At 39.6% G+C, this 120712-nt stretch overlaps 3 protein-coding genes and 1 long non-coding RNA gene across 8 annotated transcripts; 3 read left to right on the top strand and 1 right to left on the bottom strand.

Annotated features, from left to right (window-relative positions):
• Positions 1 to 4730: 4730 nt before the first annotated feature.
• Positions 4731 to 26797, top strand: slc6a3 (solute carrier family 6 member 3). 2 transcript variants are annotated; one of them, XM_047358914.1, is made up of 17 exons: positions 4731 to 4840; positions 4931 to 5063; positions 5783 to 5905; positions 6351 to 6555; positions 8107 to 8238; positions 12266 to 12482; positions 14951 to 15089; positions 15305 to 15439; positions 16852 to 16955; positions 17616 to 17740; positions 18801 to 18913; positions 19956 to 20084; positions 21456 to 21555; positions 23301 to 23401; positions 23617 to 23784; positions 23931 to 24002; positions 24169 to 26797. In XM_047358914.1, exons 3-17 carry the CDS (start codon positions 5849 to 5851, stop codon positions 24190 to 24192), a joined length of 1821 nt encoding a protein of 606 aa, XP_047214870.1. In that variant the 5' UTR covers positions 4731 to 4840; positions 4931 to 5063; positions 5783 to 5848; the 3' UTR covers positions 24193 to 26797. The 2 variants fall into 2 exon arrangements, with proteins under 2 accessions (XP_047214870.1, XP_047214876.1); XM_047358920.1 differs by lacking the exon at positions 6351 to 6555 and having other exon boundaries at positions 4742 to 5063.
• Positions 26798 to 42862: 16065 nt separating this feature from the next.
• LOC124865289 (doublecortin domain-containing protein 2-like) lies at positions 42863 to 93015 on the top strand. Its single transcript, XM_047360270.1, has 9 exons — positions 42863 to 43625; positions 45670 to 45724; positions 48350 to 48426; positions 48568 to 48702; positions 48940 to 49089; positions 49833 to 49887; positions 50099 to 50261; positions 88632 to 88702; positions 88979 to 93015. The coding sequence occupies exons 1-9, from the start codon at positions 43339 to 43341 to the stop codon at positions 89873 to 89875; spliced, it is 1890 nt and encodes a 629-aa protein (XP_047216226.1). The 5' UTR covers positions 42863 to 43338; the 3' UTR covers positions 89876 to 93015.
• A 12908-nt stretch (positions 93016 to 105923) lies between these two features.
• On the bottom strand, positions 105924 to 114438 carry nrsn1 (neurensin 1). 4 transcript variants are annotated; one of them, XM_047362108.1, is made up of 6 exons: positions 114303 to 114438; positions 110841 to 110952; positions 110582 to 110674; positions 110338 to 110456; positions 108125 to 108312; positions 105924 to 108021 (listed from the first exon to the last, which is right to left on the bottom strand). In XM_047362108.1, exons 2-6 carry the CDS (start codon positions 110937 to 110939, stop codon positions 107918 to 107920), a joined length of 603 nt encoding a protein of 200 aa, XP_047218064.1. In that variant the 5' UTR covers positions 110940 to 110952; positions 114303 to 114438; the 3' UTR covers positions 105924 to 107917. The 4 variants fall into 4 exon arrangements, with proteins under 4 accessions (XP_047218064.1, XP_047218065.1, XP_047218067.1 ...); XM_047362109.1 differs by lacking the exon at positions 114303 to 114438 and adding an exon at positions 113751 to 113875; XM_047362111.1 differs by lacking the exon at positions 114303 to 114438 and adding an exon at positions 113852 to 113875.
• Positions 110962 to 112125, top strand: LOC124866362. The gene is made up of 2 exons (XR_007037784.1): positions 110962 to 111974; positions 112051 to 112125. It is a non-coding gene; the product is annotated as an uncharacterized LOC124866362 (long non-coding RNA).
• Positions 114439 to 120712: the final 6274 nt, after the last annotated feature.

Below are 120712 nucleotides of genomic sequence, written 5' to 3'. Positions count from 1 at the left end.
TGTATTTTTCTATTTGTGTGTATCTGTGTCTTCCCAAACCACCCTTCAGCCACAACGGGTTCTGCTGAAGGTTTCCATTTGTTGAAAGGCAGTCATTATTTTCCACTGTCTCCAAAAGCTCACTCAGAGGGAGAGATTGCTGCAACGTCAGTGACTTGATGCAACTGGCTGAATTTCCTTAGATAAATAACTTTTCAATATTAAACTGAATTTGATCTGTACAGATACTTTGATTGAATTGATCATGGGTGTAAATTAGAGCTGTTAGTCTTACAAAGCGCCTTAGTATAACATTAGTTGTGGATTTGTGCTGTTTAAATATACTGAATTGCACTGAATTGTGAAATGAGATTTGCGCTGCATTGTTTAGTAGTTGACATGGTTGTCTGGGTTTGAGGAGCAATGTTCTAATTGTCTCAAATAAGTGCTTCAGCCCATGAAAATAAGTGGAGATATGTCCTCATTGATCTTTTGTTCCATTTCTCTTCTTTACTTGTAACACCAATCACTGGTCAGAAAAAAAGAATGTTCTGAGATGCAGAACCCAAATAAGAATTGAACCAAACCTACGAGGATGTGTTGCCCTAAGACAGAATGCTTTCATCCACATATTTTCTTCTGTTTTCCTTTCATTCCCAGCTATGCCTCCGTACCCATGTCTTTTCCATCTTCCTATTCCACTTCATTCATCTTCACCTCTCCTGCTCCCTCCCCTCCCTTTCTGTCCCCTCTTTCTCTCTGGGTCTCAGCTGTTGCATTTATGAAAACAAAACACTCGATTATGTGCAACTTGTTGTTTGTCGAAGCTCCATTCCAAATCTCATATTTCCAGCACGACTTGCATTGACCCAACAATTTCTGCTATGACGCCTGAGGATTGATTGATGGTTGCACTTTAAAGGTGCGTACATTGTGGAGGCAGCAGATTTATGGATTAGTGGCCAATTGATCACCGTGATAGGTGTGCATACAAGAAACTGTCATTGTGGACATGACAGAGTCATAAATCTGTCTGTGGGGAGATAGCTGATTGTGTTATTTGATGCCCTGATCCTGTTTTGGTTGAGTTGGAAATGGGAGAGGCCTGGGTGTTGGGAATTATTGTGTTTAGGCCGTTGAACATTACACATAATGAGATTTATGGTTCTACAGGGCATGTTGGTTGATCAGTAGGTTGAGAAAGTGGAGACCAAAGGAAAAAGGGGGAATGGTTTAATAGCAGGTGGGATGATGTTGACAGTTACTTTACTACTGTTGTGGTTTACTAAAGGTTTTTAATTGGTCTGAATGTTGAGAGTATGTGCATCTTTTTTGTGGCTCTGGTGGCCTTTATTTTATTTACTTTATTTTATTTTATTTTTTTCGAGAGTAGGCAGACAGGAAGTGGGCTGGAGAGACAGGGAACACAAATGTTATGTTATGGTCATCTTATTGTCTAGGAAATCATGAGAAAAACTGCTGATCTGACAGCTATCCTGCAGACACTCATCTGCAGGACAGCTGATCATTACTAAAGAGTTCAAAAGGCAAAAATATGGTAGAAAAAGGTGCACAAACAACAGGAATAACTACAGCCTTCAGAGAATTGTGAAGCAAAGCTCATTTAAGAGTTTGGGGGAGATTCACAAGTTGTGCTACACACAGATTCATTAAGGATATGATCTACAACTGTCCCATTCCTTGTGTTAAGCCACTTCTGAAATAGAATCCATGTAAGATGCTCATTCGTAAATCAAAGTTCGAGAGGCTGTTGAAAGAGTGGAGAGGTACCAAGGTCCAATATGATGCTTCTACAGTCATTGATGATTTGGGAAGTCAGATCATTTGTTGGTGTTGGTCCATTGTGTTTTATTGGGTCCAAACACAGTGCAGCCGTCTACCAGGAAATGTATATTTCATGTATGTATGTATGTATGTATATATATATATATAGATACATACAGGTCCTTCTCAAAATAGTAGCATATTGTGATAAAGTTCATTATTTTCCATAATGTAATGATGAAAATTTAACATTCATATATTTCAGATTCATTGCACACTAACTGAAATATTTCAGGTCTTTTATTGTCTTAATACGGATGATTTTGGCATACAGCTCATGAAAACCCAAAATTCCTATCTCACAAAATTAGCATATCATTAAAAGGGTCTCTAAACGAGCTATGAACCTAATCATCTGAATCAACGAGTTAACTCTGACACCCTCAAGCAAGACGGTAAGACACAGAAAGAAATTTCTGAACGAATAGGCTGTTCCCAGAGTGCTGTATCAAGGCACTTCAGTGGGAAGTCTGTGGGAAGGAAAAAGTGTGGCAGAAAACGCTGCACAACGAGAAGAGGTGACCGGACCCTGAGGAAGATTGTGGAGAAGGGCCGATTCCAGACCTTGGGGGACCTGCGGAAGCAGTGGACTGAGTCTGGAGTAGAAACATCCAGAGCCACCGTGCACAGGCGTGTGCAGGAAATGGGCTACAGGTGCCGCATTCCCCAGGTCAAGCCACTTTTGAACCAGAAACAGCGGCAGAAGCGCCAGACCTGGGCTACAGAGAAGCAGCACTGGACTGTTGCTCAGTGGTCCAAAGTACTTTTTTTGGATGAAAGCAAATTCTGCATGTCATTCGGAAATCAAGGTGCCAGAGTCTGGAGGAAGACTGGGGAGAAGGAAATGCCAAAATGCCAGAAGTCCAGTGTCAAGTACCCACAGTCAGTGATGGTCTGGGGTGCCGTGTCAGCTGCTGGTGTTGGTCCACTGTGTTTTATCAAGGGCAGGGTCAATGCAGCTAGTGTAATGGAAAATTATTTTAAAGTGCTCTGATATTCCCTTCACCTCTCTCCTCTGACCTCTGTGTTTTATTAGTGTTCTGTTATTTAGAGCAGATGGACTCTAAATTCAAATGCTGGAGAGTTTTAGGGTTAACACTTCCTGAAGTGTACATTTCAAGGGAAGGTAGATGGGTGCCCTCATAAATAACTTTGTTCCACAACACTAGCTATCAGGAGATTTTGGAGCACTTCATGCTTCCATCTGCTGAAAAGCTTTATGGAGATGAAGATTTCATTTTTCAGCACGACCTGGCACCTGTTCACAGTGCCAAAACCACTGGTAAATGGTTTACTGACCATGGTATCACTGTGCTCAATTGGCCTGCCAACTCTCCTGACCTGAACCCCATAGAGAATCTGTGGGATATTGTGAAGAGAACGTTGAGAGACTCAAGACCCAACACTCTGGATGAGCTAAAGGCCGCTATCGAAGCATCCTGGGCCTCCATAAGACCTCAGCAGTGCCACAGGCTGATTGCCTCCATGCCACGCCGCATTGAAGCAGTCATTTCTGCAAAAGGATTCCCGACCAAGTATTGAGTGCATAATTGTACATGATTATTTGAAGATTGACGTTTTTTGTATTAAAAACACTTTTCTTTTATTGGTCGGATGAAATATGCTAATTTTGTGAGATAGGAATTTTGGGTTTTCATGAGCTGTATGCCAAAATCATCCGTATTAAGACAATAAAAGACCTGAAATATTTCAGTTAGTGTGCAATGAATCTAAAATATATGAATGTTAAATTTACATCATTACATTATGGAAAATAATGAACTTTATCACAATATGCTAATATTTTGAGAAGGACCTGCATATCTAGTCAGTCAGTCATTTTCTACCACTTATTCCATAGTGGGTTGTGGGGAAGCTGGTGCCTATCTCCAGCATTCTATGGGCAAGAGGCAGGGTACACCCTGGACAGGTTGCCAGTCCATCACAGGGCAACACACAAACAACCATGCACACACTCATTCATACACCTAAGGGCAATTTAGAGAGACCAATTAACCTAACAGGCATGTCTTTGGACTGTGGGAGGAAGCCAGAGTACCTGGTGAGAACCCATGCATTCACAGGGAGAACATGTAAACTCCATGCAGAAAGACCCAAGGCCAGGAATTGAACCCAGGACCTTCTTGCTGCAAGGCAACAGTGCTACCAACTGCGCCATCCAGCAGCCGCATATATCTATATATATATATATCTATATATCTTATATATATATAGATATATATCTATATATATATAGATATATATCTATATATATATAGATATATATCTATATCTATATATATATATCTATATATATATATATATATATATATATATATATGCGGCTGCACGATGGCACAGTTGGTAGCACTATATATATATATATATATATATATATATATATATATATATATATATATATGTATGTATACAGCTTTTTTTCTGGGGGATGTGGTATTTTATGCATGCATTTCTCCCCTTTTTCACAAGTTACAGTTGCACAGGATTTTCAAAATCGTCAGAATCTATGCATTAAAAACTTTATGGTCTAATATATCACAAATAGATATGAGACTTAATATTTAACTAAAATGGTGAATGACTGACTTGATGAGGTTGCTTTAAGTTTCCACTTGAATCTTGCACCTTCTGTCATTAGGTCAAGAAAGAATAAACCAGGATCCTTACGGATATTAATATTGAAGGCTTGGGTCTATGTCTGCATGTGTTGAAAAATGTACTCTTGTACAGTTTTGCAGGCAGATGTACATAATCCAGATAAGTACGACTCAAGTAAACACTTGCATCAGGTGAGAAAATGCAGTAATGGGTAAGAGAGGAGCAGGAACGTATGAAGCTTATGTGAGGGCACAGGGAGGGAGGAGAGTGACGGTGATCGGGGAGTGTTGTTGATTGTTCCTCATATTTCAGGAGAGGTCCCGCAGACAGATCTCCATATAAGACCACGGGGTGGTCTGATCTCTGTGTGTGCCACCAGAGACCAGGAGGGTGGGAGGTATTTCCACAGCTCATCAGAGCTCTTCTCTTTTCATAGTCTGTTTATTGTTAATTCTTGATTTTTTTGTCTTACATTTTAAAATCATAGTCCTAGTCTAACTCATCAGGGAAGGTCTGCACAAAGATGGTCACCACCAATTGGCAGCACACTGACGAGCATAAGCATTGGAATTAAATCATTCAAACCAGGCAACTGGTGGAGAATTATCATTTTTGAAAAGGTAAGTGTTCTTCTGATGAAAATGTGTTTTGTCTTTTGGTTATAATCTTCAGCGGTAATCAACTTTTGTCTTTGTAATAAAAGCGGCAGAATACTTCACTGTATTTGGCTGTATTTTGACAGACCCTAATTTACAAAACTTCTAACAAAATTACATTAGCCCTTATAGAAGCATAATTAATATTTGAAAACACACTCTAGATACTTGATATAATACTTATTTGAAAGAAAAGAAAACATATGTCGACATAGTTCTGGTAAACAGCATACTGAGACTGTGGTCTAAATCTATGTACAAAATGGCCATCATTAAGTGATAACCTTTTAAAAAAGCTCCTCTATCTCCTCTTGTCACTCTCAGTCCAGACCCCTTCAGTCTTTGTTGTTTTTCTCCTTTCTCTGCTCATTCTGTCTGTATTTTATGTATATTAACTTCAAAGCTAAATAAATGAATCATGCATGAACCCATTTCTATTAATAATAAGATGTATGCTATGTATTAGCCCATTGTTGGACATTTTTCTGGTATTTATATTTAGATATAATGCTATTTCAAACCAATGCAACACTTATTTTTTATTTAACATTCATTGTAATTTGATGGTAGTAGTGTGCAGAATCCCAGGGGAATCTTTTTAAGTTGGTATCATTAACCTAATTTCTTTTAAAGGGAATAATTAACCTCTCCTTTTATGTTTTCTGTGTCATTCTGCATTCAAGACTCACCAACAGCAGCTATACATCCTTTTTCTCTTCCTCTACTACTGGCAACTCTCAGCTGAAGTGATGTCTTCTCTAGCAGCACCAGAAAAATCCCCATCTAACGCTATGGGTCCCAAAGAGGTAAGAAAATGAGTGAGAGACAGCTTTATTGAATATAAATAGGAAGAACAAGAAAAATAATATTTTGTGCAAGTGGCAATACATCTTAAAAGTGTTTTTTCATTCATTACTTGCATTTTTTACTCCTATAAATGCTAGTAAGTTGCAGTTGAAATAAAAAAACCTTTGGCTTGTGTATGCAGTAAAGTTGAGAGACATCATCTGGGAAATCCGGGAAAGACGTTTAAGACTAATTCAGCAAATTCACACACATTTAAAATAATATGTAATATTGTCCACGTAACTGATCTGTGTTCATGTAGATCTACATTTAACATGGATGTTGCATTTGAGAAATACAGCTCAGGAAGAAAAAAATATTTGGGAGTTGTTTCCTTGTACACTGAAAAATCCATCTCATGCTTTCTTGTCAAATACAAACTTATGACAGAGCTTGGTCCCTCAGGTGGAGCTGATCCTTGTCAAGGAGCAGAATGGGGTCCAGTTCACATCCACCACCTTAGTAGCCCCGGCCCAGAGTAACCCCGCTGGGGAGGAGGAGAGGGAGACCTGGGGGAAGAAAATTGACTTCCTCCTGTCTGTGATTGGATTTGCTGTGGATCTTGCAAACGTCTGGAGATTCCCTTATCTTTGCTACAAAAATGGAGGAGGTGAGGCGGAGAAGGCTAAACTGCTTTTGGTGTGCGGGCAGAGGTTAAACAGATGCTAAGTTATATTGTTTATTTTACCATGGACAAGTCCTGTTGGCTTATATCCTCCTTTATGATGGCTGGCGTTTGTATTGTTTTACCCAACTGTTCGCAGAGATCAAACTAGGAAGAAAAACACCACAGCTGCTGTGCATAGATTAGCTCTAACAATCAGTGTCCCTAATTATGGCTGTTTAACAGAGAGCTGTCATTATGTTTAGAGGCTGTAAATGGTGCTGTGGCTAAAAATGAAATGGCATTTTAGCCATGTTAAGGGCTGACATCCAACATGTGCCATATCCAACGTGCACATGGAGAAACATACTGTTAAATTTGATTTAAAGCAAATGTACAAAATTAGAAAAGACGCCCGCCAATTTACACTTTTCTAAATTTTATGTTATATTTCTCAGAATTTATTTCCTGTATTTTGATTGTAGGACACACAGGCATTTTTTATGTATTTACATCTCGAATAATAGTTTCATCAAATTAACATATAGATTGTGTAACATGTAGATTCTTATGTAGAGCTTGGCACCAATCTTATGTTTAAATCTCAATTTATTCATGCGTTGTTATCAGTTAAAAAATATGACCTTTTTGTGGCCTGTGTCATGATGTTGCAAGAAATATTACCCTAATATTTAAAAGATCATCATTTAGAGAATACCGAAGAGCAGCTATATTTGGCATTATCCTATAAACAGATCAGTTGGATTTATTTTGGTGTAATAAAAATAATTTCTGAAGTTGTACGTTTTTGCACAATACCACAAGATTATATTAGTATTTTTTATCATTTAATTTTTCTACTAATATTCTGCTTTCATGTCCACTGAGCACAGAACCTGTCTGCTAAGTAAGATTCTTGTGCTCTCAAAGGTTTGCCAAGACACACATATGAATTTATTATACAGGTGTAAGTTAAAGAATAAGGTTTTTAAACTGAGAATATATAAAGGTTAGGTGTTAAATTCGGATCTTTTGCATTAATTTAAACAATAAATACATTTGTTCCAAAGGATCCGAACTCACTTAACACCTAGTTGAGCATCTTGAGATAATAATAATATATATTTAAAATAATGTAATGAACACGTCATGGACTTTCATTATTTAGCTATTAATTAGATTGACGAATAATGTTACTATAAAATGATCATTTATATATATATATAATATTTACAAACGTTCTTTCTGGATTCAAAAGTCATGTCTCCAGTTATTTCTGGTGCTCTTTAAATGAAGCAAAAATACATTTGAATGACCAAAATTGCAACCCTATTTTAATTTCTTGGCCACCTTGACTTGCACAAAACTATAAAGTCTTCTTGTAAACCAGACTACTTAGGGAAGCCAAATTGCATGTTACCAGAGATATACGTGAAATATGTGTGGTTTGGAGTGCCCATATATGTGAATTTGAAGTTTTTGTCATATGATTTTCAATGCAATTCCATTACAGTGCATAGTTTATATAATACATATATATTTTTGGGTTTTGTGCAGGAGCCTTCCTTGTGCCATACCTGTTCTTCATGGTTATAGCAGGAATGCCTCTTTTCTACATGGAACTGGCTCTGGGGCAGTACAACAGAGAGGGAGCAGCAGGTGTCTGGAAGATTTGTCCAATCTTTAAAGGTAAGATGGAGCCCACCATACTTATTGGTCTCCCAGGTAAAGATGTGTGAAAAGCCTTAACATAAAGATTGCAATAGTACCTCAATGATTTAATAGAAATCACTAGGGATGACAATGTTAAAACTGTTATTTTCTAATGTCCGATTTCTTTTTTTTTGTCTCCACTGAATAAATGTAACCACAATAAAAGTAGGAGTTTTCCCCATTTTTCAATGTGGAAATGTGCTTCTACTATAAAAGATGAATTTATTTTCACGTGTTATACTTGTCTTTATACACATTTGTAAAAACATGTGTGGAAGACATTGTGTTTATTTAACTGCACAAGAACCACCCCTTTTTCAAAAACAAACATTTAAAAAAAAAAGTAGTTAAATTCTATAGAATACAAAAAGGTTTTTTTTCCAACACTATGTGAAAATATCTCCAATGCGGGTTTCTTTACTTAGACATGAGTAGCCTCCCTTTAACAAAGGTCGATGGTGAAGATGATCCAACAACAAAGAAGGACTTCAATTTATGTCAATCTCCTCAGAAATAAATGACCATTACTCTAACATAATTATGATTAAATTACCCAAACAACATAATGTCCTGACCAGCTGTGTCTGGTTCCCTTCAGACTCAATTCTCTCCTCTATAGTTTTTTACCCAACATATTGGTCTTCAAAAAAAAAAAAAAAATCAGAAATTACATTTCAAATACTTTTCTCACACCTGTTGTTACAGGAATGTTTGCACTTGCAAAAATGCTTGTCACGATGAAGTTTTTTTTTTCTGTATGTCCATTTGCCTTCATTTCTGTGTGACACCTCCCCCCCCCCCCCCGCCCGATATCTGCATGATTTTCTTTCTGTGTGTCTGCCCACATGCCTGCCTGTCCACATGCCAGTCTCTTTTGTCTGCTTGTCTCCTCGTTGACAAGCGACAGGCATTATTTATCCCTCCCAGAACATCAAGTTCTTTTGCCACTCAGATGGAAAGCAAATGAAAATTGGGCTTTTAGACTCTTTCCTTGATGGTCCAATCGGGGTGATGCAAGCTGACACTCTGTCCCTGAGTACTTTTCAACACATCGTTTAGCAAAGCACAGTGTTTGGAGAATGCCAATCCAAACATACACTAATGGAGATGAAAATATTAAGACCCATTTTTATTTTTGAGCATAGCCATTGGTGAAAAAAATAATAAGCTTTGTTCAGTTCAGTTATATATGGTTCAATGCACTTTATACACTTTTATCTTTGTTCACCCTGCTCTAAACTTGTGGTCTTAAACATTTTTGGGAAATGACCTTAGAAAATGACCTAAATCTATGTTTTAGTACTCTGGTATTCTAAATGTGCATGAGAAATAAAATACCAGTGGACCATCTATTGCTTCACAGTGAGTCGCCACAGTCCTGTTTTCTGTCTTGTAGGAATGAATTTTTCCCACAGTTTGCACGTTGCTTCATGTCTTTCTATCTACAGTATGTTTGTCTGAAAGTGTGGGCCCCCGTCAGGGACCACACTGTGTACGTTGACGTTCTAATAACACGCTTCTCTTGCTCTCGCTGCAGGGGGATAACAGTAATTATTCAAATACATGTACGCATGCCAGTATTGACAGTAATTATTCTGATCAGCAAGCTGGTTTCCTCTCAGGATCAATGCGTTTGAAGAAAAGGAGCGAAAACTGGTGATTGAGAGATAGCATGGCATCATGTGGTGCTAATAAGAGGGATCGCTCACTGGACAAATATCACATCCACATTACAAAGATATCAATAAAGCCCAGTTGTGGTCAGGCTTCTTTGCAAAGGTCAACAATTAACTGCAGCCTTAGAAGACGGGACACTGCTTCAGATTTAGGGAAAGGCCAGATGTGCTGATAATTAAAGCATAAAGTGTCTAACTTTAAAAGTTCAGCTTTTTGTTTCTTTTAGACTGCAGGCAGATTTGACAGATTTCTGTATGCTCACAATGAGGGAAAAAACTGTTTTTTGCTGTGAAATCTTTTTAAGCATTCATGTAAGATATGGAAAGACAGAAAATCCAAAAATGTCAAGAGTTACTTGGAAAAGGAAATGTAAGGCTTGTTGAATTTGAGCTTGAATGCGGGTGAATGAGCATGAATGAACTTTTCTGTGAATCTCCCTGCTGTTACTGGAGATGCATAAGTTTTGTAATGGAAGTAGTATTTAATTGCACTACCAATACAATAATATAAACAGTGCCTTGCGAAAGTATTTGGCCCCCTTGATCTTTTCAACCTCTCGCCACATTTCAGGCTTCAAACATAAAGATATAAAATTCTAATTTTTTGTGAAGAATCAACAACAAGTGGGACACAATTGTGAAGTGGAATGAAATTTATTGGATGTGTCAAACTTTTTTAACAAATAAAAAACTGAAAAGTGAGTCGTGCAATATTATTCGGCCCCTTTACTTCAGGGGGAGCAGACTCAGTCCAGAAGTTTAGTGAGGATCTCTGAATGATCCAATATTGTCCCAAATGACTGATGATGATAAATAGAATCCACCTGTGTGTAATCAAGTCTCCGTATAAATGCACCTGCTCTGTGATAGTCTCAGGGTTCTGTTCAAAGCGTAGAGAGCATCATGAAGACCAAGGAACACACCAGGCAGGTCCGAGATACTGTTGTGGAGAAGTTTAAAGCTGGATTTGGATACAAAAAGATTTCCCAAGCTTTAAACATCCCAAGGAGCGCTGTGCAAGCAATCATATTGAAATAGAAGGAGTATCAGACCACTGCAAATCTACCAAGACCTGGCCGTCCCTCTAAACTTTCATCTGGAACAAGGAGAAGACTGATCAGAGATGCAGCCAAGAGGCCCATGATCACTCTGGATGAACTGCAGAGATCTACAGCTGAGGTGGCAGAGTCTGTCCATTGGAAAATAATCAGTTGTACACTGCACAAATCTGGTCTTTATGGAAGAGTGGCAAGAAGAAAGCCATTTCTCAAAGATATCCATAAAACGTCTTGTTTAAAGTTTGCCACAAGCCACCTGGGAGACACACCAAACATGTGAAAGAAGGTGCTCTGGTCAGATGAAACCAAAATCTAACTGTTTGGCCACAATGCAAAACGATATGTTTGGTGTAAAAGCAACACAGCTCACCACCCTGAACACACCATCCCCACTGTCAAACATGGTGGTGGCAGCATCATGGTTTGGGCCTGCATTTCGTCAGCAGGTACAGAGAAGATGGTCAAAATTGATGGGAAGATGGATGGGGCCAAATACAGAACCATTCTGGAAGAAAACCTGTTGGAGTCTGCAAGAGACATGAGACTGGGACGGAGATTTATCTTTCAACAAGACAATGATCCAAAACATAAAGCCAAATCTACAATGGAATGGTTCACAAATAAACGTATCCAGGTGTTGGAATGGCCAAGTCAAAGTCCAGACCTGAATCCAATTGCGAATCTGTGGAAAGAGCTGAAGACTGATGTTCATGAACGCTCTCCATCCAACCTCACTGAGCTCGATCTGTTTTGCAAGGAAGAATGGGCAAGAATTTCAGTCTCTCGATGTGCAAAACTGATAGAGACAAACCCCAAGAGACTTGCAGCTGTAATTGCAGCAAAGGGTGGCACTACAAAGTATTAACGCAAGGTGGCCGAATAATATTGCACACCCCACTTTTCAGTTTTTTGTTTGTTAAAAAAGTTTGACACATCCAATAAATTTCATTCCACTTCATGATTGTGTCTCACTTGTTGTTGATTCTTCACAAAAAATTTGAATTTTATATCTTTATGTTTGAAGCCTGAAATGTGGCAAGAGGTTGAAAAGTTCCAGGGGGCCAAATACGTTTTGCAAGGCACTGTATATGCATTTAAATAAAACATATATATTCATATTTTGTTGATGTCCCAGCTACACTTTCTTATATTTATAAGACTGGGCTCTGAGGCTGTATCAGAATGTGATTTCTTGCTGAACCTTATGGTAAGTTTAAAATGTTGTCTCTATATAAATTCTACAATGTTTATTATTTCTGTCCCCTGCAGGTGTTGGCTTTACCGTGATTCTTATTTCCCTTTATGTTGGTTTCTACTATAATGTCATCATCTCCTGGGCACTGTTTTACCTCTTCTCCTCATTCACCAACGAGCTACCATGGGTCCACTGCAACAACACCTGGAACAGTCCAAACTGCTCAGACTGGGCCGACAATAGCTCGATTGGCGACATTTACAAAGCCACACCTGCTCAGGAGTACTTTGAGTAAGTTTGCTTGATTTAATGCTCTAATTCGACATGTATTGGAGTTGTCTGACTTAATCATATGTTCCCTCCCTTATACCTAACCAAAAAACTACAAATATCTTTTCAGTTGAAAGTTCACTGAGAGTCAGTATATTTTTGGGAGAGCATCACATATGATATTGTTCTAATGAACTCCAAGTTTTATTTAGCTGATATAACCTCCCTCTTTATAAAGCTGAGCAGGTGTTCTCTGTTTCAGCAAGTAAGGGGTTGTTCTGTTGTGACAGTCACAGCTCTTCATCCCTGATAGCTGAGGGTGCTATTTTCGCAGAGCCACCCACAAACAATGGGACCACAACAGCTGAAAAGTGTTATCAGTTTCTCTTTTAAGGCTCGCTCTGATAAGAACTGAACCAAAGTCTTAAATATAAATAGAGTTAGCATGCAGGTTTTCAGGTGATGTTAGTAATACAACGTTGTACAATCTAGTATGAAGGTACACCATAAAGTCTTACTTTTACAGGTGATCAGTTTATGGTTCATCATGTCATTATCTATAAAATGCCTGATTTTTAAAAGCTCAGTCTGTGCAATATTTACAGATTTTCTTTGATCTCACATAATTTACTGTTCAGCAATGAACCTCACTTAGTCAGCTATCAATTTCAGACATTGGTTTGATTAGATATTGGTATTCCACATTCTTGCTTTGAATTGCTCTCAGCTGAGTTTGTCAGAAAATAAATAATTTTCTCTGTGGAGTCCTCAACACTTTCAAGAATTTACTGAAAGTCTAAATTTATTTTAGCATGACTCTGTGACCTTGTTTGAAAACAGTTTTATCTTTGCCTATTTAATAAAGAGGGTCTCATCCCAAGCAGCCGTTTGAGTGGTCAAAGAAATCAGTCAAACTCCTTGGCCAGCACCTTCTCTTCTCTGGCCCACATTCAGTTTCCAAAGAAACCAAATGTTGTATTGGTCAATGGATGATGGTAGTCTCCCCTACTTCCATTGCTGCATGACACTTTAATTAAAAAAATGCACCATTGCATCAAGATATAAGTGGTGCAACAGTCCTACCACTTTTGTCATCTTAACTGAAGAAACCTGCTGGATTTAGAGACGTTTCTATGACAATTGTCAAAACACAGGGAGCAGTCTGCTACTTGAAGATGTACATGACTTCTATGTACTTGTAGCTATAAATGATCTAATCTGTTATTCAAGGGACAAGCATTAGCAGGAAGAAGACTGGTACGGTGCAGTTGTTTTCAGCCCTGCCTGGCTTGCTGCTCTGCTACCCAGCCTCTGTCTTGATGCAGTTTGCTTCCTCCAAGCCAATTCACCATTAACTTTCAGATTTCATTGAAGTTTATCCTAATCTCCATTAAAAGCATGCAGCCATTATGTTGTTTGTAGTTTCTTTCAGCAACATTGGTCAAGAATAGCAAGTACGGAGCCCGGCAAGTGTAAAAAAAACAAAAGAAAAACAAAGCCGGTGAAAAGGTCGGTTTTGCAATCTGTGCGCACGCATTACAAGACTGTGCTCCCAGTTTCTGCAATCTGTCTGCGCGGTTTGATAAACTGTGCGCTCCGTTTTGCAATCTGTGCACGCAGATTACTCAGTGACATCTATCGAGAGTTTGGACGCATGGGCCACACCTGCGTGGTGAGTTCAGTGGATCTGTCGTCATATATAAACTTAAAGCACTGCCATGTTTTAATCAGCACACTTCACAGCTTGTAATATGACTTTATTTTTGTAACACTGAGATAAAACATTTAAAATGATGGCAACAGCTAACGTTAACTGAAACAGCATCCTTGTTTGCCAGAAAAGCTCGACAGACGTCACTGAGTAATCTGCACGCACAGATTGCAAAACTGAGCGCACATTGTTTTCAAATTAGATGGTTTGCAGAAACTGAAAGCACAGTCCTGTAACCCGTGCCCACAGATTGCAAAATGGAGCACACAGTTTAGTAAAGCGTAAGCACAGATTTCCACCAGCTTCATTCTTTTTTACCTGATAACATATGCCGGGCTCCATCCATTGTGTTTAAACCAACATTGTTAAAAACTATAAATTGGTAGAATCTGCTGGGACAATTGTCTTTCTTTGTAAGTAATTTCTTGAAAATACTTTTTATGTTTGTTATTAGTCTTTCCTTATAATGAATCATGAATATGTCATGGTTCTAATACAAACACACATATAGAACAAAACCTCTTTCACTGCATCAAATAATCAACCGAATATTAAGCTTTTCATAATACTCTATTGTCCTGGACATCAAAATCATGAAGATATTGGATGCAAGTCTTTCAGGTATTCAAATCAGTATGTTTATCTTTATATTCAGAGATGCAGAAATGGGCTTTAAGTAGTATGCACATATGCATTTTCTCAACAAGTCAAAGACTCTGATTGTAGGATTGTGACTCAGGACTAGTCCTGTTACTAAACTGAATGTTCTGTTTACCAGTCGAGCGGTCCTCCATATTCAGGACAGTAATGGTATTGATGACCTGGGACGTCCACGCTGGCAGTTAACTTCCTGTTTGGCTGTTGTGATTATTCTGCTCTACTTTAGTCTCTGGAAGGGAGTCAAGACCTCAGGCAAGGTAGGACATGCAGCACACATTGTAAAAGTAAAATAAACATAGAAATCTATTGTTATTCTTTCCTACCATCCTAAGTCTATAATCAATTAAAGCACTGCTTCATTACTCTTACCAACATGTGTGTAAATGTTTTTGTGCCAGCGTTTATTTATTCTCCCTGTAAAGGTTTGGGTAAGTGTATGATGATTTGTGCGTATGCCATGTGACTCTTTAAGGTTGTGTGGATCACAGCCACCATGCCCTATGTGGTCCTGACTGTCCTGCTCTTCCGTGGAGTAACTCTGCCTGGAGCCATCGATGGCATTAAAGCGTACCTCTCTGTCGACTTCCTGAAACTCTGTGATGCCAAGGTGAGTTCAGACAGATCAGCGGGCGGATACAAGGGAGATTAGAAGGAGATGCTACATGGGGAAGACAGCGGTGGCTGAAAACTCACTGAAGGAACGCTTTGACATTTTATCTGTTTATTTCTTTATCTAGCACAAGCCTACAGCTTATTAAGAAATCTGAAATCTGACGAAGTATTAAATGTCCTTAAATCACCGGCTTGTATTTTCTAATATACAGTGCTAATTACAATCACTGGCACACTTGGTGCTGATGGGTAAAAAGCCTTAAAGCTAATTAAACTTCTGTTGCAAAAGCATAATATCACTGAAAATAATAGAAGAATTAAACCTTTTATTTGAGTGAATTTATTTGGTAGGGGCAGTGGGAAAAGTTACATGTTAAGCAATAATTAATTTCCATAAAATCACAAAGGAACATGTGTTGCACAATTCCTTATAATATATTTGTTGATCAGAGTATCTAGCAGCTTCTAATTAAGTAGTTTATGACATCTCGTTTGAACTGCAGCAAAGCATGCCATCTTGCAGTCACTAAGTTTCCTTAACAACCATTAGATACTGTGTACATGTGAATTGTCAGTGATGCTAGAAAGTTGGTAGCACTGTTTCCTTGCAGCAAGAAGGTCCTGGTTATGGTAACTGGTTTCTCAAAAAAAAATGCCATGATGGAAAAAACAGGGTGTAACCCACCTCTCACACAATGTTCGCTGGATATAGGCACCAGCCTCCCAGCTACCCTGTAAGGACAAGCAGGTATAGGCAATGGATGGATGGGTTAGAGAAGTGAGATGTGATATACAGTGGTAACAGATGCAAGGTACAGAATATTTTCAGCTAAAATTAGATAATCATCTTAACTCTTGGATTAGTGCTAGTAATTAAATTTTTTGTCTTGAAGTTGTGACTTGAAGTTGACAGTTCACCTTCTATTTTATGTATAATATTTTAATATTTAATGGAAATTCACAAAGCTGGTTTTTAAGATCTGAGACATGTCAGTCCTTGCCTTCTGTGAACTAATTTGAGAATGAAATTAAGCAATATATCGACTTAGACAGGCAACAAATGAAGGCCATAACATGATTACTAAATTTATATTATTTTCATGTCCTGCACCTGCTATACGGGCATTTTACGTGTCATGGAGCTTAAAAAGCAAACATCCAAGACCAAGATTGAGAAATGAAACCTTGATGGAGAGACACTGAGAAATGTATGTGAGCAATTGGCGAATTAGATTAAATAGATGCATGGAGCAGCAATTTACAAAATTACCCCCCGTATTCACATGTGTCTTTCATCTACTGCTGTTGAATGAGTTTCCTGCAATTATCTCTAATAATGGCTTTTTTCCTCTCCTGCACCTTTTGTTTGCCGCTTCACACAAGTGTGCTTGTTCTTTCGCTCCCCAGGTCTGGATTGAGGCTGCAACACAGATCTGTTTCTCGCTGGGTGTGGGGTTTGGTGTGCTAATTGCATTTTCCAGCTACAACAAATTCAGCAACAACTGTTACAGGTACACACACACACATACACATGCAGTGATAGACAGGTGGGGATTCATCAAGGCAGAAAGAGGTGGAGAACTTGCCATGCTGTTCAAGCATGCGCGAGCAGGTGAAATAGAATAACCTTTTGAAGCTTCTAACAATGAATGGGTTTGACAAGAAGCCTTGTGACAGAGAGCTTTAACTATGAGACAAACTGTTAATTTCTTGGAAAATCAACAACAACCCAAATAAATGCTTTTATCTCCCTTTTTGCTTTTTTATTGTTTCTGATAGCTGACATACAACACAGTCCAGCTTTAGAATTCGATTGCCCCAAGGAGCTCAAGACTGTCTACAAGTCAAGCTTTAGATAACTTTTAATTAGAACACTATTAAAAAGGTTCTCTATAATTTTTATTCTTTGCTTACGTATTTTCAGACATTACCAAAACAACAGGCTTACCATGACAGTTTATCACTTACCAACTTGACAAAATGATCAGAAGAACAATCACTTGTTTCTGAACTATAATTCCAGATAAATGTTTGCGCAAAAGAAACTTCATGGAACTGGCCCTCGCATTTTCTTTAATGAATATGATCAATATGGTATGATGTCAAGGTGCACTTGCTTATGAAAATTTTTTATACAGTCATTCTAAGATTTTCTGTTTTGCTTTATCCAGGGATGCCATCATAACCAGTTCCATTAACTCGTTGACAAGTTTCTTCTCTGGATTTGTTGTCTTCTCCTTTCTTGGATACATGTCCCACAAACATAACGTGGCTCTAGATAAAGTCGCCAGAGATGGTATGTTATTATAATGACCTAAACTTGTTAGTTTTATGTGTTAATATGTATCTAACATGCAGTCTTTTTCTTTCCAATTTGTAATTCCAATAATATATTTTTTGTTCATTTAATATGTTTTTACAACTGGTGTATGTAGTGTAATATGATATATTTTTTGACCATTCTGTCTTGGGTGCAACTTTAAATGACAGAAGTGTACACCAATTAGACATAACATTATGCACGATAGTGTGTTGTTCTCTCTTTTACTGGCAAAATAGGCCTGACCCATCAAGGCAAACACACTTGAAGGTGTGCTGTGGTATCAAGCACTAAGATGTTGGCAGAAGATCCTGTAAGTTGTGACTTTAGGCTTCCATGGTTCAGACTTGTTTGTACAACACATCCAAACCATGATCCAATCCATGATCGGATTGAGATCTGGGGAATCTGGATGCTAATTCAACACCTCAAACTTGTTGTGTTTCTCAAATCATTATTGAATCATGTTTGATTTGTGGCAGGGGATGTTATACTGCTGAAAAAGGCCACTGCCATTGGGGAATATCATGTCCACCCTGACCATATAGTGAAATTTCAGAACCATATGCAAAAAACTGTGATGTACTGTTTATTTTTACACCTTTCTCCTAGAACCAAAATTAACCTCTTCAGCTATTTGAGCTACAATAAATTGTCTATTGGACAGGATGAAACCGGTCAGACTTTGTTCCTAATATGAATCTATGATCCTTGGGTGCCCATTAGCCTGTTGCAGATTCACCAAAGCTTCTTCATTGTACTTTTGACAGAAACTAGCCACTGCAAACTGGGAAAACCCCACAAAAGCTGCATCTTTTGTTACTTTGTGACCTAGACATCTAGCCATCAGTATTTGGCCCTTGTCAATCTCATGTTCAAGTAAGAGGACAAAAGGTTCCCTTGTTGCTTATATATCTCACTCACCCACAGGTGAAATAATAACATAATCAGTTATATTAACTTCACCTGTCAGTGGTCATAATGTAATGTTATTCCAGATCATTGCATGTGATGTGCTACTGTTTCTCTTCCATAGGTGCTGGGTTAGTGTTCGTCATTTATCCAGAAGCCATTGCAACGTTACCTGGGTCATCAGTGTGGGCGGTGATATTTTTCATTATGCTGCTGACACTTGGTCTTGACAGTGCAGTGAGTTTGCATCTGCACACACACACATTAACATCTTTTAGTTTAGCTGGTTAACACTTGTTATCTGGGAACGAGCACTTTTTAAGATTCACTGTGATGTCATATTGCCAATGTATGTTGGTAATTTATTTGCATGTTAGTTAACTCAGAATGTTGTCCAATTTCCAATCTATGGTTTTTGTAAAGCTTTGACCTTCATATAATAATTTCTCTTTAACTACCTTTTTTTTTAGAAAGATATAAGAACATTAGAAATATACATTTTTTTATGCCCTCTTGCCTTAAGCAGGCTCTAATTATTGACATTAAGAGTCACAAAGTCACATCATGTGTGAGTTTGGAGTCACTGTAAAACAGGGTTTTAATTTTTTTTTTACAAAACAAAACTAAAATGTTTAGAGTTGCATTTGCTTCTTATGTTAGTGATTAGTGTATTTAGCCTTAGATAAAGAGCAGTCTCCATGTTCTAAAAAATGTAGACGATAACCTTAACTCTGAGATTTGCAAAAGGCTGCCAACATTTCGAAATTCAGCATGTTCCATAAAAGACAGAGGTTGAAAGCTAAAAAAATAAAACCAAGCACCTTTGCTGTACTGCCTACAGCCTTACATTGTGCTCTCCCAAAGATGGAATGAACTGCAGACATGTAACTGCAAAATACGGTTTCCAGTTTAATAAGGTCTTTCACACAGAAAATAGTCTTTTAACTTGAGAAACCACACCGAGTGTTGTTAGTGTGAGCTGGTAACACTTAGTATTTTGGATGAACGGTCAGAAAAAGATCAGATTTCTAAGTTTAAGTGGTGCTGTTCACTGGTCAGGGCCAGTCAAGCTGAATGTTGTCCAGTTCAGGTCACCAGCTGATTTCTCTCTGCATCTCTAATACTAGCACAAACAATTCTGATTGTAGAAAAAAGGCAAGAAGAACCATTTTCATTTTTATTTTTTCTTCTGTTTTGTTTTTTAAAAACATGAAAACATCTGCACTTTGATTCTCTCTGACTATGTGTCTTCTTCTGACTCTCGTGGTTTTCTTCATAGATGGGTGGTATGGAGTCGGTGATCACTGGGCTAATTGATGAATTCAAATTCCTTCACAAACACAGAGAGCTGTTCACCCTCTTCATTGTTGTTTCAACATTTCTAATATCCCTCTTCTGTGTCACAAATGTGAGTTTCTAGACGTACAGGGGTTGGACAAACTGAGACACCTGGTTTTAGACCACAATAATTTATTGGTATGGTGTAGGGCCTCCTTTTGTGGCCAATCCAGCGTCAATATGTCTTGGGAATGACATATACAAGTCCTGCACAGTGGTCAGATGGATTTTAAGCCATTCTTCTTGCAGGATAGTGGCCAGGTCACTACATGATACTGGTGGAGGAAAACGTTTCCTGACTCGCTCCCCCAAAACACCCCAAAGTGGCTCAATAATATTTAGATCTGGTGACTGTGCAGGCCATGGGAGATGTTCAACTTCACTTTCATGTTCATCAAACCAATCTTTCACCAGTCTTGCTGTGTGTATTGGTGCATTGTCATCCTGATACACGGCACCGCCTTCAGGATACAATGTTTGAACCATTGGATGCACATGGTCCTCAAGAATGGTTCGGTAGTCCTTGGCAGTGACGCGCCCATCTAGCATAAGTATTGGGCCAAGGGAATGCCATTATATGGCAGCCCAAACCATCACTGATCCACCCCCATGCTTCACTCTGGGCATGCAACAGTCCGGGTGGTACGCTTCTTTGGGGCTTCTCCACACCGTAACTCTCCCAGATGTGGGGAAAACACTAAAGGTGGACTCATCAGAGAACAATACATGTTTCACATTGTCCACAGCCCAAGATTTGCGCTCCTTGCACCATTGAAACCGACGTTTGGCATTGGCATGAGTGACCAAAGGTTTGGCTATAGCAGCCCTGGCCTGTGTATATTGACCCTGTGGAGCTCCCGACGGACAGTTCTGGTGGAAACAGGAGAGTTGAGGTGCACATTTAATTCTGCCGTGATTTAGGCAGCCGTGGTTTTATGTTTTTTGGATACAATCCGGGTTAGCACCCGAACCTCCCTTTCAGACAGCTTCCTCTTGCGTCCACAGTTAATCCTGTGGTTCGTCCTTCTTGGTGGTATGCTGACATTACCCTGGATACTGTGGCTCTTGATACATCACAAAGACTTGCTGTCTTTGTCACAGATGCGCCAGCAAGACGTGCACCAACAATTTGTCCTCTTTTGAACTCTGGTTTGTCACCCATAATGTTGTGTGCATTTCAATATTTTGAGCAAAACTGTGCTCTTACTCTGCTAATTGAACATTCACACTCTGCTCTTACTGGTGCAATGTGCAATCAATGAAGACTGGCTGGTCCAATTTAGCCATGAAACCTCCCACACTAAAATGGCAGGTGTTTCAGTTTCATTGTCCAACCCCTGTATGCATGACATACTTGTTTGATTGGTGGTAAATATTAATGTCTGCAAAATTGGTAAATGACACTTACATAGCCTGATTGTATTTTTCTTATCTCTTTCAGGGAGGGATGTATGTGTTTACTCTGCTGGATCACTTTGCTGCAGGAACATCGATTCTCTTTGGAGTGCTTATTGAAGCCATCGGCATCGCCTGGTTCTATGGTGAGAAAGATGAGCTAAAGTAACAAGGAGACAAACCACTTAAATCATTTTTTTCATGACCAGCAAGGCTGATGCTTTATTAAGGGTCTGGAGAGAAATTGGTTAGTCTGGGTGTTGTGTGCCCCAATACAACATACCTTTTATTAGATATAAGCTGCCGGAAGAAGGTTTATTTCTACTCATAGTTTTGGACTCTTCAGGTCTGCCCCCGAACTGTGCATGAATTGTTAGGAAACTGTTGGTGTGGTGCTCATGAAATAAACAAGTGGAGAGAGAGTCTGACCTGTCATTGTGTTACCTCAAGACGCTAATTAACCTAGCATGCATATTTTTGGAGTGTAGAGGAATGTGGGGTACCCAGAGAAAACAACCATTAAACTTTTTTTTTCTTTGCTTTGTTGCAACAACTTTTTAAAACCTCAATATATTTTTAGAGGCACAATGGAATATATCCTTTGGTTCAAGAGAATATAAAAAGATAATGACTTATATTTTTTCATAAAGATTCTCGGATTCCTTCATTTCATCCTTCATTTCTTCATTTGCTTATTTATTTTCTGTAAATTGAAAATATGAACAGGCAGACAGTATTTGAAGAAATGTGAAGTAATAAGATAAAGGTCTGGGAGAACAACTGATGTGAACTCCCATACTGAGTTTTCTTCCCCGTGGCTCTAACCTAGAATTTGGAGAGATGACTAAAGGTCTAAATATTACCAAGGCCCCAGGCAAAGGGGTCAGCATATTACCCCACTTTGCTGGGTCTTGACCTTGGCAAGCCCAATAAATCAAGCCTGAGGCCTCAATGGGCTTTTGCTGGTCTTTTTTTATATCCTTATAACTACTGACAGAGACCCTTGACCCTCCGGCTACTGTGGTCTTTCATTCTGCTGTTCACTACTTTATAACTATTTGTTAACTTGAATACCTGGTTGTCAGTCTGGATATATTTTTCTGTGCTGAGGAATGCCTTCCAGGCACTAAGGCACCACAGAGAAAACAAATAAAAAAAAAATACAGGGGAATGAGTGAGGGGAATTTGTCAGCCTCGGCAGAATTACTTCTAGGAAAGCCCAACTTGGACTTTCCCTCATTTAACTTATATGGCAGATATCATACAGGAACTTTACATTCAATTCAATTCAATTCAAATATACTTTATTGATCCCCGAGGGGGAAATTAGAATTCTAGTACAACCCATCCAAACATACATGATAAGATTTTGACTATGCCACTGATACTGGATTTTTCTCAATGTATTTAAATACTAAAGAGAGAAAAAGAGAGGGCCTCCTTATGAAATTAACTTTTTTTTATTTATCATTGAGGCAACTGAGTCAACTCAAAATCTTGAAGTGAGACATAAACGTTTTTCATTTTCCATTTTTGATCTAAAACGAAAATTTCTGTATCAAGCCAAAAGCTTTTAATAAGACATACTCTTCTGATTACACACATTATGCTGTCTAAAAACAACATCTACATGATGATATGTACAACATTGACATGTTGCAGCTTTGCTGCTGATCATCTTCCCAGTCTGTGTATATGTTGATTTTGTGATTATTTGAATGAACTTGAATATCAGAACAACATATTTGGTGTAGTTTGTTATGTTCTGTTTCGTGGGAATTGCACCCCCCCTTTTTTCAATACTTACCCTCCCCACAGCGCCATTTCACTCCAAACTGCACCCAAAAGTTGGTTTCTTTTTGTGGTAGTACCAAGAATCTCTGTGTTTTAGGTGTGGATCGTTTTAGCGATGACATAAAGGAGATGATTGGCCACAGACCAGGGAGGTACTGGAGGCTGTGCTGGAAATTTGTCAGCCCTTGCTTTCTCTTGGTGAGTCCTACCCACCTTGAACTTGTAAAATATGTATAAAAAAAAAAAAAAACATGCATAAATCTTTCATTAAATTCTATCGTTTTGTGTAGAAACATGTATATAAATGTGCTTGTAACTATGTAACTGTGCTTAATTGTTAAATTGTTAAATTTGCTTTGAGATAGATACCCTGACGTTTTGATTTTATGTTAACACGTTTTCTCTGCTCATAGTTTATGGTTGTGGTGAGCTTTGCCACATTCAACCCCCCAAATTATGGCTCCTACATGTTTCCTCAATGGGCTAACCTGCTAGGATGGTGTTTGGCCATGTCATCAATGACCATGGTGCCACTGTACGCCATCTACAAGTTCTGCACACTACCTGGAAGGTTTTGTGATGTAAGTCACAAAATTACATACAATCTATGTGCATGATGTCATCTATGTTCATTTGTTTTATCTTTGGTTTGCTTTGGTACAGTGATGCATTTTTGTAAGCCAGGTTTACTGCTTAAGAACAGGCACTAATCATTCTTGATTAACAGCGGCTAGCTTATGCCATCACCCCTGAGACAGAGCATCATCTGGTAGACAATGGGGAGGTCCGGCAGTTCACTGTGAGTGTAACCTTGATCATACTTTTAAACATAAATACCATCAGATCTTCAAAGTTTGTCTTTTTGACCTCCTTAATCTTAAGACAGTTTGTTGTTAGATTTCTATCATGATTGTACCCTAAAACAGTGTTTAGTTTTAAGGTCCTGCTGCTTTTTCTTCCCACAGCTGCAGCACTGGTTGGCTGTTTGAGAGCTGCAGATAGAGACATGGGAAGAGTGAAAGAGAAAGAATGTCAGAGTGGATGCTCGATGCATGCAAAAACAGAAGTCTAAAGAGCTAAAGCGTGAAGCCATGTAAACCGGTCGCAGGGATTAGGATGCTGAGTTTAAAAGTGCCAAGAAAAAAAAAGCGAAAAAAAATCCACAGAAATTGTAGTGTTGTTACATTTTAATAGTGGATGTGTAAAACTGTGCATTGGCCCCTATTTACAGTCTCTCCATAGGCTCATGAATGAGAGTCAGTGAAACAGTTCATTTGGTGTTCAGCCTGCTATTTCCGTAAATGCAAAAAGTCCATAAATACATACCATGAAAGCCCTCTAGATATTAGTGTGATGAATTGTCCCTGTGTTTTATAACAGTAGTTATTTCTTACTGCTGGTGAATGAACACAGAAAGATATTGTGTACATTGTTGGTGACACAATTGGAGATACAATATTATAAAATTGATGATGTTGTAGAGGTGCTACACAACAAAATTTTTAATGTAATTTTGCTAATGGACTTAAAACAGAAAATGCATTTAATTTGTGATTATATCCATATTTCTGATAAGAAGTTAGCACTAAAATGATTAAACTGTAAAGAACACCGTTCATCTAACTTAATCAGAGTTCCTAACAAGACTATGTAATTAATATTTTTTATTTAAAGACTGTTATGATAGCTAACAACTTGTGGAATTAAACTATCTTTGTTTACATCAAAATTGCTTACAGTGCATTATTGTTTCCAAATACTTGTTTTCCTAACATGTTTCAGTTAATATCCATATAGGTGACAGAATAACCCAAATATGCTATACCAATTGTCCCTTTGTTGCACCATTTTAAAATATAAACATATTAACACATATAAAACATTATTATAACACATATTAAAAACATTAAAAGAGGAAACCCAAGAGCCCCCAAAAGGTCACTTTTTAATTACTTCCAATTACTTTTTTAATAGTCAAATAATGAAGTTTGCATTTTCTTTGACATGTATTGAAAACCGGTGTAGTACAAACGTTTGTGTTGTATTGCAGCCTGCTGCAAGCCATCACTATTGCCAATGTCACTGCACATTTAGTAGTGGCAGCTCAGGTACATGGTAATGTTCATTGAAAGCATCAAGTAAAGTGTCACACTATCAGTCCATTTCATAATATCTTCAGACTGTAAATAAATCTTGACTGCACCAAACCAAGATTAGTGATTATTCTGGCTCGGAATTAAAGGCACATTGTGGGACAATGCAAAAGTATTACAAAGGTAACATAAAATGAAAAACAAAATTTTCCACCATATTAGAAGGGAGCAGGGCTTGTTTTAAGCTACAAAATCAATAGGAAGTATTTTAAAGTTGAGTCTTAGTTTAACTAAAAGCATACGTGGAGATTTAAACCTCTTAAGTCCCAACAACCGGTACTGGGGGAAGAATTATACTTTTTTTCTACTTTCATCACTGTAGGTTCCCTTAGTTGAACAGAGACGTGTGGTATCCACAGAAATATTAGAATCTTGGTTAAAAGCTAATATAAACAGTTTTTACGAACACCAAACACAGTTAAAACTACACGCAGTTGAATAAGAAAGTAAACAAACTCCACAAAATCACCCAAAAACTCTCTCTGTACACACACAACCAGCATGTCTGCTGAAAGCAGAGATCTCACAGATTCCAAAAATATAAGTTCTGTCACAGTCTACTCAGGATTATTTCAACCAACGACAAAGGAAGATCAAGATTTATCACTTGCATTCAAAAAACATAATTATTAACACAATGATTATTTAAATAGAGTTTTTATTTTCTGAGAAACACTCAATTTGATGTGGGCATGTTATTGTGAGCACAAACTTCACAAAAACCTATCAGTATTTAAAAGAGCAATATCTATTTTGTCCTAGTTCAGCTTTAAGAAGTCATTGGACAACCAGCATTTGATATCCTTGTAGTGACCAGAGACTCTATTTACATGGTTAATGTGAGTAGAAACAGATATGTATAACTGTGTACTATCAGTATGGCAATGGTAAAATATTTGGGATGTCTAAGGATAGAGCAAAGTGGGAGCAAATATAAATGAATCAGAAGGGAACTGACCGTTGACCTCTGGGGAACACTAGGAGCAATGTTAACTTTACATCTTAGAATTACCAACATTAACAGAACATTAGTCAAAAATTCAATACATACCAGAGATGTTATTTTGCTCACCAAACTGTTCAAACTCACCTTGACCTTTAGGGGGCTCTCTACCATGATATGGTTAATCATTGACCAACCAAAGAACAGCTATTTCTTCCTTAAATAAGATTATGTTTTGAGACATTTTCCTCAGTCAACTGTTACCAAATCACTGCCACAAAATTTTTGTTTGTTCTCCAAGGATGTTTTGTGAAAGTATTTACTGTCATGTTTCCTTTAAAAGGCATAAAGCTTTAATTTTATGGTTTACACAAACCTATTCTGTATTTTAAGACTGTTTAAAAAGCTATTTTTTATCAAACCACAAATTATCAAAATGTCATGCTCTAAATGAAGTTATATGTAAAATTAAATTGTATTGTAAGAAAGTTACTGAGAAAGTTGTATGTATATATATATATATATATATATATATATATATATACATATATATGTGTATATATATATATATATGTATATATATATATGTATATATATACATATATATATATATATGTATATATATATATATGTATATATATATGTATATATATATATATATATATATATATATATATATATATATATATATATATATATATATATACAATGAATAATGATCATAAAGAGATATATATGAAAATCCATATTAGATTTGCTTTTTTTTTTCTTTTCAAGCTCCTTCAATTTCATTAGGAACCCCTCCCCAATAGGTCAGCAATGACTTCTTTTTCCCCTTTACGGTACATGTAACGCACCTAAGGGTTATTTTTGTCCCAAGTTGTATGCATGTGCTACTGTACTGTGCCTGGTGGTGTTTCTGACTGTATGATTTTGTTTTGTACTGTCAAATGAAGTATAACAATAAAATTGTTACTTTGAAACATTCCTTGGGTGTTTCACTTGAATTGTTATAATAGAATGTATAGTCTTTGTAACTTTGTATCTCACATTCTTGTGGTTTTCTAAAAGATTATACAGATGTTAATGTATATAGTTTAAACTAAATGTTGATTATTGAACTCTAAATACAATGAAAAAATGTTTTAGGATTATTGATTTAAATTATTACTGTTTATAGCTCTCCAAAATGAAACATTGACCATGTAGCCTTCAGACATGTCTGCTTTATTCACAAGTGTTTTCCGATCCAAACATCTTCAGCTGGAAAAAAATGTTAATTATTGAGCGTTTCAGATTTTTCTAAGCATGACCAGGAATCTTCAGTATTCATTACAATGGTATCAAACACACACTCAAAATTCACAGCCAGGAATGGAAGTCTGCAGCAGATAACGTTTAGGATGATTACTGTCTACAATACAAACTGATTGACACATACAGATTCTGCTGACAAGCAAACCTGGTAAAGATGTATAAAAACCTCAAAATAAAATTACAATTAACTATGAATTCTTTTCTATGCCCATGTAATCCTTCTATAACTTCACACCTAAAATGTAGCTGCAGTATTCTAGCAGCGACTTTGGAACATTTTTTAGCCTTTAGTACTTTTCTCCTCACTGTGTGTGGTGACAAGACAAACTCATGCCATCGTCCAGCCTCCTTTGTCATATTTCTAGTTGTTTTAAACTGTTTACTGATTGCCCTGACTGCAGCTATGGACAAGTGTTGAAGTAAAGACATTTTCTTGTAGCTGTTTCCTGGCTTATGAGGATGTACGTTGGCTTTCTTAGATGACACGTCTTTCATGTTTTGAAGAGAGGCTAAGATAAATCAGTCTCTGGAGTACTGGTTATTGATATGGGCAATATGGCCCACCTCCCAGGATGACACAACCTGGGGCTACCAAGAGCAATCTGTCAGCTGTGCCCCAGAAAGTTTTCTATGACCTGTTTCATGTTTTGTTTTTCATTAGGGAATGGGTATGCCCTGTTTTGTGCAAAGAGTGACCACTGCAAGAAGTATTGCTGGACAACAACTGGTGTTTTCAAGCCTTAATTTCTATTAATTGACAAATTAATTAAAGATTAGTTTCCACTTACAGTTAATAAAAACATATTTAAGATTAGAATGTGAGACCTATAAAACATTATTTTAATATAGGAATGTAGGCTTAATAAAAAGTAGGCTTATTACCTGCTTAAAGTTTATTTTTCTGAAAAGTACCTCTAACCTAACAAACAAGCCTCATCGGAACACATATTCTAACTTATTGAATATATAGTATATACACTTGTACTCATTGTCTTCCTCTTTATCCGGGACACGGGGACAGTAGACTTAATAGAGATGCTAAGATTTCCTTCTCCCAGACACCTCTTCCAGGGGGGATCCCAAGGCAGAGGAAGCTCATTTCAGTTGCATGTATCCGGGATCTTGTTCTTTCGATCATTACCCAAAGTTCATGCCCATAGTTGAAGGGCAGTAAAGTAGACTCAAACGGTAAATCAAGAGCTTCCCTTTTCAGCTCAGCTCTCTCTTCACCACAACGAACCGGCACAGCGTCCTCATTACTGTGGCAATGGCCGCACTGATCTGTCTGTCAATCTCCCACTCTATTCTCCCCCCACTCGTGATCAAGACCTCAAGATACTTGAACTCCCCTCCAACCTGAAAGGGGCAAGCCACCCTTTTCTGGTCGAGAACCATGGCCTCGGATCTAGAGGAGCTGAGCCTCATCCCAACTTCTTCACACTCGGATGTGAACCACCTCAGAGCACTCTGTAGATCTTGGCTAGAGAGGGCCAGCAGGACCGCGTCATCTGCAAAAAGAAGAGACGAAATCCACTGGTCCCCATACCAGACCCCCTCCGGCCCTGGGCTGCACATAGAAATCCTGTCCATGAAACTTATGAACACGACCGGTGACAAAGGGCAGCCTTGCCAGAGCCTGACATGCACCAGGAACAGGTCTGACTTGGTGCCAAACTTAGGACCAAACTCCTGCTCCTCTTGTACAGAGACCGGAGGGCCCCTAATAAAGGGCCCCCAACTATATAGCGTTTGCAGAGAGGCTTGCAGTGTTGCCAAATTAGCACTTTTGTCATTAAATGTAGCACTTTTTCAAAGCCCCTAATCGACTTTTATTCAAAAAAAAAAAAAAAAACAGCTAGAGACAAATCCAGTACGTTTTTGGTAAAATAACAGCAACTCTCTGTGGAAGAAAGTTGCCACATGAATGAGCTGAATCTGTTACCACGCACAGCAACCAGCTATAACAGACTGCCAAGTCTGGGTATATCACCCATGGGGGATGTGGGTGTTTTAACACCCTTGCTTTTCCTTGTGAGATGGTTGAACACCCTCACTTTTCCCACAGCGCTTCTAGTCTCTTTACTCCGTATTGAGCTTGCTGTATTTGTGTTTGTTTTACATTTAATTTGTGGAGAGTATACACCGGTATGTAACGACAGAAGTCAGTTATTGCTAACATATTGTTTCTCTGAATGTGCTAGCATATGTTAGCCAGAAAAAGCAGTCTCTTTGTCATGTCCGTTATATTCATGACACTGTCAAGCTTTTATCTGTATTTTTGTCACTTAGCATGATTAAGATGCAGAAAAGAAAAAAGCAAGAGAAGATTAGCAACTTTTTCAAAAGAAATCCTGTAAGTGATATTACTGAAAGCCTATTTAAATGAAAAAATAACAAACATATTTTTCGTTTTCAGCTTTTTGTGAAAACTGAGCCATAAAGTATTAAAATAACTTTAAGCCCAATCTTTACCACTCTACCCTTCTGGTTTAGGATAGGCAGTTGCAGGAGACATCAGTTTCAGAGAGAGTACATAAACGTTCAGAGGGGAGTAATTCAATAAATGTAGGTTTAAACTATACTATGTTTTAGTTACAGTTTGTGAAAGAGGACAATTGAAGCAGACAGTGTCCGTGTGCTGCTTATGTCCATTCCAGGTGCAAGTGCGTAAGTATTTATAAAGTTCCCAGTTTAGTTTTAAATGTTTTCAGGATGTATTTCAAGATGTGGCTAGAGTGCGGATGACAGAGAAGCAGAAGAATCTCATAGCTGATCTGTGGGGGTCCCACAGATAAACAACACCCCCCCCCCACACACACACACACTTTTGTAAAGCTTGCAACAGCACTGCGAGTGGTTCTTAGAGTCACAACTGCCAATGTTTTTGTTCATTCTGATGATGGTATAACTTTTTTGGCATGTTTTTTTGGGAACAAAAACATAATAGAACAAAACATATACAGTAAACAGAAAAAAACACTAGTGCACTAAACAAAAACAACTACTGAGTCAAAATTAAGTTGGTATATATACACTCCTCAAAAAAATAAAGGGAACACTTAAACAACACAATATAACTCCAAGTGAATCAAACTTCTGTGAAATCAAACTGTCCACTTAGGAAGCAACACTGATTGATAATTAATTTCACATCCTGTTGTGCAAAAGGAATAGACAACAGGGGGAAATCTTTGGCAATTAGCAAGACACACTGAATAAAGGAGTGGTTCTGCAGGTGGGGACCACAGACCACTTCTCAGTACCTATACTTTCTGGCTGATGTTTTGGTCACTTTTGAATGTTGGTGGTGGTTTCACACTCGTGGTAGCATGAGACGGACTCTACAACCCACACAAGTGGCTCAGGTAGTGCAGCTCATCCAGGATGGCACATTAATGCAAGCTGTGGCAAGAAGGTTTGCTGTGTCTGTAAACGTAGTGTCCAGAGCCTGGAGGCGCTACCAGGAGACAGGCCAGTACACCAGGAGACGTGGAGGAGGCAATAGGAGGGCAACAACCCAGCACCAGGACCGCTACCTCCGCCTTTGTGCAAGGAGGAACAGGAGGAGCACTGCCAGAGCCCTGCAAAATGACCTCCAGCAGGCCATAAATGTGCATGTGTCTGCACAAACGGTTAGAAACCGACTCCATGAGGATGGTATGAGGGCCCGACGTCCACAAATGGGGGTTGTGCTCACAGCCCAACACCGTGCAGGACGCTTGGCATTTGCCAGAGAACACCAGGATTGGCAATTTCATCACTGGCGCCCTGTGCTCTTCACAGGTGAAAGCAGGTTCACACTGAGCACATGTGACAGATGTGACAGAGTCTGGAGACACCGTGGAGAGCGATCTGCTGCCTGCAACATCCTTCAGCATGTCTGGTTTGGAGGTGGGTCAGTAATGGTGTGGGGTGGTATTTCTTTGGAGGACTGCAGGGCCCTCCATGTGCTCGCCAGAGGTAGTCTGACTGCCATTAGGTACCGAGATGAGATCCTCACACCCCTTGTGAGACCATATGCTGGTGCGGTTGGCCCTGGGTTCCTCCTAACGCAGGACAATGCTAGACCTCAGGTGGCTGGAGTGTGTCAGCAGTTCCTGCAAGATGAAGACATTGAAGCTATGGACTGGCCCGCCCGTTCCCCAGACCTGAATCCGATTGATCACATCTGGGACATCATGTCTCGCTCCATCCACCAACATCACATTGGACCACAGACTGTCCAGGAGTTGGTGGATGCTTTAGTCCAGGTCTGGGAGGAGATCCCTCAGGAGACCATCCGCCGTCTCATCAGGATCTTGCCCAGGCGTTGTAGGGAGGTCATACAGGCACATGGAGGCCACACACAATACTGAGCCTCATTTTGACTTGTTTTAAGGACATTACATCAAAGTTGTATCAGACTGTAGTGTGTTTTTCCACTTTAATTTTGTGTGTGACTCCAAATCCAGGCCTCCATTGGTTAATAAATTTGATTTCCATTGATGATATTTGTGTGATTTTGTTGTCACCACATTCAACTTTGTACAGAACAAAGTATTCAATGAGAATATTTCATTCACTCAGATCTAGGATGTGTTATTTGAGTGTTCCCTTTATTTTTTTGAGCAGTGTATATATATATATGTATATATATATATATATATATATATATATATATACAGGTCATTCTCAAAATATTAGCATATTGTGATAAAGTTCATTATTTTCCATAATGTCATGATGAAAATTTAACATTCATATATTTTAGATTCATTGCACACTAACTGAAATATTTCAGGTCTTTCATTGTCTTAATACGGATGATTTTGGCATACAGCTCATGAAAACCCAAAATTCCTATCTCACAAAATTAGCATATTTCATCCGACCAATAAAATAAAAGTGTTTTTAATACAAAAAACGTCAACCTTCAAATAATCATGTACAGTTATGCACTCAATACTTGGTCGGGAATCCTTTTGCAGAAATGACTACTTCAATGCGGCGTAGCATGGAGGCAATCAGCCTGTGGCACTGCTGAGGTCTTATGGAGGCCCAGGATGCTTCGATAGCGGCCTTTAGCTCATCCAGAGTGTTGGGTCTTGAGTCTCTCAACGTTCTCTTCACAATATCCCACAGATTCTCTATGGGGTTCAGGTCAGGAGAGTTGGCAGGCCAATTGAGCACAGTGATACCATGGTCAGTAAACCATTTACCAGTGGTTTTGGCACTGTGAGCAGGTGCCAGGTCGTGCTGAAAAATGAAATCTTCATCTCCATAAAGCTTTTCAGCAGATGGAAGCATGGAGTGCTCCAAAATCTCCTGATAGCTAGCTGCATTGACCCTGCCCTTGATAAAACACAGTGGACCAACACCAGCAGCTGACACGGCACCCCAGACCATCACTGACTGTGGGTACTTCACACTGGACTTCTGGCATTTTGCATTTCCTTCTCCCCAGTCTTCCCCCAGACTCTGGCACCTTGATTTCCGAATGACATGCAGAATTTGCTTTCATCTGAAAAAAGTACTTTGGACCACTGAGCAACAGTCCAGTGCTGCTTCTCTGTAGCCCAGGTCAGGCGCTTCTGCCGCTGTTTCTGGTTCAAAAGTGGCTTGACCTGGGGAATGCGGCACCTGTAGCCCATTTCCTGCACACGCCTGTGCACGGAGGCTCTGGATGTTTCTACTCCAGACTCAGTCCACTGCTTCCGCAGGTCCCCCAAGGTCTGGAATCGGCCCTTCTCCACAATCTTCCTCAGGGTCCGGTCACCTCTTCTCGTTGTGCAGCGTTTTCTGCCACACTTTTTCCTTCCCACAGACTTCCCACTGAGGTGCCTTGATACAGCACTCTGGGAACAGCCTATTCGTTCAGAAATTTCTTTCTGTGTCTTACCCTCTTGCTTGAGGGTGTCAATAGTGGCCTTCTGGACAGCAGTCAGGTCAGCAGTCTTACCCATGATTGGGGTTTTGAGTGATGAACCAGGCTGGGAGCTTTAAAGGCCTCAGGAATCTTTTGCAGGTGTTTAGAGTTAACTCGTTGATTCAGATGATTAGGTTCATAGCTCGTTTAGAGACCCTTTTAATGATATGCTAATTTTGTGAGATAGGAATTTTGGGTTTTCATGAGCTGTATGCCAAAATCATCCGTATTAAGACAATAAAAGACCTGACATATTTCAGTTAGTATGCAATGAATCTGAAATATATGAATGTTAAATTTTCATCATTATATTATGGAAAATAATGTACTTTATCACAATATGCTAATATTTTGAGAAGGACCTGTATATATATAAATATATATATATATATATATATATATATATTTACAGTACTGTGCAAAGTTTTGGGCAGGTGTGAAAAAAAATGCTGTAAACAAAGAATGCTTCCAATGCAAAAATGGAATAGTTGATCATTTATTTTCATCAATCAACAAAATGCAGTTTAGGAATATTTTTTCTCTATATTAAGGTATGTTAGAAAGTAGGTATAGTTCTAATAAACATGTTCAAATCTTTTATAGTATAAATTCTTAATGATATACGGTAGATTGATGTGCTCATCCGCGATGGATCTGCAACCTGGAGGTGTGGCACACCCCGCCTCCAGATCCGCCCATGGACGGCCGAAGATAGGCACCAGCTTTCCCACGAACCACTATGGAAGAAGCGGTAGAAAATGACTGACTGACTGACTGATGCGCTCATTAAAATATTCGTGACTTGACCTTGGCTCTGTTTGTTGACAATGTTAAGACAAAGTGACAAATGCTTTCTGTGAAAATTTTCAGCTCACAGCAATTGCAAGGCAATTTTTCCCATCCACGGATATGGTTTAAAAGGTGCCATTTTAGCATCCAATAAACAACAGCAATTATGTATAATTTCATGTCTTGCCATTGATGTTGAAACTGAAAATATACACACAAGGAGAGGCAGAAAGAAAATCCAACTTTATTGTTTGTAGGTGCAGTGTGAGTGATTCTGTCTTTGTCTTGAGATTGTGTCAAAGAGACACACTGTTAACAACCGGCCACTGTTTTTTATTGGAACACTTTTGTTTACAATGAAATATTAGCAATAAAATAAAAAAACTATAAAGTGAGCTATGCCTAACAGGTTTATCAGCATAAGACATTGATCTAACCACATATTTACCAGGATTTTGAAACCTTTATAGCTGTTAACTAAGGATTTCTATTGGATTGATCTTTGCACTGGACTGCATAAGTGATAAATGTGGGTCTTGGGTGCACCATGTTTTTAGTTGTTAGGTTGACTTCACTGTTTTAGTTATTTAGTTGCTTTAGCTGTTTCACTGCTTTAAAAACGGCAAGAATGATATAGTGAATACAAACCTAACAAGTTTATTTTTTTTTATCCTGCACAAATGGCTTTCCTAAGCTTATTTTACCTTTTCTGGATGTACACCTCCCTCTACTGGCCAAATAGATAGCCTACATATTACTGTCAGAAATTTGAATACACTAACATTATAAAGGCTTTAAACAATTTGGGAATGCCAAGATTCTTATGCAATGGCTTTATAAGCCTATAACTGATTTATTAATTTATAGCACCTAATTTAGTCTGAGGCTCACCTGTGGATGTAATTTAGAGCAGCCCTCAAACAAACTGCTTGCTTGAGTGGCATTACAGAAAAATCAATAGAAATCCAAAAGAGAAGTGTGGTCCTCCATTAGTCTGGTTTATCTTTGGGTACAATTACCAAATGCATGAAGGTGCCACATTCATCTGTTCAAACAATTTTCCACGAGTATAGTCAAGTATAAATTCCCATTACCATGCTTATTCTCAGTTCCATAGAAAATTTGTGGGCAGAGCTGGACAGATGTTTACGGACAAGGCGGCATACAAACCTAACTTTATTACACCAATTCTGTCATAGCTTGTTTAGAGACCCTTTTTATGATATGCTAATTTTGTGAGATAGGAATTTTGGGTTTTCATGAGCTGTATGCCAAAATCATCCGTATTAAGACAATAAAAGACATGAAATATTTCAGTTAGTGTGCAATGAATCTAAAATATATTAATGTTACATTTTCATCATGACATTATGGAAAATAATGAACTTCATCACAATATGCTAATATTTTGAGAAGGACCTGTATATGTTGAGACAGAGCTTTAGTGGGGCCATCATCATTCCTCAAAGACCACCATTTTAAATCACACAATGACCTGATCACACTTACCGATTTCCACAGGATGAAATAAAAATTGCTAAGGTGATACAATAATGCTGCATAAAAATGTTAATGTCAGTGGGTTGTATTTAAAATTCCTCAAAACCTTGCTTAATTCCTTAAACATGCTTAATTCCTTGACAGGTTGACTCCTTTTGTCACATATAGTTGGGTTGATTTCTGACAATAAGTGATGAAATACAATGACTATTACGTGAACTACAGAGGAGAGATGTACTCTTGGATAATTTTATATGTACCCTCCCCCAGCTTCCAAGTTTTTTTTCATCTAACTGCAGCAAAAGTCATCCACACAGAACCCACTGTAGTTCTGTGGGAACGCTCAATAAAACAACTAGCTTCGAGCTTTACTCCAAACCTTTCCTCACCTGGGACAGAAGTGTTGATCAGTGACTAGAGGAGACTTATGACCCCATCGCTCCACCTTTCACACCACTTTTCTGTGCTTGCTGAATATATGGCACAGCACTCAGCCCATGAGATAAAAACATAAAACAAACATAGGTACTGAAAAAAAAAAACTTTATACCTGTAATTTCACTACATTTGATATGTGTGGCATTCATATGGAACTTAGTGACCTCCGGCTTTTCCAGTCAGAATTCTGACATCGGAGGTAATTTTGTTGTTTTTCTGGCTCAGGAGCGGAGAACATCTGACTTCAGAGTGAAAATAGAATGCACCGTAAACTTGTTTTAACTCAAATATCTCTTGCGTAGTAATCCAGGCTTTTCTTTTTACCATTGTCATTATTGTTTTAAGTGAGTCACTTTGAACAATTTTTGGAGGCTAAAAACCTAACCCATAACCCAACTTTGTTGTGTTAAATTAACCTGGAGGTGGATTTGTCTGTACTTTACCCTCCCCAAACTATTTCAACCCAGAGGTTTTTACAGGGCACAGTTGAAAACCACCATGTATTCACAAATATAAACTTGAGACCAATGAAAAATAACAGCAACCAGGGCATGTAATCCTCACATTTCACTGACTTTTAATGGCCTCTATCTTCCTTTTGATGAGGAAAAGCTAAAGGACACAGTGTTCTCTTAGTTTTTGCATCACACAATTAAAGTTGACAAAACAAACATGTTTTTTGTCCCACTTTCAAATTGTCACCAGGAACCCTCTGGTTTCAGGTCCCTTGGCACCCAATTAACTTCTCATATGGCTGCAAGGGGCATGCTCAAGTCTTGCACATTGGTGTGCATCGTTCTTTGCCCACTAACTGCATCTTTAATTATTTATAGAAGCACAGTATAGGTAATTTTGAATAGTCCAGTCTTTTGCCCATTGGTAAATAATTGGCCACTTGATGTTTAGAGAGTCCCATCTAATCTGTGACAGAACAACTTGTTGCATAGACATGTCCCAACAGATGAGTTCCCCAGACACTGGGTTACTGAGCAGAGAAAGCAGGACACCGCTTTTCAATCAGCAGGGACAATTCACACCTGCAACGCTCATTGCACAGACATTTTGGGGGGCAGGTGCTCAAGTAGAAAAAAAGGGCACTTTGTGCGGCACATAACACCGCTCGCTGTCCTAGCAGTGTGAGATTTATTACAGGAACAGCTTATGTATGTATACCTATTTAAAATTAATAGCCACATTCTGTCTGATGAATGTGTTTAATACTGTTGAACACTACAGGTTGGTTTCACAGTAAAATTGGTAACAACAGAATACAGTATAATGAAACATTAGTGTCTATAAAATAATTAACCATTTCAAATATACAAAACTATACACACACTTGAAATAAAATGGGCTAGTTCAAAGACCACATACTTGACTTAGCCTGTCTTTTGCTTAAACTTCAGTGAGTATTATCATTGTCTTTTTCCTGCTTTAAAGGAGCATCCTCCTTGGTGCTATGTCTCTGAATATTGTAATGACATCGCTTTGTTTGATCTGAATGTCTTTCTCAATTGCAAGCAGGAGGTCAGAAAGCCGTTCTTCTCCATACAGACTTCTTAGTTTGTTCTTTATAATTTTCAGCTTTGAAAATGATCTCTTAGCAGCTGTTGTCACTGGCAGTGTTGCATAGATTTGTATCATCTTCACAAAGGATGGAAATATGAGCTGGCCCCTATTTTCCCTTAGTATGGCAAAGATTTCTTTGACATCTTTTGAAGGAAAGCTGGAGTGGAAGACTTTTAGTTCCGTCTTCAGCTGGTCCTCATCTTCTTCATAGAAGTCACAGAGGATACGGACAACTTCATTTGCTTCTGTGTTTGGGTTGTTTACCCAGTTGGAATGCACTGTTAAGTGGTGAACGGACTGAATGATTTTGTCAGTGGAACATCCAGGTTTGTCCCCTTTGAACGTCCTGTTGAGCTCCTCAGTCATACTATCCAGAAAAGTGTTGGTCACAGTACTCCTAAAGAATGCCTCCACAGACTCAAACTGAGGACCTACTTGAGACACTGTTGGACTGTGCTGTAAACGCATTGCCACTTTTCGTTTCCTCTCCTGACCAGGCACTACAGTAGGTACTGCAATGTTGAGGCTCTTTGCCTTCTCTGCTACACATCCAAATAGCTCCCCAAACTTCTCCTCAGACCGCATGGTTTGCAATGTATGAAACACACCATCAATCACCTTGTAGGCAGTGGAATGGTCCAATCCTTCTTTCTGCAGAGAATCTGATGCCAGAGCAGTGACTTTGAATACTGGTGTGGTGATTCCCAGGCAGAGAACGAATAGGAAGTTGATTGGCATTTCTGTACATCTGAGCATCACCTCGAGCCAGGTTAGGTGGACTGCTGTCAATAATGTCATCCATGAGCTTTAAAACAGCATTTAGGTTTCTCTGGAGGGCCTTCAGTGCTGCCTCCCTGCAGATCCTTCAAAAGTCTGACACCTGCTGGAGTTCCATAACATGCTGTCCAGGATACAGGGACTGCTGCCATTTCAGCAAGGCAGCATGACGCTTTCAAGATCCAGTACAAAAAGCATATAATTTCTCCACAAGATTGAAAAATGTGACAGAATGCTTGTTGGACTTAGAAGCTTCCACCAAGACTAGATTAAGGCAGTGTGCTTTGCAGTGCACATGGGGGGCCTTCTCACTGTGTGCACGTATTCTGGCTTGAAGACCTTTATACATGCCACTCATATTAGCTGCTCCATCATAGCCTTGGCCATACATATTCTTCAGCTCTAAGCCATTCTTCTGCAGCAGCAAGAGAACACTATTCTCCAGATCCTGACCCGTAGTTGTGTCGACGATGCACACCTCAATGAATCTCTCCTTTATTTGCATTTTATGAAAATATCGCACTACAAATGATAACTTGCTCTTGGTGCGAAACATCAGAGGTTTCATCAAGTAGGATGGAGTACATTTCAAGTAGCAAGCGTGTTATGATTTGGGGTTGTTTGGTTTTGGGTTTTTTCTTTATGTTTTTCACAGTTAAGGTTTTGAATTGTTCTTCTGTTTATTATTATTATTATTCTTAGATTTTGAATCATGCTTCTGGTCATGCTTTTGTTTTGTCGTCTTGTTCATGTTTTGTCAAGTTTGGTTTTCGGATCTGGTTATGCTTTAGTTTAATTTTTTTCTAGTTTCTGTTAGATTGTGTTCAAGAGTTTTCTGCTCAAGCTACGATTTGTCCTGTCAATCAACTTTATTCGGTTCACCTGCACCTAGTTAATCAGTCTTCTTGTCTCACCTGGTCATGCTCCATAAATACACACCTGTTCAGTTATTCATCATGGAATCATTTTCAAATCATGCTCATGCCTTGCTCTCAGATCATGCTCATGTCATGTTTTTTCAAATCATGATGTCTTGTTTTTCGGATCATGCCATGCCTGTTTCTGTTTTGTTCCTGCCTCCTCCGTGAGGGAGTTTTTGTTTTGTATTCATTAAATCCTTTCTTCACTTACTGTCATGCTGCCTGCTAGTCTGCATTCTGGGGTCCTCCATTTCGCAAGCCTTAACAGAATGATTCCGCCAAACAAGGACCTCGCGGACAGTAGGCAGGTGAGCGCCAAGGATCGGTGGGTTCAGCGTCAGATGGAGGAGGCAATGAAACATCTGCCATCCGATGTGAAGGTTGTGCCCTCTCCACTTCTGCTGGAGGAGATGGAGCTCGCACCTGCTGGTCCTGAGTCTGGCCGCGGTGCGGTGGACCTCTTTACCTTCCTGTCTCGGGAGGCGGAGAAGACACTGCACCGTTCTGCAGGGCTGTTTGTGCCACAGTCGACTTTTGACGGATCTAGGTTGGCGATTTCATGTCCGGGGATAGGACCCCTTCGTTGCTGTTCTTCTTCTCCTCCCCTTCATACGGCAGTGAAGCCCTCGCCCTCCTCCCGCCGCAAGAAACATTGGCGCGGAGCACCTCCCTGTGGTTCGGCTGGCGAGGAGGTGGTTTCACTGCCAGCCGACGTGGGGCTGCTGCAAGTAAGCCCACATCTTCGTCTGCCACAGCACTGTCTGCCAGGCTCGCCGCACTTCCGCCCATACCGTCTTCGCTCGCTCCAGCCCGGTGTTCTGAGGCAACATCTGACGAGCTAGAGAAGCGTTTAAGGTTTTATGCTCGCTGAATAAAGAGCTTTAGAAAGACCAGTCTCCTGTATTCCTCTCCTGAGCTGATGGAGAAAATCAAGCAGATGGAGGAGGATTATGAAACGGCAGTGAGGCAGCTTTACTGCCGTCCACCTTCACCCACACCAAGCCACAAGAGCGCTGCTGCAGCTCAACCCACGTCAGGTCTCCAGAGAGCTGCTGCAGCTCAGTCCACGTCATGTCTCCAGAGCGGTGCTGCAGCTGAGTCCACGTCATGTCCCCAGAGCGGTGATGCTGCAGAGCAACTCACGCCAGGTCTCCAGAGTGCTTCTGCTGCCGCAGCAGCTCAGTCCACACCAGGTCTAAAGCCTGATGCAGAGTTTCCGGAGGGGCCCGTTGGCGGACTGCCTCCATGAACAGGTCCTGAGCACCTTCTTGTTTTCCTCTGGGGGGTGCTCACGGAACTCATGCCTGACACTCCACAGCCTGCCTCAACCTCCTCCACACGCCGCAGAGGATGTCGTAGGAGGGGCACCTCGGCTGAAGTCACTGAGGTTCTCAGCGACGCCTCAGCCTCTGCGCACGCCACTGAGGGTCTCGGCGACGCCTCAGCCTCTGCGCACGCCACTGAGGGTCTTGGCGATGCCTCAGCTCCTGCTCACACCACTGAGGGTCTCGGCGACGTCTCAGCCCCTGCTCCAGGTCTCAAGGTCTTCCAGGGGTTCTCTGAGAGTCTGGTCCTTGTGAAGAGTTCGAAGACGAACCGCCCCCGGACCCTGTTCATGTCATTGAGGGCTTAAAGGGGCAGCTTGTCCTCGTTCTGGCCTCTGAACCCAGAGACGAGGGGTTCGAGGAGGAAGCGCCGTCGAACCCTGTTCCTGAGAGGTTCAAGGAACAGTTTGTCCTCGTGTTGGCCTCTGAACCCAGAGATGAGGGTTCGCGAGGCGCCACCTCTGCCTTTGAGGGTTCGCCAGGTGCCGCCTCTGCCTCCGAGGTTCCGCCAGGTCTTCGCCGTTGGCCGCCATGGTCTCTACGCCTCTGCTGGCCTCCACGTCTTTGTCGTCGGTCTCCATGTCTTCGCCGCCGACCGCCCAGGACCGTGTGTTGCAGGTCCTGGCGCCCACCTAAACTCTGTGCCTGCTTGGGACGACCTCCTGGTTGCCTGCCTGAACTCTGTGCCTTGTCATGATTTCTGTTTGTCTGTCTCTCTCGCTCTCTAACTTACACACCCTTTAAAAGTGAAACATCAAAGAGAGACTGGAGTGCCTTTATCTGGTAACTGGTCCACCTAACCATGCTTTTCATGTGCATCTCTGTGACTGAGCATTGCTTGATTTTTTTTTTTTTAAGAGCAGTGTTCCACTTTTTTATGCCACAAGTTGTCCATGCTGGTTTTTTAAAATATTTTTTTTCAGAGAGGAAAAGCCGACAACTAAAACAGTGAATTGAATCAGTAGTAGGTAAGTACTCCAAACACACATTCCCAGAGAACCATTGTTTTTGGAATGACCGCCCGTTATCATTTTTGGGAAATGTCATATCTGGTTGACAAGGACCTACACTTCAGCACATGGAAATGTAGCTGTCATTGCACTCGATGTGAAGTGCTTCAACATGGGAAGGATCTGTCGGATATTGCATAATACGTGGCTTAGTAATTGTGTCATCTCTTTCACACACATCTAGTTCTTGTTCATGGCTTTCTTGTTCTCTTTCCATCTCACCCTCACTTTCATCATGAGAGAGCACTGTTTCTGTGGCTGTCCATGCTTTAGATTGTGACATTTTGGCTTCTGACTCTGTGATAACTTCTTCTGTCTCATCTTCCATGTTCATAAATGGCCTATTACAGGACAGCATAGAGCTGCTTCCCTGGACCACCTGCCCTGGCTGCCTAGAAGACCAACAATTACAACATGAAGACTCACTCACTGACTCATGACTGTCATGGCCAAAAATCAACACCCTACCACCTAACAACTTTTTCAACAAACAAATTCTCATTATTCTAATAATAATAATAATAATAGTATTATTATTACTAGTAAAAATATATATAAAAAAATCCCCAACAAACATTAAGGCAGCTCTTTCCGAAAAGCTTGTACCTTAACATGACTCTGGTATCGGCTCTGACCTTTTTTCATCATCTTTCTCTTCCTCCTCTGAAGCTGCTGCTGGTTTGATCCAGGAGAGCAGGGTGCTGCTTCCCTGAGCAGCCTGCTGTAGCTATCTTTCTTTTTCTTTTCTCAGCCTTTTGTTTCTCGGCATTATGCTGCAATTGGTAAATACGCATGTTTTGTTTGTTACCTGGATGGTTAGCCTGCCGGTCACAAGGGCAGGGCGGATGAGAGAAGCGTTGCACCATCGAGCACGCCTCTGAGTTCACATGTCTGCTTAGGGCGCAGCGCGTTCACGTTGAGAGAGGCACGTGGGGGCGAGCGGGGGGAGGCGAGAGGGGGTGTTGTCGTGCAAAAGTATAAAGGTTAGCGACATTGGTAAAAGTTTTTAAATCCGGAAATTCTACCTTGGGAAACACACTGAAGGTACACTGTTAAGAAAAGAAAGAAAAAAAAAATCATCATTAGGGCACTTTTTTGGATCAGTGGGAAAAGGGCAGGTGCTCTATAGCACCACCTGGTGTCTATCTCTGCACGTCCCTGCTCATTGTTCTTTGCTGTAAACGCGAAGCAATGAAATATTTGATATTTTCAACTTCGAAACAATATTTTGAACGCTTGATGCTATTTTTAAGAACTTAACTCTTCCTGGCTGACCACTCAGAGCGCTGGCTGGGTACTTGTGCGCTGCGTTTTCCTGTTTGGCTGCTCACCTCCACCAAACCGTAAACATTTGGCAAGGATTGATCAGCTCTAATGACATTATTATGGCACACAGCCTTGTGATTCACACCCGGGATCAACTTGTGCATTCATCCTAACGAGTATCTTTCTCCGTCGCGCTTTAGTCACTTTTTCTACCAGGACAAAGATGGGTACGGAGAAGCCAAACTTTCTCTCGCAGCCAGTTGTGAAGAACATCTTTATGTTCCGGAACGGAGACCCTTTCTATGAGGCCAGACGGATGGTGATCAACGAGAAGAGAGTGGGCAATTTTGAGACGCTCCTGCGAGAGGTAACCGGCGGGATACAGGCTCCTTTCGGGGCAGTGAGGAACATCTACACACCGAGAGGGGGGCACAAGGTGGAGCACCTGGAGAGCCTGCAAAGCGGGGAGCAGTACGTCGCTGCAGGAAAAGAGAAATTCAAAAAACTCGAGTAAGAATAACTTTTTGTCAGTTTTAATCCACACAGGATGTACGAATGATCAAGTTTCTCATGCATGTTATAGTGGATAGCCTCGGGTGACCTATTTAGTGTACTGCGAAGTGTGCATCCTCTAGTAAACTACTGCTAAATATCAGCACTTTGATTATAATAACTGGGTTTGACAGTAATCGTAGGAATAAGCAGTAGTCTAGTGCACCTACCACACATGTCCAGCATTCAGACCTGCTGACTGAATCATGGCATTAATATTTAGGCCTATTGTGACTCAACAGTTTTGCTGAGTGCTGAGTCACACGGTGAGATCAGTCCTGAAGAGAAGCATTGACCTGAAAATTAGTGGACTTATGGATAAGATATTTAGATCTGCTCATTCAAGTATTTATAGAATTGAATATTGAAGTATCTAAGTGGGAAATTATGCGAACGTATAACATTACATGCAGGCGCGATGCTAGACATAAAGTCATACTGGGGTACACAATCTTATTGTAAATGAAGTTATTTTTTTGATTGCAGTCTTTTGCATGGAAACATTTGCTCACTTTGTCTGACTTTGATATTAATGTGGTCCAAACACATAAAAAAACTAGAATTAACATAGAAATGAATAACTGTTACAAAACAACAACAGATTTTTTACCTGTTTCCTGAATCTATTGTCTAAATCACAGGCTTCAAGTCATCATTAGCACATGATCATTTTCTAAAACAGTATCCACATTTTGGAGCTGCAAGTAATATTTTTACATGTTGTGGATAGCTTAAAGATTTTTATCAGTGTTTTTACCAGTGTTTTTAAATATGACTTTTCTCATAAGGAGGTTGAATGGTGACAGCACTGTTGCCTTATAGAAACAAGGTCTTAGGGGGGATTCCTGGCAAGGACCTTTGTTTATGGAGTTTTTTTAGGCATGCATGGATATATATATTTTTTATTTTAGTTATTTTTTATTAGTTTCTTGTCTTTCTAATCATCTGGTCTAATGGTAAACGTTTCCACAGCTTTTCAATTTTTCACTTAATGAATTGAATGGTTGAAAAAATTATAACAACCCCTTAGGAGCTTGATAAAAACTTAACATAAAATTACCAAAGGATGATTAATCTCTCAGGTTTTGTCTGACAGATATTATGAAATTTTACTGTTGCCTGTTCTCTACTAAATTGTGCCTGGCACACCCTATGACTGTATCTTCTTATTTATATTTATTCCTGTATGTAAAGCAGGCTCTGTTGTGGATAAAATGATGGTAGTAAAGTCCATCAACCTGCACATACATGTGTACATAAGATGGCACAGTGAGACAGAAATACAAACAAACACACACAAACATTTGAGTGCACTGCTCCATTTGGGCATCTTAAGCAGCAACCTCATTTTATCCTTACATGCTATAGTGAGTTTCTCCATACTGCTTTCTGTGTTGAACTTCCACCAATAGGCATTGCACATGTGGGTATAATATGCTCTAAAAAGTTCAATCTTTTCTGGTCCACATCTTTCATCAGGTCAAGAGATATACATTTTCTAAGGTAATTAAATCACATTGCACACTTTGAAAACAATACTGGATAGAGAAAAGACAGGAAATGCTGGTTTACCTTGCTCTCTACTATTTATAATTTGAATGTTACTCTTCTTTGAATTCTACTTCATGTCAAACTCTAAGTTATATTAAGAACAGACTTAACTCTTGAAGTCCATATCTACAGAGATAAAAGATCACTAGATCTTCTGCTAATGATTAGTGGTTACGCATAATACCAACAACGTCAGAGGTAACCGATGCATAACTAATCAACCAACTATACATTTTCTTACTGCAAAAATTCAAAATATATACAATGATATAATCTGTTTAGTGTTTAGATAAGAGTTCTAGTTGTATGACCTCAAAAGATACTCTGGCATATTGGCATATCCCACTTTATGTTGCAATTTTCTGGTGACCCACTGAGAGATAGAACTATATTCCTATTTGTGAGCTATATTCCTTAATACCTCACAAATTATCTTTAATTCTCTTCCAAGTTATCTAGATATTGGCACCAGAAAGAAGAGGATGATGCAGACTCTGCCAATTCAGGTAAGGCCAAAGGATTTCTAGTGTTCTGTCCTTAGTTAAGATACAGGGCTAGTTTCTGCTAACTGAATGAAAATATTGAATCTAGTGTAGGATTAGAAGCTCCTGATCCATCCATGTGTAATGCTTCCATGTGACCTTTGCATTAAAACTCTCCAACAAAAATATTTCAAAAGGCCTTTGTCAATTAAAAGATCAAAGATGACTTACTGGAGGTTCTTGTGTTACAGTAACTTAGTTGCAACACATGCTTCTAGATGTTTTTGTTTACTGTATGTGTTAGGCACCAATCATCTCCTCGTGTTTCAAGCAGGAAGTAAACAGATCTGGTCATTTGATACTAAAAATGAGACACTGTACCCATTTCAGTTGATAGCATTTTTATATTCAACGGTGGGTGCTGCATATCTAGATCCTTCGAACTTAAAAGAAAAAGCCTACTCTCAGAGGCAAGGAATTTGCTTTCCAATTCTTGTGTCTTGCATTTTACATTTTAAACCTATGATTAAATGTAAGACACATAAAGAGAGTTGCTAAGCATTTGATAAAGATATTTTAATCAAGGTGTGATGTTAAGCATTCCTCCCTCTGTTGTTGTTCAAAGAAACACTTTGTTGTTGTCTCAGTGGGCATGCATTATTGATATTTGTATCATAATAATCCTTTCTTTCAATGCATCTTTAATCACCAGCTATAAAGTCACAGCCAAAGCTGGAGCAGTTAAAAGTCAAGTTGTGCTCAGGTTCATGTATTTTAAAGTTCACCTGCTGGCCCTCCAACCAAACAACAGGGATCATGTAAAAGTTTCTAAAATGACTTTTACTCAATGAGAGCATGTTGTTTCAGATGTGCCATACCCTGAAATCAATATATTAAATGTCAGAGTCTTGCAGTTCTGTTTAAAATAATATCATTCCAACATCACTATCCAGATCAGTCAGTTTTTAGTTGAATTAATATTTCTACATGGCAAACAATTTACTAGTCGGTGTAGTAGAGTGACTGAAAACCAACATACCCAACAGTCATAACATGTATGCTGCTGGTTGTGTGTAAGTAAATCATTTATTAAAAGTATCATGTCCAAGTATCATTGAGCAGGGTTGAGTTCAGTCAGTGAGGTCATTCATTCTGTGAAAAAACTGGTGTCAAACATGAGGACCTGTATTAAAGATGGAAAATCTAGCAGTGCATCTACTCACAGTCTGCAGCTGCTTCTGACCATGTCTTCACTTTCTGTCATATCACTACATCACACTCATTCTGCAATCTTGTATCAGTCCTTACCATACATAGTAGTTACAGGTTTGTAGCTATATCATAAAGTTGGATAAGGGGTGTAATATTGGTGGAATGACTTCAAACCTCATTCACTGTGTGGACCAATAGTTGATTGGGAGGCATACAAATCACAGAATGAATAAAAATAACTAAAAGGGAGTATTTACTGACCTACAGAGAGATGGTAAAACATTTTATGGACTAATAAAAGCATAATTGTTCTATTTGGTTGTAGAGGCCCCAGAGAGTTTGTGATATGACCTCAAAACGCAAATTCTAAGCCACAGAACACTGCAAAGTATGGTGGCTCAGTCATACAGCTATAAGGATGTTTTTCATACTATAGTGTCAAGCCTATTTAGCATATATCTGATATTGTGAATCAGTTTGAGTGTATCAAAATACTTGCTCTCCAATGCTAAATAAAATTATGCCATTGAAAAGACCAGTACTTCAAACATCTTTGTAAGCAAGAAGCATCTTGGTTCTAAACCAATAAAAATAATGTTGCAGAGGGACCAGCACAATTCTTGGACTCTCATTCAATAGAATGAAGAGGAATTGTGGAATGTAGTCCAACCATCCTGGGCTAGAATACATGTTTACACTATCAGAACTTGTTGACTTCATGCAACACGGATGCAAAGCAGTTCTCAAACACAGTGGATACACACCTAAATATAAGTTCAGTGATTCACATAAAAGCTACCAAGGGTTTGGATTTTCTTTTTTTTTTTTTGCCCTTAACTCGGTTGCCAGGTTTCATTCCCAGGCCGCCAAGATTTCCATCTTAGAGTCACAGGGGTATACATGTGTTAGGGGCAGGACCTGTTGGACTCTCCCTTTGTAATATCAGAAAACCTCAAGGAGGTTATTCTATTGGTGCCAAATAAACCCGAGACAGATGGTTTTTTAGTTCTTTCTTTCCTTTTAGCAGTTTGTCTTCCCTAGCCTGCCCCTTTGCAATTACTTCATTGTTTCATTGTAAACTGTCCCTGCTGTGACTTCATGTCCCTATAGCTTTAAACAAACAGGTTGCACATTCAAGTAAAGTCACTGGACAATACTATCCTCATTGTATTCATTAGTCCAGTTTTATAGGGATATTATCCTGAGCCTCTGGCTAGTTTTTAAACCCCTAAATGAGTATACTACTTTGGTAGCAAGCTCAGATGGGGTTATCTGTTGTAACAATGTAGTTTTAGTAAACACCATGGTAAACTTATGGTAGACACCATCATTTATTTAAAATATCTATCTGCAGCACTACAAGATATTTTAAACTACTGTGAATACTGCAGAATTTACAATAAAACATTTTTATGGCAATTTCTTTTTTCTTTTCAGGCTAGACCACTGCCACAAAATCGAATCATTGTGTCAGCACGATTTCTAAAACCTATCAAAGAACCATGCACAATATTGTACGTAAAGCACTGCTGCACACTCAAACTGTTTGCCACATTTCAAACCCGCAAATCTGGATTTCTTTGCCTTTGAGTAATCTTGACATGGACTACCAAATCATAGAATGCCTCTGTTACATTGTGTGTTCTTTTGGATAGTGTGGTAGCAAACAGTGACATGTTGAACCCTCCAAAAAGACTGCTGATCCACCAGAGGATGATGGGGCAGTTCGACAGAATACTAGAACTGATCACAGAAAAGCTGGGTTTGAGAATTCTGGGAGGTGTCCGAAGGTAAATGCAGATTGCACAAATGGACCTCATTTGTCTCCACATTGTCATGTTTAAGATCGGCTTTATACAAGTGTCTCTTAAAGCTGTAGTTCTCATGAGATTCTGTTACTGTTGGATACATACAGCTATATCAGAAGAAATTAAACTCAACAGCATTTAGTAGAAATGCAAAACTTTAAAAGGTGTAACTTGTACTGTCTGACCATGAGATTTTTCCCCTTCTTTTCTGCTCCCTAGTCTGTACACATATGAAGGCCAACAGGTGAATGATGGGGATGAGCTGGAGTGCGGGCAGCTTTATGTGGCTGTGGGCAGAGAGAGATTTAAGAAGCTTCCATACAGTGACCTTCTCTTCACTAGGCCCAAAGGAACAAGAAGGATCAGAGGGTAAGCTCTGTGCTGTAGAACTTGGTCAAAAGCTCAAACTGAGCAGTTTCACTTACAACTTAATTTTTCATTTAATTTGTAATTTCTCTCCACATAGCATTAACACCCTTTAATGCTTCCTCATTAGAGATCACTTTGTCTTTATTAAAACAATGCAATTTAACTTAAGACAGCCTATGTTGATTTTTTTTCTTGTCTTTGTTACAGTCATGCCGCACTAAAAATGTTAAGACACCACACATAGAAACATTTGAAATATGTAGAGAAGTTTATAAAATGTGTCTGTGGTTTATCTTATTGAAGAATCAAAACATTACATTGATAATTTATAAGGAGCTGAAAATTAAATCTTCCTGAGCTTTTACTATTTTGTTGCAATTGAATTAACATTTTATGTAAACTTTTTATAACATGATCTTTGAATGCTATGAAGGTAAAAAATATATTTTTTAAGTTGGAACTTATCATGTTACTTATGTTTATTTTATGAAACTTTATACTGTAGATTATTTTGCAAACCTTTTGTCTAAAGTTCACATTTGGCAACAGAAACAAATTCTGAACACTACAGTATGAATTGCACCTTTGCAATTGTTGGATTTTAATCTTTTTTGTAAGAGAAAAAAAACTTCAAACTATGTAGACTATATATATATATATATATATATATATATATATATATATATATATATATGTGTGTGTGTGTAAATATATGTTGTTTTTGTTTTGTTTGTTTTTTACAGAATGAAGGCTCATTCTTTACCACCCATCTATCGATTCTCAAAACAGAATGGAAATGTAAGAGCTGGCAGCACTTTTTGTGTCATGAAAGTTTATATTTTATGATGCCATGTTTGGAGGAAATATCTTCATTTTGAAAAGCAATTCATAATGCTACAGTCTTTATATGTGTTGTAGCAAAGAAAGGTTTTACCTTTACTTCTATTTCCATACTATGTATCTCTATTATAGAGTTTTTCCAAATCATTTTCATGTTCTTGTGCCTCAGAGTAAGTCCACAGGTCGCTTGAGCGACAGCAGGGATGGGGATTCCAAAGCCTCTCCTTCAAACGACCTGGCCTCTCCAGTAAGAGAGATCTCTCAGGCCAGGCTTCTAACCCCCAGGAAGAAGAAGAGTGGACAAAGCATCACTGCCAGCACACCTGATAATGGTAACAAACATGTTGACTACAGAAAATTGATGCATTATTGTAAATAATGATGAAATGAATTAATACTCGCTAACCTAAAGGTGGTCTTATGACTATCATTATGGTTTTGAAGCAGCAGCTCAGTCAGTTTAGCAAATGTGAGAAAGTAGTTAAAACAATTGTACAGAAATCCTGGTTGTGTGTGTATGCAGGAAAATATCTGTAGGTATTAAAAACGTTTTAAAATATCATATTACAAAAAATATTTTGTATTTATTAAATACATTAATAATTAATTATTAATAAGGAATCTGAATAACATTAATACATTAATGCAATCAAGGCTGCAGTGGTAAGACACATTGAAGACAGTATGATGTAATGTGGTTCCTTTAAAATCTTACGTAACCTGCTGCATTCCTGTAAGCCCACTAAGTGGCACTGTTGCTATGCTAAACATAGACTCAACATTGAACTACTAAAAGTAGGTCTTACATGATGACTTTGACCATTATTACAAGAAACACATTACGTCATTCTTCAGGCTTGTGAGCAGCATGCTAAAAAGTCCTCAAAAAAAGAAAAGAAAATGCATTCTTGGCTTCAAGTTTGTTCTTAGTGGTTACTCAAAATTAAAAGCTTTTGTTTCTCATGAACAGATGTTTCTAGATAATGCAATATGATACATCACAAATGCGTTTTGCACAATGCATGTGACCTGATTGAAACTCCTGCTGTCTGAACCACATTACATCCCCTTGTATAACCTGATAGATGTTTTTTTTTTTCTCTCTTGTGGTAACGGTGACAGCAAACGTGCAGAGGAGTGTGGAGAATATGTATCTGTGGTTCAGGGGAGCTTGTATTTTGAATCGAAGAGAGGACTCAGAAAGACCTTTGTCAGCTCTGTGCTCACTTCAGTCTGCATAGACATATATGCTTTTTATTATCCCAATCCACCCCCACCGGTAATGTCACCCTGAAAATCCTCTGTCTTCTTTTGGTACATAGAGCTGTAGTTACAGAGCATCATGTTACATTATCGGTCAGATTGGATGACATGGAGGAAAAATATAATCAAAAAACAGAAAGCCTGGAAAAGAAGATCAGACATGAGCCTATTTGACTTATTTGAAAGCGTTTTGCTTCCTTGCACACTCCCACATCAATCCCCCTCCCACCTCGCCCACACACACATCCACACACTTCTGTTTGACCTTCTGAATCTCTTACAAATGCTGTCATGTTAACAAGATTCAGTGGTTTGCTTTTATTTGTTTAGTTTTGTGGCAAGACCACAGTGCCTTTGAGGAAGTTCTTCTGTCTCTGTCCATGGTGCTGAATCATTTTCTTTTATTTTTTTATTACAAACATGGTTTAGATTTTTTTTAATTCTTCTTTACTCTCAAAGTAAAGCAATGCTTCAGTGTTGTTTATGTAGTTTCTATTAATTGTTCAAGTCAGTCTATTATTTCAATATAAGGGTGCATCTTCATAAATAAGAAACCCATCAATAAGGTAATTTCAGAAATCAGAATAGCTTTATTGCCAAGTACGTTTTTGGACATATAAGGAATTTGTTCTGGCGTAGTTGGTGCAATACAGTACTCAAATTAAACAGTATAAATATAGTTACAATACACATATAAATATATGTGCACAGTTTTAAGTGAGTGAGAGTAAATACTGCTCTATAATGTAGAGCAGTATAAGAAGCGAGAGCGGTACAACAGTGCAGGTGGGTGTGTGGGGAAAAGGGAGAATGTCAAGGTGGTTTCCGGGCTTTGTTAACAAGGCTGGTGGCAGATGGGAAAAAACTGTTCTTGTGCCGTGAGGTTTTGGTCCGGATGGACCGCAGCCTCCTGCCAGAGGGGAGAGTTTCAAAGAGTCTGTGACCGGGGTGGGAAGGATCAGCCAGAATCTTCCCTGCCTGCTTCAGGGTCCTGGAGGTGTACAGTTCCTGGAGTGAAAGTAGACTTCAACCAATCACCTTCTCAGCAGACCGAATGACACGCTGCAGCCTGCCCTTATCCTTGGCTGTAGCAGCGGCGTACCAGATGGTGATGGAGGAGGTGAGGATGGACTCAATGATGGCTGTGTAGAAGTGCACCATCATAGTCTTTGGCAGGTTGAATTTCTTCAGCTGCCGCAGGAAGAACATCCTCTGCTGGGCTTTCTTGATGAGGGAGCTGATGTTTGGCTCCCACTTGAGATCCTGGGAGATGATGGTTCCCAGGAAGCGGAAAGATTCCACAGTGTCAATTGTGGAGTCACAGAGGGTGATGGGGGCAGGTGGGGCTGGGTTCTGCCTGAAGTCCACAACCATCTCCACTGTCTTTAGAGCGTTGAGCTCAAGGTTGTTCTGGCTGCACCAGTCCAACAGATGGTCCACCTCCCATCTGTACGCGGACTCGTCACCATCAGAGATGAGTCCGATCAGGGTGGTGTCGTCCGCAAACTTCAGAAGCTTGACAGACTGGTGACTGGAGGTGTAGCTGTTGGTGTACAGGGAGAAGAGCAGAGGAGAGAGAACACAGCCTTGGGAGGAACCGGTGCTGATGGTCAGGGAGTCAGAGACGTGCTTCCACAGCCTCACGCGCTGCTTCCTGTCAGACAGGTAGTCAGTGATCCACCTGCAGGTGGAGTCGGGCACACTCAGCTGGGAGAGCTTCTCCTGGAGAATTTCTTTGCATAGTAGTAATATTTAGTTAGAACTAGACACATAACCTTTTTTTTTTCTCACTGCCTGACACTAAATCAGACTAACATTTTTCTCTTTTAGTTCAGTACTTTTGCCAAAATTAACACAAATAAATGTTTGAAATGCGTCACTCTGTATGTAATAAATATGGCATTGACTTACTGAAAATAAATAAATGATTGTTAATAATCTAATTTTGTGAGATGCTTTAGTATAAGAAATTGTTTACAACAAAACGAGACAGTTTCTTTGGGATCTATACCATATTATTCTGAAATATAAAATTGATTGAAAATAGAAAACACAAACAGATAAAATCAGAAAAAAGAGAAACTTATAAAATAAATGTCATAAAATAAAGGGCATAATTTTAGCAGAAGCTAAGCATTGTAAAAGCTTGTGGGAAAACACTAAGGCACATGTAGCAGTTTAGTTCTTTTATTTTTTTATTTAACCAGGTAATTTCCAATTTAAATCAATATATCTTTCACAAGGGTAATAATTCCAAATGCAAAAGACAATAAATTTAAACAGTCAATAAATCATCCAAGGATGATTTCGATGTGAATTTCCCTTTGAGGAATCATGCCCAGACTTGCTGTGAGGTAAACACATTTGACCAAAGGATATCATAAAGATGGATTTAAAATTTTGGCGCATAGTTTGGAAAGAAAACAGCATGAAAAAGCAGACTTCAGATCTCTGATGTAGTGAAATATGAAACGATCACAAGTTCGTTACAGATACATCATTGTAAATGTGTTTTTGAATTGGAGTAGACTGAGTAAGATATTTAAAATGTATATCAGCTGCTGGCAAGCATGACCCCAGCAGTCTCATTGCGGTGCGTTGCAAAGGCTCTAACTTTTTTTGCTTCATTAGAGTGACCATGCAGGAGAGTGACAGCAAGGACAAGGGGGTGTAGAGTTCATAGTAAAGGTCATAGAATTAATTTTTATGATTGTAACAAAGACATCTAGCTTAAGAGGCTTAATCAACACACCCTTCGTATCAACACATGTATAAAGCCTTTTCAAAATGAGGCAAATTATTGATCCAACTTGGCCCATGTTTGCCTTTTCGTTTTCAAAAACCACATTCATGCTCAACATGGACAGAGGCAATTAGCAGTTGTTTCTGACCTCAGAATAGAAATAGGATGTTTATCAGTGTTCTCTCGCTTAAGGGCCCCAGTGACCAATTCAGTTAATGGCTCCCTTGAGAAGGGAGAAGAAGTAAGCGGATGAAGAGTGAGCAGAAAGAGATGAGAGTAAAAAGAAAAAAGGGTGTATCTGAAAAGGTGAAGAGGGGAAGATAAAAGAGAGAGTTGAAAAAGAGAGACCAATAGGACAAGATTGTAGAAGCAGAAAGGTAATATGAGAAAGCAGAAGTCAAGTCAAGTTTATTTATATAGCGCTTTTCAGCAACAAGGCACTCAAGGCGCTGTACATAAGGAAAAACATTACAATAATACAGAAAATCAAACAACAGAGGTAATAAAAAAAATAAAGAGAATAGAATGATGGACAAGAAAATTAAAGGAAAATTGGACTGAAAACGTAACTAATAATGTTTAGATAACACATTCAAAGGCAACTCTAAACAAATACGTTTTTAATCGTGATTTAAAGCAACTTAGGGTTTCGGCGCTTTTACAGTTTTCTGGGAGGTTTTTCCAGATTAGTGGAGCATAAAAACTAAAAGCTGCTTCTCCATATTTGGTTCTGGGTATGCGGAGTAGATTTGAGCCAGAAAACCTGAGAGGTCTGGTGGGTTGATACACTCACAACAAGTCTGTAATGTATTTTGGTGCTAAGCCATTCAGTGATTTATAGACTAACAGAGGTATTTTAAAGTCTATTCTCTGAGCTACAGGGAGCCAGTGTAGGGACTTTAGAACCGGGTGATGTGCTCCACTTTCTTATTTCTAGTGAGGATGCAGGCAGCAGCATTCTGGATCAACTGCAGCTGTCTGATTGACTTTTTAGGCAGACCTGTGAAGACACCGTTGCAGTAATCAATTCTTCTAAATATGAACGCATGAATTAGTTTTTCAAGGTCCTGCTGAGACATTAGTCCTTTAATCCTGGAGATGTTCTTTAGGTGATAGAAGGGTGACCTTGTTACTGTCTGTATGTGCCTCTGAAGGTTCAGGTTTGAGTCCATCACTACACCCAGGTTTCGAGCCTGATTGGTGGTTTCTAGCTGTGTTAACTGATGCTGTGTGTTAACTTTTAAATGCTCTTCCTTTGGTCCAAAGATTATTGCTTCAGTTTTGTTCTGATTCAGCTGAAGAACATTTTGGCACATCCATGCAATTCAATACAATGCAATTCCGTTTATTTATATAGCGCCAATTCACAGCACATGTCATCTCAAGGCACTTTACAAACTCAATTCGATCGAATCATACAGATTTCATGTCAGGTACATACATTCCAATTAATCCTGACCATTGAACAGTGCAGTCAGATTCAGTTATTTATTCAAATTGGATAAAAAGTTTTTCTATCTAAGGAAACCCAGCAGATTGCATCGAGTCAGAGATTTGTAGCATTCACTCCTCCTGGATGCGCATGTAGAGACAGTGGGCAGTCACTGGCGCTGACTTTGCAGCAATCCCTCATACTGAGCATGCATGTAGCAACAGTGGAGAGGAAAAACTCCCTTTTAACAGGAAGAAACCTCCAGCAGAACCAGGCTCAGTGTGAGCGGCCATCTGCCACAACCGACTGGGGTTTAGAGAGAACAGAGCAGAGACACAAAGAGAATAAAGAAGCACTGTTCCAGGAGTCCTTTCTATGGGAAGGAAAAGTAAATGTTAATGGATGTAGCTCCTTTAGTTGTTTCAACTAGAAAGAAAGAACAGATAAACTCTGAGCCAGTTTTCAAGGTTAGAGTCTCTTCTACTTCTAGAGACTCCAGGAACCACCAGTAAACCTGCAGTCTGAGAACGAAGTGCTCTGTTAGGAACATATGGAACAATCAAATCTCTGATATATGATGGAGCTAGATCATTAAGGGCTTTAAATGTGAGGAGGAGAATTTTAAATTCTATTCTGGATTTAACAGGGAGCCAATGAAGGGAACATTAAAGTATGGGAAATATGATCTCTCTTTTTAATTTTCATCAGAACTCTTGCTGCAGCATTTTGAATCAGCTGAAGGCTTTTAACTGCAATTTGTGGACACCCTGTTTGTAAAGAATTATAATAGTCCAGCCTTGAAGTAACAAATGCATGGACTACTTTTTCAGCGTCACTCCTCAACAGGATATTTCTAATTTTGGCAATCTTCCGGAGATGAAAGCAGGAAATCCTAGAAACCTGTTTAATATGGGATTTAAATGACATGTCCTCGTCAAAAATAACACCAAGGTTTTTTACTTTATTATCGGAGGTCAATTTAATGCCATCCAGGTTAAGTGATTGACTAAGCAGTTTCTTTTCTAAAGACTCCGGTCCAAAGATGACAACTTCTGTCTTGTCTGAATAGAAGCAGAAAATTTAAAGTTATCCAAGTTTTTATGTCTTCAAGACATGCTAGTAGTCTATCTAACTGGTTGGGTTCATCAGGATTCATGGATAAGTAAAGCTGAGTGTCATCAGCGTAACAGTGAAAATTTATTCTATGCTGCCTGATAATTTTAGCTATTGGAAGCCTATATATAGTAAAGAGAATTGGCCCAAGTACTGAACCCTGTGGTACTCCACAATTAACCTTGGAGTTTAAAGATGATTTATCATTTACATGAACAAACTGGAATCTGTCAGACAAATAAGATTTAAACCAACCTATGCATTGATTTCTTTTAAGTTTTTACCCAGCGCTTGAATGGGTTCATAGTCACCTGGTGACATCGTAACATATAGCTGTGTGTCGTCTGCATAGTTATGATAACATACGTTATTGTTTATTAAAATCCAAGTTAGGGGGAGCATGTAGATATTGAATAGGTGGGGCCCTAAGATGGACCCTTGGGGAATGCCACATATATGATTTTTGTGGTCTCTGATGTAAAGTTGCCTACTGACACAAAAGAGTCCCTGTCCTTCAAGTAGGATTTAAACCAATTGAGTGCTGTACCAGAAAGGCTGACCCAGTTTTCCAGGCGCTCTAATAAAATGGAGTGATCAACAGTGTCAAATGCTGCACTAAGGTCCAATAATACCAGCACTGTGGTTCTTCTAGTCTGCATTTATACGGATGTCATTGAACACCTTGACAAGAGCAGTCTCTGTACTGTGGTGAGCACGGAACCCTGACTGGAAGACATTGAAGCAGTTGGTCATTGTTAGGAAGTTGTTTAACTGCTGAAACACAGCTTTTTCAATAATCTTGCTGATGAAGGGGAGGTTTGATATAGGCCTGTAGTTCTGTAGTAGCAGCTTGTCCAAGTTGCTCTTTTTCAATAGAGGTTTGATAATTGCTGTTTTCAGGGCCTGGGGGAAAACACTTGACAAAAGGAATGCGTTTATTGTTTATGTTAAATCAGATGTTATTACGGGAAACGTTTTCTTAAGGAAAGCTGTGGGTAAAACATCAAGACAGCAGGAAGAAGAGCTTAGTTGTTGGGGATAGGTCTCTGACAGTCATCTCGGCCTACGGGCCGAGCGGTAGTGCGGAGTACCCGGCCTTCTTTGTGTCCCTGTCGGGGGTGCTGGATAGTGCCCCTCCCGGGGACTCCATTATTCTGCTGGGTGGCTTCAACGCCCACGTGGAAATGACAGTGACACCTGGAGAGGCGTGATCGGGAGGAATGGCCTCCCCGATCTGAATCCGAGTGGTGTTTTGTTATTGGACTTCTGTGCTAGTCACGGATTGTCCATAATGAACACCATGTTGAAACATAAGGGTGTTCATCAGTACACTTGGCACCAGGACACCCTAGGCAGGAGGTCGATGATCGACTTTGTTGTCGTATCATCAGACCTTCGGCCACATGTTTTGGACACTCGGGTGAAGAGAGGGGCTGAGCTGTCCACTGATCACCACCTGGTGGTGAGTTGGATCCGCTGGAGGAGCAGAAAGCCGGACAGACTTGGCAGGCCCAAGCGCATAGTGAGGGTCTGAGGGGAACGCTTGGCGGAGCCCTCGGCCAGGGATGTATTCAACTCCCACCTCCGGGAGAGCTTTGAACCGATCCCAGGGGATGTTGGAGACATAGAGTCCGAGTGGACCATGTTCTCCGCATCTATTGTCGATGCTGCTGCCCGTAGCTGTGGCCGTAAGGTCTGCGGTGCCTGTCACAGTGGCAATCCCAGAACCCGGTGGTGGACACCGGCAGTAAGGGATGCTGTCAAGCTGAAGGAGTCCTATCGGCTGTGGTTGGCTTGTGGGACTCCTGACGTGGCTGACGGGTACCGTGAGGCAAAGCGTGCTGCGGCCCGGGCTGTGGCAGAGGCAAAAACCCGGGCCTGGGAGGAGTTCGGTGAGGCCATGGAGAAGGACTACCGGTTGGCCTCGATGTGATTCTGGCAAACCGTCCGGCGCCTCAGGAGGGGGAAGCAGTGCTTCGCCAACACTGTTTATAGTGGGGGTGGGAGGCTGCTGACCTCGACTGAGGACATTATCGGGCAGTGGAAGAAGTACTCCTCAATCCTGCCATCACGCATTCCATGGTGTAAAAAGAGACTGGGGACTCGGGGTTGGACTCTTTCATCACCCAGGCTGAAGTCACCAAGGTGGTTAAAAGCTCCGCGGTGGCAAGGCTTCGGGGGTGGATGAGATCCGCCCTGAGTACCTCAAGTCTCTGGATGTTGTTGGGCTGTCATGGTTGACACACCTCTTCAACATTGCGTGGCAACAGTGCCTCTGCACTGCCAGACTGGGGTGGTGGTCCCCCTTCATAAGAAGGGGGAGGGTGTGTTCCAACTACACGGGGATCACACTCCTCAGCCTCCCTGGTAAGGCCTACGCCAGGGTATTGGAGAGGAGAGTCCGGCCAATAGTCGAACCTCGGCTTCAGGAGGAGCAGTGTGGTTTTCGTCCCGGCCGTGGAACACTGGACCAGCTCTATACCCTCTACAGCGTGCTCGAGGGTTCATGGGAGTTTGCCCAACCGGTTCACATGTGTTTTGTGGACCTGGAGAAGGCATTCGACTGTGTCCCTCGTGATGCCCTGTGGGGGGGTGCTCTGGGAGTATGGAATCGGGGGCCCTTTATTAGGGGCCATCCGGTCCCTGTACGAGCGGAGCAGGAGTTTGGTCCGCATTGCCGGCACTAAGTTGGACCTGTTCCCGGTGCATGTTGGACTCTGGCAGGGCTGCCCTTTGTCACCGGTCCTGTTCATAACTTTTATGGACAGGATTTCTAGACGCAGCCAAGGGCCGGAGGGGGTCTGGTTTGGGGACCAGTGGATTTCGTCTCTTATTTTTGCAGATGATGTGGTCCTGCTGGCCCCCTCTAGCCAAGACCTACAGCATGCGCTGGGGTGGTTCGCAGCCGAGTGTGAAGCGGCTGGGGTGAAGATCAGCTTCTCCAAGTCCGAGGCCATGGTACTCGACCGGAAAAGGGTGGCTTGTCCTCTTCAGGTTGGAGGGGAGTTCCTGCCTCAAGTGGAGGAGTTTAAGTATCTCGGGGTCTTGTTCACGAGTGGGGGAAAAAGGGAGCGGGAGATCGACAGACGGATCGGTGCGGCTGCCGCAGTAATGGGGGCGCTGTGCCGGTCCGTTGTGGTGAAGAGAGAGCTGGGCTGAAAAGCAAAGCTCTCAATTTACTGGTCGGTCTACGTTCCTACCCTCACCTATGGCCATGAACTTTGGGTCATGACCGAAAGAACGTGATCCCGGATACAAGCGGCTGAAATGAGCTTCCTCCGTAGGGTGGCCGGGCACTCCGTTAGAGATAGGGTGAGGAGCTCGGCCATCCGGGAGGGGCTCGGAGTAGAGCCGCTGCTCCTCCACATCGAGAGGAGCCAGTTGAGGTGGCTCGGGCATCTATACCGGATGCCTCCTGGACGCCTTCCTCGGGAGGTGTTCCAGGCACGTCCCACCGGGAGGAGGCCCAGGGGACGACCCAGGACACGCTGGAGGGACTATGTCTCTTGGCTGGCCTGCGAACGCCTTGGGCTCCACCCGGAGGAGCTGGAGGAGGTGTCTGGGGAGAGGGACGTCTGGGCGTCTGCTGAGTCTGCTGCCCCCGCGACCCGGTCCCGGATAAGCGGAAGACGACGAGTACGAGTACTTTTTTACACTTTAGTAAATCTTTAAGTAAAGTGGCCACCCCTCCACCTTTTCTTCGCTGTCTGCTCTCACAAAGAAAATTGTAGTTGGGAGGCCTCGACTCTATCAGAATGGGAGCTTCTTTAAATTCATGTAACCATGTTTCTGTTAAAAACATAACATCAAGATCGTATTCAGTAATGAAGTCATTGATTAAAAAGGATTTTCCTGACAGAGATCTAATGTTCAGTAAAGCCACTTTATATAACTTAGTTGCTGATATTAACTCTGTGTCTGGTTGTACCTGACAGTTTATGGTTTTTTTGATTGTTTATTACTGTCTCTTATCCTTTTGGCTTTGTACTTTCTGTCACCTATATGCACAGAGATTTTACAACTATCTCCAATTAGGGGCCCAAGTTTTTCCTGGACATGCTCATTTCTGATAGAGTTACCACTGGGGCCCAGACTGTATCACAGAGAAGTGATTTGAAGGTCCTGATTAGGAGGAGATAGATTAGGAGGTGATGGAGGTCTGCGGCATTTGGAAGATGTTGGTTTAGTAGCAGGGCCTTGAATGGAGAAGATGTCAGAGCCATTTGGGTCCAGATCTTAGAAGCTCCTTTCATGTTATCAGAATCCAGTTAAGCAAAAAGCGGGCTCAGTGGGGAGAAAGGAAGTAAGCAGAACATAGATGGAATTGAATAGTAAATATGATGAATAGCTAGTTCATAGTGTGAGGAGTGAGTGGGGGGAAAAAGGGCACGAAGAGATATTGAAGGGTTGAGGTGATGGGTGGGTTTTTGGGCAATTGCCTTTCATTTGGATAATCTCTCCATTTAGAGTCATCAGAGCAGAATTTTGCTTCCTTGTGCCCCTTGCTGGTGCCAAATTGCAGCTCTGAGAATCAATAAAAGAGAGTTGAGCTTCAAGCAGGATGGACTGACAAACAGGTATGCATATGTGGACAGATGGGAAATTTAAAAGCTAAAAGAAAGAAGAGAGTGGGCTGATATTTATATTTTTTTATCTATGCTTTCATGCATGCAATAGCTAATTAAAACCAAAGGTAGGTGGTGGCAAGTTATATCTTCTGTCTATTCTGTTTCATTAAGCACCAAAGTAGCATTTTCTAAAGACTTAATGCCTTTTGGATTAATTTCAGTACTAAATATGTGTTTGCCTTTTAATAAGTTCATCAAAAATCTAAATATTTTAAATGACTAATATAACGTTTTCACAGTATTTACACAAAACATTAAGTAATACAAATGAAAATATAAAAAGATATAATTAGCCAATTTAAAGCAAAAAAAGCAAGAACTATTCCTTCTATTATAAAAAAAATATATTGCAGTGCATAACAGTGTATTCTGTTTATTTATACTTAGATTCGGATACACAGGTTTAGGTAAAAATGTAAAATAAACACGCTGTACATGTAGAAGTAGTTTTCAAATAAACACACTTGATGTGCAGAATATTATACCTGTTTGCTTTTCTGCTTTGTAAAAAGTGACGCAAGTATAAAAGCGCATATTAGCTGGTTAATTAGTCAGTAATATCTCCCTGGGTTGAAAGACCGCAGTCAACTACTGACATGCTATACATTACATATCATGGATTCAATTTAGTTTTTAATGAGGAACATTTTAGCATTAAGAAACCTCCAGCCAAACTTAGCTAAGTAGGCGTGGCCATCCACAATGACAAATAACATGGAAGTACTGAGCCAGGATTAGTTTCTATGTGAAATAAATAGTAAGTACGCAGGCCTAAAGAGTTTATCATGGAGAGCAACATGGCTAACGTTCTAAGTATTGCCTGTGATTGATTGTAGGTACTCCTTTTCCACACCACGACTATCCATGTTTTAGGGATTTTTCCTGACATCTTCATTTGTCTTTCTTGTAAGCAAGGGAAAGCACAGCTTTCTTTCAGCCGACTGACTGAGAGTGTGCAGCAACAAGTAAGGGAAGTGCTGCTCTATACAAGCCTCTGGACAATTGGGAGAAAATTGTGGTCATTCCAGCACTTTCTCTAACATCCCATTGAAGGGACTTTAAACCATGGGAATCACATCACATAATCTTATTCTGGTTTTGTGACGTCCAAGTTAGAAATTGCTTCTAGGCACTTTTTTGCCATCTCCATGTGTTTTATGAATGTACCATTGCAGCAGGTGGTTGGAAGTCAAGCTTTGTCTTTTATGCGCTTGACTTGTCAAGAGAGCTAGTCAAAGGCTCACAACGGCTGACCTGTGTAGAGGCAAACCAGCTTTACAGGTCTGGGGAGTGATGTAGTGATGATGTATAGTTTGTAAACCCAACAAGCTGCAGGACTTAATAGTATCAACAGGACTTACAATCATTTTTGATGAGAAAAGTAAGAAAGTGAGATGTATCATTTAAATTAGTATTATTTACTCACTAACACCAGAATTGCTGCCCAGCATTCATCTGCCATTACTGTTTTGAAAAGAATGGTACAAGAAACCGCAGATTGTGTGGATAGTGGTGACATCTAGCGCACAGCACCTCCGGTCATCCTGTATTGCTAGGTTCATTTTTAAAATCAAACAGCTGTGTGGAATATCGCTGCCTCCATTTGGGATTCATGAGTGGCCAGAGGGAGCTCAGTCGCAGCTTGTCTTTGCTAGTTTATGTTGGAAGTGTTTTGTGCAAGACACTCATAATTTTAACTAAGCCTTGATGTATCTTGATACCGATAACCACTTTTGTGATATTAATCTTGTGAGCATTAGATTCCTTGCAACCTGAAGTAAAACAAAATGTCAGGGCAACACCTCCATAAAAAATCTTGAGATTTTAGTATGTTGTGCAATGATATGCTTAAGTTATTTAATATTTATTTAAACAACTTTCTGTCCATCAAGTATTGTCCTGTGAATACCAGTCCAATGTAGAGGTGTTATTAGATGAAAAGAGTGATACCCCTGTGATGGAATAAATTCACAACATCTCTTAAATAAATAAGAATTTATTAACAAAAACACTTCAACTACAACATATTTCAGTCAACAAACTCTTTAAGTAGGCTAGGAACAATAAATAAAAAAACTACCAAGCAAAATAAACGAATAAGGAAAACTTATATAGCTATATATGAGAACTATATACAAATGAAGGAAAAGGGAAACAAATAAAAACCATCACCAATAAAATTTTCAGTGTGAATATTTATATTTGAGAATCATGGTTTATTTGGAGGAATTTGGTAATGAGGTCAATTTAGTTTTAAAACGAACTAGCAATAATTTGATTTTGTGCAAACAAGTAAAACATTATTTTAATAAAATAATATTTTAAAGAATGATTTGCTGAATTAGAAATCAATAGCCTTACGGATAATTAATTTTTAATGTTGTTTTAATTAACCACCATTATTTTATACATGACTGTTAGGTTAATTGGTCTCTCTAAGTTGCCCTTAGGTGTGAATGAGTGTGTGCGTGGTTGTTTGTCCTGTTTGTCTCTGTGTTGCACTGCGATGGATTGGCGACCTGTCCAGTATGTACCCTGCCTCTTGCCCGTAGACTGCTGGAGATTGGCACCAGCTCCCCCATGACCCACTATGGAATAAGTGGTATAAAAGATGAATGAATGAATGAACATATAATGTGTATATGAGCATTGACTGTGCTCTATCTAATGATTAGGGAGCGAATGAAACAAGCTCTGCAGCAAACAAAACTGTCTACTGTGTGGTATAAGCAGATCTATTAGCATGTTAGCCGCTAGTAGAGACAGCATTTGGCATGTTTTAAACCATATTCAAACCTATTTTTAGCAGGTTTATTCGAGGAGATTAAGGAAAAATACAGGTGAAGCAAACTCACATTATTGGTAGGTCAGTGTTTAAAACATCTATTGTTTGTCTGAACTTTAAAGCACAACAAAGAACAAATAGATCAATCTCAAGTCATAGAGGCCTGTATGCATTAGCACTCCTATGATTTAGCATTTATCAACACAAAGCAAAACACCATTACATAAACAATATTTAGTTTCATCCTAAACTAATGTTTTCTGCCCAGACACTACCTCTTATGTGAACCATTCTGATAAACAAAAGAGCTGAAGGTCTGAAGGGTGATGAATGAAGAAAACAGCTCTCAGTAGCAGCTTGGGGTAGGCTCTGCTCCCCAGACTGGCACACGAGAAGGTGTGCGATGCTACGGTTCCTACCCTGTCTTCTCTCAGAGCAGAAGAAGGAAGCCACTTTACTTTATGTGATTAGAGACACCATCTCTTCTGAGGGAAAGTCTGGCTCAAATTCCTTTTCTGCATAAGCTCAGAAAGAAAGGTGAATAAAGTTTGTCTTAATTACCCCTGTGATTTGCTGGATACACAAACAGCAGATCATAACTTTTGGTTGTTCTTTGATCGATGGATGCACTGACATCAGATCATAGTCAACTTTGGTTCCAAGTATACTTCAAAGTAGTAGTCTTACTCGCCAACCAGTTTGAAACACGTTCAGATTCTTGCGCGATGCCTCCCTAATGCATTCATTTCAGCTGCCGCCGGGTGATGAGAAAGAGGTATGGCTGTGAGAAGTGTTTTGTTTGTGGCTTGATGAGATCACAGGGATTCCAGTTGTGACTCCTTCCAGTGCATGTAGGGATTCAGAGTTTTTTTCATAGTCTCAGTGTACTGTTCAGTCCATGTTTCATTAGATGGCTGGGCCACAACAACCAATTTATTGTGTTTTATACAACTATAATCTCATCCCAGTGTTGCTGTAGTGCATACAAGCATTTCTTGTAGAGAAAATTTGATGACTGTTGGGTAGTCTTTGTAGGTATACTTCATTATGCCTTTCATTTCACAAAGGTAAGACAGCGGGCTCCCGAAACCTAGGTAACCCGCTGTAAGTGCCCCCACTAAACCCTCAAGGTCTTTCAGTTTACACAAAACCTCATGTTGTGAATAGCCTGTTGTCTGTTCCAGTTCAGGTTCACAAATGATGCACATTATTTCTCTCTCCCACTAACCAATTCTTTCATTTCTGAAGTCAACTTCAATAATTTCAAATCGGAAAATTCTTTGTGTTGTTTGCAATTTGAATGGGAAAGAAAATTGCCTCATGTAGGTTTTTGCCAGTTTATTGGATCTGGGAATGCAAAAGGAAGTAGCCTACAGTGAACTTTTTTCTCTGGATTTACTGAATTAAAGACCAGGGTAGCTGTAAAAATCATCCATGTTAATCTTATAACAACTTTTTTAGCTCTAACATATAACATTGTTTGCTGTGACATACATAGTGTTTATCATTTTTTTTTCTCACATCTGTCGCCTCTAATCTAGTTTGCGTGGAACATTTTTCAGTGGAGCCCATCTGGGTAGCTGTGATAGAAGCATCAGGTTATGTGAAGTTTAAATCAGCATGAGACATCAAAACAGCTTTGACATATAGCCTGCATTACATAAGTAAAAAGCTGACATTTGGGGTATATGATGTTTGTGTTGCATATTCAGTGGCTATTTCAAACTGCTGTGTTGCAAAGCGGTTTGTGTTTAGTAGTGAGTTACAGTGACTTGCAAGAATCATGTTACAACCAAAGATGTAGAAACTGATACATGTTTTTTAAAATATGTTTAGAAATAAAATTTTTAAAAGTGGGGCATTCATATGTATTAAGCCCCCTTTACTTTGATACATCTAAATAATGTATGTAGCAAATCAAAAGTCAACCACTTAGTGAACACAGTCCGCCTGTGTGTAGTCAGTCAGTCAGTCAGTCATTTTCTACCGCTTCTTCCATTGTGAGTTGCGGGGAAGCTGGTGCGTATTTCCAGCAGTCTATGGGCAGGAGGTGGGGTACACCCTGCTCTGGACAGGTCGCCAGTCCATCGCCCTTAATTTAATTTAATTGACTTTAATTTACTGTTAAAGCCGTCAAAATGAAAAGAGTGCACCTAAATTCACAGGCCGAGCAAGGAAAGACGTAATCAGACAAACAGTCAATATCCCCAAGGTGACCTTGGAAGAGCTGCCGAGATCCACAGCTAATTTGGGAAAATCTGAGGACCTGACAAGTACTTACACTCATCAGAACAGTGGCAGGAGGAAAGCCATTTTTGAAAGATAGCCTTAAGCAGTCATGTTTAATGTTAGCCATAAGGCATGTTGGTGAACACTGCAAATATGTGAAAAAGGTGCTCTGGTCAGATAAGACCAAAGCTGAACTTTGGCCAACATGCATATCGCTATGTGTGGCTGAAAACTAACTCCGCACATCACTCTGAAGATTTTCAGATTTCTGTTTGTAAGAACTTCTGCAAATTATATATCAACCAATTATCAATTTCCAATAATGCACTACTTTGAGTACCAGCCCAAGGGGTATAAATACGTCTGCAGGGCAGTATATTGCACTCCTACTTAGCCTTTCAAATGTGTTTCCAGTCTTGCCAAGTTTTTGCCAAAATGTTGTACTTTTGAGGATAAACAAAGCAAATCACTTTACAGTCAGAGGAAAGCAGAATCAAGGTGACAAAGCATTGATCAACCAATAATTGTTAAATAATAAAATCAGTGAAGATGGTATTGATTCAAACACTTTTTAAAACATCTGTTATGCTTGCTTATTTTTTTTCTAGAGCACAATAAACACATTGCAATGTAAAAGAAAATGTCATAATTGAGAAACCAAAAACAAGCCTTTCAGGTTAAAACCTTTGACTGATAAAGACACTTATTTTTCAGGGATCTGTGAGGAAAATAAAAACAGTGAGAGAAATGACAGAACATCCTCCAAGAATTATTTAAAAAATGAGCTGAAGCCATGACCTTTATAAATATTACTCTGCCTGTCTGCCTGCAACATTGTTAGTGTTTGATTTAATGTCAGAGCTTTCCCAACACAAGTCTGCTCACTACTTTTGATATGACACAAAGCAACAGAAAAATCTCCTCCAACAGGGGTATTTACATATTTATTTAGATTCATGCTGGAAAAAAAAGTATAAATGCAGAGGAATGCTTTATTTGTTACATCTTGAAGATGAGTTGTCCTGTCCACTCAGAGGAGAGGAGATAGCTTTTACTCTGGAAATATTTTTTTCCTCAGCAGAGAGGGAGGCATATTTATATACAGTACAGACCAAAAGTTTGGACACACCTTCTCTTTCAAAGAGTTTTCTGTATTTTCATGACTATGAATATTGTAGCTTCACACTGAAGGCATCAAAACTATGAATTAACACATGTGGAATTATATACTGAACAAAAAAGTGTGAAACAACTGAAAATATGTCTTATATTCTAGGTTCTTCAAAGTAGCCACCTTTTGCTTTGATTACTGCTCCGCACACTCTTGGCATTCTGTTGATGAGCTTCAAGAGGTAGTCACCTGAAATGGTTTTCCAACAGTCTTGAAGGAGTTCCCAGAGATGCTTAGCACTTGTTGGGCCTTTTGCCTTCACTCTGCGGTCCAGCTCACCCTAAACCATCTCGATTGGGTTCAGGTCCGGTGACTGTGGAGGCCAGGTCATCTGGCGCAGCACCCCATCACTCTCCTTCTTGGTCAAATAGCCCTTACACACCCTGGAGGTGTGTTTGGAGTCATTGTCCTGTTGAAAAATAAATGATGGTCCAACTAAACGCAAACCGGATGGAATAGCATGCCGCTGCAAGATGCTGTGGTAGCCATGCTGGTTCAGTATGCCTTCAATTTTGAATAAATCCCCAACAGTGTCACCAGCAAAGCACCCCCACACCATCACACCTCCTCCATGCTTCACGGTGGGAACCAGGCATGTAGAGTCCATCCATTCACCTCTTCTGCGCCGCACAAAGACGCAGTGGTTGGAACCAAAGATCTCAAACTTGGACTCATCAGGCCACAGCACAGATTTCCACTGGTCTAATGTCCATTCCTTGTGTTCTTTAGCCCAAACAAGTCTCTTCTGCTTGTTGCCTGTCCTCAGCAGTGGTTTCCTAGCAGCTATTTTACCATGAAGGCCTGAATCACACAGTATCCTCTTAACAGTTGTTCTAGAGATGTGTCTGCTACTAGAACTCTGTGTGGCATTAACCTGTTCTCTAATCTGAGCTGCTGTTAACCTGTGATTTCTGAGGCTGGTGACTCGGATAAACTTATCGTCCACAGCAGAGGTGACTCTTGGTCTTCCTTTCCTGGGGTGGTCCTCTTGTGAGCCAGTTTCTTTGTAGCGCTTGATGGTTTATGTGACTCCACTTGGGGACACTTTCAAAGTTTTCCCAATTGTTTGGACTGAAAGTAATGATGGCCACTCATATTTCTTTACTTAGCTGCTTTTTTCTTGCTATAATACAAATTCTAACAGTCTATTCAGAAGGTCTATCAGCTGTGTAATGTATCCATCTCCTGCACAACACAACTGATGGTCCCAACCCCATTTATAAGGCTTGAAATCCCACTTATTAAACCTGACAGGGCACACCTGTGAAGTGAAAACCATTTCAGGCGACTACCTCTTGAAGCTCATCAACAGAATGCCAAGAGTGTGCGGAGCAGTAATCAAAGCAAAAGGTGGCTACTTTGAAGAACCTAGAATATAAGACATATTTTCAGTTATTTCACACTTTTTTGTTCAGTATATAATTCCACATGTGTTAATTCATAGTTTTGATGCCTTCAATGTGAAGCTACAATATTCATAGTCATGAAAATAAAGAAAACTCTTTGAATGAGAAGGTGTGTCCAAACCTTTGGTCTGTACTGTATATATATTTTTTGTTTTAGGATCCAAGTTTAAAAACAAGTGCACAGTTTTTTTCAGTTAAAACAAACAGGATGTTTGAAAAAGCTTCTCCAAAGCCCCAAAAGGGGCTCTGAAACCTTTTTCTTTGAGGTGAATGAGTATCAGAACCAGGGACCTGAATTTTACAAGATGATAAACATTAAGATGTTTGTGAGATTAGGGTTTGGTATCATCAGTAAGTATGAAAACAAATAAGATTAAAAAATATATATATTTGGAAAATCTTTTTGTATGTCCACACTTCATTTTCTATTCAAAAATGTTCATCTGTTCTACTGTCCATCTGTCCTTGGTCTTACAGTCTCCGATTTTGCACGTTCTGAAATAAAAGCCTGACCATATTCTTTTAGGGAATCTATGTATACTTAAACATTTTATACTATACTAAAAAAATTGTATACTATAAAATCACTATTTATCACTATTTTGGGACTAAACACTGAAAGCTTTTGAAAGAACCCATCTTTCCATGATAAATATCACAAGCAGAAAGGATGTAATAACTATTTCCAATAGGTTGTGCTCATTATGAACTTTATGTTGCGTTGCACATTTCCTCTTCGCAGGATTGAATTAGCAAAACAAAACAAAATAGTTTTTGGAGCAGAGGTAGTCATTTCTTTTTGAGTTATTAATATATTGTGCATTTTCATAAACAACTTTTTCAGGAATAAAAAGAAGCTGTCTGCCATGGCAGAGTTATTTAACTCTATTCAATAATATCTACCTTATACCTCATACTTATTTTAGGTTGATCGGGTTCATAATGTGTCATATTTCACTAAAGTCAAAAACATAATTGTAATGTATAAAATCTGTAAAAAATAATTTAATTAAGTTGTAAATGAGATTTTATCATATAAGATATTAAAGAACTTCACTTTTTAGATAAATACACTAATATGCAATAAGCAGATTTCTAGTACAGAACAGACTAGCTGGTATGGAGCTGCTGTGCTTTGTGGGTTTCTTACATTTCTCATTTATTTTCAGATTTTTGTGTTTCTTATTTCAAATCACCCATATCATTGGAGCCATTTTTCACCACAACGTAAAGCTTTATTCAGTTGGCTTTATTTCTCTGTGTCGCTTCTTTCATAAATGTCACATCTCCTGGCACTGTTTCTGATCATGTTAAAATGATACTATTAGCTACAACTTATTTCAAATAATCCTAAACCCAATTAATATTTTTAAAGCTAGACTTAACAACAAAAAGAGCTGCAATGATCTCAAAAACACTGAACACTGACATGAAAAATTGTTACGTGTTCAGTTTTGGGGGTAAATACAAGTAAAACTCAGGCAGCAGAGTATGTGTCTGTAAACAAAGACGGAACTTCCTCCGTGAGGGATGGGATGTTATCTTTTAAGTCTATCTCTTTTCATCTCCAGTTGTGTTTTGTTACAATTCTTTTTAACAACAAACATTTACAACTTTCTCTTCCAGGTTAATGGCTGCAGGAGCCATTTGTACACGTAATTACATGCACTTACAGCTCCATCCTTGTTCCACCTCACTCAGATGGATGAGCTGTGGCTTTAAGGCTGAATTGTGTACGTGATCTGTTTTTTGTGCCAGCTGTGTGAAAATAAATGTATGCATGTGTTTGCATTACTATGAAGTAATAAAAAAGCTGCACACTCTCATATATTACCTTACACGCTCATACATAAAATGGTCTGACTATTTGCAGCATTCAGACATACTAGATTTAATCAAGAGAAATAAGTTGATATTTTAAATGTTGTTTTCAATGTGATTTAACATTTTCATGAGCCTGAGCCCCTTCCACCTGAAATTACGTTAAGTTGTTTAGAGTCATAGCAGCTCATCCTCTGCTTACAGCTTCACACTTAGCTGCCTGACCCTCGCTCCTGATGAATGCATGTGATTTCCATAAAATATTCTTAAAGAGGTCCGCTATTATTACCATAACGTTTCATCTCCCACCATGGCTAAGCTTCAATCAGTTTTGCATTTTAAATGCATTAAATGTCTCCACAAACTCTTCTAATTTCTACCCGAGTAATTTTTCTTCCTTAACAGCTTTGTGTAGAAGGGGAAACTAATATTAAAGACATTAATTACTCTCTTTAGATTTTTTCAAGCGTATTTTTTGTTTGAAAAGTTTAGCCTCATCTAGTGTTTGAGTTCAAGTGTTTAATTACATTGTTTATCAGAGTGTAGAGTTGTGTTCATCATATGATATTTAGTAGTAACAATTCCAAAGTCCTTGATGAGCATGTTCACATGCAAACTGAAAAGGAATATATTAATTTCGCACTTCAGCAAACTTTCTTTGCTGGGCTGACTGGCTTAATAGAAATTAGTGTTTATTGAGCTGCTGTAAAAGGTCTTCATTTAAATGGCAGATTTGAGGTTTTTTGTAGTTATGCAAAAGTATCCTCTTCATCTTATGATACAACAGTTAAGATGGATAACATCTATGTAACTCTTAATATTAACATACAAAGAGATAACACTTTAATCAAATGTGAGACATCTGTTGCTAAACGAGCTTGTGAAATATTTGCTCACTAAGCTTTGTCTTTTTTGTGGAGATTATGTTTAGCATTTTAATTTTCTTTTTCATTAACCACAAGGTGTCAGCCTCGTGCTGTGTTTCTTCAAGTCTAACAGCAAAGCAGTTAAAAGAAAGCATAATAAGCATAACAACAATTATCTCACTGGAGGGTGAACCAAAGCTTTCTTATTTGTGCATTTTATGGATGCTTGAAAATAATTAATTTGGGAAACTTGGGAAATCTATTTCCCTGGTTTTTAACAAAGCCTAACAGAGAACATAAAAATTAACAAGTTTAAAATTAAATGAAATACTAAGCCTGTGTTTTAAACAACTGAAGAGGCTATAGTTATCCTACTGAAAAATACTGAGAATTAAATTATGCAGTGTATTTTTACAGTGCCAGCCACATTTGCTGGCACCTTTAGTAAAGATGTGTTAAAAGTCTTAAAATAAATCCATCTTTATTGCAGCATCATCATTTCACTCTGAAAATTTAGAAAAATCCAACTTTTATTGGAGGAGATTTATTCATTGGGTAACAAATTCATAAATAGAGAAATAACGAGTTTTTGAAATCACCAGCCACTTTATTAGGTACACCTCTTCAATTGTTTGTTAACACAAATAGTGTTAATAAACAATTGACAGCAACTCAATGCATTCATTGCATTTAACAAACAAGTTGTGGTGAAGAAGGCTTTCTGAAGTTAAAACTGAGCATCAGAATAAGGAAGAAAGAGAGTTTAACAACTGAAAGCAGCATGATCTTTGGTGCCTGACCGGCTGATCTTAATACAGGAAACTGAGGCTACAATTCACTGAGGTTCACAAATATTAGAAAATAACAGACTGGTAAAATGTTGCCTGGTCTGATGAGTCCCAATTTTTGGGGAAAATTTAGATGGTAGGTTTAGAATTTGACGTAAATAATTTAAAAGCATATGTAGCACTTGTGCTGTATTCTACTAAAGACTTGCGCTACTAAAGACCTAGGTTCTGAAGTGTAAGAAGGAGTATGATTGGTAGTAAACAACCAACTGATTTATTGCAGCAACATGAATGCACAACAACAAAACAAAGTATCTAAAAAAATATATAGATTATCACCATTACAGCGACAGGAAATAAATGGAAAATGCAGAGCACAGCACTCAAGACTTTAGTGCTGTCTGGCATAACCATCTGGGTTATTGCTGTTATGTTTTCTGTGTCACCCAGCACAGTTCACTAAGTTCAAGTGAGCCGACAGTCACACCAGCCGACGTTAGCTTTCTGTTAAAGATCAGCTTTGCACATATATGGTGCATTACAATGATAGAGCAGACCAGACGCCTATCCAAGCAACGGTTGAGTAATTAAGAGGAAAACGGAAAAGTAACCTTAAGAACATTTATATTATTGACATATTTACAACTTACACATACATGTTTATGTGCGCTCAGCCAGTTTACGTACAAATTTATATACAGAACTAAACATCATAAGGTTGTCCATCAGGACAGTCAGCAAACAACTTAAGTGCCTGATTAAAACTGTCAATAAAACCCTGAGCAAAAGAAATCAGAGGTTTACCTAATTGTGGGTAATGAAACCGAGGTGGTGCTCGTCTTATCCTGTCTGATTTTCTTATGTCTTAGTCTTCACAGTTCAGTCTCTTTCATTGTCTGTTGGCCAGGTAAGTCAGTATTGGAATGATCAGTGTCCTTGTTGGCCCTACCTAACGTGGGTATATCACCTGTATCAGTGTTGCCTGCAACTGTATTGTGGCTGTACTGTGCTATCAAAACTATGTCTGTTCTCGATTCTGTCAGTGTCGGGAAGAGCCGATACAGGCATTGTATGAGGATAATCTACATTAGGTGGATGTGCAGCATTAGATGGTCCTGGCTCAACTTGCTCATTAGATACCCTGAGGGATTCTAAAGGCCTATTTTTGTCATGCTCCCTAACAATTGTGTCTCTGTGAACAGGTGAGCCTACCTGAAAACCAACATACTCTTCCTCAGAGTCAGAACACTCAGACCGCTTTAACTGAGGAGAATTTTGCCTAGTTCTGGAACGTTGGGGAGGTTTTTGCCTTTCTGATCCACTCTCGTTGCCAGTTTCAAGACAAATGCCCACTTGGTAGCAAAAGATCTCGATGGAGATGCACCGTGGACTCCCACTTGTCAGCCAGTTTATGTTTGTTCCGCAGATGAAGATTCCTAACCAAGACCCTATCACCAACTTGGAGAGTAGCTTCCCTAACTTGCTTATCAAACTGCTTCTTGTTTCGCTCAGTTTCGCTCCAAGGAAAGAAGGTAGCTCTCGTCCAGCCGAGCTTTCAGATGGCAGACGTACTGGGACTGAGGCACTGGTTCCTTATCTCTTACTTGAAGCCCAAAGGCTAACTCAACTGCCAGCCGGGGCTGTCACCCAAACATCAGTTCATAGGGGCTAAGCCCAGTGACCTAATTTTTGGAACAGTCGTAGGCGTGAGCCAGCGGTTATACAAAGTCACGCTAATGAACCTTCTGCCTCTCTTCCAAAGTGCCAAGCATGTTGAGGAGGGTATGATAGAACAGCTCAACTGGGTTGCCCCTTGGATGGTAAGGGCTAGTTCTAACCTTCCTGATACCTGTCATAGTACAGAGCTCCTTGATGATGTGAGATTCAAAATCTCTGCCCATATCGGTATGAAGGCGCTCTGGATAGCCATAATGTACCAAGAAATTATCTCAGAGACACTTTGCAACCGTTGTAGCCTTCTGATCACGTGTGGGTAAAGCAACAGCATATTTTGTGAAGTGATCTGTAATGACTAAAATGTCCTTGGTATTCTTGAGACAAGAAATCCATGCAGACCAATTCCATTGGTCCTGATGTTCTGATACTGACGAAAGGTGCTGCCTTTCAGGTTGGTATTTCCTTCTCACACAACGCCCGCTTGCCTTGATCTGGGCTTCAATGTCTAGGCCATTCTTGGCCGGTAAACCCTGGAACTTATTAGGTTATGAGTACGCTCCCATCCCATGTGCCCCATGCAATCATGGAGGAGCTTGAACACTGTAGGTCTGCTGGAAGAACAAGTTGATAAACAGTTTGGCCATGAAATTGCCATGCTCTGGTGAGAAGATCATTAAGACCATGTTGCTGTGACAACCCATCAGCATCCTGGTTTGCTTTGCCAGCCCTGTACTTCATATGAAAGTCGAAAGTGGACAAGGCTGCTAACCACTGATGGCTCGGTGTGATGGCTCGGTGCATCTAGTTTGGTTGAGGTAAGCACGTAGGTTAACCTCTTGTAACCCAAGGCGTTTTGTGAAGTTTGTGTTCAAAATTACATGACCAAATGTAATTCAGTTTTTCTCAGCAACTACAAACTCTATTTAAATAAGCTTGGTGTCAAATTAAAGGTAACCGTCTGGAGATTTAATCAGAAGTGTAAATATCACAGTAGTAGCTATTGTTTCAGAGATAATGAGGATGGCACACAGAAAAAACATTAAGATTTATTCCCTCGCCAGACTTTTTCCTGCATTGTACAATATATAAACCTTTTAGAAATGTCATGAAGAAGTCTACAAACTTTAAAAAAACCTAAATCCACTTGTGGACATTACCTGTGAAACATTTCATGCAGGTAAGGTAAACTAAAGCAAAGTTACAGAAGTTTTAGTAAAGACATTCATAGGCGTTTTTCCTTTTGGCACCATATGGCACATTTCGGTACAATTCGGCACCATCAGCAAAAGTGGAGATTTCTTGTGTTAGAATTATGATTATTGATTAATTAATATTCATAAAGAATTATAATTAAAAATCATAATTTGAGAAAATCAATTTCTTCACCAAAAATCCTCATTTATGAATTAAAACCAGAGATGTCTTCTGGTGTTGTAATTGTGGCTCAACGCCTTTGATAATTACAACCGTTAAATACTCAGTAATAATTGATAACTATTACTAGATGTCACTGTTTAATCAACCGTTTCTGCTGAAACGTGGGGAACTTTAACCTTATTTTGACTGACAAATCACTCTGGCACAAAATAAACACAAACAACTTATCTTGATCTACGTGAACATTTATTAAATCAACAGCCTGATCCACCTTGCTATTCTGATTCAATAATCTTCACCTAATCAAGCATGCAAAAGTTCTACACAAAAGGGTAAAATATCTAACTAAACAAAATAAAGAAAAACAGCAGTGGGTGTGTATGGAATCAACCAGCAGTTATGGCAAAAGTGATAATTTGACAAAGGAATATGGTGTTGAATGGAGTTTTGGGAGCGTAGCCCCCCCAACGTGTAGCTTAGTTACGGTGAGTCATAAAACTTCCCCCACCGCTGGGGATGTTCGAGAACACAAAGGGTTATAAAACCTTTGGCGGCAACTCATAAAACCCGAAGTTGGAGACAAAGAAAATGGTGAATTTCACCATGAGGTTATTATAGCAGTCAGTCTTACGGCGCACCTACGCTCAGGTGTTCGCACGGTAAAAACACAACTTGAGAAGCGCGGCAGCTTCAGAGTCCAACAGCAAGTTTCAAAACAATGGCATGCACATACAATTCAGAACACATCAGACTATAAGTGGCGAATCTAATCGCACTAAAATCCTATCTCTTCCCTGCCAAGACTACTTTACTAGAAATAAAATAATAAAGAGAACGGAGTTACTTGGTGGAGTCTTCCTTCTGGGGCAGCGAGTGAGGAAAAGGGGGGAGGGAGTTGAATTGGCAAAGTGAAATTTCTGGCCTTCTTATTCCAGAAACCTCTTTCATGAAATTTTCTTTTTCGTTGGCCAATGGTGGAGAATAAACGAAAATCCACACGGGATCTCTTCTCCAGAAATGATGCTCTAGTTGCGTGGTAAGTGTGTCGAGGTCCCAAGCTGAAAGCAAGCTCCTTACCGCGGCTACCTTCCTATATACTTTGCTGTGATGTCAGACTTGGGACGCCCTGTCATATCAGCCGCAGTGCCCGCTAGGATTTGTAGTGGCGGACTATACTGGGATAAAAAATGGCCGATGATGTCGGAAGGCCTGGTGGTGTCCAGCAATGTGCAAATGGTCCAATATTCAGCAAACAAGTGGTTCAACACTTGTGTTTTTACTTGAAAAAGGTAATAAACTACTTTTTACATGTCTAAAACAGCCTGCTTTTGATTTTTTTGTTTTTATTACCCACATTTATTTTTGAATGATTTTCAATAGAACAAGAAAATGCTATGTTGGATCATACTGGAGCACATTTATTGAACAGGAAGCTCAGGTGGAAAAAAAAAAAAATCAATCTTCGTAATAAAATACGTAACAGCATCGCTAAAAATAAAATAACATCAATTTATTGACAACTAGGAATTAATGCATGTGTTCACAACACCTTTGTTTACCGGGCAGGTGGGGGTGGATGTGTAGGGGCTAATTACAGATGCAAACATTTCAGTACTATCTTCCACTGTGTGGCTTACAAATTAATTTATTACGAGACATCATGAAGCAATAGTGTAAAAAGAAAATCAATCTTTAAACGTATTCCGCAGTAAAATTAAAATTACATACCTTTCAAGAGGCGGAACTACATAATCTTACTATTCATTGACCTTGTCGGAATTAATAAGGTCTTCATCTTCAGATGAGAAATCCTCTGCACAGACTTCAGTACAGCAGTCCATTGTAATTAGGTTCAAAGCTTCAGCGAAGGTGTAGAACTTTGTGAGGGAAGCCATTGTGTTTCAAAAACAAACACTCGTAATGATAACCACACACCACATAAACAGCCAGAGGTAGGAAGGTCCGGTGCTGTACCGACTGCGCCATGCGGTACAGCATGCTCGGTGTTTATACTAACAACTTGCATTACGCACGCCAATAACTCCAGTTTGGATTGGGCGAATTGCACAAATGACCCCTCCTTTTCATCCTTAGAGCCAGTAGAATAAAGTTATCTACACATCTTTCACGTCAGTTCCGCCAATCAGGAAACAGAGGCCGAGACGTCCGATGAATTCATTTTGTAGAGTGCGTTTACCTTCTCTATTTTTCTGATTCAACTGCTTGTAGTTTTAGCTGTGTTTGGTGTTCGTAGAAATGGTTTATTTCAGCTTTTAGCCAATAGTCTAATGTTTCAGAGGATACCACACATGTGTATGTTTAAGTAAGGGAAGTTTGACAAATAAACATAGAAGAAAATGTTATGATTCTGGCACGTCTGCTCTACCCTGTCTCCCTGGCTGCAATCAGCAGATTAGATGCACCTGGTGGCTGCTGCAGTGTAGTGCAATCTGTGGAATGCCAAGCACCTGTGTCTTCCCTGATATATACTGACTCTGACAAGCAGACGGTGCCAGATTTTTGAGAGCCATCCGTGTGAGTAGATATCCAGCATTCCTTCCTGTCTGATCATTGTTCTTGACCTTGCCTTGCCTTGCCTTTTGGATTTATGCCTCTGCCTGCTCCCTGTCGGACTATTTGAATTTTGGTTGTCGACCTTGTTTCCTGCATCTGGTTTATGCCTCTGCCTGCCCCTTGCCTGACGCCTCTTGTTCCGATCGTTGACCTTGTTTCTGTCCTTGGATTATTGAGCCAGCCTAGCCCTCGGATTATTCAGTCTGGAGTCACTTCTTACCTGTGCTGTGGAGATCACCGCCTGCCGCACACTGAGGTTTCCCCTCTGGGTTTCAAGTTCCACTCAAGACAAAAGCAGGTTAGTGGCTTTTCTGATCCCTGCAAAATCTGGAGAGACTACAAGTCACTAATCCCTCTTTCTGCCTCAGTGATTCCTGGAAGCTGTGAGGAGTGTTACATGTGTGACGTTTTCCTGTGGCTGAATAAACCTTGTAAACTTTCAGTACTGTGTCTGGCTGAATCTTGGGTCCGCCTTTTTCTGATTCATAGCAGAAAAAAAGGGGGGGCTTAAGAGGTTAATGGATATATTATCCATCACAACAGTAAAGAAATTACCGTAAAGGTAATCTTGAAAGTTGACAGCAATTGCCCATTTGAGAGCCAGAAATTCCAGCTTGTGAGCTGGATATCTGCTCTCACTGGATGTCAATCCCCAACTGGCATAAGCAATTACCTGCATTAGCCCTTGCTGCTCGTGATATAGGGCGGCGCCTAGTCCATTCAAGCTGGCGTCTGTATGAAGAACATACGGGTTCTTTGGGATGGTAAATCCCAGCACTGGTGGAAGAAGTCAGTTTTTCTTTGATATGCTCAAAAGCAGCCTGGTGAGCAGGTGTCCACCTCTCTGCAAAAGGCGTCCTATGGTTGAAATACTCTCCAGCACAAGCAATTGTCTTTTGACCTTTATTTGCTGATGGATAATGTCCTGTGAAGTCATTCAAAGGTTTCACAATCTTAGAATAATGTTTAATAAAGCGGTTATAGTAGCCAGCAAATCCCAAGAATGATCGAATTTCTTTCAGGGTCTGCGGCACTGGCCATGTTTTTATGGCAGCAATTTTTTCAGGATCGGTGTCAATTCCGTCCTTTGAGACAATATGTCCCAAATACTGCACAGATATCTGAAAGAATCAGCATTTGGATGGAGAGAGTTTCCACCCATTTTCCCTTTACGGCTGCAGAACATGTTGCAGCTTTTCCTCATGCTCCTCTAGGGAATCTGAGAACACGAACAAGTGGTCAAGGAATACCAAAACCTCCTTGAGGTTAATATTCCCCAGGCATCTCTCCATCAACCTCTGGAAGGTGCTGGGTGCATTGGTTATCCCTTGTGGCATCCGGTTAAGGTCGTAAAACCCCAGAGAGCAGACAAAAGCAGTTTTAGGCTTGTTGTCCTTGTCCATCTCGATCTGATAGCAGGTTTTCTGGCATGCTATAAAATTATGGTTTTAAAAGAATTAATAATAGTATTTGATCAAAACCTATTATGTTATTATTATTTTTAAATAGTACTGAAAAATAATACAGAGTAGTGGGTACATTTAAAAAAAAAGCTTTACTAATCTGACCAAAAGCTGGACAGCTCCATGTTACGCCCCCCTTTCACTTCGCGGACATAAACTAGTACTAAAAATGCCTTCAGCTCATCCACACTCATGTCCGAGGAGGAATCATCTCCAAAACTCTGCAGGCCTCAGCCACACTGCAGCCCTGGAGGTGGATAAGCATTTTGGCATCCACCAAGCAGAGGAACGCGGTCTGGACATCTTGGATCTGGCGCTCTGTCGATGTGTTCTGGCTCTGACGCCTCCCGCTACTTTCTTCCTCCCCTACTACTGTCCACACAGTGCCATCCTTTCCTATCTCCTCCTCCTTCCCAGGTGTGCGCTCATCTTGCGATGAAAACGCTGTAAAGCACAGAATAGATTGTAGTTACTGGGCTACTATATCATGACCTAACTTATTGTTTATTTCTTTGTCCATTATCAGTACCTTGATTTGTAGTTTCTCTCCTGCCAGTGAGCTGGACTGCTGGGTTTATAGCTGGACACTGGGGATCTGGCTCATCTCCCTGTCTTTGAACCTGCGCTGATTGTGGCACTGTTGTTATAGTTTATATATTATTAGATTACTAATCTTTAAACTATAGCCTAATATGATAATATCGTTACATAGGCTAGTCTTTTACTACCTTGAAATAATGTGCCGCAACCTCCTGCTAATGGGACACCTCGTGTATTTTTAGCCGGAGGAGGCTCACTCTCTGACCCGCTGTCACTGGAACTGAATGCTGACCAAGAGTCGTCAGAATCCCTCTCGACCCCAGAATCACGATCATCTAATTTTTGAAGCATTTCCAATGTCTCTTGAGCAGAAAATATCCTTCTAGAAGCCATTTGTAGGATGCCAACAATTTCCTTCTCAGACTGCGTTCTAGAGTGGCGGTTGCTTTGTTATTTTTTTGTAAAAAGAGACATAGGAATACATAAGACATAGGTTTAGAAAAAGTCAGGATGCCAGGAAGATAAGAGTTTTAATAAACCAGAGTTATGGCATGTCAAATTTTCAAAACCGTCAAATCGACGGCCCTGGGAGTTCTAGTGTTAAGTTTGCGATAGTCAATACACAGGCGAACATCACCATTCTTCTTTTTAACAACAACAATGGTTGACGAATAAGGGGATTCTGATTCTCGTATCACCCCAGCTTCCAAAAGCATCTGAAGATGCTTCTTCACTGCCTCGTAGTCATTAGGATGAATGGGCCTAGATCACTGCTTAAAGGGCACCTCATCCTTAAGCTTTATTCTGTGTTTGACCTTTGTAGCATGACCAAATTCAACAACAATGACAACCATGGTCGGGCAATGTGATATGGCAGCAGTCAATAAAAATTCCCCAGGGTAAGTTAGATAATCGTGGTTGGTCCATTATTGCTGTTGGACCATATTGGACCATGCTTACGTTGCTGGAGCTGCTATGCTGTTCGTCGTCATAGGCCATTTTGAACCCCAGGATAGCCCGCTACCACAAATCCCACCAGGGACCGCAGCTGATAGGACAAGGGTGTCTCAGCTCTGACATCACAGTGGACTATATAGTAAAATGAGTTCCCTGTAAACCTTGCTTCCAAGCTGGATACCGGACCAGCATCTGGGACGCAGCACTCTGGAGAAGAAAAATCCCACGTGGACTTTCATTCACTCTCCCCCCATTGGCCAACGAGAAGGAAAATTCATAAAAGAGGTTTTTGGAATAGGAAGGGCAGAAATTTCACTTTACCAATCGAAGATTCACATCTTCGATTTAACACGTAACAAAGGCAAAATCCCATGGAGGTTTCAAGAAGACGGATTTGGCATCCTTGTTTTTGTTCCAGTCGACTGTGGATGGTCCATCATATTGTTCCTTTTTGCCAAAGGAAGCCATGGATGACGCCGACCGCTTCTCGGAGTTAATTGCGGACACGCAGCAACTCCCCCTCTCTCTCTGCCCCAGAAGGAGACAACCCCAAGTAATTCCATTCTGTTTTGTTTTATTTCAATTTTTTTATTTAGAAATAGCTTGGGCAGGATAGAGCAGGATTTTAGGGCGATTTAGAATCGCCACTTATAGTCCAATGTGTTCTAAATTGTATGTGCAGGCTACGTTTTATTGAAACTTGATTGCTGTTGATTCCTGAGACCGCCGAGTCTCGCAAGTGTGTTTTACTGTGTGAAAATCTGAATGCAGGTGTACTGTAAAATTGAACTGCTATAATAACCTCTTGGTGAAATTCAACCATTTTTCTTTGTCTTCACCTTCGTGTTTTACTGGGTGCCGCCAAAAGATTTATTACCCTTTGTCCACTGAGCTACAACTTTGGGGGGAAGTTTTATGACCCTCGGTGGTGTGTTACACTGAGCAACATTTTGGCGGGGCCGCTCCCAAAGCTCTGCTCAGCACCATATTATCACTTGTTTTGCCATAAATGCTGGTTTGAGTTCACACACACTCAATGCTGTTTATTTTGTTTGGTTAGATATTTTACCCTTTTATGTTGAACTTTGCATGTTTGATTAGGTGAAGATTATTGAAGCGGAATAGCGAGGTGTATCAGGGCTGTTGATTTAATAAATATTCACGTAGATAAAGAGAAATCGTTTGTGTTTATTTTGAGCAAGAGTGATTTGTCAGTCAAAATAAGGTCAAAGTTCCCCACGTTTCAGTGAAACGGTTGATTAAACAGTGACATCTAGTAATAGTTATCAATTATTACCGAGAATTTAATAATTGTAATTATCAAAGGCTTTGAGCCACAATTACAACACCAGAGGACATCTCTGACTTTGATTCATAAATAAGGATTTTTGGTTAAGAAATTAATTTTCTCAAATTATGATTTTAAACTATAATTCTTGATAAATATTAATTAATCAATAATCATAATCCTAACATTGCCCATTTCTCACAAAGGGGGTTCCTGGCTTTAATAGAGTCTTCTAGACAGACCCTGTCACGTGCTGGAATGACATGTTGGTTGTTACTCTTTAATATCACTATACCAATCTTTTCCGTGGTTTTTGCTGTATGTCTGAGTTTGAGAGTTCTAAATATCTGTCAAAAGCTATAAGCAGAAGAAATGTCAGATGTAGCCCCATTCTGACAATGCTCACTATACAACACATCCAGCACATTAGTGCCTATCAATACTGGCAAATCAGTGTTGGAGCGCAAATCAGGCACAACCAACACCAAGGTGGAGACCTCAAGCTGTGGGTCAATGAACTCTTGAACTCAATGCTGACCTCCACATAACACAAATAAGGGAAGGCTTGTCCATTTGCACCCTCAACATCAAGGTTGCTGATAGGCTGTAAAGGCCTGCTTGCCAGGTTCTTGTTGTTAAAGGAAACTGATATTGAGGTAACCTGACACCCAGTGCCTAGCAGAGACTTGCACTTAACTCGATCCAAAGTAAGATTAGCTATACATTTCCCACCATTTATCCCTTTTGGAATCCTAACCTGCTGCTGTAAGTTGGGGATGTATGACAAGGTTTTCAGAAAATTTCTAGATTTAGAACTTGCAGTGATATTGGTTCCAATTTGTCCCTCAACTGGAACAGTTTCTAGTTTAAATCAGCCTTATTTTGTTCTTCCCAGGCCCTTCGTTTTATCTTCAGCTCTTTTCTCTTTGCTTCAACCATATCAGGATTGGGTCCTGGTAGCAATATGGTTGTCTTCACCACAGAGGGATCTGCAAAGTAGAAATCCACATGACTCTGCCAGCTGTCATATTCACCTTCCATATTGGGACAGGGGCATCTTCCTGAGAAGGGTCTCAACTTAGAGAAACTTGGGTAGGTTGGGGTCAAGTCACTACTTTTCACAATGTGTTCAACTATCACCCTTTATACCTCAGGTGTACTGATCTGCTCAGGTGACAAGAGTGCGGTTAATTTCACAGCAGCAGCAGGTAAGTCTGCATGGTCTGATTTGGGTTTGGCCTCGCTACTATGATGAAGCTGCATTTGATACGGCCTCACTGGGGTGACTGCCTCTAAATTGGAGCAAGATTCTTCTGGAATAATTTCGTCCTTACTATTAGCCGATTTCTGAATTCGGCTTAATTCTTCAAGCAAAAGCCTTTCATAGTCTGAGCAACTCAGTTTTGCAAACCCCTTTAATCCAGCTATGTAGGACTGAGTAAGGTCAGTAGTCATCTTAGAGCTGTAGAGAGGTGACAACAGTTGGATGCTGTGGGTGATTTCAGAATCCGCAGTATTTTTATGACAGGGAAACCCATCTTGAAGTGCCCCTATAGCTGTATCAAACTGAAACTCAACTATGGTTGTGCTATTAAAATCAGGCTCAGAACTATCGACAGGTACTACTCTGGAGATGTAAACATATTTTTGCAAAAACTCAACTAGTTCCTCTGTCACATGCTTGTCAGGAGGACTAGCGGTCATGGAGGTGGGACCCAAGAATGGTTGAATAAAAGCGCAGTCTCAGAAATAATTCAGCTGAAACTGCTTTAATCTATTTGATGCAGCAAAATAACTGAGCCACACCAACAACAACAACCTGGACAGTGACATATATATTACTTAAATAGAGGTGGAAGTAAATTGGGAGAAACCATTATAAGGGATACACAACTGCAAAAAGGATAAATAAAACAAGAATATGTACATTAAATAAACAGCTAATAAAACAATACATTACAGATCAAGACAAATCAGAAAATATTTTAATTTAATCCCAATAATTACTGTACAAGCGGAGCAGGAGTTTGGGTCGCATTGCCGGCACTAAGTCGGACCTGTTCCCGGTGCATGTTGGACTCCGGCAGGGCTGCCCTTTGTCACCGGTCCTGTTCATAACTTTTATGGACAGGATTTCTAGGCGCAGCCAAGGGCCGGAGGGGGTCTGGTTTGGGGACCAGAGGATTTCGTCTCTTCTTTTTGCAGATGACGTGGTCCTGCTGGCCCCCTCTAGCCAAGACCTACAGCATGCACTGGGTCGGTTTGCAGCCAAGTGTGAAGTGGCTGGGATGAAGATCAGCACCTCCAAGTCCGAGGCCATGGTTCTCGACCGGAAAAGGGTGGCTTGTCCTCTTCAGGTTGAAGGGGAGTTCCTGCCTCAAGTAGAGGAGTTTAAGTATCTCGGGGTCTTGTTCACGAGTGAGGGAAGAATGGAGCAGGAGATCAACAGACGGATCGGTGCGGCTGCCGCAGTAATGGGGGCGCTCTGCTGATCCGTTGTCGTGAAAAGAGATCTGAGCCGAAAAGCGAAGCTCTCGATTTACCGGTCGGTGTACGTTCCTACCCTCACCTAAGGCCATGAACTTTGGGTCATGACCGAAAGAACGAGATCCCGGATACAAGCGGCTGAAATGAGCTTTCTCCGTAGGGTGGCCGGGCACTCCGTTAGAGATAGGGTGAGGAGCTCGGCCATCCGGGAGGGGCTCGGAGTAGAGCCGCTGCTCCTCCACATCGAGAGGAGCCAGTTGAGGTGGCTCGGGCATCTATACCGGATGCCTCCTGGACGCCTTCCTCGGGAGGTGTTCCAGGCACGTCCCACCAGGAGGAGGCCCAGGGGACGGCCCAGGACACGCTGTCTCTCGGCTGGCCTGGGAACGCCTTGGGCTCCCCCTGGAGAAGCTGGAGGAGGTGTCTGGGGAGAGGGACGTCTGGGCGTCTCTGCTGAGTCTGCTGCCCCCGCGACCCGGTCCTGGATAAAGCGGAAGACGACGAGTACGAGACGAGTAATTACTCCAAACTTGAAATAGAAAACATACTGTATGTGAAACCAAACTCCCTTCCCATTCCCTGATGGTGCAGTCCCAGAACCAATAAATGTGTACAAGCCCCCGGGGAATGTTTTGCCCGTGCACACCTGCTGGGAAAAGGGAATGGCAGGGGTAAGTACTCAAATTGAACTTTCATATGTTTTCCTTTTATGCAATTAAAATGTAACAATCATTTAAATCTTGAGAAGATAATTCAATTTACCTTCACAGAAAAACCAAGATGAGGCCTGCTAAAGAAGCCACACCCCAAACAAATCTTTTGCACCCAAAACAACCAAAATAAACTGAATTGCAAATCAAGATGTTGTTTAACTGTGTTGCCTTTCACTAACAAATATAAATATACATATACATGTTACAATGGCTCATTGTTACATCCTCATCTACCTCTGTGTCTTTTATCTCATGAACTAATAGAGTCTGAAACCTTGACACTGTGCCTTAATAACATCCATACTGTAATATTACTGCAATAAACTGTCAGATTGTTTCAAAGGTTTAGCCACTCCTCTTGGCTGGCTTGCCAATTTTTTTATATAGCACCTGTCCTGTATTCTACTAAAGATTTGCGCTACTAAGACCTAGGTTTTGAGGAGTAAAAAGGAGTATGATTGGTAGTAAACAACTGACTGATTTATTGCAGCAACATGAACGCACAACAACAAAATAAAGTATATAAAAATATATATATAAATTATCACAATTACAGCAACAGGAAATAAACTGAAATAAAATAGAGCTCTTTTCTTCAAAATAATAAAAAAAATATATAATTACAGTGCAATACAAGAACAGGGATTAAATTGTTTCTAAACCAAAGTCTCTTTGTTGAGTTCTTAGTATACTAGTAGGGGTCCTTTATGTTTCCTGTAATGCTCTTTGTCTCCCATGTACACTACCCGGTAAGGTATAAGTGTGTGTGCATTTCCATAGCTGGGAAATCCTGATTTGTTCCAAGATGACTTCACTGAGAATCCCTGCAGCAGCTGGCCAGTCTACTAGCAGGATTCTTCAAAGCATCATCCGTGGGTCTGGCTCGCCATCACATCACTCACTTGATTGGTCTCCAAAAACCAGTCTGCACATGTGCAGAATAACAAATAACTCTCTTAATCACTTCAATCCATCTCAAATCACTGTAAATGAATATCATGTTCAATTGCTTCATCAAGTTAACTTTTTTTGACTTGTAAATAGAGATAATCTCCCCATGAAATAATTTTTAACAGTCTTAAACTATGAATTTTCTCAAGTCTTCACTCGTCATGAAGTTAGAGCATTCTATAGGTTACACAGTAAGATCTTTTTAACCTGCACCAAATTTTAATAACTATTGAAATAATAACTTGAACACATTTTAACTAAATAGCATCATGAAGTTCAAAAATACTCCTGACTGGTCTCAACTGACGTTCAACCATGCTATATGATGCTAACATTAGCAACTTATTAGCTGACGGCGTAGCTAGCCGTTAGCTTCAGATATTGATGATCCGATGATCCACATGGCCCTGTCTTTCAGTGTTTAACCCTTTCTCTCTCGTAGACATAGCAATTGACTGAGCTTTTACTGTAACTTATTATATGTGCTCTCTTTCAGGCTCTATCCTTGAAAACTGGCTCAAAGTTTATCTGTTCTTTCTTTCTAGATGAAACGACTAAAGGATCTACATCCACTAACATTTACTTTTCCTTCCAATAGAAAGTACTCCTGGATCCATGCTTCTGTATTCCTTGTGTGTCTCTGCTCTGTTCTCTCAAACCCCCAGTCGGTTGTGGCAGATGGCCGCTCACACCGAGCCTGGTTCTGCTGGGTGTTTCTTCCTGTTAAAAGGGAGTTTTTCCTCTCCACTGTTGCTACATGCATGCTCAGTATGAGGGATTGCTGCAAAGTCAACACCAGTGACTGCCCACTGTCTCTACATGCGCATCCAGGAGGAGTGAATGCTACAAATCTCTGACTCGATGCAATCTGCTGGGTTTCCTTAGATAGAAAAACTTTTTATCCAATTTGAATAAATAACTGAATCTGACTGCACTGTTCAATGGTTAGGATTAATTGGAATGTATGTACCTGACTTTTGTGAAGTGTCTTGAGACAATGTGTGTTGTGAATTGGCGCTATATAAATAAACTGAATTGAATTGAATTGAATTTATATCACTCACCGGAGTTTCCACAGTAAATAACCAAATATCCATCTGCGTCAATGTCAGCGACTCACACTGCAATATTTCGCCATGCTCTTGTACACTTTATCCGTTCTTCTCTCTTTTTCTTTTAAATTTTGACTGTGCTCTGTGTTTCAATGCTAACATTGCTACGCTCTTTCACTGTGTCTTTGTTTTCCACATGCTTGCTCAGACGCACTCTTGTGGAGCTAAGGCTTGCTGTCTCTAGTTGGTGCTCCAGAGGACCAAAAGAAATGACTAGTGCAGTGTTAACCCTTTTTGACCATACACTTTAAGTGTGTGGGTTACACATGGATCCATCTTGCCTTGTCTCAATATTTCAGGCTCATGGTGGCGCTGCAATGTTGTGGGGGATTATTTCTTGACACACTTTGGGCACCTCAGTACCAACTGAGCATAGTTTAAACACCACACCTTATTGTTGCTGTCCATTACTTTATAAATACTTAGTAATGTGGCTACTGATTGTATTTTTCATGATATATAATTAAGATAAAGTTAAAGTTAGTAATAATCTACAATTTTTCTCTTGACTTAAAAACTGATGTTAATTTCAACCACAAAGCTAAATGACTCACTATCTGAGATGCTCTAATCCTTGATCAGTTCTAATGGAACGAGACAAGTTCGTATTTTTTAGGGCTTTAGATTTTTTTAGTGACATCAGCTGTAGAAATGTACAGTAAGTGTCATAATGGTTTCTTTGTGGTGGACCAGAGGCAGACAAGTACGGAGGAAGCAGAGTGGGATCAAAAAAACTCGTCTTTATTTATAGAGTTCACTCAATTACAGGCGAGGAACTGGGGGTACAAATATCCTCCAAAACAGAACCCAACAAGATCTGGAGCAGGGCGAGTATCCAAAGGACACAACAAAAAGACATAACAACACCGCGTGGAACAAAGGACAAGACAGATCTAAATAGGGACGAAGGTGAACATGAAACAATAGGGCAGGTGATCAGGAAAACAGGGAACAGGTGAGACGTGGAGGCAGACGGAGCAGGTGAAGCAGACAGAGACAAATGAGGACATGGAGGAGCTAGACGAAGAAACAAACTGTAAAACACACCCAGGGAACCAGAACATGGGGAGAACAACAGATCTAAAAAAATACAATAAAACAACACAGTCAACAGAACAGAACCTAGGAAATAAAACACCAGAAACGGGAACTCACAGACATCAAAACATCTGATTAAACATAAACAAATACCGAACCAAAAACACACTGTGACAGTATGCTTTTAAGTCCATATCTGTCATATAGTGTCCTTTAAATAAACACTGACCTTTCTGTACAGTTAGTCTCACACATGTTTTGTATTTGTTGCTGTTGCCAGATGATGTAGAAGCACAGGCTGACAGTGAAAACACAGAGGACAAAACCTCCCAACATCAGACAGCTGAAGAGGTATGAACATGAACTATTGTAGAGAAAATCCTGATCTAGTGACAACACTCCTTGCAAAGAAATGGGCTGCAATTAAATGTTTGAGTTAATTTATCCTGTTAACTGATTTGAGTAGAAAAACTATATTATTTTTTTTATTTACGTCAATTTTATTATAAAAATATATTTGCAACCCTTGTACTGACAGAGCCTTAAAAGTGTTTGTAATACAAATTCATGCTGACTTTTAAGACATGTCTTGCTAACAAAATTTGTTCTCGAATTTCCGTGTTACAGAAATCTGATGCATCTGACGATCAAAAGGCCTCAAAGGAGGACAGTGAAAAGGCCGAAGAGGAATCTTGTTCTGAAAACACCACAGAAACAGATAGGCCCACAAGCAAAGATGAGAAGATGGAGATCCGAGATACAAATGCTGTAAGAGAAGAAGAGGAAAAGAAGGAAGCTGATGAGCAAAATAATGAAAAAGGAGAGGAGAAGAAGGAAGCTGATGAGCAAAATGATGAAAAAGGAGAGGAGAAGAACGCAGATGATGAGCAAAATGATGAAAAAGAAGGGGGAGTTTCTGACGTAAATGGGCAGAAGGTGGGGGAAGTTGAAGAAGCAAAGGAAGAGGTCAGAGAACAGAGTAAGCAAGAGGTTAATAGTGAGGAGCGGGGATGTACTAGCATTGCTGTTGTTGATATGACCCAGGACAATAAAGAGCAAAAGGAAAATCTAACTACACCCTCTGAGGCTGAGAAAGAGCAAGGCAATAATACAGACAAAGAGAAGCAAGAGAAGGATGTTGGTAATAGGGAGGAAAGCAGCAATGAGCACAGTAATGATGCAGACACGAGAGAGGCACAAGTAGAGGCAGAAAACAGCAACATCCCTGGCGAGACTCAGTCAGATAGCAAGAGAAAAGGAAGCGGAAATACTAGAAGCAGCAGCAGGAACAGTAACCAGGATGAAGATGTGATAAAATCAAAAGATGAGGCTCTCAATCAGCCAGGAAAAGAAGAGAAGAAGATTATTGGAGAGGTGAATGGAGATGATGAAATGGTAGAAGGTCAAGCAGAACAGGAAACACAGAATTCAGCAAGATGTGAAGATGCAACAGAAGTAAGAGAGGAAGCAGATGATGTTGCTAAAGATAATCAAGAAGACAAAAGCAGCAAAGAAAGAGATTAGTGAAGAAAGAGAAAATGCAAACATAAAACTAAAATAAGCATTAGGGGGAAAAAAAAGTATAAAACAAAACAGGGACAATACTGCAATTAAAGGAACTATGTTTTAAGCTTTCCTTAGATTTTCTATAAGAATAGTTTATAATTGTAAGCAGATAATGTCCTTCAATGCCTTTGACTAAATTATTCAGGCACAGATAGACCAATAAAAGCTATAGTGATAAATATGAATTTTAAATTTTAAAAAAAGTTAAGTCTTAAGGTGCTTTCTTGTTTCATTAAACAATCTGTTAACACTATACTTTTGATGATGATAACATTTTAGTGAACATGAACTTTATGAACTCCCATTAGCATCTAAGCAATCAACATGGTCTGACAATCTTGAATTAAGCCTTGTCCTTACTGTGAAGTCAAAATGTGAAATACATTTATTTATTATTCATATCTGTCCACTACCAGAAAAATAAAACTTCATAATATTTAAATAAATATTTTTTGAGTTGTGTTAATGATTCTTAAGCTTGATTGTAGTTGTTTTAGCATCATGTATTTTTACTTTTCAAGGCCAATAAGAAGCTGCCGATTTTAGGTAATGGAAGTAGTCCTACTGCTATATCACACCATCCATTTGTGCCATATACCAGTATTACTGGCAGCAAATAGGATTCTCAGCGTGATGCTACCACCACTATGCATGACAGTTGCACTACTGTTCTTAGGCTTAAAAGTCCCATTTTAACTCTTCTGAAATGTGAAATCTTTGAAGTACATTTGTGTGGTTTGGGGCTTTAATTTTAGCTTTTGCCTCCTTGTGTAAACTTTGTACAGCCTTTCCATGCCATTCTTTTGGTACTCTGGCATTTGAAACCACTGGTTTCAAATGGCTGGTGTTTTTAAACTGAATTTTGTGAGAAGGATGAAGAGAATTATAGAGAACAAATGAAGTTTATTTTTTTTCTGTGATTCAGTTTTCAAAGGTACTTTAAAACAGAGTATCTTGGAAGTAAAATTTGTATTTCCAAGGTGAAATGGAGATATGCTATCACCAATCGACTAGGCAAAAGGCAGAAGATGGCTCACAGTAAAATGCAAAATTTAGTCAATATTGGTGCTTGCAAAAAAATGTATAAATTCAAATGGTTTAAAAGTCTTATTGGGCATACTCCAGCGCCCAACAATGCATCCAACTGGATTGTCAAAATACAACTAAAAGATACTCTTAGAAAATAGGACTGTTTGTTTGGTTGTTTAATTTTGTGCTTGATGAAAAGAACAAAAAGGAAAAGAAACTTTTTAATCAAATATTGTTTCTTGCTGTGTTCTGTTATCTATCATTATTGGAAATGAATCAAGTACCTGAGCTGTGTTAAACTTCTCCTAATAATTACCTACAATAATCCCCTAAGTAGCTTCATTACAATACCTCATTGTCACTTAACAATTTTTTGGTAGCCATTTAATGTCTATTTTGGTAATAAAAAACCTCTACATGTCCAGAAAATAACCCCAACAGACAAATAAAGACATTTATCACCAATTAGGTGGGTTTCAGACCACTTGGCATCTGAGTTAAAACTCTCCCACTGCCTGTTTCATTTACCATTTTTTCAGTATTCACCTGAAGGGAAGTTACATCAAGCCACATAAAATTGTCTCCTACAGGCGAAAAAATACTCTAATGTAAAGTATGATCTAATTGGATTTCTTATAGCCTCGCCACCCTCTTACTCCTACAACTGTTCAAATTGAGATTTATGCAGTCAGTGTCTCTGTGAGTCACCATCCCACGGGACAAGAGAAGACTGTGTGAAAATGAGGGTGAGGACGAAACGAACAGCAAAGTGAAAAAGACACACCGAAAAGCCAAGGAGGCTGAGGTGTGAATGGGTATGAGTTATAAGACCTGACTGGTTGAGGTGATGATGCTCATGATGCTTTTTCTTAAGTCCCCATCAATTCAATCTTATCACTTCCCCAGGCCACTCCCTGTTTGTGTCTGTGTGTTTGCCTGTGTGGGTGTGTTAATAGGACTCAGTACAGCACTCTGCCTGATTGATTATAATTCTGCAAGATATAATGAAAGCTATGAGAAACATCTTTGAAAGTTGGTAGTGTTCTGGAAGATAACTCCTCTTAAAACAATGTTTTTTTTCATTTCTTTGAGTATATTTAAAAAAAAACAACTACTGTATTCAAAGACAAATGTATCTCACTTGTGAAAATTGAATTAGGCTAACTGTGCCTAAAAACAATCCTTTCTTACAGTTTTACAGTCTTTATTACAGCAAAACCTGCTGGGCACCCTATTTAGGTCGGAAATAGGCATTAAGAAAATTTGTTTAACTTGCACACCCCATCTATGACATATAAGGGTAGCAATTTTTAGCCAAACGGTCTTCTACATCAAACCTTTAGAAGCATTTAACTTGAGGTCAATATGATAAATGCTCACAATACCATCTGGGACCGTCTTTTCAGTCCATTTTCTACCCATATGGACACAATATTTAAATGTTTGAGTTATTTGCTTCTCTGGTAAAACTTAAAATTCTTAAAATTCTCTTTTTTTAAATTTTTATTTAGCTTTGGGTCATGCTACGCAGTAGCCATCCTTCCAGGCCCTGTTGCCATTGACCAACTACTTTTGACCCTTCAAAGACATGTTAATGCTTCTGTGTTGCACACTGGTTGAAACTAGATTCCCCTGTTGGTGTAAAAATGCCATCTCAAAATGCCCAACATGCCACAATCTTTAAACATACAGTTTTTTAAACCTTTAATATTAGTAGCATAGCATGTTCAAAAGATGAAAGATGAAAAGATGAATCAACAATCAGGAGAATAAAGATAAATGAAGACATTTTATCATCTTGCTTTGTTTAAACATGATTGAATGCTGTCAAAATGGTTTGAATTTACATTGAGATACCATCAGTCAATAAAAGATGTTGCTGCTTAAGCAATGTATTACATGTTTTTTATTTAAATGACCAACAAGTCTTTCTGAGAAATCCCTGCTCTACTAGATGACTGACCCCCCCAAATCTAGTAAATGATGTTCGGGGACACTATTATTCTCTAGCTTGAAAACTAACAACCTTTCTGTTAAATACTCTTTAGTAGCAGGCACGTGTTCTTACCGGTTAGCATTTGAGCTAACTAAAGAAGCTAATAGCTTAGCACCACAATCAACACATACCTTTAAAATACCGTTAATAAAAGGGTTAAAATGCATAAGCGCGGATGGCGCGTTGTGATCAATCTTCTATTTAAAATCACCCTTCAAGTAAAGTTTGTCTTAACTTTAAAAACACACAAAGAACACAACCCGGGCACGTGTGCTGCAGATAGCCTGCTAGCACTAAAATAGCCGAGTTTCACACAAACAAAACTTCATAAAATGAAAAGCGTTTAGATCATTTCATCCTAACTGTTAATCTGCCCAAACCTAACCTCATAAACTGTGGTGAGGAATGTTGTCCAAAAGACGATGAAGTTTGAAGAAGGTATCCACAGTCAACAAGCGGTTAGCTCGGTAGCTTCGCAGGGGATTGAAGGTGCGTTCGCTCTGAACAAAAGGGTTAGCTCCGGAGCTGTAGCTGGGCGGCCCGTCCTGTCCGCTCCTACAGGGCTCGGAGAGAAAGTCAAGCAATGCTTTTACCTTAATTACCCCCGTTCATAAATGAAAATACCGGATACACAGACAGTATTTCATTCATACTTATCTTTGCATATGATCGATGATTGTATGACACTCTTGGATCCAGTTTGAAGAGTTTATGTCTTTTTACCAGCAAAAGACATTAGCGCGCTGGGCCTCTCCTGACCGGTCCCTCTCGAAGGTCGTGTGGAAAGCGGTCAGCTTGTTCAAGAGGGGGTGCTCTTATTCAGACAGTGGCATCATGGGAAGTCTGCTGCTACCCCCCTTTCCTCAGTTGCTGGAAGTCAGTTAAATGCAATTTATTTTGAAAGTTCCAGAAGAGTCCATACCAGAGTTTAATGTTGAAATCCATGGCTGTGGGTCCCAACACTGTTGATAGACACCACGATCAAATAGCAATAAAAACATGAACTACTTGTAAAAATTAGAAGAAGGAGAGTTATATATTTATACACAATTTACTGAAACCTTGCATCTCTTCACCACCCAACACCTTCCAGGGGCCTTTCAATAAAGCCAAATATTTACCCCACTTTGCTTCATATATATCCAGTCTACCCAATCGTTTATATGACATTGTTTTTAATTCTGCAACTCGTGCCATCTCCATGGCCCACTCCTGCAGAGAGGGCACCCGCTCTGCCTTCCATCTCCTAACAAGTATCTGTCTGCCAATCATAATACTAGACTAAAACTTTTAACATGTTTATCCTGTCCTGTCAGAACTGAATGATCATTCAAAACAAACAATGTAGGAATTAATGGAATTTGCATCTCCGTAATCTTATATAGATTATCGAAAACATTGGTCCAGAATTGTTGGACTTTGTGACATGACCATAAAACATGAATTAATGTGCCTTCCTCAGACTTACAACGCCAACAGTATGGAGTGGACGATAATTCTAATCTAAATAATCTAGAAGGAGTACAATGAAAAAGATGCATAATTTTGAATTGAATAAGGCAGACTCTAACATCCCTTGAAACTACTTTAATATTCCTATAAAAAAAAGGATTGGAACCCCCCCAACATATGTTGAAGTTGCAGGTACTTGAAAAAGTGGGATTTAGGGATGCTGAACCGCCGCACCAACTCCCCAAAGGATTTTAACGAGCCGTCACAATACAGATCCCCCAATGTGAACATGCCCTTCTCCTGCCATATCTTCCAATAAATAAATAAATAATAAACTGTGAAGCCATTTACAAGAAGGGACAGCGCAGACTGTACTTCTTGAGGAAGCTTAGGTCCTTTGGTGTTTGCAGCAAGATGCTGCATATCTTCTATTAGTCTGTTGTGGAAAGTGTGATCTCTTCTGCCATCATCAACTGGGGTAGCAGCATCAGAGCCAGTGACTTAAAAAAGCTCAACAACCTGATAAAGAAGACTGGCTCTGTTCTGGGGACTCATCTGGAACCTCTGGAGATCATTGTGCAAAGAAGGATTCTTCATAAAATGAAGAAAATTATGGAGAACCCTGAGCATCCTCTTCATGAGACTGTCCTACAACAATAGAGTGTCTTCAGTCAGAGGCTCCTTCAGATTTGCTGTAAGACAGGGCGCTATAGGAGATCCTTCCTGCCCACAGCCATCAGCATCTACAATGGCTCTTTGAAGAAACCTTCATAATGAGCTATAACAACATTTAATTTCCCTTTGGGATTAATAAAGTATTTTTGAATTTGAATTTGAAATGGGAAATTTACCAATTCGTAATTTTGGATTTAACCAAATACTGGTCCTTCTCAAAATATTAGCATATTGTGATAAAGTTCATTATTTTCCATAATGTCATGATGAAAATTTAACATTCATATATTTTAGATTCATTGCACACTAACTGAAATATTTCAGGTCTTTTATTGTCTTAATACGGATGATTTTGTCATACAGCTCATGAAAACCCAAAATTCCTATCTCACAAAATTAGCATATCATTAAAAGGGTCTCTAAACGAGCTATGAACCTAATCATCTGAATCAACGAGTTAACTCTAAACACCTGCAAAAGATTCCTGGGGTCTTTAAAACTCCCAGCCTGGTTCATCACTCAAAACCCCAATCATGGGTAAGACTGCCGACCTGACTGCTGTCCAGAAGACCACTATTGACACCCTCAAGCAAGAGGGCAAGACACAGAAAGAAATTTCTGTACGAATAGGCTGTTCCCAGAGTGCTGTATCAAGGCTCCTCAGTGGGAAGTCTGTGGGAAGGAAAAGGTGTGGCAGAAAACGCTGCACAACGAGAAGAGGTGACTGGACCCTGAGGAAGATTGTGGAGAAGGGCCGATTCCAGACCTTGGGGGACCTGCGGAAGCAGTGGACTGAGTGTGGAGTAGAAACATCCAGAGCCACCATGCACAGGCATGTGCAGGAAATGGGCTACAGGTGCCGCATTCCCCAGACCTGGGCTACAGAGAAGCAGCACTGGACTGTTGCTTAGTGGTCCAAAGTACTTTTTTCGGATGAAAGCAAATTCTGCATGTCATTCAGAAATCAAGGTGCCAGAGTCTGGAGGAAGACTGGGGAGAAGGAAATGCCAAAATGCCAGAAGTCCAGTGTCAAGTACCCACAGTCAGTGATGGTCTGGGGTGCCGTGTCAGCTGCTGGTGTTGGTCCACTGTATTTTATCAAGGGCAGGGTCAATGCAGCTAGCTATCACGAGATTTTGGAGCACTTCATGCTTCCATCTGCTGAAAAGCTTTATGGAGATAAAGATTTCATTTTTCAGCACGACCTGGCACCTGCTCACAGTGCCAAAACCACTGGTAAATGGTTTACTGACCATGGTATCACTGTGCTCAATTGGCCTGCCAACTCTCCTGACCTGAACCCCATAGAGAATCTGTGGGATATTGTGAAGAGAACGTTGAGAGACTCAAGACCCAACACTCTGGATGAGCTAAAGGCTGCTATCGAAGCATCCTGGGCCTCCATAAGACCTCAGCAGTGCCACAGGCTGATTGCCTCCATGCCACGCCGCATTGAAGCAGTCATTTCTGCCAAAGGATTCCCGACCAAGTATTGAGTGCATAACTGTACATGATTATTTGAAGGTTGACGTTTTTTGTATTAAAAACACTTTTCTTTTATTGGTCGGATGAAATATGCTAATTTTGTGAGATAGGAATTTTGGGTTTTCATGAGCTGTATGCCAAAATCATCCGTATTAAGACAATAAAAGACCTGAAATATTTCAGTTAGTGTGCAATGAATCTAAAATATATGAATGTTAAATTTTCATCATTACATTATGGAAAATAATGAACTTTATCACAATATGCTAATATTTTGAGAAGGACCTGTACTTGAAGAGGGATTTAGAAAGGGATCAAAGATAAATATTCAAGCAACCCTATTCCAAATTAGTCTAAGATTAGCAATTATTGGATGTGTTTTTGCTTTTTTACTTAATCTAGAATACAAGACCTGCATGAGTAATAGAGAGGCAATAGCAGCCTGATCCATGCAGTACCAGGCAGAGGCTCTTTTGGGAGATAGAGACCAATGACCCAGGTGCCTTAAATTAAAAGCATAATAGTAAAATAATAGCTTTGGTAGCCCTAAGCCTCCTTTGTCAGCTGGTCTGTGTGACTTACTGTGTGACTTACCATTCCAATGAATATCTTAGATATTCTATCGAACCTTTTAAAATAATAGTGGGGAATTTCTAAGGGGAGGGACTGCATAAGATAATTAAGTTTAGGAACACAGTTAATTTTCAAAATGTTAACTTTACCTGCCATAGACAAATGAAGGGTAACCCATCTTTCAACACCACAAGAAATCTTTTGTAATAATGGGTCAAAATGGACTTTGACCTGTTGTGATTATTAGTCTGAGAATATTATTTAATATTAATACTTTAATATTTTATCAAATAATATTTTGGTCTGTTAAGGGTTGTCCTGTGAATACCGGCCCAGTAAGGCGATGGTATTAGGACAAAATAGAAAGGTGTGAGACAAGCTCTGACATTATTGAACAGCATAAACTCTGCACATATATGGAATGAATTCACACAATTTCTTAAAATACAAGAATTTATTAACAAAAATAAGTCAACTCAAAGTCAAACATATTTCAATCAACAAACTCTTAACTATTCTAAAACAATCCAACTAAACTACCAAGCAGAAATAAAGAATAGGGAAGACTAATAGGCTATGTACAATATAAACAAGTTGATTAAAGATGATTGAAAATCATGACCAAAAAGAATGATGCAACATTACCATGCAATGTTTATGTTTGAGAACCAAGGATTATCTTGAAGAATCTGGAAGCGAAGTTAAGTTAGTATTGGAACTAACTTAAGCAATAATCAGCAAACGTTTAGACAACCCTTCACAATGCAAGATCAGATAAAATATTATTTTAATAAAATAATGTTTTAAATAATGATCTGCTGAATAAAACCAACCTTCTGGATGACTAATTCTCAACAGTGTCTCATTAGCTGCCTTTACTTATTGAAATAATATTTGAAGAAATATTATTAAGGGAATATTTTGGAAAGAGCCAAATCTTTCTGGAGAAATGGGGCTTAAAGATGTTTACTTAGTTATCAGATTTAGTGAAATAATGTTTAGGGACTATTGTTCACTAGCTTGAAACTAACAACCTTTCTGTTAAATATTCTGTAGCAGCAAGCATGTGTTCTTACTGGTTAGTGTTGAGCTAACAAAAGAAGTGCTTAGCACCAGAAACAAACATATACCTTTAAAATACCTCGTTTAATATAAGGGTTAAAATGCATAAGCGCAGACGGCGCGTTATGAGCAATCTTCTGTGTTTAAAATCACCCTTCAAGTAAAGTTTGACTTAACTTTAAAAACACAGGGCACGTGTGCTGCAGTTAACCTGCTAGCACCAAGATAGCCGAGTTTCACACAAACAAAACCAAACTTCATAGAATGAAAACATTCAGATCATTTCATCCTAACTGTTAATCTGCCCAAACCCAACCTCTGACCATGGTGAGGAAATGTTGTCCAAGGGGCGAAGTTTGAAGAAACGTCCACAGTCAACAAGCGGTTAGCTCGGTAGCTTCGCGGGGTGTTGAAGGTGCGTTCGCTTTGTGAACAAAAGGGTTAGCTCTGGAGCTGTAGCAGGGCGGCCCGTCCTGTCCACTGACCACACGGATGATGCGGTCTCTGCTGTCTTCCTTCCAGACTGGGAGACCGCGTCTTTGCAGGGGTTTCTCTCGAATACCGTTTGCTTCTGCAGGGCTCGGAGAGAAAGTCAGCAATGCTTATACCTTAATTTCCCCTCTTTATGAATGAAATCACCGGGTACACAAACAGTGCTTCACTCATACTTAACTTGTGCATATGATTGCGTGATCTTATGACACTTTTGGATCCAGTTTGAAGAGTTTATGTCTTTTTGCCAGCAAAAGACATTAGCGCGCTGTGTCCCCCTCCTATCCCGATGAACACCGGTGTGGAAGAGAGCGGATGTAGCAACAGCTGTGCTTTTATTTGGGTAGTGCCGTCACTGGAAGCCTGCAGTTATCCCGTTTCCTGGCTGTGCCGGAAGAAGGTTAATGCACTTTATTTTGAAAAGTTACAGAAGAGTTCGTACCGGAGTTTAATATTGAAATCCATGGCTGGGTCCCAACAGACCAAATCTTTAAGCTGTCTAGGAAACCAAATACTCAAATACAGAACAACTTGCTGAGGCCACTGAAATGCACCTGGATGGAAAGCAGTGGAGGGGCAATAAGCTGTTAGGCGGAGTGCCTCGGACTTGGAACAGTTCACCTTGTATCCAGAAAATTTTGAAAATAAGTCTATAATTTCAAGCAGACATGGCACAGATCTACCAGAATCGGAAACCAGCAATAAGATGTCATCGGCGTAAAGCATCAGTTTATGTACCATTCCACCAACAGTGACCCCCGGAAACTCTGTCGCCTTATGCAAGGCATCTGCTAGAGGCTCAATAGCCAAACAGAAGAGCAGGGGGGATAGGGGTTGAGCCCTGCTTGGTTCTAGAATTGCGCCGGTCAAGGTGGCAGCAGTTTAATAGCTCTTGTCAGATCCTGGTTATCATCTGCCCGCTACTAACACTTTTCCACCAGTAGGGGCCGTTGGAGCTAAAGGATCAGGGCGGACAGGTGTGTCGCATCTTGTCATCAGCTAGAGGACTACAAGAGGGTGACAAGCCAGCACTTTGATGCCTGAGTGTTTTGCCTCTTTGTGGTACTACTACCTGGCCATTTCAAGTTTGAAAGAACCTTGAAGAAACTTTGTATCTTTGTAGATTTTTGATAACCTTGACTAATAGTCTGTATTTGTCTCAGGTTGCCCAAGTCACGCTCCAAGTTAAGAAATCTCTGAGGAACTCATCTCACAATAACTTGGATTCAGATCGTATATTCCCTGCTGGCGGCCAGCCCTGGTGGTTCCTCCGCAGCTCCCAGGCGAACCCTGTCCACCCTCCTCCATCCTGCCAAGACTATCTGAAGCTCTGGTGGTTCAGCGTAGCCACGCTGCCCTCCCAGGATCGACAACCTCTCTCCCTGGCGGACCGACCTCCGAGCAGACCGTAAGCCCCTTACAAAGCAATGTTCTAGGGTTGCATTTGCAGTATCTTACCTGCGTCTGTTCCTTTGCATCTGGTCAGCAGATTTTGGTTTTCCAGCCCAGGTCTACCTGTAAATAAAGTTCCTGAAACGCTTCTCTGTCTTCCGTGTTTTCTGCATGTGGGTCAAGTCGGCCTTATCCAATATGACAGCTCTGTTACTTTTGATTCTCTTCCTCTTGTGGTGGATACAGTTGATTTTTTTTGGATGACTGTCCTCTCCGGTGTCGGATGCTGTGCAGCGTGGAGGAGTTTTCTTTTACTTTTCTACTTTTGGACATTTGTTATGATGCATTGCCATGGCAACGGGGGTGTTTCTTACAACCGGGAGCAGCTGATTAAGATCTCAAAAGCTCAAATAAAACTTCAACTACAACCCCAAATCCCTGATGAGTTGAAAAGGAGACGCCGTTGATGCAGAGCATTTGCTAAGAGAAGAGAGAGAAGGAGGAAGTTCAAACCATCTCTTCCATCGATTATGATGGGCAATGTGAGATCGTTGGGAAACAAGTTGGATGAACTCCAAGCCATACAAAGGACCCAGATAGAGTACCCGGAATGCAGTATTATGTGTTTTACTGAGACATGGCTGCAGGATCATATCCCCAACTCCAGCGTCTCTCTGCCGGGCTTTTTAACCATACGAGCAGATAGAGATTTAAAGAGGAGCGGCAAATGTAAAGCAGGTGGACTGGTAGTACTTGGGAACTACAGATGGTGTCATCCAGGACATGTTACTGTGAAGTGTCGTCTCTGCAGTCCAGATATTGAATTCTTGGCAGTAAGTTTTTGTCCATATTATTTACCCAGAGAGTTCACCAGTGTTATTTTGGCAACGGTTTATGTTCCACCTTCCGCTGTTGCCGACACTGCATGTGATGCCATCAGCTCAGTTGTTGCTAAGCTACAGGCACAAAACCCCAATGCGTTTGTGGCAATATCTGGTGATTTAACCATGCTTCACTCTCTGCTACACTTCCAACGTTTCAACAGTTTGTCAGCTGCTCTACCAGAGAAAACAAAATGTTGAATTTGTTTTATGCAAATGTCAAGGACCAATACATCTCTACAGCAAGACCTCCTCTAGGCAAATCAGATCACAATCTTGTTTTTCTCTGCTCGAAATATAAGCCCCTTGTTCAGAGACAACCTGTAATAAAGAGGACTGTGAGAAAATGGTCACGGGAAGCTGAAGAAGCCCTGCAAGGTTGCTTTGAGGCTACAGACTGGGATACACTGTGCCAGCCAAATGGAGAAGACATCAATGCCATGACTGAGTGTGTAACCGACTATATAAACTTCTGTGTGGATAACATCATCCCCACCAGAACCGTGAGATGCTTCCCCAATAACAAACCCTGGATCACTGGTGACCTGAAGGACCTGATTAACAAGAAAAAAAGAGCCTTCAGTGAGGGAGACAGAGAATTATTGAGGAGTATACAGAAACAACTTAAAGTCAAGATAAGAGACAGCAAGGAGGTGTACAAGAGGAAGCTGGAGAGCAAGCTCCAGCAAAACAATATCAGAGATGTGTGGTCAGGGATGAAGAAGATCACAGGCTTCATGCAGAAGGATGATCAGACCAATGGAGGTCTGGACAGAGCCAATGAACTGAACACATTCTTCAATAGGTTCAGTTCAGAAACAAGCTTCGCATCCTCCTCTCCTGCTCACAGCCAAACATACATCTCACCCTCCTTTGACCCACAGATGTCCAGTAACACCTCAAATGTTTTATCTTCCACCTCAGCCATGGACCCTTCTGCTTCTACGTTTACCTTCAACCATATCAGAAGATGCTGATGCTCCCTTTGCCTCCGCCTTCCACCAGTGTGTCTCAAGAAGTCAGGTGAAGATGCAACTGGAGAGACTGAATCGGAATAAGACTGCAGGTCCAGATGGTTTCAGCGCTAGAGTCTTGAAGGCCTGTGCAGAGCAGCTCTGTGGGATTCTGCAGCACCTCTTCAATCTTAGCCTGGCCCAGAAGAAGGTTCCAGTGTTGTGGAAGACCTCCTGTCTTGTTCCAGTACCAAAGAAAACTCACCCATCAGTCCTCAATGACTATAGACCTGTTGCCCTGACTTCCCATATCATGAAGGTCCTAGAGACACTCCTGTTGGCCCACCTGAGTAACCAAACAATAAACTATCAGGACCCCCTTCAGTTTGCTTATCGCTGTGGAGTTGGAGTTGAAGATGCCATCATACACCTGCTTCAACAAACCCACTGTCATCTGGACAAAGCCAGCAGCACTGTGAGGATCATGTTCTGTGATTTCTCCAGTGCATTTAACACAATCCAACCTGATTTGCTTTGTCAGAAACTCCAGAAGACTCAGGTGGAGGCCTCAACAATCTCCGGGATCAAAGACTACCTGGCAAACAGACCACAGTTTGTGAGACTAAAGGGTTGTGTGTCTAACCAGGTAGTCAGCAGCACAGGAGCACGACAGGGCACTGTACTCTCACCATTCCTTTTCACTCTATACACCTCAGACTTCCAGTACAAGACAGACTGCTGTCATCTGCAGAAAGGCTCGGATGATTCTGCAGTTGTGGGGTGGATCAGAGATGGACATAATGAGTACAGAAAGGTGGTGGACCGTTTTGTGGCATGGTGTGAAAACAATCATCTTATCTTGAACATAACTAAAACAAAGGAGATGATTGTAGATTTTAAGAGAAATGGGAATAAGTCAAAAACTATTTACATCATGGGAGAAGAGGTGGAGGTGGTGGAGGACTATAAATACCTCGGTGTTCACCTGGACAACAGACTGGAGTGGAGATGCAACTGTGAAGCCGTCTACAAGAAGGGACAGAGCAGACTGTACTTCTTGAGGAAGCTTAGGTCCTTTAGTGTTTGCAGCAAGATGCTGCATATCTTCTATAAGTATGTTGTGGAGAGTGTGATCTCTTCTGCCATCATCTGCTGGGGAAGCAGCATCAGAGCCAGGGACTTAAAAAAGCTCAACAACCTGATAAAGAATGCTGACTCTGTTCTGGGGACTCATCTGGAACCTCTGGAGATCATTGTGCAAAGACAGATTCTTCATAAAATGAAGAACATCATGGAGAACCCTGAGTATCGTCATCATGAGACTGCCGTACAACAACAGAGTGTCTTCAGCCAGAGGCTTATTCAGATCTGCTGTAAGACAGACCGCTACAGAAGATCCTTCCTGCCCACAGCCATCGGCATCTACAACGGCTCTTTGTAGAAACCTACATAATGAGCTACAACATCATTTAATTTCCCTTTGGGATAAATAAAGTATTTTTGAATTTGAATTTTTGAATTTGAATTCCTCTTCCCAACATAAAATAATCTGACACCAGCCCGCTGGTCTGCACTGCTGCTTGTGGGTGCTTGTATAATAGCTCAATCCATTTTATAATTGTGCTACCAAATCCAAACTCCTCTAAAATGCTAAATAAATACTCCCATATCAAATGCCTTTTTAGCGTCTAGAGATTGCAGGAACCGGGGACTGAGCGTCCGCCACTGACCACATGCATCAATAAGGCGTCTAATATTATCTGAGGAGCTACAACCATGAATGAATCCGACTTGATCAGTATGAATCAATGATGTAATTACACTGTTTAATTGATTTGCTAAAATTTTTGAAATGATCTTAACCTTTGTTTGCATTAAGGACGGTAATTCTTACATTCATCCAGATTTTTACCTTTCTTAGGAACCAGACTAATAAGGGCTTGTCACAGAGTTGGTGGCAAAATCCCCCCCCCCCCTCTCTCTCTCTCTTAAAAAATTCCCCAGTACTTGTTTTATTTTTTATGTCCAAAACCTTTACCACATTCAACGCTTTTTTGTAACTCGGTTTAGCTTTTTCTGTGCTCTGGAAGAAGATGCTTTCTATTGTTTTTTGGGATTATGATTAATGCATATTATTAATCATATTTGCCTACAGACAAGCATTGAAACCCTTAGTTTTTTTTAAATTAAGGATAAAAACTCATTTGATCATTAATTTCAGTCTTTTCTCTACTTTCCATTATTATGCCACTGCAATGTACTTTTGTTTTTTTACTTATGTTTTTATCATGTAAAGCACTTTGAATGGTCTTGTTGCTGAAACGTGCCATACAAATAAACATGCCTTGGCTTGACTACAATCCTTAAATAGAGCTTTCACCTCCCAGTAACTGATAACCCATAAATCCATTAAGGTAATATCATCTGATTGTTAGACCTTAGCTCTCATGAGTTCTAAAATTGTATGATTTTTCTTCTCAATTTTGTATCTTTGTCAAACATGTTAGGCCAGGACTGTAAGATGTTGTTTCTATAAAGTGAAATACAAACAGTTAAAGGAGGTTACTGAGGACATTCCCCACTCAGCATATTTTCTCTTTTCACTCTCAGGCCACTTGTATTTTAGTAATGCTGCACTTAGATTTTTTGCTTTGCTTTTTTAAAAAAACACAGAAATATCAGGCTTAATGAGTTTATGTTTGTTTGGGCCTATGTCCTCTCCTCCCACACATTCCAATCAGCTGAGGCAGACAGAGCTGCTCTTCCTGGGTGTCATTCTGTTGGAGATCCTATTTACTGTGAAATGCATTTGTTTTCTTCCCTTTTGCCTGCTGGTGATTTTACATAATGGGAAAACTAATACACTGAACCAAAATGCATTAAATACAGTCAAGGAAGACTGAACCTAAATTTGTTCTTCTTTTTTGCAGTAGACTGTAGTGACTTAACCTAATACAAATGTGCATCTTAATAAATTAGAATGTATATGAAAAGTAAATTTAACAACTTTAATAATAAATAGATTCATTGCAAAAAGAGCAATATATTTCAAGTGTTTAGTCTGTAATGTTTTAATAAATATTGGTTACAGCTAATGGAAACCCAAACTTTAGGGTATAACACATTAGAATATTACATTAGACCAATGCAATAAAATTACTTTTAAATATAGAAATGTCCCCTTAGTTAAAAATATGTCCTTTACTATACAGTATATGCACTGAATACTCAGTTTAGGCACCTTTTTCAAAAATTACATTAATGCAACATGGCATGGAGGCAATCAGTCTGTGGCAGTGCCCGGGTCTTAAAAAAGTCCTGGTTGTTTTAATAGGACCTTCTTATATCTATATCTATATATATCCCAAACCATCACTGGCAGTGGAGACGTCACATTGGAGAACAAGATACTTGGATTCCGTGCCTCACTTTAGATGTTTTGCTTGGTTCAGCATGGGCTTACCACCAAGAATGTTGTAACCCATTTTCTGGATGTGTCTGTGTGTGGTAACATGGCTTGCCTATCTCCCCAAGACTCTTTAATGGGTTTTGCTTCACAATCCTCCTAAGGCTACAGTTACCCTTGTTGCTTGAGTTCCTTTTTTCCTTCCACTCCACGTTTCATTAATTTGCTTGGATACGGCACTGAGTTAAAATTGCCAACTTCTACTAATGTGTTTTTGCAGCTTACCCACCTGGTGTAGGTGTCAATGAAAATATCTAGTCAGCAGTCCTCCCCATGACTGATCTGTGAGTACTCAAAATTTCTATATTAAAATCTTTTTTTTTTAAATTGAGTTATGTAATATAAAATTTTTCTGAGAAATTGAATTTTAGGTTTACATAAGCTGTAAAACACAGAAATACTCATGTGATATATATCACTTTGTGTGTAATACATCTATTTTATATTACTTTTTGAATTAAATCACTGAAATAAATTACCTTTTTGATATTTTTTTCTTATTTAGTGAGATCTAGTTGCATATGTACATCAGAAAAGAAAGTTACACACCTTTTTGAGCTGTGAAAATTTTGTTTTTATTGTGTCTTTTGAAAAATAACCATACTGTAGATACAGTAGACAGTGATATATCTTGTTTTAATCCAATAGATGCCATTTTTATTATTTTTTGGGATAAGTGACTCTTACATCTGTATCTGTATCGAGAAATTGAGTTGGAATAATAGATTAAAATAAAAATTATTTAAACAAACACATCTTTTGAAATGTTAAATTAACATACAACAGCGCGGCAGTTTATAATCACTAATCACTTATTAAGATTCAGACCACACCATAGGGTTTATGCATTTTTCAACAGCTCAGATTCTTGTTACCGCTCAGTAAGCGTCACTGGCACATATTTTTTATTTTGTTATTACCAACATGTATGTTTGGAACCAAATAATTCAAAAGGAACTTGCTGCACTTTGTAGAAAGACTGCAGGTTGCATAAACAATAATAAAAGGTCCACTTACATGAATACATGTGATGAGCAAAGGACTTTATCATTTGATGCTTATAATACCCTAAGGTGTTGCTGCATTTATTTGAAAATGGGACACTGTAAATGATCTTGACAGGATCTTCTGTTCAAGCATTGTTCTGATGAGGTCCAGTATAACCTGTTCTATTAGTTATTTCATCCGTAATCCAACAGATTAAACAAAAAAAGTAGCAGCAACAAGAACAGAAACAACTGGTTTATTTATATTAACACAAGTGCCTAAGAAGCAGCAAAAAATAGTCATTTTCTCTATCTGTGCTTATAAACTACAGTCAGGTATGAATGATTAACCTGAATAACCTAATAAAAATAAAAGCACTCCTAACGTTAAATCTCAGCACATAGATAAAACAAAACATTTCTGAAGATATAATGCCTTTCTTTAGTAGTATTACATGTGATCATGTTCAGCTGGGTGTGACTGTATAATTTCAAGTTTTGTAAGTGAAACCATCATTGGGCATCTCTGAGTCACAGCAGCTCATCCATTACTGCTGTCAAATGCAATTTTATTGCTCATCAGCAAGTTCAGCGTGTCCTCATCATCTATCTGCCTGTTATGTAACCTGCTTGTTGTGTTTATCTCCCTCCAAGCAATTATTTGATTTTAGTTTTTACAAATAAGACCAGATAGTGAACAGCAGGATGGCATAAAATGAGCTATGACTGTCATGAATACATGTGTTCCTATATGATTCTATTTTAAATATTCTTACATTTGAAACAGCAACTAAAGGTTACTAGTAATAGCAGATGGCACTGCTTTTTTTCTTTTTTTGTCAAGCCATTCTGTTTTGCATGTTTTCCCTTGTGCAATATAGATTTTTTTCTCTGTGTCTAAGCTCAGTCTATTGATCCTGTCTGAAGGTTTAATGAAGAAACAAGGTTAGAGGAATAATAAGCCAGAAAGAAATGCCTACGTAAAATTGACATAAATTTGACTTTTTTGTAGGGATTTAAAATGCCAAATCTCTGGTTTGTTGACAAAAAGCACCCAAATAAAGCACTCATGATCTAGAATAGTATCAGACTAATTCCTATTTTGAAAATCATAATTTCCCTGTCGACCTTTGGATAAACTGAGCTGATCTGCTCCCTTCACCTCCTCTTTCTCAATAACAGCCTCCATCATTTTACAAATTGTGAATCACTGTCGAAAGCAATGCTCGGCTGTTTTTGACTGGATACTGCTTTTTTACTTGCTTCTGTGCTTTATTATCTGTATAAGGTCGCCCTGCTCTGTGAGTTTTTACCACTATTGTTGAAATGATGACAGCACACTTTATCCAGCTGTGTTAATGGTGAAAAATGAGGCTAAAATATAAAAATGGCAAACAAAGATGAGGAAGGAACAACAGCGGTCATGTAAACTGATCTTTTAAAAAGATAACTGCTCATATAGATGAACAACCACATGTGCACTGACTCATACACATTCTGCACACCAATCAGTCCTGAGCTCAATTTTACATTATGCCTTTCTTTATTTAGGTGTCAATCAGGTCTCTGCCTTTGTGGCCACAGGTTGTATGTTCTGAACTTTGGAGAGAGTTACAGGCACCTTTCCTCCCCCAGGAGTTGGTGCTCTCATTATTGATGAACCTGTGACACAAACAGTTCCTGCTAGTTAGCTGTTTTCAGAAAACAGACACACGTCTTCAAAAATTTGTATTTATCAGTTACTTCATCATATGAGCCGGCTTACCAACTGTTGCATGAAGATCGGCTAACCGCTCCTTAAACTTATGCTGCAGGTACAGTTCCTCTTTGGAGTAGCTTTTGGCAAAAGCAGACAGCAGGAGACCCACAGTCATGGAAGTGCCACCCACACAGAACAGCACCGCGCCAGTCAGCTTGCAAACATCCAGTGCACGGTTGAAACTGACAGCGTGGCTGTTCCAAAACAGGTTTTTACTGTTACTTATCTGGTATAATGTATTTTTCTTTATTTTTACACATTTTAAACAACAAATATAAATGTAAAAACTAAAAGGGATTTAAGAACAGACTGTATTTCAGTTTAGATGGAAAATAGCTCAGTTAAATTTATATTCTGATTTTTATAATCACTATAGCCACACAGTATACAAGTACCATGTATCAGGAACATGTTATGGTCTTATCTGTGATTCTCAAAATCCAGACTTCAACCTAGATCCAAACCGAATGGCAAGTCAGTCTTGACCCAGGCCACAACTTATTTTTAGGGCACGCTCAGCTGGGGCTTAACTCTGCGCAACATGCTGCTATAATACTTCTCATTAAGATTTACGATGTTCAAAGTGTTGTGGAATTTTCTTATCAAAGTGGGTAGAAGTTGACTCATAACAAGAGAAAATCCGGACTTTGTCTTTATAAGTTTTATTCAAAGGCATTCAGCGTTTGAATGACTCTGTCACCGAGCAAGTCATTTGAGCAGAGCCCCGATCAACATTTACACACAGTATTTATACCAGAACATGACAGTGTTATCTCAACACTTCAAAGAGTCTGTGTTTTATGACCCCAGACCCTTCTCGGGTTCAGAGGTGACGAAGTTATCTAGGAACCCATGTGTCCTTCCCAACACATCATCCTAACTGTGGGTTTTAACCATTAAACTTCTGATAATGGCTTTTACAGCTTCCTTCACTAACAGATGTTCATAGGAGTAAAGTAACCCAAAGGTCATACACTGTGGAATGCTTACTGCAAGAATTTCCATCACAAAAGCAAAGCACTCATTTAACAAAACAGAAGAACAATTCTTTCTTTAAATTATGTCCACACATGACTAACTGGATCTGCAAAGGAAACATGTTATGAGACAAATTATCAACAAAGCATGTAAAAACCAAGATGAGCAAACCTCTCCCTATTCAAAGATTGACAAGAGCAAGATGGCATTTACTGAAGACCTTTTGTACCTCAATGTGTAGAATCAGAGAATCCTTCAGAAATAAAAGATACATGTCCTATAGAGGAATTCCTGTATGAATTTTATAGTAGCTTTGTAAAACACTTCCTAGTAACTAAGTGGGAAAAATATATTGATCACATAAAAAAACAAATTAAAAAAAACCCCAGCCATGATTACCTATGAGGTAGTTAGGTAAAGCACACTAACAAAACTCCTGCAGACCAATTAATGCTGAAGAGATGCAATTTGTGAATTTTAAGGTAATACATAAATAGTTTGTTTTACCAAATAAGATTGTTTGCATATATCCATGATCAACACATAGGATACTTTTTATCTCAGAAATACTTATAACTGAAAGCTAGATTTTTAAAAGCTTTGAAAAAACTGACATTGTTTCCAATAAATTGTTGTTTATTTTCTATTAAACTGTTGAAAATGCATACATTAACCATGGAGTTTGGAAAAAATCTAATAATTTTGATTGGGCCTTGTTTAGACAACTCATTTAGAGTAGACTGCTACAAATATTATTCACACTACATTGCTCTGTATTATGACTTGACCTGGGTCTTTGTAAGCTTTACCTCAGTTGTTTTGATATTACAGAATCTTGATGTACTTTCAGTTCAGTTGTTTTCTTTTCTTTTTCATGTGTATATAGAAAGTCACTTTATTCACGAGGCATGAAAAATTATTAATTTGATTAAGGTTAAAGTTAAAATTTCTTACAAAATAAGGGTGCTCACTATACTTTACAGCCAAAACTAAAAGCAGTTTAGGTTTGTATTTAAACAGCTGTGGACACAAATTAGCATTTCCTTTTCATTTAAGTTGTGCCCCAAATTAATTAAAAGGATTCTGTCATCATTAGTTATTACAGGACCTTTCACTTCATCTAGAAATCAGTTTTGGACCTCTGAGCATGGAGTTTATGCAATCCTGTTCTATTTTGTTGGTATTAACTAATTATAAACATTTTAGCACCTTCTTCTCAGTAGTACATACTGGTTTTATACCTGTCAACAAAGAGGAGATCATCTTCACCAAATGCTTCAGTCTTAGTTGGTGTTGCGTAACCCACCAAAACAACAATAAGGCCTGTAATGAGGATCAGTGTACCAAATGTGAGACAGACCTGCATGGAGGGAGAGATGTCAGTTAATAATGTGTGATAAAAATGTTACTTTTCAATCCAAGAACTGTTCAATTTAAAGGTTATTTACATTACATGAACTGTTGATCTGCAAAAGTTAATCTCACCTTCCAGAGTAAAGAGCTCCACCTGCTTGGCGATCTCTGAATCTGAAAATCTTCATCACGTTCCCAGATAGAACCTGTGCACTCCTCATAGAACTGTAAAGAAGTAAATAGTTATTATTTCTTGTCTTTTTGCTTTACCTTGCTGTTAAAAGTAGAAACAGAAGGCTGCATCACATTACTGTGATTCTGGCTTTGATAATATTGGGTTAGAACCTCCTATATGTAGTTTTTCTATCTACATATTTTTCTTTTCTGTTACCTGGTGGAGGTAGGAGCGGACTCCATACTGTTGGTACTTTCCGCTGGATTGAGCCTGCTCACTGTGTTCCGACACACAGATCTCTGAGCACGAAGTCATCCTTCACACTTGTCTGCAGGAATGCATACAGACAGACATGGTGTGAATCATTACAGCCATACTTCCACTGAGACACCATCTGAAAACAGATCATCTAGGCTTCAGCCATGCATGAATGTTCACACAAGCATAAATGCTGTCAAGTTGGAGCTGGATGCATTGGTGCCTCGGTACAGTGAAATCAACGAGGCATCTTCCTTGTCTGATATTATGAAACAAGTTGGGGCATCTTTACCTTTTTGTTCGGGGGTGCTACCTTCTTATTCTTTTGTATCTCAAGAAAAAATATATAACATCGACTTCCTTTTTACCTGCCACAAAAACATGGATTCTGTGTTTGTCTTGATATGTTTGTTTGATATCATACCAAACATAGCTCTTGCACACTTTAAATCATTCTTAAAACTCGTGCAGCAGTCAATCAAGAGGTAACAAACATTTTCCCTTTATCCACTCTGATAACTGATTGGCAGGCTGTTACTGTTATGATTCTGGACTGTTTGTCTGCACCATCTCTGTCTGCATGGTGATCATCTCTATGCTGATTGCTTTCACCTGCTCCTTCCCAGCCAGCTACCTAATTACACCACACTTGCTCCACCTGTGCACCTGGCTTTTTAAGCAACACACTGACAGACAAACAGGGCCAGATTATTGAAAGCCTATGTGTGAGTAAGTGTCCAGCACTCCTTCCTTCCTTCCTTCCTTCCCTGGCTGCCTGATCCTGATATCGTTTTTGCCCCTCGAGTTCTCTGCTCTGCCTTGCCCACGTCGGATCCACCTGCCTGAATCTGTCTCCCCGTTCATGACCTCGTTTCTCTGCCCTGACCAACGATTCAAGCCTTTCCCTCGGATCATGACACCTGATTCTGCTTCCCCGGCTCTGATCCAGTTTATGTCCCCTAACCACCGCACTCTACCTGTTTACTGGGCTTGCAAACCTGAGAACATGTGTGACGTTGTCCTGCTGTCTGCAGTCCATCACTCTGAGGAGCCAAAATTCAGTTTCCTTATTTTCCCATGGATTCTGAAAAGGTTAGTGGCTTTATTTCTGAGTTTAGTATTGTTCTCAATTCTCTGCTCAGCCACCAACCTGTCTATCCTCTCTCAGAGGTTCCTGAGCCTATCTGCTGGTGGTTTCCTGCCGAACGTCACCCAGAGCTTTCAATAAATCTTTTGAATCTTATCTGTTCTGTCCGGCTGAAATTTTGTGTCCTCTGTACTACCCGTTACAATTACTAAATATTTGTATCTAATTTCTTCCTGTTCTGTAAATGCATCAAAAATCTCTAACTCAACACAATGGTGGTTTTAATTTTTTGTATTGTTTTTTTTACAGAGATACACTCAAAAAATCTTAAGGCATAAAAAAATACACAAACCCCTAGTAACCTTCAGTGCATTCTTTTAAGGTCAGTGATTATTACATATAACTAAATTAAAACAAAATGAATACAAATGAGTTGACATGTTATAGTCCTAAAAAAAGATAATTTGAATATCCATTAGCCACAATCAGTAGGGTTGACCTCTAATTGGTGCATCTTTGTTGTAGACAGACTTTGTTTGACAAATTAAAATAGCAAAAACACTGTTAAATAAACATGAGGGTCAAATTGAAAGCATTCGATGGTACACCGAAATACATCACAAAATGGAGTAGCATGATCAAGAGTTACTTATGGGCATAACATTACTATTGGTTATCATGGTTGGAATAATGCAAATCTAATGTCTTGTGAGTTATCAATAATAGGCACTATATTTGGTATTGTTCAATTAACTTTGTAAATTAAGGATGCACCCTTTAACAGTTTTTTTTGTTTTGTCCTATTTTCCCCATTTATATCTTATTGCTATTATGGGTCAACATTTTGTTGTGTCAAAATTTTCATTGGGATCATCATCAGGGGACTTACCATAAGTAAATAAAGTAGATCTAAATATTTTGCAGCAGATTTGGATCCAAAAACAGATTTGTAAGGGATAAGGGGTGGATGTACCCAATATATGAAATTATTAGTGTCAACAATTGAAGCAAAGTTAAATTATTCTTACAATGTGTACCACAGCAATTTCATATGAGAGGGATCTAACTTATTTATTGTTCTGATTATTGTAAGAATCCCCAGATTTGTGGCTATTACTAATGATAGATATTAAGATCAAAGCCAAGATGTGGAATACCTGATTTCCATAAAGCAACAACATAAATGCATACCTTTCATGGTGGGTGACATAATTAGTTGTAATGGAAGTATAGCTAATAGGATACTCATTAGATGGTAGTTTATGGTCACGAACATCTATCTCTGCACATATCTAGCACAACCAAACCGACATCTGCACATGTGAGACACTGTAGACACTGTCTACAGGATAACAGTGGAAATGGAGAAGTGCAACTATAAAGTTACAACTGGCTTCAGAGATCTGGTAATAATGGGATCTTGTATAAGTATGATTTATTTTATTATTTTTAACAGCATTTTTAGTAAAACTGTGAGATTGGGAAGATTATCAGGTGATTCTATTGTTATGTATTTCGTACTTTGACGTGTTTCTTCCTCTAAAAGTTAAGGTACAAAATGTACCAAACGCTGTAGCTGCAAAACAAATAAAAAAAAAAAGGGAAAAAAAGAAATAGAAATAAATAAAACAAACATGAATACATTTCAGTTCCTCCAAACCAAGAAAAGAATGTGATATAAGAAAAAAAGTCCTTAAGCAATATGTGGCAATTACATAAAGATGCCTTTTCCGACAAGCTGTGGCAGCCCTGCCTTCAACAAGCTGTGTGCATCACATAACCTGGAGTTGTCTGTGGTGCTGCACGCCATTATCACCAAGCAGCCCTCAGCGCAGCAGGAAAACATACAGACGTAATGTGTGACGCCAGACTGAAAACAGACCTCAGCAATTCGTCCCTCCACCGACTAGATGCAAACAGACACATAACACGTTTTCAATTAATCTCATATAAGGTGAACTTTGCATCAAAGAAAGTCTGTGTCTAAGGCACAGGAGAACCGTTTCTCTGAACAATTAATTAGATCTGTAGCTAAATCCGTATATAAGTTTTAGTTCATTTGATTACGGACCAACACCCGAAACGCTAGCAAGGCAAGATGACTCAAATCAACACGATCTTAATACAAAGTTTTGAAGCAGCACTTCAAAACACCACTGCATTTTTGTGCTAAACAAAGCCACTTCCAGATGTGCAAGAGGGTTTGTTATGATGTGCAAGGAACACACAGGGGAAGGCGTGTTTTGATTTATCTTTGAAAAAGCCAACTGTCCAGTTGTACGCTTATACTACCATACATAAAAACCCTAACAATTAAAAAAAATAAAATGTACCTTTCATTACCAGCCGGGAGAGTGATCGCTCGCTGCTATTTCCTCAGCCGGGTCCCATCACTCTACATTCACCCCCTTCTCCTTCCCTTACTTTCCGTCGATGATTCAGATTTTCACGCAGTCTACTGCGCAGGCGTGACCTCCATGTCAGCATATGATTCATCAGTGAGTATAAATAACCAGACGGGATGGTTGGGAGGAAAAGCAAAGACGAATGAGTTTTATGAATGAACGTATACAGGTCCTTCTCAAAATATTAGCATATTGTGATAAAGTTCATTATTTTCCATAATGTAATGATGAAAATTTAACATTCATATATTTTAGATTCATTGCACACTAACTGAAATATTTCAGGTCTTTTATTGTCTTAATACGGATGATTTTGGCATACAGCTCATGAAAACCCAAAATTCCTATCTCACAAAATTAGCATATTTCATCCGACCAAAAGTGTTTTTAATACAAAAAACATCAACCTTCAAATAATCATGTACAGTTATGCACTCAATACTTGGTCGGGAATCCTTTTGCAGAAATGACTGCTTCAATGCGGCGTGGCATGGAGGCAATCAGCCTGTGGCATTGTTGAGGTCTTATGGAGGCCCAGGATGCTTCGATAGCGGCCTTTAGCTCATCCAGAGTGTTGGGTCTTGAGTCTCTCAACGTTCTCTTCACAATATCCCACAGATTCTCTATGGGGTTCAGGTCAGGAGAGTTGGCAGGCCAATTGAGCACAGTGATACCATGGTCAGTAAACCATTTACCAGTGGTTTTGGCACTGTGAGCAGGTGCCAGGTCGTGCTTAAAAATGAAATCTTCATCTCCATAAAGCTTTTCAGCTGATGGAAGCATGAAGTGCTCCAAAAATCTCCTGATAGCTAGCTGCATTGACCCTGCCCTTGATAAAACACAGTGGACCAACATCAGCAGCTGACAGGGCACCCCAGACCATCAATGACTGTGGGTACTTGACACTGGACTTCTGGCATTTTGGCATTTCCTTCTCCCCAGTCTTCCTCCAGACTCTGGCACCTTGATTTCCGAATGACATGCAGAATTTGCTTTGATCCGAAAAAAGTACTTTGGACCACTGAGCAACAGTCCAGTGCTGCTTCTCAGTAGCCCAGGTCAGGCGCTTCTGCCGCTGTTTCTGGTTCAAAAGTGGCTTGACCTGGGGAATGCGGCACCTGTAGCCCATTTCCTGCACACGCCTGTGCACGGTGGCTCTGGATGTTTCTACTCCAGACTCAGTCCACTGCTTCCGCAGGTCCCCCAAGGTCTGGAATCGGCCCTTCTCCACAATCTTCCTCAGGGTCCGGTCACCTCTTCTCGTTGTGCAGCGTTTTCTGCCACACTTTTTCCTTCCCACAGACTTCCCACTGAGGTGCCTTGATACAGCACTCTGGGAACTGCCTATTTGTTCAGAAATTTCTTTCTGTGTCTTACCCTCTTGCTTGAGGGTGTCAATAGTGGCCTTCTGGACAGCAGTCAGGTCGGCAGTCTTACCCATGATTGGGGCTTTGAGTGATGAACCAGGCTGGGAGTTTTAAAGGCCTCAGGAATCTTTTGCAGGTGTTTAGAGTTAACTCGTTGATTCAGATGATTAGGTTCATAGCTCGTTTAGATACCCTTTTAAAGATATGCTAATTTTGTGAGATAGGAATTTTGGGTTTTCATGAGCTGTATGCCAAAATCATCCGTATTAAGACAATAAAAGACCTGAAACATTTCAGTTAGTGTGCAATGAATCTAAAATATATAAATGTTAAATTTTCATCATGACATTATGGAAAATAATGAACTTTATCACAATATGCTAATATTTTGGGGACGGCCTGTAGATGATAGATACATTTTGAGATTGTAATGACACCTTTTTTCCACAACTTTCTTCAATTCAAGTCAATCATTTTCTACCGCTTCTTCCATAGTGGGTCGTGGGGAAGCAGGCGCATATCTCCAGCAGTCTATGGGTGGGAGGCGGGGTACACCCTGGACAGGTCGCCAGTCCATGGCAGGGAAACACAGACACACTCATTCACGCCTAAGAGCAATTTAGAGAAACCAGTTAACCTAACAGTCATGATTTTGGACTGTGGGAGGAAACTGAAGTACCCGGAGAGAACCCACACATGCACGGGGAGAACATGCAACTCCATGCAGAAAGACCCTGGGCCAGGGGTTGAACCCAGGACCTTCTTGCTGCAAGGCACTAGTGTTACCAACTGTGCCGCTGTGCAGCCTCAACTCAACTCTATTCAGTTCAGTTTTATTTATATACACACATTCCAATTAATCATTAGTGTCAAACAGTGCAGTCAGATTCAGTTTATTATTCAAATTGGTTAAAATATGTTTTCTATCTAAGGAAACCCAGCAGATTGCATCCAGTCAGTGACACAGATTTGTTTTTTTGGTTCTGAACGTTGGCTAGGCCAGGGCTGTCAAACTTAAGCTATCGAGGGGCAGGTTCCTGCAACTTTTAGAGGTGTCTCTGCTTCAACACCCCTGACTCAAATAATGATTTTATTAATAGAGCTCTATAGAGCTTCACTGCATGCTAAGGAGGCAGTTTAGCCCTTTGATTAAGGCGTATAGGACCAGGGACACATCTAAGAAAATTTGTTTTGGGTCAAACTTACTTTTCGCTGCTAAAAGTTCCAGTTTGGTGCCACCAGATCATAACGCATTTTTGGCCTACTTGTTTGTTTTGAAAGAAAGGGCTTCTATCTTTCACCCTACTCCTGATCTCAAACATTTGGAGAATACACAAGACTGTTGTCACATGTACAGCTATGCCTAAAATATTCCTTCTCCTGGAAGATTTAGGTGAACTTTTTTTCTTATGAAAATTGAAAGGAATGTCCTTGAAAATATGATAAAAGCTATGTAAAATTAGCAACAATAAAACATTTTTTTTATTTTCATTTACATTTTAATAAAAATAGAATGCCTGATTTTTTTACCCATCTCAATGAACAATGGAACAATCAAAAAGTTGTCAGAGTTGCTGACCAGCTTTTTACATGCTTCCACTTGTATTTTTACAAATTTTAAGAAGTAATAAATTCCCAGTCTGTAAGGCTGGTACGCCACTGTGCCATCACTCTAATCGTTAGTTCCCTCCACAGTTTATTTTTTCTTAGATTCAAGTCAGGACTCCTGCTGTGCCACTCAAAAAACCTTACTATTATTTCCAGTCAGAAGAGATATGTTGGTAAATTAAAAAGATTAGCTTTAATCTATACCAGCCAGTGGTGTGAATAGTTTTGCGCTTAACTGCAGAATGCAACCAGTACCAACCTCTCTATCTAGATAGATAGATAGATAGATAGATAGATAGATAGATAGATGGTACTGTGCAAACGTTTTAGGCAGGTGTGAAAAAATGCCATAAACAAAGACTGCTTTCAAAAATGTAAATGTTATTTATTTATTTTCATCACTCAACAAAATGCAGTGAATGAACAAAAAATAAATCTAAGTCAAATCAACATTTGGTGTGATCACCTTTGCCTTTAAAAAAGGATCAATTCTTTTAGGTAGACTTGCACACAGTTTTTGAAGAAACTTGGCTGGTAGGTTGTTCCACACACACATATATAATCTAGTATAATCTAGTTTACATATAGTAATCAGATGCACCAAGAGCTTTTCTGTTTACAGCTGATGCACATAAGGAAACCACAATAGACACATGCTTTTAATTTTCTTTTTTTTTCTTTTGCTGTCAACTCATTTCATTTAAGAAAATACATGTTTGCTGTCTAAAATTCATGATAGTCTGATGTGTTAAGTACAGATGCGAACAACATGTTCTACTAACAGGTGGTCATCAAAATAATTCCTTGCTACTATCACAACACATCCCTACATTGTTACATCTCTACAGACTAAAGCACTTTCCTTTGCAGAAAAGACTCTGCTATTTCTCTCCGTCATTGTCTCCCTCTGTGTACAAGCTGAGCTACTCCTTGCACAGAGAGGCGGTTTCTATGGCGACGTGAAAAGGTCACCTTCAGGAAGTTGTCTGTGAATGTGTACAGAATGCCATTTGGATAATCTGGGTTCCTGTAATGACTGATAACATACCAAACCTCATTAGAGAGAAAGACAGCGATGAGGTGGGGTGATTGGGAAGTATATTAATTACTGTGAGGAAATAATACAAACTGTTGTAAAAATAGTATACCATTCTTATGCAGTGTGTGTATCTCTTAGATCCTAATCTGTTTGGCCAAAAAAGAGATGGTAATCCTACATGCTCCAAAGGTGAACACTGTAGTCAATTTTCAATGTCCTCATGTAGGAAGATGGTGGTACTGTAGAAAAATATTGACCAGTTGCTTAATTGAAAACAACATGTTAATAAATGTACAGACCAAAAGTTTGGACCCATCTCATTCAAAGAGTTTTCTTTATTCTCATGACTATGAATATTGTAGCTTCACACTGAAAGCAAAACTATGAATTAATACATGTGGAATTATATACTGAACGAAAAACTGTGAAAAAACTGAAAATATGTCATATATTAGATTTATTTATTTTTTACGCTTCTTTTGTCACCTTAATGTTTCAGACAATTATTCAGATGTTTCATATCACCCAACAAATGTTAAGATTATATAAGGATAATTACAGTAAGTCCACAATGAAGATTCCAAATTATGATTTACTTTTGTTTAGGGACAATTATAGCCATCCATGTGCTTCTCTAGCCTGGGGTGCTGCTGCTCCTCTGTTTTAATGACGACCTGCTTCCATGTTCGGCGTACACCACAGCTGCCTAGGGCTGCTGCAGCGTCTACGAACTACGGCTACCTGCCCCTGTTGCTCTTGAATTTGAGTGCTGCAAAGTTACTACTCTCACCATTTTAACAACTTGACAGTTCCAGGTGACGAACTAGCAGACACACCTACTACACACACACACACACACACACATGCATACACACACTGTGGCACCAATGATTCAAAATGTTGATGGTCATACAAACACAGGTTGCCATTTTATTAATGCACTTTGATGCTAGATGTAAACCATATTTCAATAAAGTAAATGAAGCAACTAGGATACACGCTCCAGATATCCTTTTTGTAAAACAAAGCTGATCTGGTACATGTTGGCAACGAGCTTCTTCATATAGTATGGCTAAAATTTCAAGTCAGCATACATGGAAAAAAAGAAAAGGATAATTACATTAAATCCAAAATGGAGTTTCCAAATGATTAGTTCCTTTGCTTAAGGAAAAAGAATAAAAGATATCCAAATAGATATTAACTGGGATTAACCAAATTTTTGGACTCGGGATGTTTGAGAAGCCACATCCAGGCCCGATAAGTGTCAGACCTGTAGAATCTGTAAATCACTGAAACAGCATAGATCTTTCAAGATGAAATAATCTAAAAATGTAGGAAAAAGATGAGATACAAGGTTCATGACATATAGCAGTCTGGATTACTGGTTACAAAGCCATTTATAAGGTGTTGGGACTCCTGCAACTCACAGTGCCAGACATTTTCCACAAATGGATCAAATATTAACAGTGGTGAATATTCCCAGGAGTGGTGGACCTAAAAAAACCTATGTCCAGTGGCTTTTGGGGTTGAGGTGGAGTAAACCCTGAACAGGTCACCATTTTATCACATTGTAAAACAGAGACATAGAGGAACAAACGGCATGCATGTGCGTGGTCATATCTAAAGACAACTTAGGGTTGTCAGTTAAGCTAACAGTCGTGGTTTTGGAATATGGACAGAAGTCAGAGTACCCTGAGAGAACACCTGCTTGCACAGGGAGAACATGCAACTCCATGTAGAAAGACACCAAGCAGGGAATTGAACCCAGGACCGTCTTGCTAACCATTGTTCCACCATGCAGCCTTCAGTCAATTTCTTGTCCTTGTCATGAGTAACTAACAAAAAACACAACACATTCATGGCTGTGAAGTGCTTTAGTGAGAGTAGAATGAATGAATGAAAGAACAAACAAATGAAGCAAATGTATTGATTAATTAAGTAATAATTAATAATTAATTAATTGAGTTACAGTTCATATTCTCAGATCGTTTACAGATCTGCCTGCTTTGAAAATCTGTACTAAATCAATCAATCAATCATTCAATCAATGAACTTATAATTGTAAAGCACTTTGCATGCAGACAAATGTAGCACAAGGAGCTTAACAGATGTTAAAAACATACAGACAGATGCAGTAGAAATAGTAGAAGTATACACAAAAAAATAGCATAGATAAATAAATTATACAGGATACAGAACTGAGAAAACTCAGCCATGTGGTTTCGTGAGGAAACACTTGAAATACATATAAACATTTATAAAGACAAAGTAAAAAGAAAAACTAAAACATAAATAGAAAACTTAAAAATACAAAGAAGAACATA

Source organism: Girardinichthys multiradiatus, chromosome 3 (assembly GCF_021462225.1).
Source record: "Girardinichthys multiradiatus isolate DD_20200921_A chromosome 3, DD_fGirMul_XY1, whole genome shotgun sequence".
In the NCBI taxonomy this organism is placed as follows: Eukaryota; Metazoa; Chordata; class Actinopteri; order Cyprinodontiformes; family Goodeidae; genus Girardinichthys; species Girardinichthys multiradiatus.
This window is presented reverse-complemented; position numbering and strand designations above follow the sequence as displayed.

What these genes read in the sequence shown, in the direction of transcription:
- LOC124865289 (XM_047360270.1), top strand. Translation starts at nt 43,339, where the DNA reads ATGGGTACGGAGAAGCCAAACTTTCTCTCGCAGCCAGTTGTGAAGAAC. An exon ending in ATTCTGGGAGGTGTCCGAAG is followed by an intron (nt 48,703 to 48,939) that starts GTAAATGCAGAT and finishes TCTGCTCCCTAG; the next exon opens with TCTGTACACATATGAAGGCC. An exon ending in TGCCAGCACACCTGATAATG is followed by an intron (nt 50,262 to 88,631) that starts GTAACAAACATG and finishes TGCTGTTGCCAG; the next exon opens with ATGATGTAGAAGCACAGGCT.
- nrsn1 (XM_047362108.1), bottom strand. Translation starts at nt 110,939, where the DNA reads ATGACTTCGTGCTCAGAGATCTGTGTGTCGGAACACAGTGAGCAGGCT. An exon ending in GATCTCCTCTTTGTTGACAG is followed by an intron (nt 108,313 to 110,337) that starts GTATAAAACCAG and finishes GTTTTGGAACAG; the next exon opens with CCACGCTGTCAGTTTCAACC. An exon ending in CGATCTTCATGCAACAGTTG is followed by an intron (nt 108,022 to 108,124) that starts GTAAGCCGGCTC and finishes TTTGTGTCACAG; the next exon opens with GTTCATCAATAATGAGAGCA.
- slc6a3 (XM_047358914.1), top strand. Translation starts at nt 5,849, where the DNA reads ATGTCTTCTCTAGCAGCACCAGAAAAATCCCCATCTAACGCTATGGGT. An exon ending in GATTTGTCCAATCTTTAAAG is followed by an intron (nt 8,239 to 12,265) that starts GTAAGATGGAGC and finishes TGTCCCCTGCAG; the next exon opens with GTGTTGGCTTTACCGTGATT. An exon ending in CCTGCTCAGGAGTACTTTGA is followed by an intron (nt 12,483 to 14,950) that starts GTAAGTTTGCTT and finishes TCTGTTTACCAG; the next exon opens with TCGAGCGGTCCTCCATATTC.